This window comes from Lissotriton helveticus, chromosome 6 (genome assembly GCF_964261635.1).
Source record: "Lissotriton helveticus chromosome 6, aLisHel1.1, whole genome shotgun sequence".
Taxonomy (NCBI): Eukaryota; Metazoa; Chordata; class Amphibia; order Caudata; family Salamandridae; genus Lissotriton; species Lissotriton helveticus.
In genome coordinates, this window is record NC_136067.1 from 9,761,819 (window position 1) to 9,905,997 (window position 144,179).

At 49.4% G+C, this 144,179-nt stretch overlaps 1 protein-coding gene across 4 annotated transcripts; it reads left to right on the forward strand.

Moving 5' to 3' along the window:
- The first annotated feature begins 5,608 nt into the window (after nucleotides 1-5,608).
- LOC144762130 (heme-binding protein 1-like) lies at nucleotides 5,609-82,467 on the forward strand. 4 transcript variants are annotated; one of them, XM_078647271.1, is made up of 7 exons: nucleotides 5,675-5,776; nucleotides 9,661-9,815; nucleotides 60,702-60,787; nucleotides 62,668-62,809; nucleotides 71,011-71,194; nucleotides 77,717-77,798; nucleotides 79,110-79,235. In XM_078647271.1, the coding sequence occupies exons 2-6, from the start codon at nucleotides 9,662-9,664 to the stop codon at nucleotides 77,784-77,786; spliced, it is 636 nt and encodes a 211-aa protein (XP_078503397.1). In that variant the 5' UTR covers nucleotides 5,675-5,776; nucleotide 9,661; the 3' UTR covers nucleotides 77,787-77,798; nucleotides 79,110-79,235. The 4 variants fall into 4 exon arrangements, with proteins under 4 accessions (XP_078503395.1, XP_078503397.1, XP_078503398.1 ...); XM_078647269.1 differs by lacking the exon at nucleotides 77,717-77,798 and having other exon boundaries at nucleotides 5,609-5,776; nucleotides 79,110-82,467; XM_078647272.1 differs by lacking the exons at nucleotides 77,717-77,798; nucleotides 79,110-79,235 and adding an exon at nucleotides 71,369-71,517.
- Nucleotides 82,468-144,179: the final 61,712 nt, after the last annotated feature.

Here is a 144,179-nt window from a genome sequence, read left to right on the forward strand (position 1 = left end):
CACCACCAGAGAAGCAGCCTCATGGATTGGCTTAAAATAAAACTTTTTGAAAGTTGAGTCCAAAGACCAATCCGCTGCATTCATAATGTCCTCCAACCTGCCCCCAACTTGGACGGCCTTGGAAGCCATTGCGCCTCTAGTGGAGTGAACGCCGAAGTTCGTAATGTTAATACCAGCCTCAGACATAATCCACCAGACCCATCTGGCTATGGTGGGAGAAGAAACCGCCTTGAAAGGTTTCTTAATCGCAATAAGCAATTGTCTTTCGCCCGGAGGGCAGACTTCCAGAGTCACATCTTCATAAGTTTTGAGGCAACGAACAACACATAGTTTAGCGAGTCCGGAAAAGCTGTATAAGATACTGACCTTGTATTGCACTTAGTTCTTCTGGAAACGGTAAAAGTAACCCCTTCAGGGGAAAAGACTCTGGCGGAAATATCAAGGGCACGAACATCAGAAGCCCTTTTGCAAGATATGAGACAGAGGAGAATAGCCAATTTAGCCGAAAGCTCCTTACGTGAAAGGTACTCATTATCCTGCCAGGAAAGAAGGAAACGCAAAACCATATTCACATCCCATAAACCGGAATAGCAAGGTTCCGGGGGACGTGAAAGACGAATACCCTTGAGGAGTTTGCAAACCCAAGGATGCTCTCCAACAGGAGAACCATCCACATGGGCATGACCAGTGGAAATTGCTGATCTGAAAGAATTGATGGTACAGTATGCAAGTTTCTCGTGGAAAAGTTCAGCAAGGAAGTTAATTACCTCTGTAACAGAGGAGCCCACGGGATCCAGGTGTTTTGCCACACACCAACGAACCCATCTGTTCCAGGCTGATCGGTATCGTTTAGTGGTACGAGGGGCCCAGGCTCGCTGAATGAGGAGTTCAGCATCTCTCGAAAGAGTGTCGTTAGACCAACGTCCCCTGGAATCCTCCAGGCCATGAGACGTAGATGGCCTTGGAGAACTAGGGGATGTGGATGACCCAATGGATCCGTCAGAATGAGATCGAAAGACGGCAACCGGAGAGGCCTGTCCCATGATAATTCTAGAAGGGACGGGAACCAACATTGAGCCCTCCAGATCGGAGTGATCAAGATCAGAGAGGCTCGCTGTCTGCGGACCTGGGCTGCTACCCTCTGAATGAACAGGAACGGGGGAAACGAATAAGCTGGAAACCGGGACCAATCCTGCAGGAAGGCATCCACTGCTTCCGCGCCCGGGTCCGGCTTCCAGCTGTAGAACCGGGGAAGTTGGGCGTTCCACCTGGACGCAAACAAGTCCAACACAGGAAGGCCCCAAAGATCCGAAATCCTCTGAAACACAGAATGATCCAGTTTCCAATCGCTGGCATCCCGAAAATTCCTGGATTGCCAATCCGCCACCGTGTTCAGCTCGCCGGGGAGATACTCCGCCAAGACAGAAATCTGACGTAGAAGGCAATAGTTCCAGAAATCCTTCGCAAGATCCGCTAGGACTTTGGAATGAGTGCCGCCCAGCCGATTGATATATCTGACCGCAGTCGTATTGTCCATCCGTAGAAGGACACAACAAGAGACTTTGGCCATGGTGAACGAGCGGATGGCGAACGATCCCGCCAGGAGTTCCAAGCAGTTGATGTGGAGATGAAGTTCCTCCTCCGTCCATCTGCCTCCCACCGAGAGGGAGCCGCACCGGGCTCCCCAACCCTGGCGACTGGCATCCGATTCGATCACAAGATCTGGACGGGAGCCGAAAATGGCTCTCCCGTTCCAAGCATCCATGTGATCCAACCACCAAAGAAGTTCCGACCTGGCTTCCGTGGACAAAGAAATTAGTTCCGAATACGTGAAACCTTTGCGGAGATTAAACGCTTTTAGTCTCTGGAGAGCCCTGTAGTGAAGTGGGCCTGGAAAAATGGCCTGGATCGATGAAGACAGTAAGCCCACATTCCTGGCCAATTGACGGAGAGAAATCCGGTCCCGACGAAGGACCTTGCGAATCTCCTTCTTGATTTTTGATATCTTTTGAGAAGGGAGATGCAGCGTTGCGTACGTCGTTTTGATCAGAAACCCAAGGAAAGTCATTTCCTGTTGAGGAACTAAGTCCGACTTCTGGGCATTGATAATGAACCCCAGAGACTGAAGAAGAGATATGGTAATCTGAAGATGGTGCAGAAGGAGAATCTTGGATTGATTCATTAAAAGAATATCGTCCAAGTAAATAATTAGGCGAATTCCCATGGTTCTGAGGTGTTCGGCAACCGGTCGCAGGAGTTTGGAAAAGCACCACGGTGCTGAGGAAAGACCAAAGGGGAGGGTACGGAACTCGTAGACCTGATCCCTCCAGAGAAACTGAAGGAATCGACAATGCGGAGGGAAGATTGGAACCAAAAGATACACATTTTTCAGGTCCAAACGTACCAACCAATTGTTCTGTAGCAGAAGGTCTCTCAAAAGATGGATGCCCTCCATCTTGAAATGTCTGTAAATCAACCATTCGTTGAAGGAACGAAGGTTGATAACTGGTCTGAACCCTTTGTCTTTCTTCTCGACCAGAAAGATGTTGCTGAGAAAACCGCTTGGATGAAGAGAAGAGGGAATGATGGTGCCTTTTATCAGCATAGCCTGAACCTCCAAATCTATGAGCTCCTGCTCTGTTTGCGAAAAAAACAGTGGACGAGGTCGAGAGAGTTGAACGGGGGAACCGTAGAACTCTATGTGAAACCCCTGAACAGTTTCCAGAACCCAAAAATCTGAGGTTAGAGCCGACCAGGCCTGAAGAAACAAAGCAATCCTTCCCCCCAGTCGTACCTGAGATATGAGGGAAAAGCTTACCGTTTAATCCCTTGGAGTTGGACTGATTGCCTCCACGTCCTCTGCCTTGGCCTCTGCCTCCACGGGATGGATAGAAGGAACCCTGCCGTCCGTCATTCCATACATTGTTCCTTCTGGGCTGACCCTTATTGGAGCCTTGCTGGAACTGGCAGCCGGAAGAGCGACCCCGGCCTCTGCCGGCCCCGCCAAAAACCTTCTTAGGAAACATTTTCTTCATGGAAGCCTGCGCCTTATCAAAGGCAGAAAAAGTTGCCACAAACTTCCCTAGTTCCTTTACAAAAGGGTCTCCAAACACAGCACCTTGTGCCGCAGAACCTGCCTCAGATGAAGATAACTCGCCAAGTTTGGGATCTATCTTAAGTAAGAGTGAACAGCGACGCTCCGCAGAGAGAGCACAGTTGGCATTGCCTAGGAGACACATAGCCCTCTGGGCCCAACCCGCTACGTCATCAACTGGAAGTGGCATACAGGTCTCTTTGGAACGTTGTGCAAGTTCAATGATTTTCGTAAGGGGACCTACAACGTCCAATAACTTGTCCTGACAAGCTTTCCAGGATCTGTCTATCCCCTTCTTAGGGTCCTTGATGTATTTAGCAAAAAACGTACATAATTTTGTGTCTATTTCAGGAGTGACTGCCACTCTATTTGGAAGAGAAGGGCGTGGGCACTCCGAACGTAGACGCAAACGCACGTCCTGAGAGAGCAGTTGTCGAAGCTTAGCAGCGACATAGTCCGCCGTAGACTTTTCAGGGATCCATTCAGATGAACGGGGTCTGAAAATAGTGGTAGGGTCAAACATATCCGGAGGAACCAGATCACCATCTCCAAAATCTGAGACGTTGGATTTAGGACGCCAAGACCTGCTAACATCAGTCATATCCTCCGAGGAGGCATCCTCATCATCATCAACATAGTCGTCCTCATCATCATCTCCCTCTGGGGGAAACCCATCCTCCTGGTCAAGGTCCTGGGTGGTTCCACCACCAATCTCTCCGGGTGAGTCGTCCCCCCGGGAGGGTGCGCTTCTTAGCGTGCGCGCACTCTTGTGAAAGACCTCCGCAAGTTTGCTAAAGCCTTCCAGGTGCCCCGCGTCATGCTTTCTGACCGTGCGTGATGGCACAGAGAGTACCCCACTGGGCCCAGCCCCACTGTCCCTCAAAATACCCGTACCAGTTTGAACACGTGGGCAGACAGTTTGTTGACACTGTCCTGCAGAGGTGCCAGCGCCTGGGCAATAGCCGTAGACAGGAGTCTGTCCACCTCTGCAGGAGGGCGCAAAAGAGGCTGTGAAGGCTGGCTAGAATTATTAGCCACATAATCATGATCTGGACTAGTCTGCATTTCCGCAGAGGAATGGGCACCCATACAATGAAATATACCCCAAGCTAATTAAAAGGGGGGTCCCCCCACACAGGTACCCACAAAAGGCAACACAAAAGCAATACAGTGTGTAAATTGCCTGAGTTTATATGTGACTGATACAAGAAATGTATCTCAAATATAAATAAATGTGAGCCACCAACAAAAGTCTTGCCACAACAAGCAGCGTCAGTGTGGGGGGAATGAGGCACAATAAATAAACAGAACCGCTAAGCCTCAGCGCGTCTTCACCACAAGCGCGGCTAAAAGCGCTGTGGAGAAAGCCGGTCAGCGTCTTAGTGAAACAACGCCACAGACCGCGCACGCGTGAAATTGAGACGCTCGGGCTTAGAAGCCTACCGTGTCGTTAGGGGCGTTAAGAAACAGCCCGCGAGTTAATTGAAGAGTCGCTATACCAAATATATCCAAAAACAATCTGTCAACGATAAATTTGCAAAACAGCCACGCCACAGAATAAGTGAGGAGAAAAAACGGGGACTTATCTTGACGCGGCAGCAATGGAGAAAGAGGAAGGACTACCGACGTGGGATACCTTTATGCTGTTGTATGGACTCTGATTGGCTAATGTGCTGCCATGACTACTGCTGCCATGTTGGTTAGGGTAGTTCATGGTTGTTTTTTCTTCGTACTTTTAACGTGCTGTCCAATAAAATGGAGAAAGGACTAGCATATTCCTCGCCTCCGCTTCCTGACATAGAATTACAAAACAGGATCAGATTTTCTTAAATACAGGCATAAGTTAACATATATTTGTAATATAAAACTAATATGAACCTATGGTTGTAGTGTTATGTTATATCTGGCTGTTTAATTTTCTAAAAAGCGCGAGGCTTCCACGTATTAGTGCACGTCTAAAAGTTAAATAGATATTGAAATATACCATTTAACGACTAGATTTATTCTAAAAACACAAAATTAATATGGACAAATAACATTAAGAGGGATAAAAAATAAATATGGATAAAGACAGAAATGATACAAAAATAAATAGCAGAAAACCAGGAGCCCTATTTACAATGCAGTAAATGTTTGTTTATACAATTTGGGGCCAGGAAACAGATGTTGGTCCTTAAGGGTCTAACCCCAGCATCATTGCCTCAGGGCGGTAAGTTGTCCTTCGTCTATTTCTATTGCCGCGCGCTGTGACAGTCGCGGTGCTGGGTCCCAACGAACCGCGCCGCCATCTTGAAGTGGCCTTGGGTGACTGAGGCCTGTGGAGGCGGGCGGTGCCCGAGAGTGCCCTGAGCTGGACTCTGTGTGCTCGCCGTCCAGACCACGTCTGGCAAGGAATCCAGTTGTATGGTACGTGTTCTGTCACATGATACCCGTGCGCAGAGTACCGTATAAGTTTCAATGTTCTGTTATGCACGGCCAGCTGGCTCGGCAGTCTGCCTTCTGCTTCTATCACGCACTTCCGCCTGTAGCAAGATGGCCGCTCGCGGCGGCGCTTGTCCGTCCTCTCTGCCCACTCACCCGGTTGACGCCGTCTGGTGCTAACGACGCAGCTGATAATTAACGACTTCCGGGTGTGAAGTAAACACAGCTCGTGAGGCGCACGCAACCCGCCGGACCGTTCAGGTGCGTGACCTTTGACCCGCTGAGGCAGTCTAGGTGCGTGACCTTTGACCCGCCGACCCCCTGGTGCCTCCCTGGTGGGGCAGCGCCCATAGATGACTGAGGGACCCGGTAATGACAGGCTCCGGCCGGCAGGGGGCGATGTGGATAAACAAGCACTGGCAAAGGCAAGAGGTCTGGGCTGCACCTAGAGCTAGGGGGCCAGCAAAGGAACAGGGAGAGCCGAGCCGTGTTGTTTTTTTTTATTGATCCAGCAAACCACATTAAAATATGAAAAAACTCTTCAAAGTTCATAAAAGTGTATTTCTTTAACCGGTGGAAGCTTTGACCTTGATATATTCCAAATAACTGACTAACCTATCTACCACTTAAAATGTACTTGCATGTTTCACTAATTCAACACTAATCCTCTATGGGTCCCGGAGTAGCGCCCTACCCGCTGAAAACGCGCTTCGGCGCCTCCTCAGGGGTAGTAAGCGCTATATAAATGCAATTACAATACAATATGTCCAATTATAGCACTGCACTGGTTTTCTGCTTTCACGTCATACAAACCAGTCAATAAAGGTACCTATTTATCTTTAGTTCTTTAAAGGCTTGCTTTTATCTCCTTCTGATTTTTTGGGGAGTTTTTATAGAGTGCAAACTGCACCCGAAGGCACTGGAGCGCTATACATGAGCAGCAGTTAAATTACAGTCACGTTCATGGTTTATAGGCATGGGTAGATTAAATGATTTGCCCAGAATCACGGTATGTTCAGCTGACGCTGAGACTCAAACTTTGCTCCCCAGTTCTACAGTCAGCAGTCCTGGCCCTTGCACCACATCCTGGGTTGTGGGGGGGTAGCAGGCAGAAGATACCGCAAAACTCAGCTCGTTATAGGCTTGAGGTTCCAACAGGACCTCGAGCTGAGCTAGAGCGGGGCTCCAGGCTCAAGCCTGACTTGAGCATTCAGTGTCTCACCCACCTCTAGCTACGTCAACCCCTTTCGCCATGGCACGAATTTCGCCGCGGCACGGGGGGGGTGAGCTCAGCGCTTCCATGCTCGTGACAGAACCATGCCATCAAGAGTCACGGGCAACCTGCCCTCATGACGGCTTGCTTCCGTCACAGCCCGCCCGCTCATTAATCCGCCCGCACAGGCGGGGAATTAATGCCGCGTGGGCGTAGCGGCCGCAGCATGACAGAACCACACTGTCATGAGCACACGCCGCCCGTGGCTCATGACGTCGTGGTTCCGTCATGCGCACGCAAGGGGTTAAAGCTATGGCTTTGCAAATATCCTTTAGCCATGTTGTAGAGCAATGTGGCTGCTGGTCAACATGGCTAAACTTTATTAAAAGAAAGCGATATAATGCGAGAACGGGAAGCTACCAGAAGGTGCAGCATTATAGCGCATATTTTTCTTGTGCCATGTGGAGGTGGGGAATAAAACAGAACTGTTTGTGTCACCCATGATATGGGAATTTTGGCAACTGTGTAGAAGTAGTTTTCATCTCTCTCAGCCCTCTCAGTCTCCAAATAGTTGTTTATTTGAACTCAGTGAAGATGAAAGATTTTGTGAAGGAATGTCATTCTACTCAGGCCCGTGGAAACCATTCGTTCAGTTCAGGGTTCAGAGGGTGAACATGGTCCAAGGAAAGTATCACAATCAAAGAGATGGCAAGTTGAGTTTTGTAATATTAACAAGTGATTATTATCGAATGCTTCTACTGTGTCTAAGCTATTTAAATAACAGGCGTTACTATGGGTCGATTTACTCTTACGCCATTTACTAACTCAAAGTGAGGGGAAGTTTATTTCTAATTTGCTGGGTTTTGAAATCATGATCCACCTCATTACTAGCTGGACATTTGTTGAATAACTGAAGAGATAATTCCGCATGCCGCTGGCCAATAGAGGACTTTCTTTTAGTCCACTACTGAAGGTCCCAACAAGCTACTTACTACGGCTGCTTCTTGACATCTCATTATAGCAATCAGATATGGGATGATAATATCAATGTCCATCCCTGCAGACCTCTCCACCATTTCTCTTTAACCTATGTCTGCCCAGTAACCTAATTTTTAAATAAAATATCTTAAAATCAACAATCCAGTGCAGTAACATGCTAAGTGGACTATGAAAGTAAGAAATACCATAAAGGGATTTACAGAGCTGAATGAATGACTTTTTTTATTTGTGCGGTTAATCAAGTCAAGTCAAGTCAAATAAGTCTTTATTTCGACACCGGTCATGAAAGACTAAACAAATTTTAAAAAGAGAAATATACAGTAACTAAAAACAGGGACGAGCTATATAACACTGATATCAGAATCACAAAATTCCTGCCAAGTAAACATGTCTTCTGGTAATTCCATTACAGTATATTGACGTCGTTTTTTTTTTTAAAGATATAAAATGTACAAAGTATAAAATCCAGTCAATAATTTAAGTTAAAAAAGAAATATAGGGTTGTTAAACTATTCGCATCACAGTGGTAGTAAGAGATAACATTTTTAAGAATAAACTCCATTTAATTATGACGTAACTTTCTCTTTCGTATGACCCACATCCAGTGCAAAAATTTGGAATCGGCAATTATAATGCTTTCAGAACAGTCCGTTTTAAAAATCCTTAGTGCCTCTGTCCCGTTAGTAATGCCCTTCAACAAACAAATAGGCTTTAGCCACTGGTTGCGTGGGTGTTTGTACTCTGGGCAAATAAAAAGGATGTGTCCTATGCTCTCCGGCTGGGAATTACAAAATGGGCATGATACAGTGTTTCCAGCCAAGAATTAACAGGAAGGGTACCCACCCTGTACTGATGAAACCGTTTCTTATAATCGGGGATTGTGATGGTATCCCAATAACCTTCATAAACGGGTTCGTGCTTGAGCTCTAGAAAGTTTCTGGTTAGTGATGGGCCATTGCATGTTTGGAAGTTTCCCATTGACACCATTGACCAGAAGAGCTCCTTTAGAACCTTTTGGGTTAATCAAAACCATTACAAAACGCATCAATTTTAAAAGGAACAGAAGAAAAAACACTTTTAGAAATGTAAAACAATAAATATTTGTTTGAAAAATTATTAAAAACCACCATTTGTTTTTGTTTATAAAAGAATTTAACTTACAGAGCTGCTCAAAGCTACCAGCTTACTGAAAACCAAAAACTGAGTACCTGCCTCTTACACTTCAATCATCACACTGCTAAGCGCTACATCCCAGAACAAGATAACTACACCTCAGTGATCATCATGCACGATATAGAACCACTTCCCACACAGGACCAAAAAAAGGCAAAATGCTTCTAACTACACACACTACACAATGTAGCCTGTTACCCATGTAAGCAAGCACTTCTGTGCCCCACGTATGAGTAGTAAGTGTTATATAGATGTTGCAATACAATGCAATGTCACTGAGCCATCCAGAAGAATGACTCAATAGGAGAAAGTCTGCAGTGTATGATTCTGGTACCCTGAGCACATCTAATTTCTGAGGCCAACTCTCTGGGGGCTGCACAACTCAAGGGCAGATAAAGCAATCCATGTAATAAGTATTGCTGTAAATACAGAAACCAGATACTACTACAGGCTCACTGGAAAGCCCTGGTGCTCCTCTGTAAGCTTGGTCTTTCCTTGTTATTGAAGGTTTGCATGGGGACACGGTGCCCACCTCAGGCAGCACAAGTACCAAATGCAATAATTAGAATGCACCTGTGACATTTAGCTCATTTGAGGTTCTTGCAGGAAAATCCATTTCTGAAGCCTTCTGTGCTTGGCAGGGGGAGAATATTGTGTGTGTGGATTGAGGGTTATGCAATACATTTCCATCTCTCTGGTGTGTTGTTTCTGCTTCACAAGGTCTCAAGTATTTACTTGTTTGCCTACCTCTGTGTCACAGGATGTCCCTCATCACTCTGGAGGACCTGAACCAGTTAGAAGACGAGCTGATGGAAGATGATGGGACACAGGAACAGCAACAGGATAATTTAGCACAGAGCCAGTTCTCTCACTGGGAGGCTGTGGCAACTGCTCATCGCGTCAGCCTTCCTCCTGGTGAGTTTCTTTGTAAAGAAATCAATAAATGCCTCCCACCCTGTAGGCTCTCTGGTTACTTTTACTTAGCCTTTTGCTGTCTTCTTCCCATCTTCTTTGAGTTTCTTCCGACCTATGTCATGCTCTGTCTGTCACTTGTTAACTCTTCTGTTTTCTCTCTGTGATTTCCTGCCTGTCTTCTCCCATTGTTCCCTACCATTTAGCACACTTCCTTCTTTTTTTCTTCACTAGCTCTTGCACACTCTTTCTTTCTTTGGATTCCCTCAGTCACCATACACAAAGGACTTTTCTTGAGGCCAAAGTCACATCCATCCCTCTGATGTTACTGATTTTGCATGATGTCCTAAATGTCACTTTGGAACCTTTGACTGTTTTTATGTGCAAGACTATGTATGCCTTTTTATAGCGTACAAGAACTTTATTGCGTGATTAAAAAAACCATTGCAAGTACAACATTTTTAAAACGTATCAGAAATTCATTTAAAAAGGGGAGTAAAGTAAGTCCAAAATGGGTTGGGATGACGGGCGGAGCTTGCCAAAACGTTATGCCAATGGAGGATCACAGACTGTAGGCCCCTCACAAAGTTTTTTTGCTGCGTGATCCATGAACCTTACTAGGGCACAGTTTAATTTAGTGTTCCTAGGGTCAAAGCAGGCCAGGACTGCTGCTCTACGCGTTCTGATCATTTTAGTGTTCCAGAGATGTTTAAGGAGGGCCCGTCTTTCCGTCACCAGTTTTGGACAAAGACATATGATGTGTATTATGTCTTCTTTGTATTTCCCACAAAGTCGACATAGGATCTCGTCTATGCTCTCTTTTCCATTTTGGCCAGTGAACCAACAAGTTAATAACTCCCAATCTCACTTTTAAAAAGCTTACAGCCTGATTCATCAAGCCGAAATCGGCTCGCAAAGGGCCAGATTCGGAGAATCTGGCCCTTTGCGAGCGCTATTTTTGCATTTGGGATTCATCATCCCAAATGCAAAAATCAGTAATAGCGATTTCGCTATTTTGCGAGGAATTACATTTAAGGAATCTCTATTTGAGATTCCTTAAATGCAATTCATCATCCATTTAAAAATTGCGAATTCGCAATTTCGGCCCGCTATTTACCGCGAGGTCAAACCTCGTGGGAAATAGCGAAAACTTAGAAAAATGCTTTTAAAAGCATTTTTCTAAGTTGCATGTTGCACACACACATGTCCTTTGGACATGTGTGTGCGCAACACCTGTTTCAATTTGCATTTAAGGGGTGCTACAGGGTGTCCTTTGGACACCCCTGGCACCCTTTAAATCGCTATCTTATTTGCGATTAGCTAATTGCTAATCGCAAATAAGGAATACTCCCCATTCATTCCTATGGGCCTTCTGGCCCATAGGAATGAATGGGGAGTTATTCCTTTTTTGCGATTAGCAATTTGCTAATCGCAAATAAGGAATGTGTAGGAATCGCAATTCTTTATGCAATTTCTACATGAATCCCGTTTTGCAAGTCCTTAATAGCGATTCCTTATGAATCGCTATTAGGGGCTCGCAAAACGGGAGATTAAATGAATCAGGCTGATAGTTTTGTTCGTGCGGTAAAGGATACGGTTAGATACTGTTGTGGGATCAGCAAAGCATAGGATTGCAGGGTCAACCACCCATGACTTCTTTTTGCTAGGCGAGCCTTGTCTTCCACTATCGAAAGTTGTTTTGTGCTTATTTTCGCTAGCCGTTTGAATTCCTTCTGACTTACGTGCATACTCCAAAGATCCTTTAGGCATAGGGTTGTCAAACCTTTTACCCAGTAGTCGTGTCCAGCTCGCCATGAGTTCGTATCAAGACTGGCCCACAGGTGGTGTCCTAGGCTGCCTTCCTTCGATGACCTCAATTTGTGACAGCATACAAGAAAAGTCATGGCTCTGGCTAGTGGTTGATGGCAGATTCCCATTTCCAACCTGATTTGAGCCGGTGATGTTACGGTTGGTAGCTTAAACACTGATCTATAGATCTTTGTGATGATTTTATCTAATTGGCCGCTGTCCAGACCTTTTAGGACTTCGCTACCATAAGTTAGGGTGTGTGGGAAGGTGGCTACCTGACTATGGTTACCCCAGATTTTTTTACCTGTGTTTAGCTGGTTTTTTGACTTAGTTGACCTGGTTCCCTGCTAATCAGGGCCCCAGGCCATCTGCTCTCTCTGTAAAATGGATTCCATGTACCCTAGGTACATACCACAATTGGAAATGGACTCCTTGTCAGCCCCTGTATAATGCATTATAGGTGCCCAGGGCATAGGGGCCACCAAGGCCTACCAGGGGCTGCAGCATATCTTTTGCCACCCCTGGCTGGTTCTTAAATTGACACAACTGGCTGATCACTCAGCTGGGGTAAGGTGGTGTAATCACCCCTTACTTAGATATAGTATACCTATATCTAAACCTATATCTGGACACATATTAACCTGTGAGCCACTCCTATGGAAGGCCTCATCAATCCTGGAGGCAGAGTGCGTGGTTTAATGTGAGATGGAGCTCTAGCATGAGCTGAGCCTGTCTGCAGCTGTCGGGAACAACTCCCTAAGCTGTTTCAGGATAAGGCCATACCATATACTCTTAAGTGCCTTATAATCCTCGCGGTTATATAGCAACTTTGGTTTGGCTTTATCAAAACATGTCGTGTAAGGTGTCATACGATTTGGAATACTATCCCCTCGCCAGTTCTGGCGACGGGGATAGCATTCCACCCCTCTAGAGGGGTAAGACATGTTGCTTTACTTAAATGCGGTTAATTTCTAAAAGGACCTTAGATCCACAAAATGGATGCCTCTGCCACAGACAAGAGTCTGGACCCCTGCAGCTGACCGAAACTCAGCCAAATGGGGCCTGGACAAAGGGTTTCCTGTCGCAGGAGGGTGTCACCACCCTCCAGACAGGAGATAGTGGATTGTAGCAGGGAGGTTTGAAAGAAACCAGACACTGCCTGGGGCGCACAAGGCTGCCCCTTGCATAATCCGGCCAAACCGGTTCTGGGGCACTCCAGCCCTCGTGCCAGGGCGGCCTGGATCAAAGGAAGGGGGTGTATCCACCCACTTCCTGGGTCCCACCCATAGGGGGGGACCTAGCAGGTAACCACGCCCCCCAGATTCGAATAAGAGTGGGAGCCGTGCCAATGCACTTTAGATTTCCTGAACGAAACATAAGAAACGAAACTCTGGACCCTTGGACCTCCTACTCAACGTGGAAGCCCGAAGAATCTCCCTTGTGGTCAAGGAGTGACCACCCTGTGTAAGCAGGCACCATCCAGCCCTCGACGTCTACTTTGTTGCAGTTCCCGCCGGAACTCGAGCGACAGAGATCGACGAGATCAAGCTTACCTGCCTTCCAACAGCCCGATCCACAGTCCCTGCAGAGCTGAGACCCGTGGAGGCGACCGGAAGCGTGGGGCACGCCATCTTGAATTGACCACGAGACGCTGACCGTGCAGCCCACGAGTGACCCTCGAAGCTGTGCACCGGGGTTTGAGAAGCCCCCACCCTGAGCCACTCTTGCAACGAAGTTCAGCCCTCCACACTCGACGAGTGCTGCGTGGGGCCCTTCTGCTCCATTTGGCTCAACGCGTTGGCCCGGTCACTTGCCAGCTGGCTAGTGGTCCCTGTGCCGACGAAACTACGAATACGACTTGTGAATCTGGTTGCTCCAGATCTACACCAGCTCCCCTGAAAAGGAGCCCCCACTCTGACCTTCCTGGTTCGAGTGAGAAGCAATCTCCCGGTTCCCCGTGGATTGCTTTTGCCAAGTGTTGTTTGCTCCAATCTTGAAGCCGACAGCGCCGACGGCGAGAGCCTGCGTGGGACAGATCGTGACCTGCTCCTGGACGTCGCAGATGCCCCAGAGCCCACGTGACAGCGGAGAGAAGCTCCTCGACGACCACCTGATTGCGCCCGACATTGCCTGGTTCCGTCCTGGTTCCACCCTGGTCACTGCTGAGTGACCCAGACTCTGTCCCCTCTGCTTTCAGGTACTCTTCGACTTGAGTCCACCCTTGGACTCCACCGGACACTTCACTTTCACCCCGCCTGCAGCCCTTTCAGCTTCAAGCACCAAGAGCCTGCGTGACGAAACCCGACTCAACTTCGACCCTGTGCACCCGCTTCCTGTGGGTGAGGTAACTTTGCTCCGCCGGTGTTCCCACACTGGTACACATCTCTAGGGTCTGTGTCCTAAGTTTTGTTCCTCTAGGTTCAGCGGAAGTGTCCTTAAACTCTAACTTTACAACTTTTACGCACCATTGGTTAACATTGGTGCATGCGTGCGCTTTCCGCACTGCTCCCGAATCCCGTGGGCCGTTCCCGACTTCAGCATTGCTTGTCCCGACTGCTCCCAGCGATTCCCTAGGCCCTAGGCCTAACCACTGCTCGAGTGGCATCTCTTATACCACTTGTTTAGTATATGGTTTGAGTGGCCACCCGCCCTCATCCATAATTGTGCAACTTTGTATGTTTAAACTGTGCTTTTGATTTAACGCTTGTGCCCCTTTATTCATAAAGAATACTGGGGATTGTTTTTAGTAATAAACACATATATTTTTATAATATATACTTGTGTGGTGTCCTTTCATTTGATATTACAGGATTGTATGTGGTAAAACAGCTCGCTTAACACGACCTCTTAAGTTAAGCCTTTAGGCTGCTTAGTCCATGCTACCCCTAGGATAGCTTGTCTAATAAGGTTGACTTACAACCAGACACCATAAGGGATTGTTTGGTCTGATAATAGGTGGTTCCAGAATTGGAAACATCACCTATCAGGCCAACTTCTCACAGGGTGGGAATGATTTTTGCCTGAGCAACCTAAATTGTAGGTGCGAAGGTTGGACCTTGTAGTTTCTTTTGGATTGATCCAATTGCAAAAGCAAGTGCAACACCCTTCCTTTTTTGTTCTTCTAAGTGGGATTTGTATTTGTCATTGTTGTTGAAAATAACTCCGAGGTACTTATGACAGTTGGATTAAGCAATCCTTTCCTTGTTCATAGTCCAAGACAAATTCTTAGCTTTCCAAGATTTTAGTTTTCTTGTTGTTGATCTGGAGCTCGTTCTTATTTGAGTATTCCGAGGTGGCGTCCAGGAGCCTTTGCATCCGATCTTTGTTTTGCTAAGGAGGACCACGTCGTCAGCATATAGAAGGTTTGACAGCAACAGACCCGTTACTTGGGGAGCGTGGGAATTAACCTTATTTAAGGCTTCAGGGAGTTCAGATAAAAATAAGTTAAAAAGTATCGGGGCCAGGACGCAGCCCTGTTTAAGACCCTTTGTCGTCGAAATTGGGCGTGATAGTCTTGAGCCGTCCCCGATCTTAATCCTAACCCATGTATCTTGATGGAGGAGTTGTATGGCTCTTAGGAGGTCGGCTGGAATGTTGAGTCTTGACCGCTTCCGCCAGAGCTTTGCTCTATTTACGTTGTCAAAGGCCGCTTGGAAGTCGATAAATCCCATGTAGAGTGGGCAGGAGCTGAACTTCGCTTGATCGATCAGGCAGGAGAGGGTCATCAGATTAACTGAGGTGCCAGTGTTGCTTGTGAAGCCAGTTTGATTCGGAGGAATAACTGAGTTGTCATCCGCCCATGCCCTAAGTGAGTTAAGCAAAACTCCCGCAAAGTACTTTGCTTCATTGTCGATGAGGGCAATGAGGCGGTAATTTCCCGGGGATTTTTTGTCTCCACCTTTGAAGATTGGTGCGAGGATTGATCCCCGCCAAGAGGGCGGTATTGTGTTATGCTGCAGAGTTGAATTAAATAAAGTGCATAGCTTCTCAGCCCAGAAAGTTACATCTTCCTTGTACAAGGCTTGAGGAATTCCACCTGGACCTGGGGCCCCGTCCTTCCGAGCTTTTTTAATCAGGTTTCCAATTTCTGCCTTCTGAATTGTTGTAAATTCATTACTGCTGTGAGTGGAGGGACACTCATTTCATAATTCCATTTTTTGATCATCATTAAGACGTTCCTTCATTGGTGTATTTATGATGTTCGGATCAGGCGCCCGATCAACCACTATTTGTGCCATATTGTCTTCGGAGGGAAAAATCTGATCTAAGATATTTGCTTTCCGATCGTTGAAGTGAAGATGAAGGAAATCAACCCACTCCGACTCCAGTATGCATGAGGAGGCGACTTTAGATGCGCGCCCAGATGCGCTATTGATTGTACGCCAGAACCTAGCGGAGTTATTTGTTTTGATGTCTTGCTGTAATTTGGCCCAGAACGAGTTCCATTGATTTCTGCGTAACTCCCTTTTCACTTTCTTGGGGTTGGCTGCGGGCTTCTCTCAGTTTTGTTATTTTTATAGGATCTATTGTATCAGTTTTTAACGCCCGCCATGTCCGATTCATGGTTCTTGTTGCGGATTTTATCACAAGATTCGAGCAGGGCGTCTACTTTTGCCCGGTCTGGGTTGTATACTTTATTGGTTTAGCATATTTGTCGATGAGTTCAATTACAAATAATGACCAGTTGGTGATTATGTCATCCGAGCTCCTACTGTGGCGCTCGATTATTTGTTTGGCCTCTGTTGCTACTTGTTGGAAGTTGCTGAAGGAGCATTTGATTCGTTTTAGATTGATTGTGTGGCTCTCGGATGGCAATGCCCTTAATTCTTCATGCTGAATGAGACTGGTCCTTAGTGTTATTTCTTGTGGACAATTGTCACTTTCTGTTCTGCTCCCCAGACAATAGCTTGTTATTTGGTGGAGAAATGAAAGGCTGACGAAGGTGTAGTCAATTAATGAAGTACCTTTTTTCGATAGGTAGGAGAAATGGGGAGGCTTGTCTAAGGGAAAATGGCCATTGAGGGCTCTGAGGCCTAAGTTTTCAAGGTTGCCTTGTAGGGAACGTCCCTTTGGGTCATCCTTGTGCCATCCTGGCTGGTCCTGCGGTGGTATCTCCCAGGTGCTGTTGTGTGATTTGGTGAGCTCATTTTTTTGTAAGTCTGACATCAACCACATGTTGAAGTCGCCAGTTAGTAAAATTTCTGAATTGGGAGGTCCCGTTTTCATTCTCACTACTGTCGCAGTAGCTTCTTCTATGAAGGATTGCCTTGATGCTGTGTTTGGACGAACGTATGCATTCATTAAAAACAAGGTCCAACGTTGCCCTATACTAAAAGTGTAAGAAATCACACACACTGGAGACTGTGTGATGAGCCCAAAATGTCCCAGGAGGTGACTGCAATTTTTGTTGATATATAGATTGCTAGGCCACCGCTCCCTCGTCCTGAATGATTCAGTTTACAAGCTGGAATGTGATGCGTTTTGAAGCCTTCAATATGCTGCGGTTCAAGGAGCCACGTCTCTTGTAATAAAAGTATCTCAAATTCCCGAAAGTAAGATATTGTTGCATTGTCCTCCAGTTTACTTCTTAGGCCGTTGATATTCCATCAACAGATGTTTAGGGGAGGCGTTTCGTGTCGATGTTCCTTATTGGACTGTCATCGTAAGAGTCGAGTTGTATTCAGTGTGCCTGCCAGCCATGACCATGAACCAGCCTCTTCCCAATCCCTGCTTGGTGTGGGCCCGTCTTCTCTTGATTTCCTCTTTTTGTGGTCAAGGGTAGGAGTTTTGTTGCATGCACCCCTAAGGACTGAGTACACAGCTCCCCTCTCTGCTCGTCTGTGTCCGTCAGATCGGCTTGCCTGCAAGACGTGTGGGTAACCCGCTTCCCTGCCTGGTTGTATCTGTATGCCCCATTGCTTAAAAGTATCGGTTTGCCCTAGGATGTTATTCATTGCCTCTACTGAACTCCAGGTGACCTTTGTGGTTTCGTTTGTTTGGCCTTGGCACAGTCCGATGAATTCTATCGAGGTAATGTCCTGTGAGGTTATTTCGTTTAACAGCCCTGTTGCATGAATCAGCTTTATGATGTTCCCCCGGTTTAGGATGTCGTGGCTGCCTTTAGACTTATATTCCGGGTAAAAATAAGTGAAGAGGACATCCCCACTCGACGCTGTGCTGAGCGGCCTTGGAGTTACCTCTGATGTTTGCGTACTGGACATGTACGCTACTTTTGTCATAGGGCCCATGGGATGGACGTCGTTCAGCACACTGTCGAGCCTTTCATTTTTTCCTTGTTCCACAGCCCCTTTAGTACTCGCTAGAATTGCGCCCTGTCGATTGTTAGTACAACTTGTGGTGTATGCCTGATTTGAGGTCATGGACCCTCCGGGTTGGTTTGTCGTAAGGCAGGAGGTTTGACTCTGGACCTTTACATTCAGCGTGATAGGTGTGTCTGGGGGAGCCATGTGGAAGGTTGCGATTTGCTCTTTTGGCCCACTGTGCACCCTTTTCCCTAGAGGTGCCATTGCGGGTGGAGAAGGGGAGGTGCCACTCTTCCTTCATTCACTATCCTGCGTGATCAGTTGTTCTTCCCTTATGGTTGTTGGCTCAGAGGGGTTTTTTGGATCCTCATCCTCTGTGGGTGCTGGACGTCTCATGGTGTTGAACATCGGGTAGAGGCTTAGATCTTGTTTACCCCTTCTCATTTTGTTACGTCCTTTCCGCTTCCTTTGTCTTTTTGCCTTTCCCATGGGGTCTCCCAGCTCTTGTTCGATTACGGAAGGGAGGGTGGAGTTGGCTCTGTTTGGAGCCGGAGAAGATTGAATTTCGCTCGTTCGGCTAGATAGCCCAGCGGGATCTTGGGGTTGCGAGAAGTCGGTCCCTTCGGCTCCTCTTTGCCTTAAGTTGGTGGCTGTTTTTACTTGCGGATCTTCACTTAAGTCTCCTAAAACCGCGTCGCTGCCGTTTCCAAGGATAGGTTTTACTTTTGCTATTTCTTTTAGGTCTACCACCAGCTTTTCCATTATACCTGGGAGTGAGCTGAGTTTATCCACTATTGGTGCACAGTCACATCCTTGTTGCGGGCGATCTACCACTTCTTGGGCACGTCTGATCAAGTTGTTTAGATTTTAGATCCTGTCGTCAATTTTGACTACGTACACAGCAAGTGTATTTAGAAGGCTGATTTGGATATCCATTTTATTCGCTTGAAAAGTCAAAGCGTCAGCTGACTTTTGAAGGATGTCGAGGGCGGTAGCCCACGCCTTCTCTTGTGAGTGTTCCTCACTTTTTTCTTGCCTTGGTGACACTGGTAGCTGAGGGGGTCGCGGGGTAGTATTTCCGTATGAATGCAGCATTTTTTCCCATTCCTTTGACTCGAGATAGGAGAGTTCTTTGACGCCACCCTCTGCTTCCTCTGTGATTTCTCTCGCTCTGTGTTGTTCCTGTTGTACTGAGTCTGTTTCACCGTCCCCAAGAGAGGCAGCAACTCCTTCCATCCTCGAGACCGTAACACTAGCCTTGCCAGGGTAATTCGGGAATTCGCCGTTTTGACTGCACGGAATGCTGAAGCTAACTTCATGTAGCGTTTGGTTGTAGTCTTCTAAGTTGCTGGTTTTTTCTCCAGTTGGCTCTATTTGAAGATCCAATATATTGTGGACAGTGTTGGGTTTGACGACAGTGGATGGTGCAGAGTTGTGCCGACGCACTTGCTGGATTGAGTTAGGCTTAGTTACTGGACTTTCCCTAGCCTCAGTTGGAGCTGCCACTGAGGGCTTGATAGTGACGGTGGCTGGTATGTGACTGCCTTTAGGAGTCCAAGATGCCCCATTTACAGCAGAACTGCTCTTGATGCTGGTCACTAGGGGACATAGGGGAGTTGGGAGGCCCGTTATATTCATGTTACTTGAGAAGACCGCTGATCCGGCGTCTTTTAAGAAATTAAATTTTGATGTTATCTTTGGTTGGTTACCAAGAGGTTTGCAGGCCGTCCTGTCAGGGCCCTTCCCGGTGTCTTGAGCCATACTGTCTGTTGTGCCTGTTGTGTCTGTTATATTTACAGGGTCTCCCAACAGAAGGTTAGATGTCTGCTCGGAGTCCGTAGCTGACTTCCCAGTTTTCTCTCTACTTTTCTTTTTCTTTTGTGGTCCCGATATCCTCACCCTGCCAGATCTCATCTCAGACGGACAGGGTGCGGCTGGAGGGTGGGAAGAGCACAGGACCCCTGCCCTCGGACCTCCACTGCCCCCACTTCAGCCGCTTGTCTCCTGTCACGGTTTCCTGCCCCACCGGGCTACTGAGCTGTTAGAGGGCTGTTAGGGGGCTATCAGAGTGGCTACACACTCTCCACACTTCCATGCACACCCAGTCACCTCGCCTCACCTCGCTGCCTCTCTGCACCTCTCTGCGACACTCCGCAGGCAACCAATAGTAGCAGGAAGGGCTGCTGCGGCGATGGTATGAGAGCACAGGCTGCGGGTTGGTGGCTCCACGATCTAGGTGCGGTGCGGTGCGATGAGGCAGAACGCCACTACAGGCTCCTCACTGCCGCTGCAATCCTACCTCCTTTCAGGCGCGGACTCGAAGGTGGTAGCTCGGACCCCCAGCTTTCCTCAACTCTCTAACTCCCGCTCCGGCTCCGGCTCCACGGTCCTAGCTTCGTAGGCTTCGCCGGTGGGAAACGCTAGTGAGTGTCGCTGCACTGCTTGCACTGCTTGACTGCTTGACTGCTCCTTGACCAACCTCAACCTCAAATCATGTAGTCAGTTCCGCCACCACTTCCCTTCCGCGCGACGCCAAAACCTCCGCGACCTCTCCTCGACCTCCTCTAGCTCCGCTCCACACTGGTATCAATCTGGTGTGCCCAGTCGGTCTGGGGGCTAGGGATCACGGCAGGGGACCCGGCGGCTCACCTTTCATCCCTCCGCACCTCTGCTCGCCCGTCTGGCCCCTCAAGCCAAGTTCGGACGGGGTCACGCGGCTGCTTCTCCGCCCCCCGGGTTGGCCCCTGCCGGGCCGCCGCCGCCAAAGGACACACAGGCGGCATGAGCACGGCTCGGCGGTTATGCCCCGCAGCCTGGGATGCACCGGGACCTGGAATCACCCGGACCGCTGGGGCTACCGACGCACAGAGCCGAAGGCAGGAGCCTCACTGCTGCAATTTCTTGACTCCAGGCCTACAACCGGTCGATGGAATCAAGCTCGAGGCTCCAGAGACCCCAGGGACTCCAGAGGCTCTCGAGCTGACCTCCTCTCGTGGCTCCTCTCGTGGCTAGCGGTCAGCGGCTTGTGGGGACTGCAGCTCTCTGCTCAGTGCTGCTCTCTGCTGGTTGCCTTTTTATAGCACTCATGCCGAAATAAAGTATTTTATTGGTATGCCTTGCCATTATGTGTAACCCTCAGCGTAACACACAAGATGATGGATGGAATGTTGCACAATGGCAAAACATCCACCCCCAGTCACAGATCTGGGTTTAATCCATCGTTATTTTGCTTGTGTGTTTTGCTGTTCACCCTATGTGGGAAGGGTATGCCCAGACGTGGGTCCCATGCTCACTAAGCCACTAGAGTCAAGCTATCCTGGCTGAAGACGGCTTATAGCCAGACACCGGTCCTAGGATGCTTGATTCCGGTCCAGGAAAGACATGGCTTTGCAGTCCGGGCTGGACTGTTCCCATGAGGCACAGGGCCAAGACTGATTTGCATATGGCCATGTCTGAACTGGGGTGGCTTGGTGAGCAAAATAACAATGGATTAAACCCAGATCTGCGACTGGGGGTGAATGTGTTGCCACTGTGCAACATTCCGTCCATCATCTTGTGTGTTTTGCTGTTAACCCTCAGCTTCACAGGACTAGAGAGAGAGACCCCAGTGCTCATCTCGACAAACACGTTACTAAGCACCTCCAGCTTGATTTGCAAACTCTGGTGCTCGCTTACAGCCTGAAAGTAGACTTTTTGCATTGTGTGAGTGCACCAAAGTTCAGGAAAAAACAGTATGCTCTAGCTGTCAATTTGGAGATCACTTAACTATCACCACCTTTTTTAGTACAGGATGAGAAGAACATCTCTTTTGAAGGCCAATGCTTAGACAATGTGTAATGCTTTCTGAATATTCGATTAAAAGGACTGAACTGTGTTTAATCAACTTAAAAGTACTTAAAGAAAACGAAATCATTTGAAAGTTCTTATGTCTTTGCCTACGCTGCGTTGGAAAAAACCCGCTCGAGGTAAGGGAGGTACAACTCATTACAACTATTGTTAAACCTGCAAGAGCACTCATTGAAGAATTTGGAAGCCTTGGCCTCACACAGCGAGTAAAGCGACACACCCACATTTCCGGACACCTCCGAAACTATTTTCGCCAAATACAGCAACATTTGCTTTGACAAGCGCGCACCAGTCCCCTGGACAGACCACTCTCTTGTCAAGTTCAGCCACCCCGTCCCTTTTCAACATACACTCACTGCTACCAGACGAGCCCGCCGAAACTGGAACAGCATCACGGTCAAGGACAGGAATGCCACTCTCAACACCCACTGACCGGAATACAGCAACAGCCTCCGCAACGCAATCAAGAATGTAAAAAATTGGATCACCTTCTGCTCCGACTCCCTTGCCCCTCAAACACAGCAATGCAACATGATCCATACCCCAGGCATGTTGGTACATGGAGGAACTCAGACCAATAAAATGGCACCGAAAACAAAAGAGGACTGTTCCAGGACAATGCAGACAGAAGCACATTCATTGCTGCCCCAAGACGCTACAACCAAATGAGCCAGACCACCAAACGCACCCGTCTGGTGGACCACATTGATGCCAGCACCAACAGCAGAGAAGGTATCTTCTCCATTGTGAAAGATTTCATCTCACCATCGGCTGCCTCCAACTTGGTTAACTCCAAGCAGGACCTCTGCAACAATCTCTCAATTTTTCAGCAACAAAATCACCACCATTTACAGCTACTCATGCCCACAACCTGACCCAACAGACCTCTCCAAACACCTCCCAATCTTACCCAATGAACCAGTGCTAATCACATGGACCATAATCACCCCAGAAGAAACCACCACCACTATGAACTCCATCTGCTCAGGGGCCCCATCAGACCCCTGCCCCCACCAAACCTATTCTAGAGGAGTGCAATCCATCAGCGTCATGCTCACACCCATTCTGAATACCTTCACTGCTTTCGCGACCTTCGCAGATGCTTGCAAACACGCAACTGTCTACCGATGGCTGATGAAACCTTTTGTCGACTCTTTAATACTTGCCAAGTACATACCGATTTCCCAGCTACTATTCTTATCAATTCAATAATCCACGAGGGAGTTTTTAGGGCGCTACTCACTCGTGAGGGTCTCAAGGCACTAGGGGAGCGGGTCAGCTCCGGTCAGTCGCAGAGCCAGGTCATGAGGGTCTACCTGAAGATGTGCAGGGCGGGGGGCTTCTGATGTCGATTGGGAGCTTGTTCCAGGTCTTGGCCGCGATGTAGGAGAAGGTTCTTCCATCCGTTCTTGCTCTGCGGATGCGCAGGGGTTCGGTGAGGGTGAGGCTGGGGGATCAGAAATTCCTCGTGGGTACGTGGAAGGAGATTCTATCGTTGAGATATTGGGGTCCGGTGTTGTGGAGGCATTTGTAGGCGTGGGTATCTTGAAAATTACTCTCTTCTCGACGGGTAGCCAATGGAGGTTACACGGATGTTGGGAGATGTGTGTGTGTCGAGGGATGCCAAGGACGAGTCTAGCTGCGGTGTTCTATATGGTCTGGAGTTTGCGGTGCAGAGACTTGTTGATCCCGGCATAGAGGGCATTTCCGTAGTCCAGTATGCTGGTTATGAGTGCGTGGGTGGCAGTCTTCCTTGATTCGGGAGGGGTCCATTTGAATTTCTTTCGGACGATGAGGAGGGTGTTGAAGCAGGTGTAGGCGACTGCGTTGACCTGTTGGGTCATGGAGAGGGAGGAGCTGAGTATGATGCCGAGGTTTTGGGTGTGGGGGTTGGAGGGCTGCCGAGGGTGGTGAGCCACCAGGTGTTGTCCCAAGCTGAGGGGGAGCGTCCGAGGATGAGGACCTCTGCCTTCTCCGAGTTGAGCTTCAGGCACTTTCTGCTCATCCAGGATGCCACGTCCTTCATTCCTTCCTGGAGGTGGAGTCTGGTGGTGAAGGGGTCCTTGGTGAGGGAGAGGATGAGCTGTGTGTCGTCGGCATAGGATACTATGCTGAGTCTGTGCTTTCTGACAATGGCGGCGAGGGGGGCCTTGTAGATGTTGAAGAGTGTGGGTCTGAGCGCTGATCCTAGGGGTACTCCGCAGTTGGTCTCAGTGGGTTCAGAGAGGAAGGGTGCAAGTCTGATTCTTTAGGGTTCTGCTGGTGAGGAAGGAGCGGTGCCAGTCAAGGGTGGTGCCCTGTATGCCGGCGTCGTGGAGTCTGGCGGTGAGTGTGCGGTGGGAGGCGGCATCGAAGGCTGCAGAGAGGTCAAGAAGGATCAGGGCTGCGGTGTGTCCTTGGTCGAGGAGGGTGCAGATGTCGTCTGTGGCAGCAAGTGAAGCAGTCTCAGTGCTGTGGTTGCAGCGGAATCCAGATTGGGATGGGTCGAGGATGGAGTTTTCTTCAATGAATTTTGTTAGCCAAGGTCTTTGAAAAAAAAATCATCAATGGACACCTCACTAAATACCTCAACGACCACCAAGTCCTCAACAACACTCAGTCTAGTTTCAGAACCAATTACAGCATGGAAACTACCCTCCTCGCTGCCAAGGATGACACCCGCATGACTCTGACAGAGGAGACACCGCAATCCTCATCCTCTTGGACCTGTCAGCAGCATTTGATACAGTCTCCCACCTCATCCTCATCCAATGCCTACACAACATCAGAATGAAAGGGCATGCACTCCAGTGGATCTGCTCCTTCCTGACTAGAAGGACACAGTCAGTCAGCCTGGCATCGTACATCCGTCGACTGAGACCTCATCTACGGAGTTCCACAAGGTTCCTTCCTGAGCCCCACCCTCTTCAACGCATACATGATCCCTCTAGTCAGCATCATCCACTCTCACGATATCAACACCCTCCCTTTTGCCGAAGACATGCAATTCATTCTTTCCCTCATGGACAAGACGCCCAGTACCTGGATCAAGTTCAATGCCTGCATGACTGAAATCAACCACTGAATCAAGACTAACAATCTAAACTGACCACCGACAAGACTGAAATCATGATCTTTTGAAGAGAACATCACCGCGAGACTCCTCCTGGTGGCCAAAAGTGCTAGGACTGACACCCACAACCACCACCCACGCCAAGAACCTCAGGATCATCACTGAGCCAACTGGACATGACCGCCTAAGTCAATGCTGTTACTGCCTCATGCTTCGATACCCTGAAGTTGCTAAGGACATTTTTCAAATGGCTCCCAGTCAGCACCCGGAAAACCTGATCACAAACAAGTCACAAGGAAGCTGGACTATGGAACACCCTCTATACCTGAATCAACATAAAACTGACCAGAAGGCTGCAGACAATTCCGAACTTGGCGGTCAGAATCACGCTCAACCTCCCATGCCGCACTCATATCACAGCACACCTGAAGGAGCTCTACAGGTTTCCCATTCACAAATGAGCATAATTCAAACTCTTCACTACACCTTCAAGACACTACATAATACTGGCCCAATAACCTCAACAATTTCATCTGCTTTCACAAACCTTCCAGCCACCTCCACTCGCCCAGACTTCGATTTGTACAAATCCCACGGATACGGAAAAGCAGATCCGGCGGTCAAGCCTTCTCCTACATCTCTCCTAAAGTGTGGAACGACCTCCCTCTACACATAATAGCATCCTCTTCACTACTTGAATTCCATAAGAATCTGGAGAGCTGGATTTTCTGGGAGTCCCACTAGGCCCTGGATGTGGCTAGATTCACACCTGCTCATTGCGAGGATACCCAGGGTGATAGTGCGTTCTACAAAGTTGCATAACATAACAATCTGACTGCCTTTTTGGGTTTCGCCTGCCGAAAGGCTGCGCTCTGCGCAGGTTTTCAGCGCAAGTGAAATCCTTTGTTGACTATAAGGAGTTCGGGAACGTCCCCCGGCTCTCATTGGCTAGCTCCATAAATGGAGGCTAGCCATTGAGTGCCGGATCTGTCCGTCAAGGCCGGACCAGATTCGGGGGCGTTCCCGAGATTTTTTCCCTGGGCGGAGTTACGTTTTTTCCGTTCCCTCCCCTTTCACTGAAAGTGATTTCAGATGCGCTGTCCATTCCCGCCCCCTCTGCTGCTGTCCTGCCTTGTGTCCCTCCTCCCGCCGTCCCCCCTCCCCCCTCCTCGCTGTCCTGTTATGGCCCGATCGAGTGGCCACCTCGATTGTTAACTAACTGAAGAGCCGGTGCCCACCCGGCATTGCCCCGTGTTCTCACCGCTGCGGCCCGGGGGCCTGAAAGTGATCAGAAGCTGAAGCGAGAGAAACGAAGGGGCCGCGACCTGATTGGTCCTCTGTTGACAGGAGGCGCGCTCTGATTGGCCGTTTGCAGTAGGCCTGTCCCGAGAGCCGCGCTCTGATTCGATGCCTTGCCCACAGAAGCTGGGCGTGTATGGAGGCTCGACGCAGGAGCCGCGACCGGATTGGGCCGCAGCAGTGGAGCCGCCCCAGCGAGGATCCGGAAGCCGAGTCAGCCGTTCGACCCCGTCCTCGCCGAGGAAATCTCCGAAGTGCCGGGTAATCACCGCCGGGTCCGGGGAGAAGAGGAGGAAGAGTGATGGCAGCTGGACTGCAGGGCCCCCGTGAGCGGAGGGAGCCCTGCAGCGAGAGGAGCAGCCTTCAGAAGCGAGCGGAGGGGGCGCGAAGCACATTGCCGGTGCCTGCCCCCCCCCCCTGAGGCTCCCCGACTGGAGGGAGAGCCCCGAGTGAAGAGAGAGCCGCCGGCCGGTGAGTGAGCCGACGAAAGGGAGGGGCGCCGGGACACATTGCCGGTGTCCGCCCCTCCCCCGCAGTAGCGCGAGCTCGCGTTCCTTGGGTGTGTGAAGCCACGAGGGCTTCAAGGGCGGCCCCGGTTGGCAGTGGGTCGCCCCAACGTGCACAGAGCCCGGAGAGGCTCCGCGCCCCATTTTTTTGTATTTAGAGCCCTGAGAGGCTCTGGGGGGCATTTGGTGAAGTAAATGGAGAGTCAGGGCGGCCCCGGATGGCAGTGGGTCGCCCCAACGCTGAAGAGAGCCTGTTGAGGCTCAGAGGGGCCATTTTTCAGGACGTCGAGCCCCAGAGGGGGGCTTCAACGACCCCATATTTATAGCTGGTGAATGCTTTTCCCTCGCAGCTGAGGTAAGGGGAAAAATGCTTTTATATATATGTATGTTGTGTGCGTGCTGGCAGTTTTAAGTGTGTTTATGTAAGAGTGTAAATGAGTAGGCAGAGTGTGTGTTTGTATATGTATAAATATGTATGTGTAAGTGAAGGTCAAGTGGAATGTAAAGGCACTTCCGCTACCCCAGGCATTTTGGTGAATTGACCTTGGAGCCGCATCTTAAGCGGACTGCAGGCCACAGGGACTAGGGTGACGCAAGCAATGCTGGAGAGCGGTCAGCAACCCGGAGAGTGACGTCAGCAGAACGCAATCCACCCAACGAGTCCCCATCATGGGGTGTGCCCTTACTTGACCCATCAGGCGTAGATAAACGTGCGAGTGTGTGCTCTGAGACCCCTGTGTATGGTGAGGTGAGCTGGGCGCCTCGCGTCCTTTTGACCTTTCTTCTTTCTTACTCCTGGCCTCTTTCATCCCTTCCCTTTTATTTCTGCCCTCTCTCTTGCTCTCCCACTCTTTTCTGCCCTCCCACTACTTCTTGCACTTTCTTATTTCTGCACTACCTCTGTATCCTGTCCTCTCCTCTTTGCATATGCCCTCTCGACATGCGCCATCACTGCACACAGCCTCTCTACACACGGCCTCTCTGCACGTGCCTCTCTCCATATGATCTCTCTGCACAGGTCCATGTGTAGAGAGGGCAAGTGAAGAGAAGGCATGAGTAAAGAGGGCGTGTGCAGAGAGGGTGTTTTCCGGACAGGGCAAGTACAGAGAGATCAAGTGCAAATAGTGCATGTTTGAAAGGGCATGTGTAGAGGCTATAAGTTGACCAGTACTTATGATGAGAAAGTGAGTGCAGGTGACAACAAATCTGCAAACTCCAAGGGTGTTCCTTATGTGATGAGAACAAATCTGCAAACTCCAATGGTGTTGCTTTCCTGAGGCACTGTCAACTTTTTCACACATTTTTTCCTCTTTCTGTCTACATTACTACACTAATACCTGCCCCCTCTCTCCCTTCTACCCTCTCTTTCTTGCCCTACATCCTTCCTTCTCACTCTCTCCCTTTCCCTCTCTCCCACTCTCTCCCTTTCCACCTCTCTTCTGCTCTTTCACTTTATTGTCCTCAATCTCTTTTTTCTCTCTCCTTTGTTTCAATCTCACTTCCTTTCGCCCTCCCTCTACATCTCTGACACTCCTGCCTTTCACTCTCCATCTACATTTTCTCCTCACTTTCTATCCCGCACTCCTTATCTTTTCTTTCAACACTCTCTCGCTTCTGCCCTCCTTCCTGCTCTATTCTTTCCTGACCTCCCTATCTCTTCTGCCTTCTCTCACTCTATTACCTCTGCCCTTCTCTCTTCTGTTATCTCTCTCTTCTGCCTTCTTAGTCTCTACTGCCCTCCCTTTTCCACCTCTTTCTTTCACCTTCCTGTCCTCCATCTCCCTCTCTCTCCTCCTCTAGCCCTCCTTCTCCTTTCCGCCCTCCCTCTCTTACCTGCCGCCCTCTCCTTTCTGCCTTTCTCACACTTTCCTACCTTCCCTCCTGCCCTCACACTCCTTTATGCCCTCCCTCTCTCCTGCGTCTATTCCTTCCCTCCTGCCCTCCCTCTCTATCCTGCACTCGCTTCCTTTTGAGCTTTCTTACTCCTGGCCTCTTTCATCCCTTCCCTCTCTCTGCAAATAATTGCATTATAAATGCACTCCAGATTTCTGTGTAAAGTAAAACACATCAACGTTTTACACATAATTCAATGAAGATACAAAACACCATTTATCAAAAGCTCAAACTTTAACAAAGGGAGTGCAGAGTAGGGAGTGCATAGAGCAGGGGGAGTGCAGAGTGCATAGAGTGCAGAGTGCGTGCAGAGTGCATAGAGGGTGCAAAGTGCATAGGCAGTGCAGAGTACATAGGGAATGCAGAGTCCAGAGAGAGTGCATAAAGAGTGCATACAAAGTGCATAGGGAATGTATACAAAGTGCAGAGTGCATAGGGAATGCAGAGTGCATAGGGAGTGCATACACAGTGCAGAGTGCATAAGGAGTGCAGAGTGCATAGAGAGTGCAGAGAGAGAGTGCATAAAAAGTGCAGAATGTATAAAGAGTGCAGAGAGAGTGCAGAGTGCATAAGGAGTGCAAAGTGCATAGAGAGTGCATAGGTAATGCAGAGTGCATAGGGAGTGCATAGACAGTGCAAAGTGCAGAGAGAGTACATAGGGAGTGCAGAGTGTATAGAGAGTGCAAAGTGCATAGGAAGTGCAGAGTGCATAAGGAATGCAGAGAGTGCATAGGGAGTGCAGAGTGCATAAGAAGTGCAGAGTGCACAGTGCATAGACAGTGCACAGTGCATAGGTAATGCAGAATGCATACAGAGTGCATAGGGAGTGCAGAGTGCATAGGGAGTGCAGAGTGCATAGGGAGTGCAGAGTGCATAGGGAGTGCACTCTGCACTCTTTAGGCACTCTGCACTCTCTATGCACTCTGCACTCTCTATGCAAAGTGCTGCATAGGGAGTGCAGAGTGCATAGGGAGTGCATAGGGAGTGCATGATAAGTGCAGAGTGCATAGGGAGTGCAGAGTGCATAGGAAGTGTGGAGTGCATACAAAGTGCACAGTGCATACAGAGTGCTGCATAAAAAGTGCAGAGTGCATGGGGAGTGCATAGGAAGTGGAGCGTGCAGGGTGCATATAGAGTACAGAGTGCATACAGAGTGCTGCATAGGGAGTGCAGAGTGCACAGGGAGTGCATATGAAATGCAGGCTGCATAAGAAATGCAGAGTGCATAAAGAGTACTAGGGAGTGCTAGAGAGTGCCAAGTGACTGCAAAAAAAAGGTAATGGCAATGTAAATGACAATGCCATTTACTTATCTGTTTTAGAAACAAAAACATAAATACAAATTTTGGCATATACAATGCCAATAACTCTAACTTTTCCAAAGGCGAAACCATTGCATTGTAAATGCTTGTTTAGATTGGAGTTTTACGAGGACTTGCAGGGCTGTCTGTGAGCCTATTTTACCATTTCAAAGTTTTGGCAGCCTCTTGGGGTTGAGGGTTTCAGATTGAAGCATATTTAAGATGATGCTCTGTACTGCTGCTTGACTCTAGAGCCCAGAATCTACGTATCCTGCCCGTTGTTTCTAGATGCACAACTCTGGTCTCAATCACATTCTTAGATGGTTCACAATGGCCTGCTCTTGCTGAAAAACAGCATCGCAAAAAAAACTGAAACTCTCTAACAAATAACAGCTTGAGAATCACCTCCAATGATGTGTCATTTCTCTCTGGTCTCCTCATCTTCATCATCTGAGGCTTCTCTACTATTGGCACAGTGCATTTCCTTTTTACTGGAGAAATTAAGGGCAACATCTGTGATGGATAATTAAATGAGGCAGAAGGATCAAGGGCCCTTATTGTCACACAGGATCGAGGGCTCTTCCTGTCACACAGGATGGAAGGCTCTTATTGTCACACAGGATCGAGGGCTCTTATTGTCACACAGGATCGAGGGCTCTTATTGTCACACAGGATGGAGGGCTCTTATTGTCACACAGGATGGAAGGCTCTTATTGTCACACAGGATCAAGGGCTCTTATTGTCACACAGGATCAAGGGCTCTTCCTGTCACACAGGATGGAGGGCTCTTATTGTCACACAGGATCGAGGGCTCTTATTGTCACACAGGATCGAGGGCTCTTATTGTCACACAGGATCGAGGGCTCTTATTGTCACACAGGATCGAGGGCTCTTATTGGCACACAGGATGGAAGGCTCTTATTGTCACACAGGATCGAGGGCTCTTATTGTCACACAGGATCGAGGGCTCTTATTGTCACACAGGATCGAGGGCTCTTATTGTCACACAGGATCGAGGGCTCTTATTGTCACACAGGATCGAGGGCTCTTATTGTCACACAGGATGGAGGGCTCTTATTGTCACACAGGATCAAGGGCTCTTATTGTCACACAGGATCAAGGGCTCTTCCTGTCACACAGGATGGAGGGCTCTTATTGTCACACAGGATCGAGGGCTCTTATAGTCACACAGGATGGAAGGCTCTTTCTGTCACACAGGATCGAGGGCTCTTCCTGTCACACAGGATCAAGGGCTCTTCCTGTCACACAGGATGGAAGGCTCTTATTGTCACACAGGATCGAGGGCTCTTCCTGTCACACAGGATGGAAGGCTCTTATTGTCACACAGGATCGAGGGCTCTTATTGTCACACAGGATCGAGGGCTCTTATTGTCACACAGGATCGAGGGCTCTTATTGTCACACAGGATCGAGGGCTCTTATTGTCACACAGGATCGAGGGCTCTTATTGGCACACAGGATCGAGGGCTCTTATTGTCACACAGGATCGAGGGCTCTTCCTGTCACACAGGATGGAAGGCTCTTATTGTCACACAGGATCGAGGGCTCTTATTGTCACACAGGATCGAGGGCTCTTATTGTCACACAGGATCGAGGGCTCTTATTGTCACACAGGATCGAGGGCTCTTATTGTCACACAGGATCGAGGGCTCTTCCTGTCACACAGGATCGAGGGCTCTTATTGTCACACAGGATCGAGGGCTCTTATTGTCACACAGGATCGAGGGCTCTTATTGGCACACAGGATGGAGGGCTCTTATTGGCACACAGGATGGAGGGCTCTTATTGTCACACAGGATCGAGGGCTCTTATTGTCACACAGGATCGAGGGCTCTTCCTGTCACACAGGATTGAGGGCTCTTATTGTCACACAGGATCGAGGGCTCTTATTGTCACACAGGATCGAGGGCTCTTATTGGCACACAGGATGGAGGGCTCTTATTGGCACACAGGATGGAGGGCTCTTATTGTCACACAGGATCGAGGGCTCTTATTGTCACACAGGATCGAGGGCTCTTATTGGCACACAGGATGGAGGGCTCTTATTGTCACACAGGATCGAGGGCTCTTCCTGTCACACAGGATGGAGGGCTCTTATTGTCACATAGGATCGAGGGCTCTTCCTGTCACACAGGATGGAAGGCTCTTATTGTCACATAGGATCGAGGGCTCTTCCTGTCACACAGGATGGAAGGCTCTTATTGTCACACAGGATCGAGGGCCCTTATTGTCACACAGGATCGAGGGCTCTTCCTGTCACACAGGATCGAGGGCTCTTATTGGCACACAGGATGGAAGGCTCTTATTGTCACACAGGATCAAGGGCCCTTATTGTCACACAGGATCGAGGGCCCTTATTGTCACACAGGATCGAGGGCTCTTTTTGTCACACAGGATCTAGGGCTCTTCCTGTCACACAGGATGGAAGGCCCTTATTGTCACACAGGATCGAGGGCTCTTATTGTCACACAGGATGGAAGGCTCTTATTGTCACTCAGGATCGAGGGCTCTTATTGTCACACAGGATGGAAGGCTCTTATTGTCACTCAGGATCGAGGGCTCTTATTGTCACACAGGATCGAGGGCTCTTATTGTCACACAGGATGGAGGGCTCTTATTGTCACTCAGGATCGAGGGCTCTTATTGTCACACAGGATTGAAGGCTCTTATTGTCACACAGGATTGAAGGCTCTTATTGTCACACAGGATCGAGGGCTCTTATTGGCACACAGGATGGAGGGCTCTTATTGTCACTCAGGATCGAGGGCTCTTATTGTCACACAGGATTGAAGGCTCTTATTGTCACACAGGATTGAAGGCTCTTATTGTCACACAGGATCGAGGGCTCTTATTGGCACACAGGATGGAGGGCTCTTATTGTCACACAGGATCGAGGGCTCTTATTGTCACACAGGATGGAAGGCTCTTATTGTCACATAGGATCGAGGGCTCTTCCTGTCACACAGGATGGAAGGCTCTTATTGTCACACAGGATCGAGGGCCCTTATTGTCACACAGGATCGAGGGCTCTTCCTGTCACACAGGATCGAGGGCTCTTATTGGCACACAGGATGGAAGGCTCTTATTGTCACATAGGATCGAGGGCTCTTCCTGTCACACAGGATGGAAGGCTCTTATTGTCACACAGGATCGAGGGCTCTTATTGTCACACAGGATCGAGGGCTCTTATTGTCACACAGGATCGAGGGCCCTTATTGTCACACAGGATCGAGGGCTCTTATTGTCACACAGGATCGAGGGCCCTTATTGTCACACAGGATCGAGGGCTCTTATTGTCACACAGGATCGAGGGCTCTTATTGTCACACAGGATCGAGGGCTCTTATTGGCACACAGGATGGAAGGCCCTTATTGTCACATAGGATCGAGGGCTCTTCCTGTCACACAGGATGGAAGGCTCTTATTGTCACACAGGATCGAGGGCCCTTATTGTCACACAGGATCGAGGGCTCTTCCTGTCACACAGGATCGAGGGCTCTTATTGTCACACAGGATCGAGGGCTCTTATTGTCACACAGGATCGAGGGCCCTTATTGTCACACAGGATCGAGGGCTCTTATTGTCACACAGGATCGAGGGCCCTTATTGTCACACAGGATCGAGGGCTCTTATTGTCACACAGGATCGAGGGCTCTTATTGTCACACAGGATCGAGGGCCCTTATTGTCACACAGGATCGAGGGCTCTTATTGGCACACAGGATGGAAGGCTCTTATTGTCACACAGGATCGAGGGCCCTTATTGTCACACAGGATCGAGGGCTCTTCCTGTCACACAGGATCGAGGGCCCTTATTGTCACACAGGATCGAGGGCTCTTATTGTCACACAGGATCGAGGGCTCTTATTGTCACACAGGATCAAGGGCTCTTATTGTCACACAGGATCGAGGGCCCTTATTGTCACACAGGATCGAGGGCTCTTATTGTCACACAGGATCAAGGGCTCTTCCTGTCACACAGGATGGAAGGCTCTTATTGTCACACAGGATCGAGGGCTCTTATTGTCACACAGGATCAAGGGCTCTTATTGTCACACAGGATCGAGGGCCCTTATTGTCACACAGGATCGAGGGCTCTTATTGTCACACAGGATCAAGGGCTCTTCCTGTCACACAGGATGGAAGGCTCTTATTGTCACACAGGATCGAGGGCTCTTATTGTCACACAGGATCGAGGGCTCTTATTGTCATGCAGGATCAAGGGCTCTTATTGTCACACAGGATCGAGGGCTCTTATTGTCACACAGGATCGAGGGCTCTTATTGTCACACAGGATCGAGGGCTCTTATTGTCACACAGGATCGAGGGCTCTTATTGTCACACAGGATCGAGGGCTCTTATTGTCACACAGGATCGAGGGCTCTTATTGTCACACAGGATCGAGGGCTCTTATTGTCACACAGGATCGAGGGCTCTTATTGTCACACAGGATCAAGGGCTCTTATTGTCACACAGGATCGAGGGCCCTTATTGTCACACAGGATCAAGGGCTCTTCCTGTCACACAGGATGGAAGGCTCTTATTGTCACACAGGATCGAGGGCTCTTATTGTCACACAGGATCAAGGGCTCTTATTGTCACACAGGATCGAGGGCCCTTATTGTCACACAGGATCGAGGGCTCTTATTGTCACACAGGATCAAGGGCTCTTCCTGTCACACAGGATGGAAGGCTCTTATTGTCACACAGGATCGAGGGCTCTTATTGTCACACAGGATCGAGGGCTCTTATTGTCACACAGGATCGAGGGCTCTTATTGTCACACAGGATCGAGGGCCCTTATTGTCACACAGGATCGAGGGCTCTTATTGTCACACAGGATCGAGGGCTCTTATTGTCACACAGGATCGAGGGCTCTTATTGTCACACAGGATCGAGGGCTCTTATTGTCACACAGGATCGAGGGCCCTTATTGTCACACAGGATCGAGGGCTCTTATTGTCACACAGGATCGAGGGCTCTTATTGGCACACAGGATGGAAGGCCCTTATTGTCACATAGGATCGAGGGCTCTTCCTGTCACACAGGATGGAAGGCTCTTATTGTCACACAGGATCGAGGGCTCTTCCTGTCACACAGGATGGAAGGCTCTTATTGTCACACAGGATTGAGGGCTCTTCCTGTCACACAGGATGGAAGGCTCTTATTGTTACACAGGATCGAGGGCTCTTCCTGTCACACAGGATGGAAGGCCCTTATTGTCACATAGGATCGAGGGCTCTTCCTGTCACACAGGATGGAAGGCTCTTATTGTCACACAGGATCGAGGGCTCTTCCTGTCACACAGGATGGAAGGCCCTTATTGTCACATAGGATCGAGGGCTCTTCCTGTCACACAGGATCGAGGGCTCTTATTGTCACACAGGATCGAGGGCTCTTATTGTCACACAAGATCGAGGGCTCTTATTGTCACACAGGATCGAGGGCTCTTCCTGTCACACAGGATCGAGGGCTCTTCCTGTCACACAGGATCGAGGGCTCTTCCTGTCACACAGGATGGAAGGCCCTTATTGTCACATAGGATCAAGGGCTCTTATTGTCACACAGGATCGAGGGCTCTTATTGTCACACAGGATCGAGGGCTCTTATTGTCACACAAGATCGAGGGCTCTTATTGTCACACAGGATCGAGGGCTCTTCCTGTCACACAGGATCGAGGGCTCTTCCTGTCACACAGGATCGAGGGCTCTTATTGTCACACAGGATCGAGGGCTCTTATTGGCACACAGGATCAAGGGCTCTTCCTGTCACACAGGATGGAGGGCTCTTATTGGCACACAGGATCAAGGGCTCTTCCTGTCACACAGGATGGAGGGCTCTTATTGGCACACAGGATGGAGGGCTCTTATTGGCACACAGGATGGAGGGCTCTTATTGTCACACAGGATCGAGGGCCCTTATTGTCACATAGGATCGAGGGCTCTTCCTGTCACACAGGATGGAAGGCTCTTATTGTCACACAGGATCGAGGGCTCTTCCTGTCACACAGGATGGAAGGCTCTTATTGTCACACAGGATCGAGGGCTCTTCCTGTCACACAGGATGGAAGGCTCTTATTGTCACACAGGATCGAGGGCTCTTCCTGTCACACAGGATGGAAGGCTCTTATTGTCACACAGGATCGAGGGCTCTTCCTGTCACACAGGATGGAAGGCTCTTATTGTCACACAGGATCGAGGGCTCTTCCTGTCACACAGGATGGAAGGCTCTTATTGTCACACAGGATCGAGGGCTCTTCCTGTCACACAGGATGGAAGGCTCTTATTGTCACACAGGATCGAGGGCTCTTCCTGTCACACAGGATGGAAGGCTCTTATTGTCACACAGGATCGAGGGCTCTTATTGTCACACAGGATGGAGGGCTCTTATTGTCACACAGGATCGAGGGCTCTTCCTGTCACACAGGATGGAAGGCTCTTATTGTCACACAGGATCGAGGGCTCTTCCTGTCACACAGGATGGAGGGCTCTTATTGTCACACAGGATCGAGGGCTCTTCCTGTCACACAGGATGGAAGGCTCTTATTGTCACACAGGATCGAGGGCTCTTCCTGTCACACAGGATGGAAGGCTCTTATTGTCACACAGGATCGAGGGCTCTTATTGTCACATAGGATCAAGGGCTCTTTTTGTCACACAGGATGGAAGGCTCTTATTGTCACACAGGATTGAAGGCTCTTATTGTCACACAGGATCGAGGGCTCTTATTGGCACACAGGATGGAGGGCTCTTATTGTCACACAGGATCGAGGGCTCTTATTGTCACACAGGATGGAAGGCTCTTATTGGCACACAGGATGGAGGGCTCTTATTGTCACATAGGATCGAGGGCTCTTATTGTCACACAGGATCGAGGGCTCTTATTGTCACACAGGATCGAGGGCTCTTATTGTCACACAGGATCGAGGGCTCTTATTGGCACACAGGATGGAGGGCTCTTATTGTCACACAGGATCGAGGGCTCTTATTGTCACACAGGATCAAGGGCTCTTCCTGTCACACAGGATGGAGGGCTCTTATTGTCACACAGGATCAAGGGCTCTTATTGTCACACAGGATCAAGGGCTCTTATTGTCACACAGGATCGAGGGCTCTTCCTGTCACACAGGATGGAAGGCCCTTATTGTCACACAGGATCGAGGGCTCTTCCTGTCACACAGGATGGAAGGCTCTTATTGTCACACAGGATCGAGGGCTCTTCCTGTCACACAGGATGGAAGGCTCTTATTGTCACACAGGATCGAGGGCTCTTCCTGTCACACAGGATGGAAGGCTCTTATTGTCACACAGGATCGAGGGCTCTTCCTGTCACACAGGATGGAAGGCTCTTATTGTCACACAGGATCGAGGGCTCTTCCTGTCACACAGGATGGAAGGCTCTTATTGTCACACAGGATCGAGGGCTCTTCCTGTCACACAGGATGGAAGGCTCTTATTGTCACACAGGATCGAGGGCTCTTCCTGTCACACAGGATGGAAGGCTCTTATTGTCACACAGGATCGAGGGCTCTTCCTGTCACACAGGATGGAAGGCTCTTATTGTCACACAGGATCGAGGGCTCTTCCTGTCACACAGGATGGAAGGCCCTTATTGTCACATAGGATCGAGGGCTCTTCCTGTCACACAGGATGGAAGGCTCTTATTGTCACACAGGATCGAGGGCTCTTATTGTCACACAGGATCGAGGGCTCTTATTGTCACACAGGATCGAGGGCTCTTATTGTCACACAGGATCGAGGGCTCTTCCTGTCACACAGGATGGAAGGCTCTTATTGTCACACAGGATCGAGGGCTCTTCCTGTCACACAGGATGGAAGGCTCTTATTGTCACACAGGATCGAGGGCTCTTCCTGTCACACAGGATGGAAGGCTCTTATTGTCACACAGGATCGAGGGCTCTTCCTGTCACACAGGATGGAAGGCTCTTATTGTCACACAGGATCGAGGGCTCTTATTGTCACACAGGATCGAGGGCTCTTCCTGTCACACAGGATGGAAGGCTCTTATTGTCACACAGGATCGAGGGCTCTTCCTGTCACACAGGATGGAAGGCTCTTATTGTCACACAGGATCGAGGGCTCTTCCTGTCACACAGGATGGAAGGCTCTTATTGTCACACAGGATCGAGGGCTCTTCCTGTCACACAGGATGGAAGGCTCTTATTGTCACACAGGATCGAGGGCTCTTCCTGTCACACAGGATGGAAGGCCCTTATTGTCACATAGGATCGAGGGCTCTTCCTGTCACACAGGATGGAAGGCTCTTATTGTCACACAGGATCGAGGGCTCTTCCTGTCACACAGGATGGAAGGCTCTTATTGTCACACAGGATCGAGGGCTCTTCCTGTCACACAGGATGGAAGGCTCTTATTGTCACACAGGATCGAGGGCTCTTCCTGTCACACAGGATGGAGGGCTCTTATTGTCACACAGGATCGAGGGCTCTTATTGTCACACAGGATGGAGGGCTCTTATTGTCACACAGGATCGAGGGCTCTTCCTGTCACACAGGATGGAAGGCTCTTATTGTCACACAGGATCGAGGGCTCTTCCTGTCACACAGGATGGAAGGCTCTTATTGTCACACAGGATCGAGGGCTCTTCCTGTCACACAGGATCGAGGGCTCTTATTGTCACACAGGATCGAGGGCTCTTATTGTCACACAGGATCGAGGGCTCTTATTGTCACACAGGATGGAGGGCTCTTATTGTCACACAGGATTGAGGGCTCTTATTGGCACACAGGATCGAGGGCTCTTATTGTCACACAGGATCGAGGGCTCTTCCTGTCACACAGGATCGAGGGCTCTTATTGTCACACAGGATCGAGGGCTCTTATTGTCACACAGGATCAAGGGCTCTTATTGTCACACAGGATGGAAGGCTCTTATTGTCACACAGGATCAAGGGCTCTTATTGTCACACAGGATCGAGGGCTCTTCCTGTCACACAGGATGGAGGGCTCTTATTGTCACACAGGATCGAGGGCTCTTATTGTCACACAGGATGGAGGGCTCTTATTGTCACACAGGATCGAGGGCTCTTCCTGTCACACAGGATGGAAGGCTCTTATTGTCACACAGGATCGAGGGCTCTTCCTGTCACACAGGATGGAAGGCTCTTATTGTCACACAGGATCGAGGGCTCTTCCTGTCACACAGGATGGAAGGCTCTTATTGTCACACAGGATCGAGGGCTCTTCCTGTCACACAGGATGGAAGGCTCTTATTGTAACACAGGATCGAGGGCTCTTCCTGTCACACAGGATGGAAGGCTCTTATTGTCACACAGGATCGAGGGCTCTTCCTGTCACACAGGATGGAAGGCTCTTATTGTCACACAGGATCGAGGGCTCTTCCTGTCACACAGGATGGAAGGCTCTTATTGTCACACAGGATCGAGGGCTCTTCCTGTCACACAGGATGGAAGGCTCTTATTGTCACACAGGATCGAGGGCTCTTCCTGTCACACAGGATGGAAGGCTCTTATTGTCACACAGGATCGAGGGCTCTTCCTGTCACACAGGATGGAAGGCTCTTATTGTCACACAGGATCGAGGGCTCTTATTGTCACACAGGATCGAGGCTCTTATTGTCACACAGGATCGAGGGCTCTTTTTGTCACACAGGATTGAAGACTCTTATTGTCACACAGGATCGAGGGCTCTTATTGTCACACAGGATTGAAGGCTTTTATTGTCACACAGGATCAAGGGCTCTTATTGTCATGCAGGATCAAGGGCTCTTATTGTCACACAGGATCGAGGGCTCTTATTGTCACACAGGATCGAGGGCTCTTATTGTCACACAGGATCGAGGGCTCTTATTGTCACATAGGATCGAGGGCTCTTCCTGTCACACAGGATGGAAGGCTCTTATTGTCACACAGGATCGAGGGCTCTTCCTGTCACACAGGATGGAAGTCTCTTATTGTCACACAGGATCGAGGGCTCTTATTGTCACATAGGATCGAGGGCTCTTATTGGCACACAGGATGGAGGGCTCTTCCTGTCACACAGGATGGAGGGCTCTTATTGTCATGCAGGATCGAGGGCTCTTATTGTCACTCAGGATCGAGGGCTCTTATTGTCACACAGGATCGAGGGCTCTTATTGTCACACAGGATCGAGGGCTCTTATTGTCACATAGGATCGAGGGCTCTTATTGTCACACAGGATCGAGGGCTCTTCCTGTCACACAGGATGGAAGGCTCTTATTGTCACACAGGATCGAGGGCTCTTCCTGTCACACAGGATGGAAGGCTCTTATTGTCACACAGGATCGAGGGCTCTTCCTGTCACACAGGATGGAGGGCTCTTATTGGCACACAGGATGGAGGGCTCTTATTGTCACACAGGATCGAGGGCTCTTCCTGTCACACAGGATGGAAGGCTCTTATTGTCACACAGGATCGAGGGCTCTTCCTGTCACACAGGATGGAAGGCTCTTATTGTCACACAGGATCGAGGGCTCTTCCTGTCACACAGGATGGAAGGCTCTTATTGTCACACAGGATCGAGGGCTCTTCCTGTCACACAGGATGGAAGGCTCTTATTGTCACACAGGATCGAGGGCTCTTCCTGTCACACAGGATGGAAGGCTCTTATTGTCACACAGGATCGAGGGCTCTTCCTGTCACACAGGATGGAAGGCTCTTATTGTCACACAGGATCGAGGGCTCTTCCTGTCACACAGGATGGAAGGCTCTTATTGTCACACAGGATCGAGGGCTCTTCCTGTCACACAGGATGGAAGGCCCTTATTGTCACACAGGATCGAGGGCTCTTCCTGTCACACAGGATGGAAGGCCCTTATTGTCACACAGGATCGAGGGCTCTTTTTGTCACACAGGATTGAAGGCTTTTATTGTCACACAGGATCGAGGGCTCTTATTGTCACACAGGATCGAGGGCTCTTATTGTCACACAGGATCAAGGGCTCTTATTGTCATGCAGGATCGAGGGCTCTTATTGTCACACAGGATCGAGGGCTCTTTTTGTCACACAGGATTGAAGGCTTTTATTGTCACACAGGATCGAGGGCTCTTATTGTCACACAGGATCAAGGGCTCTTATTGTCATGCAGGATCAAGGGCTCTTCCTGTCACACAGGATGGAGGGCTCTTATTGTCACACAGGATCGAGGGCTCTTATTGTCACACAGGATCAAGGGCTCTTACTGTCACACAGGATCGAGGGCTCTTATTGTCACACAGGATCAAGGGCTCTTATTGTCACACAGGATCGAGGGCTCTTATTGTCACACAGGATCGAGGGCTCTTATTGTCACACAGGATCGAGGGCTCTTATTGTCACACAGGATCGAGGGCTCTTATCGTCACACAGGATCAAGGGCTCTTATTGTCATGCAGGATCGAGGGCTCTTATTGTCACACAGAATCGAGGGCTCTTATTGTCACACAGGATCAAGGGCTCTTATTGTCACGAGGGCTCTTATTGTCACACAGGATCAAGGGCTCTTATTGTCACACAGGATCGAGGGCTCTTATTGTCACACAGGATCGAGGGCTCTTATTGTCATGCAGGATCAAGGGCTCTTATTGTCACACAGGATCGAGGGCTCTTATTGTCACACAGGATCGAGGGCTCTTATTGTCACACAGGATTGAGGGCTCTTATTGTCACACAGGATCGAGGGCTCTTATTGTCACACAGGATCTAGGGCTCTTATTGTCACACAGGATCGAGGGCTCTTATTGTCATGCAGGATCGAGGGCTCTTATCGGCACACAAGATCGAGGGCTCTTATTGTCACTCAGGATCGAGGGCTCTTATTGTCACACAGGATCGAGGGCTCTTATTGTCACACAGGATCGAGGGCTCTTATTGTCACACAGGATCGAGGGCTCTTATCGTCACACAGGATCAAGGGCTCTTATTGTCATGCAGGATCAAGGGCTCTTATTGTCACACAGGATCGAGGGCTCTTATTGTCACACAGGATCGAGGGCTCTTATTGTCACACAGGATCGAGGGCTCTTATTGTCACACAGGATCGAGGGCTCTTATTGTCACACAGGATCGAGGGCTCTTACTGTCACACAGGATCGAGGGCTCTTACTGTCACACAGGATCGAGGGCTCTTACTGTCACGCAGGATCGAAGGCTCTTATTGTCACACAGGATCGAGGGCTCTTCCTGTCACACAGGATGGAAGGCTCTTATTGTCACACAGGATCGAGGGCTCTTCCTGTCACACAGGATGGAAGGCCCTTATTGTCACATAGGATCGAGGGCTCTTCCTGTCACACAGGATGGAAGGCTCTTATTGTCACACAGGATCGAGGGCTCTTATTGTCACACAGGATCGAGGGCTCTTATTGTCACACAGGATCGAGGGCTCTTATTGTCACACAGGATCGAGGGCTCTTCCTGTCACACAGGATGGAAGGCTCTTATTGTCACACAGGATCGAGGGCTCTTCCTGTCACACAGGATGGAAGGCTCTTATTGTCACACAGGATCGAGGGCTCTTCCTGTCACACAGGATGGAAGGCTCTTATTGTCACACAGGATCGAGGGCTCTTCCTGTCACACAGGATGGAAGGCTCTTATTGTCACACAGGATCGAGGGCTCTTATTGTCACACAGGATCGAGGGCTCTTCCTGTCACACAGGATGGAAGGCTCTTATTGTCACACAGGATCGAGGGCTCTTCCTGTCACACAGGATGGAAGGCTCTTATTGTCACACAGGATCGAGGGCTCTTCCTGTCACACAGGATGGAAGGCTCTTATTGTCACACAGGATCGAGGGCTCTTCCTGTCACACAGGATGGAAGGCTCTTATTGTCACACAGGATCGAGGGCTCTTCCTGTCACACAGGATGGAAGGCCCTTATTGTCACATAGGATCGAGGGCTCTTCCTGTCACACAGGATGGAAGGCTCTTATTGTCACACAGGATCGAGGGCTCTTCCTGTCACACAGGATGGAAGGCTCTTATTGTCACACAGGATCGAGGGCTCTTCCTGTCACACAGGATGGAAGGCTCTTATTGTCACACAGGATCGAGGGCTCTTCCTGTCACACAGGATGGAGGGCTCTTATTGTCACACAGGATCGAGGGCTCTTATTGTCACACAGGATGGAGGGCTCTTATTGTCACACAGGATCGAGGGCTCTTCCTGTCACACAGGATGGAAGGCTCTTATTGTCACACAGGATCGAGGGCTCTTCCTGTCACACAGGATGGAAGGCTCTTATTGTCACACAGGATCGAGGGCTCTTCCTGTCACACAGGATCGAGGGCTCTTATTGTCACACAGGATCGAGGGCTCTTATTGTCACACAGGATCGAGGGCTCTTATTGTCACACAGGATGGAGGGCTCTTATTGTCACACAGGATTGAGGGCTCTTATTGGCACACAGGATCGAGGGCTCTTATTGTCACACAGGATCGAGGGCTCTTCCTGTCACACAGGATCGAGGGCTCTTATTGTCACACAGGATCGAGGGCTCTTATTGTCACACAGGATCAAGGGCTCTTATTGTCACACAGGATGGAAGGCTCTTATTGTCACACAGGATCAAGGGCTCTTATTGTCACACAGGATCGAGGGCTCTTCCTGTCACACAGGATGGAGGGCTCTTATTGTCACACAGGATCGAGGGCTCTTATTGTCACACAGGATGGAGGGCTCTTATTGTCACACAGGATCGAGGGCTCTTCCTGTCACACAGGATGGAAGGCTCTTATTGTCACACAGGATCGAGGGCTCTTCCTGTCACACAGGATGGAAGGCTCTTATTGTCACACAGGATCGAGGGCTCTTCCTGTCACACAGGATGGAAGGCTCTTATTGTCACACAGGATCGAGGGCTCTTCCTGTCACACAGGATGGAAGGCTCTTATTGTAACACAGGATCGAGGGCTCTTCCTGTCACACAGGATGGAAGGCTCTTATTGTCACACAGGATCGAGGGCTCTTCCTGTCACACAGGATGGAAGGCTCTTATTGTCACACAGGATCGAGGGCTCTTCCTGTCACACAGGATGGAAGGCTCTTATTGTCACACAGGATCGAGGGCTCTTCCTGTCACACAGGATGGAAGGCTCTTATTGTCACACAGGATCGAGGGCTCTTCCTGTCACACAGGATGGAAGGCTCTTATTGTCACACAGGATCGAGGGCTCTTCCTGTCACACAGGATGGAAGGCTCTTATTGTCACACAGGATCGAGGGCTCTTCCTGTCACACAGGATGGAAGGCTCTTATTGTCACACAGGATCGAGGGCTCTTATTGTCACACAGGATCGAGGCTCTTATTGTCACACAGGATCGAGGGCTCTTTTTGTCACACAGGATTGAAGACTCTTATTGTCACACAGGATCGAGGGCTCTTATTGTCACACAGGATTGAAGGCTTTTATTGTCACACAGGATCAAGGGCTCTTATTGTCATGCAGGATCAAGGGCTCTTATTGTCACACAGGATCGAGGGCTCTTATTGTCACACAGGATCGAGGGCTCTTATTGTCACACAGGATCGAGGGCTCTTATTGTCACATAGGATCGAGGGCTCTTCCTGTCACACAGGATGGAAGGCTCTTATTGTCACACAGGATCGAGGGCTCTTCCTGTCACACAGGATGGAAGTCTCTTATTGTCACACAGGATCGAGGGCTCTTATTGTCACATAGGATCGAGGGCTCTTATTGGCACACAGGATGGAGGGCTCTTCCTGTCACACAGGATGGAGGGCTCTTATTGTCATGCAGGATCGAGGGCTCTTATTGTCACTCAGGATCGAGGGCTCTTATTGTCACACAGGATCGAGGGCTCTTATTGTCACACAGGATCGAGGGCTCTTATTGTCACATAGGATCGAGGGCTCTTATTGTCACACAGGATCGAGGGCTCTTCCTGTCACACAGGATGGAAGGCTCTTATTGTCACACAGGATCGAGGGCTCTTCCTGTCACACAGGATGGAAGGCTCTTATTGTCACACAGGATCGAGGGCTCTTCCTGTCACACAGGATGGAGGGCTCTTATTGGCACACAGGATGGAGGGCTCTTATTGTCACACAGGATCGAGGGCTCTTCCTGTCACACAGGATGGAAGGCTCTTATTGTCACACAGGATCGAGGGCTCTTCCTGTCACACAGGATGGAAGGCTCTTATTGTCACACAGGATCGAGGGCTCTTCCTGTCACACAGGATGGAAGGCTCTTATTGTCACACAGGATCGAGGGCTCTTCCTGTCACACAGGATGGAAGGCTCTTATTGTCACACAGGATCGAGGGCTCTTCCTGTCACACAGGATGGAAGGCTCTTATTGTCACACAGGATCGAGGGCTCTTCCTGTCACACAGGATGGAAGGCTCTTATTGTCACACAGGATCGAGGGCTCTTCCTGTCACACAGGATGGAAGGCTCTTATTGTCACACAGGATCGAGGGCTCTTCCTGTCACACAGGATGGAAGGCCCTTATTGTCACACAGGATCGAGGGCTCTTCCTGTCACACAGGATGGAAGGCCCTTATTGTCACACAGGATCGAGGGCTCTTTTTGTCACACAGGATTGAAGGCTTTTATTGTCACACAGGATCGAGGGCTCTTATTGTCACACAGGATCGAGGGCTCTTATTGTCACACAGGATCAAGGGCTCTTATTGTCATGCAGGATCGAGGGCTCTTATTGTCACACAGGATCGAGGGCTCTTTTTGTCACACAGGATTGAAGGCTTTTATTGTCACACAGGATCGAGGGCTCTTATTGTCACACAGGATCAAGGGCTCTTATTGTCATGCAGGATCAAGGGCTCTTCCTGTCACACAGGATGGAGGGCTCTTATTGTCACACAGGATCGAGGGCTCTTATTGTCACACAGGATCAAGGGCTCTTACTGTCACACAGGATCGAGGGCTCTTATTGTCACACAGGATCAAGGGCTCTTATTGTCACACAGGATCGAGGGCTCTTATTGTCACACAGGATCGAGGGCTCTTATTGTCACACAGGATCGAGGGCTCTTATTGTCACACAGGATCGAGGGCTCTTATCGTCACACAGGATCAAGGGCTCTTATTGTCATGCAGGATCGAGGGCTCTTATTGTCACACAGAATCGAGGGCTCTTATTGTCACACAGGATCAAGGGCTCTTATTGTCACGAGGGCTCTTATTGTCACACAGGATCAAGGGCTCTTATTGTCACACAGGATCGAGGGCTCTTATTGTCACACAGGATCGAGGGCTCTTATTGTCATGCAGGATCAAGGGCTCTTATTGTCACACAGGATCGAGGGCTCTTATTGTCACACAGGATCGAGGGCTCTTATTGTCACACAGGATCGAGGGCTCTTATTGTCACACAGGATCGAGGGCTCTTATTGTCACACAGGATCTAGGGCTCTTATTGTCACACAGGATCGAGGGCTCTTATTGTCATGCAGGATCGAGGGCTCTTATCGGCACACAAGATCGAGGGCTCTTATTGTCACTCAGGATCGAGGGCTCTTATTGTCACACAGGATCGAGGGCTCTTATTGTCACACAGGATCGAGGGCTCTTATTGTCACACAGGATCGAGGGCTCTTATCGTCACACAGGATCAAGGGCTCTTATTGTCATGCAGGATCAAGGGCTCTTATTGTCACACAGGATCGAGGGCTCTTATTGTCACACAGGATCGAGGGCTCTTATTGTCACACAGGATCGAGGGCTCTTATTGTCACACAGGATCGAGGGCTCTTATTGTCACACAGGATCGAGGGCTCTTACTGTCACACAGGATCGAGGGCTCTTACTGTCACACAGGATCGAGGGCTCTTACTGTCACGCAGGATCGAGGGCTCTTATTGTCACGCAGGATCAAGGGCTCTTATTGTCACGCAGGATCGAGGGCTCTTATTGTCACACAGGATCGAGGGCTCTTATTGTCACACAGGATCGAGGGCTCTTATTGTCACACAGGATCGAGGGCTCTTATTGTCACACAGGATCGAGGGCTCTTATCGGCACACAAGATCGAGGGCTCTTATTGTCACTCAGGATCGAGGGCTCTTATTGTCACACAAGATTGATGGCTCTTATTGTCACTCAGGATCGAGGGCTCTTATTGTCACACAAGATCGATGGCTCTTCCTGTCACACAAGATCAAGGGCTCTTATCGTCACGCAGAATCGAGCACTCCTTTTGTCATGCAGGATCAAGGGCTCTTATTGTCACACAGGATCGAGGGCTCTTATTGTCACACAGGATCGAGGGCTCTTATTGTCACACAGGATCGAGGGCTCTTATTGTCACACAGGATCGAGGGCTCTTATCGGCACACAAGATCGAGGGCTCTTATTGTCACTCAGGATCGAGGGCTCTTATTGTCACACAAGATTGATGGCTCTTATTGTCACTCAGAATCGAGGGCTCTTATTGTCACACAAGATCGATGGCTCTTCCTGTCACACAAGATCAAGGGCTCTTATCGTCACGCAGAATCGAGCACTCGTTTTGTCATGCAGGATCGAGGGCTCTTATTGTCACACAGGATCGAGGGCTCTTATTGTCACACAGGATCGAGGGCTCTTATTGTCACACAGGATCGAGGGCTCTTATCGGCACACAAGATCGAGGGCTCTTATTGTCACTCAGGATCGAGGGCTCTTATTGTCACACAAGATTGATGGCTCTTATTGTCACTCAGGATCGAGGGCTCTTATTGTCACACAAGATCGATGGCTCTTCCTGTCACACAAGATCAAGGGCTCTTATCGTCACGCAGAATCGAGCACTCGTTTTGTCATGCAGGATCGAGGGCTCTTATTGTCACACAGGATCGAGGGCTCTTATTGTCACACAAGATCGAGGGCTCTTATTGTCACTCAGGATCGAGGGCTCTTATTGTCACACAGGATCGAGGGCTCTTATTGTCACACAGGATCGAGGGCTCTTATTGTCACACAGGATCGAGGGCTCTTATCGTCACACAGGATCAAGGGCTCTTATTGTCATGCAGGATCAAGGGCTCTTATTGTCACACAGGATCGAGGGCTCTTATTGTCACACAGGATCGAGGGCTCTTATTGTCACACAGGATCGAGGGCTCTTATTGTCACACAGGATCGAGGGCTCTTCCTGTCACACAGGATGGAGGGCTCTTATTGGCACACAGGATGGAGGGCTCTTATTGTCACACAGGATCGAGGGCTCTTCCTGTCACACAGGATGGAAGGCTCTTATTGTCACACAGGATCGAGGGCTCTTCCTGTCACACAGGATGGAAGGCTCTTATTGTCACACAGGATCGAGGGCTCTTCCTGTCACACAGGATGGAAGGCTCTTATTGTCACACAGGATCGAGGGCTCTTCCTGTCACACAGGATGGAAGGCTCTTATTGTCACACAGGATCGAGGGCTCTTCCTGTCACACAGGATGGAAGGCTCTTATTGTCACACAGGATCGAGGGCTCTTCCTGTCACACAGGATGGAAGGCCCTTATTGTCACACAGGATCGAGGGCTCTTCCTGTCACACAGGATGGAAGGCCCTTATTGTCACACAGGATCGAGGGCTCTTTTTGTCACACAGGATTGAAGGCTTTTATTGTCACACAGGATCGAGGGCTCTTATTGTCACACAGGATCGAGGGCTCTTATTGTCACACAGGATCAAGGGCTCTTATTGTCATGCAGGATCGAGGGCTCTTATTGTCACACAGGATCGAGGGCTCTTTTTGTCACACAGGATTGAAGGCTTTTATTGTCACACAGGATCGAGGGCTCTTATTGTCACACAGGATCAAGGGCTCTTATTGTCATGCAGGATCAAGGGCTCTTCCTGTCACACAGGATGGAGGGCTCTTATTGTCACACAGGATCGAGGGCTCTTAGTGTCACACAGGATCAAGGGCTCTTACTGTCACACAGGATCGAGGGCTCTTATTGTCACACAGGATCAAGGGCTCTTATTGTCACACAGGATCGAGGGCTCTTATTGTCACACAGGATCGAGGGCTCTTATTGTCACACAGGATCGAGGGCTCTTATTGTCACACAGGATCGAGGGCTCTTATCGTCACACAGGATCAAGGGCTCTTATTGTCATGCAGGATCGAGGGCTCTTATTGTCACACAGAATCGAGGGCTCTTATTGTCACACAGGATCAAGGGCTCTTATTGTCACGAGGGCTCTTATTGTCACACAGGATCAAGGGCTCTTATTGTCACACAGGATCGAGGGCTCTTATTGTCACACAGGATCGAGGGCTCTTATTGTCATGCAGGATCAAGGGCTCTTATTGTCACACAGGATCGAGGGCTCTTATTGTCACACAGGATCGAGGGCTCTTATTGTCACACAGGATCGAGGGCTCTTATTGTCACACAGGATCGAGGGCTCTTATTGTCACACAGGATCGAGGGCTCTTATTGTCACACAGGATCTAGGGCTCTTATTGTCACACAGGATCGAGGGCTCTTATTGTCATGCAGGATCGAGGGCTCTTATCGGCACACAAGATCGAGGGCTCTTATTGTCACTCAGGATCGAGGGCTCTTATTGTCACACAGGATCGAGGGCTCTTATTGTCACACAGGATCGAGGGCTCTTATTGTCACACAGGATCGAGGGCTCTTATCGTCACACAGGATCAAGGGCTCTTATTGTCATGCAGGATCAAGGGCTCTTATTGTCACACAGGATCGAGGGCTCTTATTGTCACACAGGATCGAGGGCTCTTATTGTCACACAGGATCGAGGGCTCTTATTGTCACACAGGATCGAGGGCTCTTATTGTCACACAGGATCGAGGGCTCTTATTGTCACACAGGATCGAGGGCTCTTACTGTCACACAGGATCGAGGGCTCTTACTGTCACACAGGATCGAGGGCTCTTACTGTCACACAGGATCGAGGGCTCTTATTGTCACGCAGGATCAAGGGCTCTTATTGTCACGCAGGATCGAGGGCTCTTATTGTCACACAGGATCGAGGGCTCTTATTGTCACACAGGATCGAGGGCTCTTATTGTCACACAGGATCGAGGGCTCTTATTGTCACACAGGATCGAGGGCTCTTATTGTCACACAGGATCGAGGGCTCTTATTGTCACACAGGATCGAGGGCTCTTATCGGCACACAAGATCGAGGGCTCTTATTGTCACTCAGGATCGAGGGCTCTTATTGTCACACAAGATTGATGGCTCTTATTGTCACTCAGGATCGAGGGCTCTTATTGTCACACAAGATTGATGGCTCTTATTGTCACTCAGGATCGAGGGCTCTTATTGTCACACAAGATCGATGGCTCTTCCTGTCACACAAGATCAAGGGCTCTTATCGTCACGCAGAATCGAGCACTCGTTTTGTCATGCAGGATCAAGGGCTCTTATTGTCACACAGGATCGAGGGCTCTTATTGTCACACAGGATCGAGGGCTCCTATTGTCACACAGGATCGAGGGCTCTTATCGGCACACAAGATCGAGGGCTCTTATTGTCACTCAGGATCGAGGGCTCTTATTGTCACACAAGATTGATGGCTCTTATTGTCACTCAGAATCGAGGGCTCTTATTGTCACACAAGATCGATGGCTCTTCCTGTCACACAAGATCAAGGGCTCTTATCGTCACGCAGAATCGAGCACTCGTTTTGTCATGCAGGATCGAGGGCTCTTATTGTCACACAGGATCGAGGGCTCTTATTGTCACACAGGATCGAGGGCTCTTATTGTCACACAGGATCGAGGGCTCTTATCGGCACACAAGATCGAGGGCTCTTATTGTCACTCAGGATCGAGGGCTCTTATTGTCACACAAGATTGATGGCTCTTATTGTCACTCAGGATCGAGGGCTCTTATTGTCACACAAGATCGATGGCTCTTCCTGTCACACAAGATCAAGGGCTCTTATCGTCACGCAGAATCGAGCACTCGTTTTGTCATGCAGGATCGAGGGCTCTTATTGTCACACAGGATCGAGGGCTCTTATTGTCACACAAGATCGAGGGCTCTTATTGTCACTCAGGATCGAGGGCTCTTATTGTCACACAGGATCGAGGGCTCTTATTGTCACACAGGATCGAGGGCTCTTATTGTCACACAGGATCGAGGGCTCTTATCGTCACACAGGATCAAGGGCTCTTATTGTCATGCAGGATCAAGGGCTCTTATTGTCACACAGGATCGAGGGCTCTTATTGTCACACAGGATCGAGGGCTCTTATTGTCACACAGGATCGAGGGCTCTTATTGTCACACAGGATCGAGGGCTCTTATTGTCACACAGGATCGAGGGCTCTTATTGTCACACAGGATCGAGGGCTCTTATTGTCACACAGGATCGAGGGCTCTTACTGTCACACAGGATCGAGGGCTCTTACTGTCACACAGGATCGAGGGCTCTTATTGTCACACAGGATCGAGGGCTCTTATTGTCACGCAGGATCAAGGGCTCTTATTGTCACGCAGGATCGAGGGCTCTTATTGTCACACAGGATCGAGGGCTCTTATTGTCACACAGGATCGAGGGCTCTTATTGTCACACAGGATCGAGGGCTCTTATTGTCACACAGGATCGAGGGCTCTTATTGTCACACAGGATCGAGGGCTCTTATCGGCACACAAGATCGAGGGCTCTTATTGTCACTCAGGATCGAGGGCTCTTATTGTCACACAAGATTGATGGCTCTTATTGTCACTCAGGATCGAGGGCTCTTATTGTCACACAAGATCGATGGCTCTTCCTGTCACACAAGATCAAGGGCTCTTATCGTCACGCAGAATCGAGCACTCGTTTTGTCATGCAGGATCGAGGGCTCTTATTGTCACACAGGATCGAGGGCTCTTATTGTCACACAGGATCGAGGGCTCTTATTGTCACACAGGATCGAGGGCTCTTATTGTCACACAGGATCGAGGGCTCTTATTGTCACACAGGATCGAGGGCTCTTATTGTCACACAGGATCGAGGGCTCTTATTGTCACACAGGATCGAGGGCTCTTATTGTCACACAGGATCAAGGGCTCTTATTGTCACACAGGATCAAGGGCTCTTACTGTCACACAGGATCGAGGGCTCTTATTGTCACACAGGATCAAGGGCTCTTATTGTCACACAGGATCGAGGGCTCTTATTGTCACACAGGATCAAGGGCTCTTATTGTCACGCAGGATCAAGGGCTCTTATTGTCACACAGGATCGAGGGCTCTTATTGTCACACAGGATCGAGGGCTCTTATTGTCACACAGGATCGAGGGCTCTTATTGTCACACAGGATCGAGGGCTCTTATTGTCACACAGGATCGAGGGCTCTTATTGTCACACAGGATCGAGGGCTCTTATTGTCACACAGGATCGAGGGCTCTTATCGGCACACAAGATCGAGGGCTCTTATTGTCACTCAGGATCGAGGGCTCTTATTGTCACACAAGATTGATGGCTCTTATTGTCACTCAGGATTGAGGGCTCTTATTGTCACACAAGATCGATGGCTCTTCCTGTCACACAAGATCAAGGGCTCTTATCGTCACGCAGAATCGAGCACTCGTTTTGTCATGCAGGATCAAGGGCTCTTATTGTCACACAGGATCGAGGGCTCTTATTGTCACACAGGATCGAGGGCTCTTATTGTCACTCAGGATCGAGGGCTCTTATTGTCACACAAGATTGATGGCTCTTATTGTCACACAGGATCGAGGGCTCTTATTGTCACACAGGATCGAGGGCTCTTATTGTCACACAGGATCGAGGGCTCTTATCGGCACACAAGATCGAGGGCTCTTATTGTCACTCAGGATCGAGGGCTCTTATTGTCACACAAGATTGATGGCTCTTATTGTCACTCAGGATCGAGGGCTCTTATTGTCACACAAGATCGATGGCTCTTCCTGTCACACAAGATCAAGGGCTCTTATCATCACGCAGAATCGAGCACTCGTTTTGTCATGCAGGATCAAGGGCTCTTATTGTCACACAGGATCGAGGGCTCTTATTGTCACACAGGATCGAGGGCTCTTATTGGCACACAGGATGGAGGGCTCTTATTGTCACACAGGATCAAGGGCTCTTATTGTCACACAGGATCGAGGGCTCTTATTGTCACACAGGATCGAGGGCTCTTATTGTCACACAGGATCGAGGGCTCTTATTGTCACACAGGATCAAGGGCTCTTATTGTCACACAGGATCGAGGGCTCTTATTGTCACACAGGATCAAGGGCTCTTACTGTCACACAGGATCGAGGGCTCTTATTGTCACACAGGATCAAGGGCTCTTATTGTCACACAGGATCGAGGGCTCTTATTGTCACACAGGATCAAGGGCTCTTATTGTCATGCAGGATCGAGGGCTCTTATTGTCACACAGGATCGAGGGCTCTTTTTGTCACACAGGATTGAAGGCTTTTATTGTCACACAGGATCGAGGGCTCTTATTGTCACACAGGATCGAGGGCTCTTATTGTCACACAGGATCAAGGGCTCTTATTGTCATGCAGGATCAAGGGCTCTTCCTGTCACACAGGATCAAGGGCTCTTATTGTCACACAGGATCGAGGGCTCTTATTGTCACACAGGATCAAGGGCTCTTATTGTCACACAGGATCGAGGGCTCTTATTGTCACACAGGATCGAGGGCTCTTATTGTCACATAGGATCGAGGGCTCTTATTGTCACACAGGATTGAAGGCTCTTATTGTCACACAGGATCGAGGGCTCTTATTGTCACACAGGATGGAGGGCTCTTATTGTCACACAGGATCGAGGGCTCTTCCTGTCACACAGGATGGAGGGCTCTTATTGTCACACAGGATCGAGGGCTCTTCCTGTCACACAGGATGGAGGGCTCTTATTGTCACACAGGATCGAGGGCTCTTCCTGTCACACAGGATGGAGGGCTCTTATTGTCACACAGGATCAAGGGCTCTTATTGTCATGCAGGATCGAGGGCTCTTATTGTCACACAGGATCGAGGGCTCTTTTTGTCACACAGGATTGAAGGCTTTTATTGTCACACAGGATCGAGGGCTCTTATTGTCACACAGGATCGAGGGCTCTTATTGTCACACAGGATCAAGGGCTCTTATTGTCACTCAGGATCAAGGGCTCTTATTGTCATGCAGGATCAAGGGCTCTTCCTGTCACACAGGATCGAGGGCTCTTATTGTCACACAGGATCGAGGGCTCTTATTGTCACACAGGATCAAGGGCTCTTATTGTCACACAGGATCAAGGGCTCTTCCTGTCACACAGGATCAAGGGCTCTTATTGTCACACAGGATCGAGGGCTCTTATTGTCACACAGGATCAAGGGCTCTTATTGTCACACAGGATCGAGGGCTCTTATTGTCACACAGGATCGAGGGCTCTTCCTGTCACACAGGATGGAAGGCTCTTATTGTCACACAGGATCGAGGGCTCTTATTGTCACACAGGATCGAGGGCTCTTCCTGTCACACAGGATCGAGGGCTCTTATTGTCACACAGGATCGAGGGCTCTTCCTGTCACACAGGATGGAAGGCTCTTATTGTCACACAGGATCGAGGGCTCTTCCTGTCACACAGGATGGAAGGCTCTTATTGTCACACAGGATCGAGGGCTCTTATTGTCACACAGGATCGAGGGCTCTTATTGTCACACAGGATCAAGGGCTCTTATTGTCACACAGGATCGAGGGCTCTTATTGTCACACAGGATCGAGGGCTCTTATTGTCACACAGGATGGAAGGCTCTTATTGTCACACAGGATCGAGGGCTCTTATTGTCACACAGGATCGAGGGCTCTTATTGTCACACAGGATGGAAGGCTCTTATTGTCACACAGGATCGAGGGCTCTTATTGTCACACAGGATCGAGGGCTCTTATTGTCACACAGGATCAAGGGCTCTTATTGTCACACAGGATCGAGGGCTCTTATTGTCACACAGGATCAAGGGCTCTTATTGTCACACAGGATCAAGGGCTCTTATTGTCACACAGGATCGAGGGCTCTTATTGTCACACAGGATCAAGGGCTCTTATTGTCACACATGATCGAGGGCTCTTATTGTCACACAGGATCAAGGGCTCTTCCTGTCACACAGGATCAAGGGCTCTTATTGTCACACAGGATCGAGGGCTCTTATTGTCACACAGGATCGAGGGCTCTTATTGTCACATAGGATCGAGGGCTCTTATTGTCACACAGGATTGAAGGCTCTTATTGTCACACAGGATCGAGGGCTCTTATTGTCACACAGGATGGAAGGCTCTTATTGTCACACAGGATCGAGGGCTCTTATTGTCACACAGGATCGAGGGCTCTTCCTGTCACACAGGATGGAGGGCTCTTATTGTCACACAGGATCAAGGGCTCTTATTGTCACTCAGGATCAAGGGCTCTTATTGTCACACAAGATCGATGGCTCTTCCTGTCACACAAGATCAAGGGCTCTTATCGTCACGCAGAATCGAGCACTCGTTTTGTCACACAGGATCGAGAGCCTCAGGGAGCTACTTCCAAAGGGGCAACAGCAGAAGGTAGCATGTGCCTAGGGATGTAGTGATTGATTCTGGATTAGACCAGGTTGCAATGTTATAGGCCGCTAGGGAAGATACATAAGACTTTAAAATGTGTTCCCTGTTCCGAAGGCTCTAAGATAGGGAGACACATGGCATCACCGGGGAAGGCTAAGCATGATCCTAGCTGCCAGATTTAGAACCAGTTGAATACGTTGTTTGAGTTTTTCACGGAGGCCACTATATAGTGAGGTCTAGAAATCCATGCGTAAGAGAATTGCTTAATCTACTGACCAGCATAAATCTAACAGGAGTATGGAATCTTCTTACATACCATGTATACATATGGGATGTATGACGTTACAACGCATACTTTTACATCGCATGCCTTTACAACGCGTTCTTTTCATCGCATACCTTTACAACGCATAGCGCTTTGGGGTGCTGGATAGTGAATAGTTTAATTTACTAGTCCAACTCCAGTCCCCGTGGACACTAGGCAAGGTGTTGGACAGTAAATTAAACGTATTCCCTATCCTAGAGCGCCCCCCAGCGCAATGCGTTGTAATGGTTTGTGTTGTAAAAGTTGCGTCGTAAAGGCACTGCGTGGTAAAAGTTGCGTTGTAAAGGATGTTTCCCATACATATGAAACGCAAGCTGGAAAGCGTAGGGGCATTGGTTTGCTTCACAAACATCAGAGTAAAACCCAAGATGATTTCCAGAATCTTTGCAGAGTTGGTAGAGCGGGGGGCTACACCCACCTCAGAGGCCACCAAGACAGGGACCAAATAAGAGTGACATCGCCGAAACTTAAGAGAACTATTTTGTATGCAGAAGATACAGCCAACCAACATGTATGAAAACTGCTGACAGAGGCGGAAGAGTAGACTGCGACGGATACTCTCATCTGTGTATCATCCACTTAAGACGAGAGAGAGAAACTGAAATCACAAATAAAATCAGCAAAAGGAGCAAGATTGATATAAAAGAGATGCGGCTCAGTAAGGAGCCTTGCGGCACAACGCACACCAGAGTCCTAGAACGAGGATAGATTGGAGCCAGAAGGACTTATTGAGGTCTGTGTTACAGAAGAATAGAAAGCCAAGTGAGTGTCTGTGAGAAAGTGCCCTCTTTCTTCATGGTTGCCCCCACTTTTTGTTGAACTGCTAGTGTACTTTGACTGAGTGTGCCCTGGGCTCCTGCCAATCAGCTACCCAGGGCCCATATTCTTTCCCTAAAACTGCATTGAAAACAAAACCCAAATGGCATCTCTGGCCACAGGCCACTGGTAAATGGTACCACAGGTACCCAGGGCACTGTGACCAGAGAAGACCTCTAAGGGCTGCAGCACTTGTTGTGCCACCCTTAGATGTACTGTACCCTGACACTCGCACAATGCCTTTGCAGGCTGCGTGTCTTGGTGCAGAACAAAGTGAAGCGTCGACATGGCACACATCCCTGTGTGCCATACCTGCAACCCACTGCCCTGGCATAGATCAGTCACGCCTCTAGCTGGGGGCACTATACCATTGGTGAGGGTACGGGTGCATGAGCCCTGTGCCCCTACAGTGTCTAAGTCCATTCTTAGACATTGTAAGTGCAGTGCTGCCTTTAAGAGTATATGGTGCTGGGAGCTTGTCCTTACAAACTCCACAGCACCATAATGGCCACACTGAAAACTGAAAAGTTTGGTATCAAACCTCTCAGCACATAAAACCCACACTGATGCCAGTGTGGGACTTAATGAAAAATACACACAGAGGGCATCTTAGAGATGCCCCCTGAAAAGCACTTACCACTAGTGTCCAGACTGAGTGGCTGCTTTCAGCTGCCACCACCAGACATGTTTCTGGACCCCTGGGTCGAGAACCTGCTGCTCTCGGGGGCCAGAAACAATGCACATCCTGGGACGAGTTGCCAAGCCTCCTCCCCCAGGATGGGCGGGGCCCAGAAAGGGGAAGCTTCAAAGGCATGCCGCCTTTGTGAGATACCCCAGACCACTTGCTGCTTTCAGCAACTGGTCCCCACTGGTTCCGACCACCACTTTGGGTGGGAAAAACGGCAGGAAAAAAAAGCGAGGAAGAGAGGTGTGCCCACCTCTGCCAACCCTCCACCCCTCAGGTGGGGGAGGCGAGATGAAGCACAACTCCCAGTCTCCACCATCTTGCCGATGAGGGGACCCAGCCAATCAGGCAAAGGCTTATGTCCCCCTCCCACTGGAGGGTGGCATATTAGGGGGTGTAACCACCCCAGGGAAGGGACCCATTGGTCCCAACCTTTTACTTACCTGTAACACCCCTAAATCTAGTATTTAGGGGCACCCCTGAATCTTGCTTCCTCAGACAAGAAACCAGAAGAAGAAAAAGAAGAAGGACCAGCCATGCCTTAGCAAACAAGAGAAGGATGCCCACTGACTTGGCCCCAGCCCCACCAGCCTGTCCCCACCTCAAACCTGCTCCAGTGAAATCCCGGTGTGTCCTGCAGCCCGCAACCTCGAGAAACCCGGAGGACCTGCCTGCCTTCCATCCCAAAGACTGTCTCCAGTGTACACTGGATTTGTTCATCAACAGACTTCAGCTCTGCAAGGATCCGCGGGTCTGCACCACTCTGCACCCGGCGCCCACAGCCCGAGTTCGAGTGGCCCAACACCAAGAGGAGGTCTCCCCAGCGATCCTGACCCGAGATCCGGTGAACCCCGACCTGCCTCAAGTCTCCAGTGGACACCTGCAGCCTCAAACCAGAAGGTCCCTTCAACCGCGACCAGGAGCTGGTAAGAAGATCCGATCCTAAAAGGCACCCCTGCACTGACGCCCCATGCCCTTGGGTGGCCCAACCGACGGTGCCTAACCAACCCCCAGCATCCCAACTTACCTCTCCAAGTGGTGGTTGCACCCAGAAGACCTTACCCCAAGCCTGCAGTGTATTTGCAAACCGGACACTCCCCATTGAAAGCTACAGGGCACCCGACGCCAAACCAGCACTCTGCACCCGGCCGCCACACTGCCTCCCTGAAGCCCGTGGCTGTTCACCCTCACTACCCCTAGTGTTAAGTGTGTAAAGGTTGACCATGGCCCAGTTTGCAGAGCAACAGTAGGACGGATCCCAGGACAGCAGTGGTAGACTCCCTTAACCTCCATTTTTGGGGCCAGTATCCCCTCTTTGCCCTGTGGGCCCTGTGATCATGGTCTGACAGACGTTCAGTTTAAGGCTGGTATATCTTATTTATTGATGCTGGTGAGGTGACAGCTATTGTTTCAGATTTCTTTGGCAGCCTGTTACTTTGACGTAAAGCTGTGTGTCGTCTTCACAGGGGTGGAAATGAACTTTATCACTTTATCACTGTTATCTGTGTTGGGGGGGAATCAGTGTTATCTGACCTCGGATGGAGATTGTTGTTAGCTGACCTATTAGATGGAGGTTGATGATCTCTGACCTGAGGTCGAGGTATCTGACCAGGAAGTGTGGTTGATTTTAACTAACTTGTGGTGGAAGTTGATGTAATATGACCTGGGGTGGCAGTTGAAGATATGTGAAATGGGGTAGAGAGAGGTCAATTCTATTTCAACTTGTGCTGGTTTGCTGTCTCTGCTTGAGTGGTGGTTGGTTGGTGCTATGAGATTGGGTGGGGATTCATGTTATCTAAGATGGGCTGGAGATCGATATCTGAGTTTCAGCAGAGGTCGATGCTATGTGACCCGGATTTGAAGTCGATATTATCTTAGCTGGGATGGTGGTCGATGCTATGTGACCTGGTGTGGAAGTCGAAATTATCTTAGTTGGTATGGAGGTCGATGCTATGTGTCCTGGTGTGGAAGTCGAAATTATCTTAGTTGGTATGGAGGTCGATGCTATGTGACCTGGTGTGGAAGTCGAAATTATCTTAGTTGGTATGGAGGTCGATGCTATGTGACCTGGTGTGGAAGTCGAAATTATCTTAGTTGGTATGGAGATCGATGCTATGTGACCTGGTGTGGAAGTCGAAATTATCTTAGTTGGTATGGAGGTCGATGCTATGTGACCTGGTGTGGAAGTCGAAATTATCTTAGTTGGTATGGAGATCGATGCTATGTGACCTGGTGCGGAAGTCAAAATTATCTTAGCTGAGATGGAGGTCGATGCTATGCGACCTTGTGTGGAAGTCGATATTATCTTAGCTGAGGTGGAGGTTGTAGCTATGCAACCTGGTGTGGAAGTCGATATTATCTTAGCTGGGGTGGAGGTCGATGCTAAACAACCTGGTGTGGAAGTCGATATTATCTTAGCCAGGGTAGAAGTTGATGCTATGTGACCTGGTGTGGAAGTCGATATTATCTTAGCCGTTATGGAGGTCGATGCTCTACGACCTGGTGTGGAAGTCGATATTATCTTAGCCGTTATGGAGGTCGATGCTCTGCGACCTGGTGTGGAAGTCAATATTATCTTAGCTGGGGTGGAGGTCGATGCTAAACAACCTGGTGTGGAAGTCGATATTATCTTAGCTGGGGTGGAGGTCGATGCTAAACAACCTGGTGTGGCAGTCGATATTATCTTAGCCAGGGTAGAAGTTGATGCTATGTGACCTGGTGTGGAAGTCGATATTATCTTAGCCAGGATGGATGTCGATGCTATGTGACATGGTGTGGAAGTCGATATTGTTTTAGCTGGGGAGGAGATCGATGCTAAACAACCTGGTGTGGCAGTCCATATTATCTTAGCCGGGGTGGAAGTTGATGCTTGTATCCTAGTGTGGAAGTCAATGTTATCTTAGTTGTGGTGGAGGTTTGGTTATGTCATTTTGAGTGGACATTGGATATGAGCTTGGGTGGCAGGGAATGCTACCTGAGGCTAGATGAAGGTCGATGTTTCCGAGCTGTGGTGGGGGTTAACCAGATTCTTGATATCACCAGTATGTATCTAATGCTGAAGGCCACAGCTGAGAAGAACATGGTGGCATTGCAGAGAAATAGGGAGAAAACAGAGCCCCGGAGAACTGCACAGCTCACCTCCAGTCACTTAACACTGTCCCCCACATCTCACACACTGTCCCCTGCAATGCAGGAACACCCAGTTCAAGTTAGGACTCCTACTGAGGCACCTATCAGGCCTCTAGTGTCGCCTATAAATAGCATGATCTTTAGCGTCAAATGTAGCCAATTGATCCATAACTCCAAAGTCATGGCTGACGTCCCTCCAAGCCTAGAGCTGCTCACGTGCATCTTTTACACATAATTTTGGTTCATTCGTTAAATGGAATATTAGGAGCATGGCCAAAACTTAGACACGCAAAAAAATGTATGTTTGTGCTGGATAATGATTCAATAAGGTTGGACATTTTGTGCCCGGCAGTGGATTTCTTTGCTGGCGGGAGGGACATGTTTTCTCAGATGACACCTCTCCTATCCGGATCAGTCATATACTGTTTGTGCTGTCTCTCCCTTCAGATATCGCTGGTCCAATCTCTGAGATGAGCAGACAGAGCCACATGCGAGAGCCCATCCCTTTCGTGCCACTATCGTACCATGAGAAGGTAGGTGCCGTATCCGTTCTTCGACTAGGAGCGATAAGGCAGAAGGGGGAGGGTTGCACAGATGTTGCTTTGAATGCCCAGCAACCACCAAATATTTGATGGAATATACCACATCCTACCTCTGACTTCATTTTGAGTTATCAACAGTATTATATTTAGCTTTGGAAGTTGATGGAACAACACTTTAAAAAATGTACCAGGAACTCAGGACTAATGGCTCAGACAAACTATAATAACTGATAAAGGTACATCCACATCACAAATGTTTACTTTGCTTGCAGAATCTGGTGGAAAGACTAGCCAGTTTTATAAAGATGAGAATATTTAATATTCAAGTATTTCCAAGGGGGCCTCTAGGGAGCACATTTTCAAGAGGGCATCAAAAACATTTGCAAAGAATTTACACCTGATATGGAATCAGACTGACAGCAGTAAAGTATCAGGCGGCCCAGTCTGAGGTCTCTCAAATTGTAGTGAGGCTGCCGATTAGCTGGCCGGCTCATCACAGTACAGCCATACTCCGAGTGTAGCAGAGCCTGTGAGGTTGAGTGTATGTAGGGTACGACAGGTGACCCTGTAAGATTGAGTGTACGTAGGGTATTACAGATGACCCTGTAAGATTGAGTGTACCTTGGGTATTACAGGTGACCCTGTGAGGTTGTTTGTTGCGTTACGTGTAGTCTGTGAGGATCAGCCATTCACCCGCCCTTATGTGCTCTCAGCGGCCTAGTAAATGATATCCCAGAGCCTTGGTTCAGGTTTCAGCTACAATGGTTGCCTGTCCTTAAAAAGAAGAGGTTCAAGTGCGCGTGTGTTTTGTGCAAGATCTTCTAAGTCATAAGATAGACACAGTAGACTGGCAGTAATGGAGTCCCCTTTCAGGGCACCTTGCTCTCAGACCATTGCCACAGTCCACGGATGTTGTTTCTCCTCTGAGGGAACTCATCAAAAAGTCGTAGCTGCACTGAAATGGTTAATCACAAGACACACACCAGGGATATGTGTAATAGAGGTTTCTTTAAGCTCAGTCAAGAATCAACGTCTCACAATCTCACAGTCTTAAACCCTGCCTCTCACATTTGAAGCCAACACATTAAAGTGTTGCAAGCAGTCAAGGGAGTGATGCAGACTTGTAAGGCCTCTTGTACTCATTTTGACATTACATACATTTATCCCACTTGGCCTATGTCAGCTTTTTCATAAATAGATGTGTGTCATGCCAAAATAAATGAAATATTTTACTATGCTTACCATTCAGCTGCAGATATGCTTTGTTACATACACAAAAATGTTGTAAGTATAACTTTCCCCCTTTTTCTTAAAGGAACTTTTATAATATTTTCCAGCACTAGTGCATGGAAAGTTTGCAATCAGTTGACCGATACAAAGTGATTCTAAAACCTAGAAATGGTATTTTATTTTCCACATCCCTTTTAAATGCCCGGAATGCCTGAAACATGCAAACAGACTGTTAGTTGAATGCTTTGAAATGTCGCTTTAACCCTTTTGCTGCTTTTCAGTGGCTTCAATGTCACTGAACGCTTCTGTCTTCTTTTATCCCCTTCCATGCTGATGACGGCCGGGAACCGTCATGGCACACAGTGCTCGTGTGCTAATGACAGCTCCCGGCCGCCATGACCGCACCCGCGATTGGAATGTGCCGCACAGGTGCAGAATCGCGGCCGCGCCCAAGGGGTTAAAGCAGAGGCAATTGTCAAATGGTTTTCCAATAGGATCCTTCCAACTCTCTCACAACGACATTGCCCTGTTTTCATTTTGTTTTTTCCTACCTGAAATTCCCACACATGCCTCTCTGCAGTAATACTTTGACTAAGCCGTTTGTCTGGTGTCTTTCCTGAGTTCTCATGGGGTGTTTTTAGGTCCAGGATGAAGCTTACGAAGAGCGTCAGTACCCAGCCGGGAAGTGGGTCTGCATAAGGAAACAAGAGCCACTGTATGAGCAGAGCACCGCCTACGGCTTCATGCAGCTGATGCGTTACATATGCAAGGAGAACTCGCGAGGTGGGTGTGTATGAGCCGCGCGCCGTCTGTGGCTTCATGAAGATCATGCTTTGTACCTGCAGCGATAACTCAAGAGGTGGGAAACCTCACCCGCACACGGAAAGGATTGACCGATTGATAGCTCTTTCTCGATTCTGTGGGTGCTGGTGCATGGCCGTTCTTAGTTGGTGGAGCGATTTTTCTGCTTAATTCCGATAACGAACGAGACTCCTCCATGCTAACTAGTTACGCGACCCCCAGCGAAAAAAGAAGTAATAAAAAAGAGAATTTATCGTATAAACAACATGGTTTGTGCATTTATGAAAATGTTATCAATCTAATATATAAATGATTTGTCTAGAGTGTGCATGCGATTCTTGGATTGTATACACTGTGCCCTCCTTTTTCTAAATGAATTTGCAATTGCTGACAGGAATTTATATGGGGCAGCAAAGTGGTAGAGGAAAGGAAAAGTGAAAGAGAAGGGACGGGGAGAGATGGACCACCCTGACTGAATTTCATTGGGGAAGCTTGGGAGGGGTCTGAGATCGACCAGCCTCAGGATGGCATAAGTACTTAATAGATACATGCATCAAAACACCAACCCCCAGATGCATCAAGGATCCATTTTGTGATTCCTTCTTAGCGAAAAATAAGCATTTGCTAATAAGGAATAGCAAATGGCTATGCATGAAGAAATCGCTAAAAAAATTGAGATTTTTTAATATTCCTTAATTGCGACTCGCAAGTTGCGAGTCGCAATTAACGAATACCTCCCCATTCATTCCTATGGGCCTAGAGGCCCAAAGGAATGAATGGGAAGACATTCTCAATTTGCGATTCGCAATTAGCGAACGCAAATTGAGAATGCAATTTCAAGGGTGCAGGGGTGTCCAAAGGACACCCTGTTGCACCCCTGAAATCAATCTGTGCACATATGTTGCGCACAACATGAAACTTTGAAAAATGCACAAAAGTGCAATGTTTCAAAGTTTTTGCAAATTACCATGAAGTTCAACTTCAAGGTAATTTGCTCCCCCTATTAGCGAAATCGCTAATTTTGTGACTTTGATGCATTGCATTTAAGGAATCTCAATTTGGGATCCCTTAAATGCAATCGCAATTTAAGGAATCTCAATTTAGAGATTCCTTAAATTGCGATTTTTGTATTTGGGATGCTGCATCCCAAATGCAAAAATACATGTCGCAAAGGGGCAGATTCTGAGAATCTGCCCCTTTGCGACCAGATTTTCCTTTCATGCATCTGGGCCTAAGTTTGCAGTGTACGAGAGCAGGGCCTGTACTCCACAGACCTGCAGAGGCAATCTGGACACAGAATCATTTCACACCACACCTATCTAATGTGGTATCACTTTAGCAGTTGTATTTCTCCATCTGTTTGTTTTGGAGGACTTTCCGTATTTGGGCTCATGGCCCTTTCACCTGTTTGGCAACAGATGTTTCGAATATCTTGGGGTTTGCAAAAGTACTTGATAGTCTGAATGATGTAATGATTTCTTTTCATGTATAGATCAGAATCATTATTACCCAAGAGTGTTCTGGTGATAGACTTTAGGAACTGCTGAAAACTGAAGGAGAATCCCCATCAGATTTTAAAGGGCAAAAAGATGGGTCTTTAAATGTTTGTAGGATGAGAGATGACTGTTGCTGAGGTAAAGTTTAAAAATTTAGATTGTTCCGTAGGACATTGACACAGAAAATGGAGAAGCCACCTACGCAGACCCGTCTAAAGTAAGGGACATGCGGGGGGCTGGATCTAAGAGCTGTAAGACAACTCTCCTCCTCCGGATACTTGAGCATACTAGGCTCAACAAGCTAAGCCAAGAGTCTTAAAGACGCCCTCCTTGGAGACTGGGAGCCAATACGCGTTGCCTGTTTTCCTTAAGCCTGGAAGCAGGATGGGTCAATTAGGTGTTGCATTGTCTAAGCGAGAGGCCATGGTAGCCTCACGGCAAGCTTCAAAGTTAAGAAAATTTAGAACTTTTTTTCAAGGGTCTGAACTTTAGGAACTGGGCTAGGGAGGGTGCCAACCTGTTGAGTCCGTACAGATGATGGTTCTCCTGACCCCAGGACCTCTGTCGTGTTGGACCTGGGTTTAGCTGTGTTTGTGGTCATCCAGCCTGCAATGGAGATCAGACAAGTTGGAAAAGTTGCAGCAGAATGACCCCGAGTCTCACCAACACAAAGCATTATCTGTGCGTTTACCACCTCCCGCCACCCAGGGCTCCTTCCCTCTCCCAGGACCTACTTAATGAAGGCCACATCGTAGCTATTCTGCCGGCACGCCAAAGACAAATTTTTCTGGGCCTGTCCGCATCTGGACCGCACCTAGCGCTAGGAATCCTGATCCTCTCGCCACCCACAGATACTCTGCTGCGGAGCTCTGAGCCCTGGACCCCCGATGCCACAGCAACAACTGCTGCATCGCATCTCCTCAATCAGTGATAGGGCATTTTACCTGCCGTCGCTCCATTTTCACCTACAACTCAGGAGCTTCCGCCCTCACGAAAACCCTTGCCACACATACCTCACCAACCACGACCAGTCCTGAAAAACTACACTGTCTCTGCTGAATGCCCGATAACTCTTCAAGCATGCCACTGAAATTTGGTACACCATCACCACCCTCACCCCGATGTGCTCTTCATCACAGAGACCTGGTTCAACCCCCTCCTCCACACCAACATCGCCACTGCAACGTCCAACGGCTACAAGATGATACACAGGGACCGTACCAACAAACAGGGAGGAGGCATCGCCATCATCTACAAAGAAACCATCCGTTGCACCACCCCCGAAGATGACACTACACCAATCAAGGATCACCTCAACTTCCAACTCTAAACCAATGGCAGAACTACCTTGAGAGGCACCCTCACTTACAGACCCCCTGGACTACGCCCCTTCTTCTGCGATGCCATTCCCAAATTCATCGACCCCTCTAGCCATTGATTCCAACACTCCTTGGCGACTTCAACTTCCACCTCAACGCTCCCAAAGATGCTTACTCCGCCAGTCTCCTGGAAAGCATGAGCACCATCGACCTTACCAAACTGGTCCCCAACCCCCCCACACATCGCAGGATACACGCTCGACCCTATCTTCACTGCCAGCGACAAAGTCAAGTACAGTCATACCACCGAAATCACTTGGATCTACCACACCATCATCCATTTCACCGTCCCAAGATCCACAAGCACCACCAGTAAGCTCCCCAACTGCTCCCACTACAGCTGGAATAAAGTAACAGAGACCAAGTGGACGGACAACCTCAACACCCCTCAGCCCGACCCTGCAACCGACCGGCAACAGGCAGTCCAGAATTTCACCACCTGGATCACCAACTGTGCCAACAGAGTTGCTCCCTCTAGCCCGCCATGGCCAGTAGACTCCCCAAACGAGCACATTGGTATACACCAGAACTCAGTACAATAAAATGCAACCGCAAGCAACTTGAAAGAAAATGGCGCACTTGCAGAGATTTCACAGACCGAGCCACTTCTAGGTCAGCCCTAAAAAATACCACCAACACCTGAAAGACCAAAAAGAGGCACCCTGCAGAGAATCCGCCTACCAGCCTTCATCTCGGAACCAAAGAGCACCATCTGCAGCGTCCCTCAAGGTTCATCCCTCAGCCCCACCCTGTTCATCATGACGCCCCTGGCAAACATCATCAGAACTCATGGCCTCAACATGATTTCCTATGCAAACGACACCCAGCCCATCCTCTCGCTCTCCAAATAACCATCCACCACTAGGACCAATTCCACAACTGCATAGGGAGTATTGCATAATGGATGAAAACCAGCTGCCTGAAGCTCAACACGGACAAGACAGGAGTGCTGATCTTCGCGAACAACACCTCCCCGTGGAATGACAGCTGGTCGCCATTTGAACTCGGACCCACACACACACCGATAGACCACTCCTGTTACCTGGGCATCATCCTAGACAGCAAACGCATCATGAAACACCAGATCAACACAGGCTCCTCCGCCTGCTTCCACACTCTACGCATGCTTCGGAAGATCTTCAGATGGCTTCCCGTCAGCATCAGGAAAACAGTCGCTCAAGCACTGGTCACCAGCCGGCCGGACTACTACAATTACTCAATGTAGGAATCCGCACCCAACTCCTGAAGAGACACCAGGCGATACAGAACTCAGCAGCCAGACGTCCCCAAACTGACCCACATCAACCTCCACATCAGGAACCTCCACTGGCTCCCCATCCAGAGAAGATACCAATACAAGATGCTCACTCAGGCCTACAAGGCCCTCCACGAACAACGACCAGAATACATTGCCCACCGCCTGAACTTCCACCAACCCTCCAGACACAAGTGCTCTGCCTCCCTCGCCCTCTCACACACTCCCTGAATGTGACACGCATGCGTGTTCCAGAACCTGCCGGATTCCGCATCTCGCCAAGTTCATGCTGTGAAATAATTTTGAACAACCACGCATTCCAATATTGATACTGGACTTCTCTACTCAGAACAATTCAGTTGTTCTAACAGTTCGACAGTAATTCCAATGACAGTTCTGCGGTCCTGTTATTAAAGTCACATTCATTGTGTCCTTCGACACCAATCTCTACTTAACAAGAAAGGGCTTTTTCCTGCATAAATCAAATGTCCTGATGATGGTCTTATAGACCTATGCTGCAAAGACCGAAACGTCGACCTCTCCATCACCTCCAAAGAAATTGATTTCTTGAAGAGTAACATTTATTCATTGTTGTTTTCAGTTGCTCTCTTTTACTTTAGGAGCTGATGTATGTTATGAACTGCTTTGCTCAATTGATTTAGACATCCGTTCATGACTTGTTGCTATTGATTAATCTTCTGTTCATGTATCCCCTTGAATTCATGTTTTAATATATGAAATTTACAAATATATATTTTTTCAATACAATTAGGATCTTCTGTATGCTCTTTACCGATTATTGCATTTGATGTCGTTGTCCTGTGGACACATTGGAGTTTGATCTTATGACTTAATAATGATAATAATAAAAACATTTATTAAGCGCCTGGTTACACAGAAGAACAGTGCGTCCCCGCGCTGAGGATGCATTCCACAAAAGCTCCTAAGAACAGGCACACAGAGAGGGGAGGGAAACAGGGGGGCAGGGACCAGCTTCAATTCTTATCTTTGGGGAACAGATGGGTCTTCGGTTTCATCCGGAACCGTAATTATGACGGTTCCATCCGAAGTTCAATGGGGAGTTTGTTCCATTGTTTGCTTACTCATTGATTTGAATTGAAAAATAGTTAAGTTATATCACAAATAAAATCCCTTGTAGATTTCTTTACACTATATGATGTATAAGAAGCAACATCTTCCTATGTATCTTTCACAATAATGGCCTGAAATCCTTTAGTTTTAAATCATGGCAGTTGCTATTATTTATAAGAAGTAACATCGCTGGAAATCTTTATAACATAACATAAAAGTACAGAACATTGTTTGTTACTTGCTTCATTTACAACTCTCCGGGCTAGCATTCCCCTCCATAAGATTACACCTCCCGCAAAAGCTGCCTCACTTCAAAATAGGCAACACGTTTCTTTATTCAAAATACCAGCCATTAAAGCCTTCATGAAAAGACTTAATAGAGTAATTCCACCACAGGTTCCTCGCACCCTCTTCGAATCTTAACATTGTTCTTACACGACTCATGGGCCCTCCCTTTGAGCCCCTGCATACCTGCCCCTTTCAATTTCTCTCTGGGAAGGTGCCTTTTTTTATTATTATTACCTCACTCAGGCGTGTTAGCGAGCTCCAAGCATTAACCTTGGAAGAACCTTTCTTCCAGCTCCACAAAGACAGGATGGTCCTCCGCACCAACCCCAAAATCCTTCCAAAGGTCATCTATCATTTCCATCTTAATCAATCAATTGAGCTACTGTTTTTTCCCCTCAATCAGACTCAGTTGCGGAGCGGGCTCTCCATACATTAGATGTCAAAAGAGCTCTCGTGTACTACAATAATAGAAGTAAGGGCCATATGTAGGTGGCCCAATACCGTTCGGTAACGGTGAAATTCGTTAAATTTCACCGTTACCGAACGGTATTTAGGGATTTGAGATGTAGCTGGCTGGATTTCGGATTCGGTAATTTACCGATTCGGTAATTTATGGAATTGGTAAATTACAGAATTCTTAAAATACCGAATCAGTAAATTACTGAATCCGAAATCCTATGTAGGGAGTGCATATTTGATATAAGGATTCGTTATTTACCACCAACTACAAGTTGGTGGTAAATATCAAATACCCTTCAAAAAGCAATCTTGTGCTTTTTTAAAAGTGCCATGGCAGGCATACATGCCCTTAGGGCATGTATGTGCGCCACATGTGCACCCATGCACGATTCAGGGGTGCAACAGGGTGTCAATGTGACACCCTGCCACCCTTGAATATGCTCCCCCTATTACAGATTTGGTATTTACCGAATCGGTAATAGTGAATGGCTTCCCATTCATTCCTATGGGCCTCCAGGCCCATAGGAATGAATGGGAATTACCGAATCGATAAATACCGAATCGGTAATACCGAATATTACCGATTCGGTTTAATTTACCGAATTTTTACCTACATACTATTTACCGATTCTGAAATACCGAATCGGTAAATAGTATTTACCTACATATGGCCCTAAAACTTTTAGAAACACTAAACAACTAGTTAATGCTTTCTCACCACCTAATAAAGAAAAGCGAGATGGATAGTTAAGTGCATTCAAATATGTTATGCTAAAGCCAAAAGAACTCTACCTACACCTCCTAGAACACACTCTAACCTGAAGAAATGGGTATCTATGGCTTTCCTAGGAAACATTCCAGTAGCTGACATATGTGCAGCAGCTATGTGGTCTACACCACACACTTTCTCTAAACATTATTGTCTGGATGTTCTAGCATGGCAACAATCTAATGTTGGTCAGGCATTGCTATGTACACTTTTCCCAACAACTGCAACACCCACAGTTAAGCAACCGCTTTTGAGGAGAACTGTTTTACAGTCTATGCCGAGCAGGTGTATCTGCAACCATACGTGCCTCGAACGGAATATGTAACACTGTAAGCATCTGTTTGTGGCATGTAGTGCTGTAGATTCACATTTTCCCACCCTCCTCCTGCTCGCCAGTGGCAGTTGCAGTTTCTTTTTTTCTTTATAGACCTGGACATCTCTTTACTTACCACTTACTTTCACACTCTATTCTCACCCGCCTGCGGGAAAACAATCTAACAAGGGAGTCGATGCCCTTGCGCATTATCGCCACTCTACCTTGTAACTTTTTCAAAGAACAACAACTTGCACACATCCGGACCCAACACTAGATGTCAAGAATACGCAAAGCACGTGAATCTACAGCACCTGTTGCCACGAACAGATGCTTACAGGGTACGTAACATTTTCCATTAACATGTAGACAAGTGTGCCTATGTTTAGGATACAAAAGGGGATGATGGACGGAGCGTATGAGCAAATCAAACACTCACCCCCAGTCAATTGATCTGGGTTTAGTCCATCACCATTCTTTAGCTCACTCCGCCACCCCAGTTCAGACATGGCCATATGCAAATCAGTCTGACCTTGTGCCTCATGGGAACAGTCCAGCCCGAACTGCCAAGCCATGTCTTCCATGGATCGGAAACAAGCATCCTGGGACCGGTTTCGGATTCATAATCCTCATCAGCCATGCTATCTTGAATCCAGTGGCAAAGTGAGCAAGGGACTCACGTCTGAGCATACCCTACCAACTTAGGGCAAACAAAGCGATACAAAAGGGGATGATGGACGGAGCGTCTGAGCAAACCAAACACTCACCCCCAGTCAACTGATCTGGGCTTAATCCATCACCATTCTTTAGCTCACTCCGCCACCCCAGTTCAGACATGGCCATATGCATGGTACAGGGACAGGCACAGGGTCAGACTGATTTGCATATAGCCATGTCTGAACTGGGGTGGCGGACTGAGCTAAAGAACGGTGATGGATTAAACCCAGATCAGTTGACTGGGGGTGAGTGTTTGTATTGTCAACGCTCCGTCCATCATCCCCTTTGGTCCATTCCCTTTGGTTTTTCTTATGTTTAGGATAAGCCGACATTGGGCATTTCCTGCCTTGCTTGTTTCTCTTCATGAGCTACGATTACTTGTCTTTTCACTGTGTTTGTGAATCTCTCCTTTCAGGGCGCTATTTGGGAATGACTGTGCCAGTTCTGAACAGAATCCAGATGAACGAGAATGATACGGCCTTTGTGGGTGAAGTCAGCACAGAGTTTTATCTCCCGGCAGAGTTTCAGCAGGATCCTCCTCTTCCCCAGGACCCTGAGGTGCTCATCATTGATCGGGAATCCTTCCGGGTGATATCCAGGTGAGCAACTGCACAGGTTATACCCAAGTGAAGTCCGTTACAGGTGATATTCAGGTGATATCGAGTCAGGTGTGATCAAGTGAGCCATAATGGTCAAACACCAATCTAATAAACTGGCTAAAACTTCCAAAGAAACCTCAAAATTCCTAATAACCTGCGTCTCCTTCTTTACAGCCAAAATTACCTCCTTAGGACACAAACTTAATTCCACCACCAACATCCGACCTCTTCCTGCTGGGTCCCATCTCTCCTCTCTTCCCCCCCAGAAAACACCCAAGAACCAAGCTCACTGGTCCGACTTCAAGTTATATGACGACCATTCCATCTCGGAAATTCTATCCTACTTTAATCCGAATAACCGCTTTAATGACCCACTCCCCTCCAGCTGCGTGGTCGCGATCTCCCAATTTATCATTCCCATTTGGACTACAATAACCAACGCTTCCCTACTACAAGGATACCTGACTCTCTAAAAGCCGATGAAGTCGCCCCATCTTAAAAACCCACCTTGAATCCTGCTACTCCAGATAATTTCAAACCAATATCCAATATCCCATTTCTATCGAAAGCTCTGGAGAAATGTGTGTAACTTCAACAGAGCCAACATATCACCAACTTCAATCTGCTAGACGAATTTCAATCCGGGTTTAGGCCTGAACACAGCACGGAAACTACTATTCTCCATATTGTGACTGATGCTCTTCAAGCCCTTGACCAAGGCAAAACATGTCTCCTAACTCATTCCCCAACCCTCTTCAATCTCTACCTTGAACCGTTAGCTGAATTACTACGTACCACCAACATCTCCTTCCACATGTATGTCGACGATACCCAGAGCTACATCAAAATCTCATCCCTAGAGGAGATCTACTCTTTGAATTGGGCCCTAAAGCGGACTGCTTAATGGCTTGCCTGCAACCAGCTCAAACGAATTGCACAAAAAACAGAGTTCCTTCTAATATCCCCCCGCCCCCCTAAAAGTAACACTGACACCCGGGAATGGACCAAGTCGCTCACAGCACTAACCTGCACACCGACCATAGTGGAATCTGCCAAATCTCTTGGAATAATCCTAGACAGCAACCCGAATATGCGAGACCGCATCAACTCGATGGCCAAAACTGCCAGGTTTCACATGTGCTATCTGAGGAAACTAAAACCTTTCCTTGATGCCTTGGACCTAAAAAAGGCAGTTCAGGCTCTAGTCATCTCCAGAATCCAATACAGATGCGCAACCCTTTCAGGCCTGCCCAAGCTCTCCAAGGCCCCCCTAAAAGCTTGCCTCAACGCCGCCGCCAGACTTAACAGGCTCAAAAAAATACCACCACATCTCTCCACATCTGAAGGCACTGAACTGGCTTCCTCTTGAAGCCAGAATCCTACTCAAACTGGCACGTATCACCCACAAAGCGCTACACACGAAACACCCAGCATATCTCACCGAGAAAATCATGGTTTCTGGAGGAGCCAGAAACTCCTGGTCCGCCAGAGACTTTGTGCTCCAGCCACCCCGCTTCCGAAAGGAAAAAAACGTACAATCGTGCCTTCTCTGGGGCCGCACCAAGAATCTGAAACTCGCTGCCGTCTTTCATCAGAAGAATTCCCTTTCTTTCAATATTTAAGCTAAAACCTTCCTGATGGGCAAGTTTCTCCCATAAATAATGCATTTCACACACCGCTCTGCGGCTTTGCTTATTTTTGTTGTTGCCGCTAGTGTTTGGACTGACTGGCTGCTATCCATCTTGTACTGACCTTGTACTCCCACAAATGTAATTGCTGGATTTCTCTACATTTTGATCTGAACATTGTATACACCCTGTTATTCCCCAAATGTTTCACTTCCTTCTACCCCTACTTATGTTTATTTTTCTCCTTTTTAGGTCGAGCAGACCTACATTCAATGCGTAAGCATTGATTGTGTCTGCTTCAGACCTATTGTTATCCGTATTTGGGAATGTGGACACGACTCAGACGCGCACTTTTGCAGTCTCAGTTTTGACCGCGGGAGCACGCGTCTGAGCCGCGCTTGCGCACACGAACTCACAGCCCCTGCTTTCGCTTCCCTCGCATGCATTAACGGCGCACACACAGGCACAGCCAGCCCCCACCCCTCTGCATGCATGCATACACACACACACAGGCGTGCGCACACATACACACGCTGCCGCCCCCTGCACAGACACAGACACGCACACATGCATACGCCACTGCAGCCCCCTACCCTAAAGCACTCACAACAATGACAATAGCGTCTCGCACACAACACTACCGATCTCCTACCCTCCAGGACGGCCACTTGGCACTATCGCCAGTGGGACAAGCGCCTCGCCATTCATGTCTCTACGCCCCTTGAGGATGCAGCCCCGCCTACAATCTCTACCGTACTGCACCCTTTCCTGTACGTCCCAGCTCTGCCTCAACTCATGCAGCGCCCCCTTACTAATACTTGGCAAGCATTTATATTGAATGCACTTTAACTGGTGCGATTCCCTCACCTCGCGCCTCTCGTACTTCGCGGCCCCAGGCAGCAGCACCGTAGAGCCACATCGCTGGCAATGCACACCCTTACTGTTCTTGCCATCGGCAGACACCAGTCCAGCCTCAATGTCACTGACTGCTTGGATGAAAGCAACCGCATGTGAAAACAAGACGGAACAAGCTCCGCCCAGACAGCGTCAACAGGCGAGGTCGTAACAGGGGCGTGCTTGGTGACGAATGCGGAAGAAGAAGGGCACGTAGAGTTAGGGCAAAGTAGAGATGGGCGAGTCAACAATATTGTAACAGTGAAAGCCAATGTGAAGCCCACGCCGAGACTGCTGAGTTAAACTTCTTTATTAAGTTAGAAGGAGGCAAGGGGCCAACATGCCCAGTCGGGCTGTTAACTTCTTGCTCCCCCACCCCCCTGCACACATACACACATGCACGCATACACAAGCCGCCGCAGCCCTCTACCCTAAAGCACTCACAACAATGTAAAGGAAGCACTAAAAACAGGGACGTGCATTTATTTCTACAGCTACAGGGGCGCCAGGATTGCACATGCTTACCGGTATTTAACTCTTTCAAAAAAGATGTGCTTAAATAGCAATAGCATCAGATTTAACAAATATGCCAGCAGTAGTCCACAGAAAACGGTGAAATTTTAGGTTGCACAATTTAGGAGAGGGATGTCTGTCTTTTAACAAGATCGCGGCCAAATTCCTTTCAAATGGGTTCAGACTGAGGCTGACGGAAAAAAATTGGATCATGACCGCATTCAGCCCCGCCCACCCTTTAGAACGCCCGCACCATGCAACCATTCAAAAGCAACTGGTTCAAATATGTTCTCTCAATGTTTCGAGCTTTATTACAAATGTCACAAAAAGATGTTAATATTTCACTTCTGTTCTTGGATTTTCGTCACAATAAAATACACTGAACATAATCTTCACAAAAGTTATTTACAAAAGTTTAAGCTATTGCCATTATAAATTACAATCACTTTTATTTAAGTATTCATTATTTTTAAAAATTCAAAGCCATTGTAATTTGTAATATCAATACATGTAAGTCACATAAATACAACACATGTTGCATTACAAATGCTATAAGTGTCACATTTGCAAAAGTTATAACCATTGGCATTGTAAATGACAAAGCTATTAATTTCACTATTTTCAAAACCAACACATAAATAACAAATTTTTCATTTACAATATCAATAGCTCAAACTTTCCTAATGCGAGACCGATTGCATTGCAAATGCTTGTTTATATTTTTAACTATTTCATACTTGTATACAACGTGTTTTCCCTGTAAAGCGATCTGATACCCTAACGGGTCACATTCGCACTCTATAAAACGCTAAATAAATAAAAACTAATACCGGCAGAATGCACTTCAGGCCTTGTAGACGTCCAACTGATGTCCGATAGAGGTAAATTGCAAGCCCCAGAACAGATGACATCAGTTAAGGCCCAGTGCAAGTCATAACCACGCAAAGTGCGCTACAGGTGATAACAAGACGAGGGCCAGTGCCCGTCTCTCTTGAAGGTGAATCTACTGCTTAACAACACTCATCCGCATTTTGGTCAACAATTTCTTATGCTTTCTAGCGGTGTTTAGCTTTGGATCAAATACAGCGGGACACTTTGTTAACACTCCACATTAAACTTAAACCAAGAATGTTAGTTGATAATAATACCAAGGTGTTCTCACTAGGACCAGTACCCAAGAGCCTAAGCTAGATTCCACCTTTGAGGCAAAGTCCTTTGGAATCAAAGCATTCTCCAAACAAAGCACTCTCCAAACAAAACAGTCTCCAAACAAAGAACTCTCCAAACAAAGTACTCAGAAAAAAGCACTCTCCAAACAAAGAACTCTGGAAACAAAGCACTCAGAAACAAAGCACTCTCCAAACAAAGAAGTCTGGAAGAAAAGCACTCTGGAAACAAAGCACTGTCGAAACAAAGCACTCTGGAAACAAAGTACTCTGGAAACAAAGAACTTTGGAAAGAAAACACTCTGGAAACAAAGCACTGTCGAAACAAAGCACTCTGGAAACAAAGTACTCTAGAAACAAAGAACTTTGGAAAGAAAACACTCTGGAAACAAAGCACTGTCGAAACAAAGCACTCTGGAAACAAAGTACTCTGGAAACAAAGCATTCTCCAAACAAAGCACTCTCCAAACAAAGAACTCTCCAAACAAAGTACTCAGAAAAAAGCACTCTCCAAACAAAGAACTCTGGAAACAAAGCACTCAGAAACAAAGCACTCTCCAAACAAAGAAGTCTGGAAGAAAAGCACTCTGGAAACAAAGCACTGTCGAAACAAAGCACTCTGGAAACAAAGTACTCTGGAAACAAAGAACTTTGGAAAGAAAACACTCTGGAAACAAAGCACTGTCGAAACAAAGCACTCTCCAAACAAAGTACTCTGGAAACAAAGAACTTTGGAAAGAAAACACTCTGGAAACAAAGCACTGTCGAAACAAAGCACTCTGGAAACAAAGTACTCTGGAAACAAAGCATTCTCCAAACAAAGCACTCTCCAAACAAAGAACTCTCCAAACAAAGTACTCAGAAAAAAGCACTCTCCAAACAAAGAACTCTGGAAACAAAGCACTCAGAAACAAAGCACTCTCCAAACAAAGAAGTCTGGAAGAAAAGCACTCTGGAAACAAAGCACTGTCGAAACAAAGCACTCTGGAAACAAAGTACTCTGGAAACAAAGAACTTTGGAAAGAAAACACTCTGGAAACAAAGCACTGTCGAAACAAAGCACTCTCCAAACAAAGAACTCTGGAAGAAAAGCACTCTGGAAACAAAGCACTCTGGAAACAAAGCACTCTGGAAACAAAGCACTCTGGAAACAAAGAACTCTCCAAACAAAGAACTCTCCAAACAAAGTACTCAGAAAAAAGCACTCTCCAAACAAAGAACTCTGGAAACAAAGCACTCAGAAACAAAGCACTCTCCAAACAAAGAAGTCTGGAAGAAAAGCACTCTGGAAACAAAGCACTGTCGAAACAAAGCACTCTGGAAACAAAGTACTCTGGAAACAAAGAACTTTGGAAAGAAAACACTCTGGAAACAAAGCACTGTCGAAACAAAGCACTCTGGAAACAAAGTACTCTGGAAACAAAGCATTCTCCAAACAAAGCACTCTCCAAACAAAGAACTCTCCAAACAAAGTACTCAGAAAAAAGCACTCTCCAAACAAAGAACTCTGGAAACAAAGCACTCAGAAACAAAGCACTCTCCAAACAAAGAAGTCTGGAAGAAAAGCACTCTGGAAACAAAGCACTGTCGAAACAAAGCACTCTGGAAACAAAGTACTCTGGAAGCAAAGAACTTTGGAAAGAAAACACTCTGGAAACAAAGCACTGTCGAAACAAAGCACTCTCCAAACAAAGAACTCTGGAAACAAAGCACTCTGGAAACAAAGAACTCTGGAAACAAAGCACTCTGGAAACAAAGAACTCTGGAAACAAAGCACTCTGGAAACAAAGCACTCTTGAAACAAAGCACTCTGGAAAGAAAGCACTCTCCAAACAAAGAACTCTGGAAACAAAGAACTCTGGAAACAAAGCACTCAGAAGCAAAGCACTCTGGAAACAAAGCACTCTTGAAACAAAGCACTGTTGAAACAAAGAACTCTGGAAACAAAGCACTCAGAAGCAAAGAACTCTGGAAACAAAGCACTCTTGAAACAAAGCACTGTCGAAACAAAGCACTCTGGAAAGAAAGCACTCTGGAAAGAAAGCACTCTGGAAACAAAGCAATATGGAAACAAAGTTCATCAAAACACCTAAATGCAACAAGTTCACTTTTTGTTTTTAATTTTTAATCAATGATCAAATGCTGTGTGTTTATTTTGCGCTTTTTGCTTATTGATAAAAATTCAAAATGCAAACAGAAGTTGCCGCCTTTAGCTGGTATCGATTGGAGTCATTTAAACTAATAAATGCTCATAGTCACCTGTATTTTTAGGTAATACATTATTTCCATGCAAAGAAAAGCACTCAAGGCTTGTCTTACAGAAAGGTGTCGTTCAGTCCAGTCTTCGGATATTCCATCGTCACTGAGTACATCTGTTTCACAAGAGGGTGAACAGGTTCCCAGGTTAGTAACCTGTCATATGAATAAACCTGTTAGATATGTGTAACTTGAGGAATAACTTTACTGGTAGACTCTTGAGTCTGAAACACAATGGAGGGCTCTGCTGCATTTTCAATCTGTGTAACCTGAAGGATAGCTCTCCTGATGCAGGCCTGAACATGAGAAATGTGTATAGCCTGACATACATTTTGCACATTATTGGCAATCAAAGGCATTGGTTTGCTGTCTAATGCCTTGGGATATGCAATCTTTATAACCTGGTGGTTTGTTCTTGAGTCAACAGCCTTGGCCTGGAAGACCCTCTTATGGTTGGGGATAGCTAAGCCTGAATGTAGTATGATCTCAGCACAGCTTTGCACATGGTCATGAGGTCTCCATGACATTAGTAAAAGGTGTACAGATGGATACTTAAAGCCCTGTAGTACTCTGTAATGCATTTGTCCTGAGCCTACACCTCTAAGATCTGTGCAGTCTGAGGGGCAGCGTTGCTGTCAGACAGGACTTACCCAGGGCAAAGATAAGACAGGAGATTTCCTGGAGGGCTGCTACAAGGTGGACTGATTGTGCTGCTGCACAGAGATAATACTCTGGTGTGATGATCTGAATAAAAATGCAGGCCTTCCCCCATCCTTCTGTATGGAAGGCGCTTCACCTCCTGCTCCTCCAGAGGGTTAGACTCACTCGCTCCGTATAATACGGTCCGGGTAGTACCATACATTTAAGGGTTGTATGTGGTTGTCCGTACATCCCTGTTATTGTATCCCTGATTACGTAAAATATGCATTACCAAAGGGATAGATTTGTTGTCAAAGCCTAGACTTGTAAGATATTTGGAATCTCTCATATAACCTAGCGTGTAGGATAAGTGTGCCCAGAGTGACAGATGTGGAGTCTGACGGCTGTGCCTATAAGGTTCATGTAAGCTGACGACTACCTTTGCTGTGCTATGCCTCAGCCTGTTTGCAGTCAAATGCTTTTGAGCCTTTAAGACTTCTTTGACCTGAAGGATGGTGATTCTGTTAAATACCAGAGCCTCCAAAGTTTGTGATGGAAACCTTTGCTTGCCTGAGCCTGTAACACCTCTTTAACTTGAAGAACAGTGCTGCTTCTCGCTTTCCTGTTCTGGATTAAAGGTTGAAGATGGAAACATAAGTGGTCATCCCCAAAAAAATGCAACCACCGGCTCAAATAAGCACTGAGTAGTGGAGTGTGATGAGAATTTGTCAGGTTAGCTGTGTCAGCCACTGGTACTTTTGTGTTATGTATCTGTAAGAATTTACATTTGTGACTCAATTTTTCATCTGTGCCTTATAGGGTCTTTTACGGGGCAACCACAGAGGAGTCGATTCGCAGGGAGGTGAACCAACTTTGGGCTTTAGTCGGCAACATGAACACAGTTCTGCGAGGGACATATTTGGTGGCAACGTACGAGAACCCTACAGTTCCTCATCGTCGAAATGAACTGTGGTTCATCAGGCAAGGAGAGTGAGGGCGATTCCCACGCTTTGTGATGAGAAACTGGACTCTTACGTAGGGGAACCTTTCCCAACTCTAGCCTGAAGTGCAAGTAAACTCGTCCCCCTGACGGCTGTGCTCAGCGATGCGCCGACCCTGCCAAGGAGTGGGATGAGAGAGTAGGGTATGCTTGCCTTGGCCATGCCATGTCATTGGATGTCACCAGCCTTCAGGATCCATCTTCAGTTCATTTCACACTGGGCAAGGAATATACGACGAGAATCCTACTTTATGGAATATTTTCCGGAGAAGACCTGCGCTAATGCCCTTCCACCCAAACAATTCACCTTTCTTCTGCAAAGGACCATCATTTATTCAGGGGATGCATAGTTATTACTAGTGGGAGCAGACATTTCACAGTCTTTAAAAGAAAACTATCCATTTTACTACTTCTTTGACCAGTAATCCTAGTAAACCCAAAGGGGTTGTAGAGTTTCTTCCAATTGCTACTGTAATGTGTTGGAAGAGAGAAAGCATCACTTTGCCAGAGAGTTTTATAAACGTGAACATTTGTGACATTCAAGTCCCTCTTCCAGCAGAATGCACTTTATGCTGTGGTTGGTTGGGGGTGGGCTTCTAGTGGCGTTCAACGCAGTAGACTGCGAAGTTGCTTGTGGTAGTGTAAAGCACCTAGAAGGTAGAGCTCAGAGACAGGTTTGTTTATCTTTTATATTTTCTATGCGAGTGGCCTGGGATTGGCTGGGCCGCGGACTACAATGCAGTCTCCAGCATGATGCTCAGGCTGAGAAGTTACCTTAGCTTCATTGTATGCAGAGGCCTTTGTTCCCTCTGCTGCAAAACAAAGTATTGAACTTGGCCCATTAGGGAGAACGAAGACGTGGAATCTGGTTAAGAGCTGAGACAAAAGACAATTCCTGAAGTCCCGTAAGATGGGTTTAGGGTGCTGGGAACTGTGACCTTCCCAGTACCTCTAACCCTCGTTGTGTGAATAAAGCACTTCACATCGAATGCGTTTACAACGCATGCGTTTACAACGCGGTCGTTACAACAACCGCGTTGTCACATTGCATACGATTACAAAGCAAGTCGTTACAACGACTTGCTGTAGAGGGCGTGCTGGACTTAGGAATAGTATAATTTACTATGCCAACTCCAGTGTGTGCAACAGTAGAAGGTAGGTGTTGGAATAGTAAATTATACTATTCCTTAGTTTGGCACGTCCCCTACAGCAAGTCGTTGTAATTTCTTGCGTTGTAATCATATGCGATGTAACAACGCGGTCGTTGTAACGACCGTGTTGTAATGGCATGCGATGTAACGCATGCGATGTGAAGGTTGTTTCCCTCGCAGTGTAGCAATGGTATTATCTCAAAAGGCAGACGCTAGCAGTAAACACGCTCAGTCCAAGTGACATGAATTTACTATGAGTGAGACTTAGGTGGTTGGACTCTCCCACAGAAACGGTAAAAACGCCAGGTAGTCATAAGTGAAAAATCTTTGGTGAACAAAATGGGCGGAAGAAATGTGCTACATATACAATCCGTGACAAGTAGCTTGTCCCCAAAAATGTATTTTGGAGAATGAACACATTTTTTATTAGGAGTTAAACATTTTACAGAAGTATACACAGACTATGTAAACCTGCAGTTTTTGTAGTCAACTAGAGCATGAATTCCTAGGTAACCTGGATGGACTTTTTCTCTGATGCATGATTTTGTGATTAATTACATACTGGGTCTCAAGAATGGGAAGGGAGATGCCTTATCAAGATGATCAGTTAGAGAAAGAAAATGAAGTGACTGAGAATGTACTGTTGATTTTGGTTTCAAAGGTGCTTATTTTGTTGCATTGATTAATGTAGATTCATTTTTGGTTAAATTATGTACAAAGAATCAATCACTAGATAAAGAGAGTTGGTTAAAGGAACTAAAAAATAGACATGAAAGAGATGGATTGTTTTATTACGGAAAGGTTTACCATCAGATCAGTTAAGACTACAGGCTTTACGATTCCAAAGTTACTGGGCATCTTAGGACGGCTAAATCTTTGAGAGCAGTAAAAATATATATTTGGTGGCCACGTATATATGCTGCTGTTTGACGTGTGCCCAAGTCGAGAGTTCACAGATTTAATTAGTGGGCCTGTTGAGACCGTTGCCTGTTCCACTTAGACCTTGGTATAGAGTGTCAGTGAATTTAATTGTAAAATTGCCCAAGAGTCATGGTAGTACAGTGAGTCAAATGATGGTGGTTATTTTATATCTTAAAGAATAAGCATTAGTATTTTCACAACATGTTACTCGATTAACATGGTGCTATATGGGAATTACTTATCGACACAGGATCCCATTTAATTTCAAAGCTTTTGTCCGCGTTGGGTAAAGAGATTAATATTGAGCTCCATGTGTCCACCACTTATCACCCTCAGACAAATGGATAGGTTGAAAAATTGAATCGGTGTGTTGACGGTACTTACAATATAATGCTTCAGCATAATAGGATGATTGTAGCAAGACCATGCGGTAGTCAGAGTTGAGGTATAACCATTCTTCTGTTTGGATGTCAAACTTCTTTTGTGTCTTTGGCCTACAACATCATACATTTCCTCTGCATCAGTCTATGTCAACATCCATTCCCTCTCTGGATGGACATTTACAAGGGTTAATTCAGTTGAGATCCAGACATCTGCTCAAGAAACTGAAAAAAGCTAAAGACACTTTTAAGTTTTATGCTGATCAGAAGCAAAATCCTGCACCTCAGTATTTTGTAGGGGAGAAAGTGCGATTACTTACAAAGAATGTTAATTTGAAAACACCTTCTAAGTTACAGCCTAAATTTATAATAGAGGAAATTATGAATCCAGCTACCGAAACATTGAAACTGCCTCCGTTTATGAAGTTTCATGAAAATTGATTGCCATAAATTCATGGAATCTTGAATAGATAAATGATTACCATGTCTTGAAACAGAACTCTGCAGAGAATCGGAAACCAGTGGAATTGTTTTAGAAGGGATGTGTATATTACTGGGTGTGTTGATTGTAAATGATGTCACAGCATTTTGTACCATTTGGCGCCTATGCAAAGATATATCTGATAAGGCTAAATAAATCAAGTTGCTAGATTCTAATCTACACTGAACCAGGGCATTAATGACTGGCATTTGCTGACAATGTTCAATAAATGAAAGAAAGACTCTTAAGGTGTTAAGGTGTTTACTTGAAAAAAATAAGAACCTGTTACTGTGAGAAAATGCCCTCTTTCTGCATGGTTGCTACCACTTTTTTCTGTTTCAGCAATAGCGAATCAGCCTATCGCTCCTCTAGATATAGTGCCATTTGTCTGGCTTGAGGTCTTTCAGCGCCGGGACACTGTTGAGTAGCTGTGTGCTCAAGAAGTACCAATTTACAGTACATTACATTACAATTGCTGAAGTGATTTGACTGAGTGTGCCCTGGGCTCCTGCTAACCAGGTACCCAGGGCCTATGTTCTTTCCCTAAAACTGTATTGAAGCCTAAACCCAATTGGCATCTCTGGCCACAGGTCAGCCCCTGGTAAATGGTACCACAGGTACCCAGGGCACTGTGACAAGAGAAGGCCTCTAAGGGATGCAGCACTTATTGTGCCACCCTTAGAGGCCCTGTACCTTTATACACACACACACACACACACACACACACACACACACTGCCTTTGCAGGCTGCGTGTTTTGATACAGACGAAAGTGAAGCGTCGACATGGCACACATCCCTGTGTGCCATGCCTACAACCCACTGCCCTGGCATAGATCAGTCACCCCTCTAGCTGGGTGCACTATACCAGTGGTGAGGGTACAGGTGCACAATCCCTGTTCCCCTACAGTGTCTAAGTCCATTCTTAGACATTGTAAGTGCAGTGCTGCCATTAAGAGTATATGGTGCTGGGAGTTTGTCATTACGAACTCCACAGCACCATAATGGCTACACTGAAAATTGAGAAGTTTGGTATCAAACTTCTCAGCACATAAAACCCACACTGATGCCAGTGTGGGATTTAATTAAAAATGCACCCAGTGGGCATCTTAGAGATGCCCCCTGGAAACTAACCTACCACTAGTGTCCTGGATGAGTGGCTGCTTTCAGCTGCCACCACCAGACATGTTTCTGGACCCCTGGGTCGAGAGCCTGCCGCTCTTGGGGGCCGGAAACAATGCACATCCTGGGATGAGGTGCCAAGCCTCACCCCCCCCGGATGGGCAGGGTCCACGATGGGGAAGCTTCAAAGGCTTGCAGCCTTTGTGAGCTTCCCCAGGCCACTTGTTGTTTTCAACAACTGGTCCCCACTGGTTCTGACCCCCACTTTGGGCGGGAGAACCGACAGGAAAAACAAGTGAGGAAGAGAGGTGTACCCACCTCTGCCAACTTCACCCCTCAGGGGGGAGAGGCGAAATGAAGCACAACTCTCAGTCCCCGCCATCTTGCAGATGGGGGAACCCAGCCAACCAGAGTGAGGCTTATACCCCCTCCCACTGTACCCACCCCAGGGAAGGGACCCATTGGTCCCAACATTTTACCTACCGTTAACACCCCTAAATCTAGTATTTAGGGGCACCCCTGAACCTCGCTTCCTCAGAAAAGAAACCACAAGAAGAAAAGAAGAAGGGCCGAACAGCCGTGCCAAAGCTAATAAGAGGAAGATGCCTACTGGCATGGTCCAAGCCCTACTTGCCTGTTTTCACCTCAAACCTGTTATGTTATGTTAAGTAAGAATTTATAAAGCACACAGCTACTCGATAGAGTGTCCTGGCGCTGAGAGCCTTGTGACGGAGCTGGCCGTGTGCTGTTGGAACCAGGTCGAGTACTATTGCTGGAATAACCAGGTTTTCAATGACTTCCTAAAAGCAAGGAGGTCCTGCATCTGTCTCAGTTTCAGTGGCAGGGTGTTTCAGAGTTGAGTCGCCTGTACCTGAAAGGAGCGTCCCCCTATCCGCGCTCGGTGATATTTAGGAGTGTGTGCCAACTGTAGCGTTGAGGACCTCAATGTTCGGTGTGGGAAATAGAACTGGACTCTCTTTCTAATGTACAGGAAGCCCGGACCATTACCGTAAAATGGATCCTCTTGTGGACTGGCAGCTAATGTAGGGATTTCAGATGTGGAGACATCCGTGATCTCGGGCCAAGCATGAGTATTGCTCTGGCTACTGCGTTCTGAGCCACCTGCAGCTGTGCCAATAGATATTCTGGTAGCCCTAGGTACAGGACATTTACATAGTCCAACCTGGTGACAATCATTGCCTGGACCACTGTTTTCCTGTGTGTGATTGGCAGAAGTGGCAGAAACTGCTTTAGCATTTTCAACATGCTAAAACATGACCCAACAACTGTGTGAATCTGGGCCTGCATGGAAGATTATCATCCAGCTTCACTTCTAAGTTGTTAACTGTCTTTACAGAGGTTGGGGGAGGGCACATGTCCACTGGCCACCAGTTTCGCCACACGTTGCTGGGTGAAGGCCAAAAAAGACGATCTCCGATTTTTCAGAGTTATATTTAAGTTAATTTGATTGGAGCCAGGAGAACACTTCTGATAAACAGGAATTAATCACATCTCCTTAAAAATCCGAATCTTTGTTGCAGGTAAAGGGCAGCTGTGTATCGTCCACATACGATACTATTTTTGCTCCGAGGGCCTCTGCCAAATTCGCTAAGGGGGTCATATATATATTAAAAAGAGTTGGGCTCAGAATTGAAGCCTGAGAAACTCCCACATCCAGAGGGGGGATAGGAGCAGCAAAAGGCGGGAACCAAACTGTTTGCTGGCGATCCTTTAGAAAGGAGGCAAACCAGTTGAGTACCCAGCCCCCAAATCCGCACTCCTGGAGTCTCAACAGGAGTCGGTCGTGAGGGACGGTATCAAAGCCACAGATAAGTCCTATAATATCAATACGGCCATGCCTTCCTTGTCCAAAACATCCTTTATGGTTCGGAAACTTCCGAGAGTGCGGTTTCAGTGCTAAAATGTGCCCTGAATTCAGTCTAGCTCTGGTGGAGTTCCTTAATAAGATTCAACAAATGAGGTGGTGACAAGGTTGACAAATTTTTCCAGGACCTTGGAAAAAAAGGGAAGCAGAGATATTGTCCTGTAATTTGAGGTTAACTCTGGATCCGTTGACTGCTTTTTTAATAAGGGGAGAGTTCTCACCCTCTTCCACCTGTTGGGGACCAGCACCTTCTGCAGAGAGAGATTAAGAATCCGATTGACCACCGGATTAATAATCTCCGCTATTGATACCTGCTTCTGCGAAATCCCAGTGTGTCCTGCAGCCAGCAACCTCGAGAAACCCGGAGGACCTGTCTGCCTTCAATCCCAAAGACCTTGTCTCCTGGGAACACCAGATTTGTTCATCTCCAACCTCTGACCCCGGCTGGAAACCGCGAATCTGCCCCACTCTGCACCCGCCGTCCACGGCCCGAGCTTGAGTGGGCAAACACCATGAGGATGTCTCCCAGGCAATCCTAACCTGAGATCCAGCAATCCCTGACCTGCCTCAAGCCTCCAGCCGACGCCTGCAGCCTAAATCCGGAAGGTCCCCCCAACCGCGACCAGGAGCTGGTAAGAAGCCCCAACCCTGAAAGGCACCCCTGCACCCAACGCCCCACAGCCTTGGGTGGCTAACCGATGGTGCCTAGCCAACCCCCAACATCCCAACTTAACTCTTGAAGTGGTGGTCTGACCCAGAAGACCTTTGTTCCCGAGCCTGCAGTGCTTTTGGGAACCGTATACTCCCCATTGAAAGCTACAGGGCACCCGTTGCCAAAACAGCACCCTGCACCTTTTGTGCTGGCCTAAACCCCCATTCGCCCTGAGCTTAAGTCCAGGAGCTTTGCTCCCACAACCCAGTGGCCTGCTCATCAGCAGCCACCAACCGGAGGCCCCCTATCCCCCATTGGAACATATGGTGCCTCAGCACTCTGCACCCATCCGCCCCTGTGCCACTGAGGATGTAACAAGAGTGCATCCTTGACCCTGGGGGACCCCTGAGTCTAATCCCAGAACACCAACTCCCACAACAAAGTACTTACCTTTGAACCGTTAACACTATTCCATAGGATGACATTGACTGTTTTTCTGTGAAAAGGTCCTAAGTGTGGAGTTGGAAAACCTAAGACATCCTTTTAAAATTGACCCGAATAACAAAAATGCTTTTACTCACCTGTTTTCAGGAAATTTCCTTGTGCAGTATCCAGGTATACTGCACTGTGTAAGAAAAGTAATCTAAAGAGTAACTTGACTGTAATTTTACTCCAAAACCTATACAAAGTATATGTGCCGTATTTTCATAGCATTGCATTTCCCAGTAATAGTACTGGAAATCAAAACAAAGTGCACATAGAATTGCAATCCAAACTAAGTTGCAACTGTATATTTACTGCAAAGTATTTATCACTTACCTGCTCCAGGCTTGCTTGGTTCTAGGAAATAAAATAAATAAAAGAATATTTTTATACAAAAACGATCGGTCTGAAGTTCAGTCTTTGAGTGTGTGAATTAATTTGCTGACTGAGTGTGTACAACAAGTGCTTAACACTGTCCTCTGATACTGCCTTATTGCTCGCCCACACTACCACAAATAAAGAGTAAGATGCTATCTACTTTTACCTCTGCCTACCTTTGGGGATCCGCTGGACTCTGTGCACACTGTACCTCACTTTGGTATAGTATATACCGAGCCAGCTTCCTACAGTTACTTTTATAATCAGAGAATTCAGAGAGTTTAGCCTCTATGCAGATTCCTAGGTTACGGACCAATGAGGTTTGTGTATGTATATCACATGGCCAATGGCCATTGTAGCCGTTCTAAGGCTGAAGGAGCGATGGAAGTTAGACGTCATGGTTTAGATGTATTAAATTCCGTTAATTTGGTGGCTATCCACCGAGTCAATAAAAGTGAATAAAGTATTGAAAATAAAGATGAAGAATTAGTAGAATGAATGCGACATAAGTGCAATTGGGTTTCAACTTAGCTTGATGAATCTGTTTAGCCAAGGGGCACATATAGATGTTAAACAGAAGCGGGATTTGAGGTATAGAAGAGAGCCCTGATGGGCACCACAACGGAGAGTTCTATGTCTGGGCGGAAATGGAAAAAGCATCCAACTGTTGGTGTTTTGCCCAAAAAAATAAGTAATCTATTCACAGACTGTAGGAAGCCGGGCTTGGAGGAGAAGTTATTGCCCCACTTTAAGACTGGAGTATACCTACATCCTTACCCAGTACAAAAAAGACATCTTGGCGGCCAAAACCGCCTACTTCTCCTCCAAAATCCTTGCGGCAGAAAACCAGCCTAAGGAGATTTTCACGATTGTCCATAACCTGGCGTTCTCTGACAGAACAACTTTGAAGTCCGCCCTCTCCGAGGAACTCTGCCACTCCCTCAACAACTACTTCATCCATAAAATTTCTACTATTAAAGCTAATATGACGCCCCCTTCTCCCTCCTTTGTTGACCCCCAATGCCCCCCTCCCAAGGGACAACTCACTGCCCTCCCCCCCATATCTAAGGAAGCCTTGTCTTCCTTGGTACCTTTGGTTAAATCTGGCTCTCCACTCGACCCCTGTCCTGCTCACATTCTCCGTCACATCTTTGTTTCCTGCCCGGATCCTCCCCTTCACCTCCTCAACAGCTCTCTGGCTAAAGGTGTGGTTCCCTCCCCCTTGAAGTCTGCGGTTATTGTGCCGATTTTAAAAAAACCTGGGGCAGACCCCTCTGTCCCTGCCAATTTCCGCCCCATTTCCCTCTTACCTTTTCTGGCAAAGGTGCTCGAGCGCCATGTCACCGGCACTTTGAGCACCTTTGTAGAGACTCATGGAGCTCTCGCTCCCCGCCAGGCCGGCTTCCGCCCCGCACACTCCACGGAGTCCGTTGTTATTTCGGTCTTGGACAACCTCAGGGAGGGTATGGATACCAACCGGCGCCAGGCCCTCGTGCTCCTCGATCTCTCAGCCGCCTTTGACACGGTGGATCATACCATCTTGCTTTCCCGTGTCAGGGCGGCCGGGATCGGAGGGACTGCCTTGGTCTGGCTATCATCCTTCCTGAGCGACCGCACCCAGGCCGTCCGCCTGGGTGATTTTACAGCGGACGTCCGAAAAGTCCAGTGCGGGGTTCCCCAAGGCTCCTCCCTTTCCCCCCTCTTGTTCAATCTCTATATTGCCCCTCTCATCTTTTCTCTTCAACAAATGGAGGTCGCCGTATTTAAATATGCGGATGACCTCCAGCTGGTCTTTAACCTCTCCTCTTCCCCCTCCTCTGTCCTTAATTTTCAATCTGTCATGCTCCACATCCGGGACTGGATGAACCACAATCACCTTAAACTCAACCCCGACAAGACCGAGCTGGTGTTGACGGGTGGTTCATCCAGCCCCTGGTCCCCTCTCTTCTGGCCCCCCTCTCTTGGCCCCTCTCCGGAACCCTCTACCTCTGTTAAAACCCTCGGCATAAAGCTCAACTCTCAACTCACCCTTCACTCCCAGGTCAGCTCTGTGGTATCTTCCTCTTTCCTTTCACTGCGTACTATACGCAGGGTGTCCCGTTTCTTCACCTTCTCAGCTCTCAAACTCATCACCTTAGCCATGGTGGTGTCCCGCCTGGACTACGGCAACGCCCTATATGCAGGTATCCCTGCATATAGTTTACGGCGTTTGCAGCAGATACAAAACCAGGCGGCCCGCCTGGTCTTCAATCTTCCCAAATTCCACCGTTCTTCCCCTCTCTTGAAATCCCTGCACTGGCTCCCTGTGCGAGCCCGAATCCAATTCAAGCTCGCCTCCATCACTTTCTTGGCCCGACTGGACCTGGCTCCAGCATTTATCTCCTCAGAGATCACCCCCTATGTACCCACCAGGGAACTCCGCTCGTCCTCCCAGTCCCTCCTCACTATCCCACGCTACCGGACAAAGAAGTGGGGAGGTTCGAAATTTGCTACCCTTGCCCCGATCCTCTGGAATTCCCTTCCCTTGGATCTGCGATCCACCGCCCTGTATCCGCAATTTCGCAAACATCTCAAAGCCCACTTGTTCACAAAATCCTTTGATTAAATCCCCAGCAGTCTCCCCCGTTTTTTAGCCCTGGATCTGGTTAGCAGCAGCGCCAAGAAACCGCAGGTGAACGAGCGCTCTACAAGTATTTTAAAACTCAAACTCAAACTCATATAGTGTACCAAAATGAGGTACACTGTGCAGAAAGTCCAGGGCACCCTTATAGGGTTACAGGGGCTTTCTTTAACAATCGCAAAGTGCTCTATTTTGTGGTAGCGTGGTCGAGCAGCTTTAGGCTTATCAGAGGGGAGTGTTGAGCATTTGTTCTCACACAGAGTCAATAAATGAGACACACACTCAAGAAGAAATTTGAGACCAAGTTAGAAAAATAACATATATTTTTATATTAATTTAGACGCCAAGATAATTAGAATCAGGTAAGTACTTTCAGAGTTATCGTTTTTACAAAAAAAAGCAGTAGAACATCAAAAGCAGTCATATTTGTAGCATGAGCCTGGAACGTGGTAATGTTATGCTATTGGAGAAACATACACTGTATAGTTATGCTTGCAAAGGGTTGTTAGGGTCAACATTGTTGAGATCACTAAATACAATAGTAATGTACACCCTGATGTATGCACTCATAGCAGCGGCAGTACCAATAAATGCAATATCAATGTACGCTGTAATCTATGCATGCATAGTGAAGTCAATACCAGTCACTCCAATGTCTGTTTACACTGTAACTCAGGCCTACATAATGACGTCAATATCAGTGAATGCAATGTTCTGCTCAGGCCTGGAGCACTTTGTTAACCAGGCTGCATCCTTCCTTTCAGACAGAGGCCATCAGACGCACAGTAGGAGGTGGAGCCAGCATTCACCTTGCCAGGCACAGCCCTATTCAGGTGCTACCCCTCCCCAGTACTCAATGCAGATCTCTCTATTCAACCCAGGTCTGACTCAGCCTGCCTTGCCCCTCTAAACCCAGACATCCAATACACATAACAGCAGAGCACACTGGAGGCTTAGGCAAGAACATACCTACTTTCAAAAAGTGGTATTTTCAAACACAGAATATTAAAACCAACTTCACTAAAAGATGCATTTTATTATTCCGAACTCAGGCATACTAAATTCGAATTTCTACCATGTTCCCTGAGTCAGATAGGACTATAAGTTGTAATAGCCAGTCTGCCTATTCTAGCCTATGGAGGACAGTTAGCCTTGCAGCAGTGAAAAACAAAATGGAGGGGGATTCACTACCAGGACATGCTTCACATATCAAGCCATGTCCTACCTTATGCACACAATGCACCTACCATAGGGGTGACTGACATGATGCTAAGGGAAGGGTCATGGGCTGGGAAGTGTGGGCACTTCACAGCCAAGATGGCAGTTCTGGACTGCACGCAGACACTGCAGTGGCAGGTCTGAGGTACACTTTACAAGCTACTTCTGTGGGTGGCACAAACCAGCGCTGCAGGCCCACCAGCAGCATTTGGGTTACCAGCCCTGGGCACAAACAGGCCACGCCACTAGGGACTAACATTTAAACCAAATAAGCCAATCATGTATATACCAATTCACAAACATATTTACATAGGGAGCATTTGCGCTGTGGCACTGAATGGCAGTGGCACAGCGCCCAGAGCATCTAATACCAGCAAAAACAGAGGAGACAACAGGGAAAAATTGAAGGGAGACTCACGCCAATGGTGCCAGGTCTAACAACCTCCCTCAGCCTTTCTCACCTCTCCCATATCCAGGCAGGCAATTCACACCAGGCTGAAACACGCAAAAAGGTGTAAAGCACAAACTCAGCCATTTTCTGAAACAGCAGTTTCTGGATACACAGCGACAAAACCATCTACCCAAAAAGATGCGTTATGCCGCTGTGAGTTCAGACATACCAAACTTCACTGTTCCATTTCCAAGTCTTGAGAAACTAGACTAACAATACTACACCCAGCCTCCCCCATTCTGTCCTATGGGCAGGATGGCCTTTCACCAGGGAAAATGAAAAGGAGCACTTTCCACTGTCAGGGCCTACCACCCAGACTGGCACAGGTCCTGCCTTTTACATACACAGCGCCCTGCCTAGGGGTTACCCAGGACATCCAACAGGGGGGGCCCATGTGTATGCAAAAGGGAAAGTCAGGCCTGACAAGTGGTAGCACTTGTCAGGACAGTATGCTAATTTAGCATAATGGGGGCAGGCCCTACACTGAAGACCAATGTTCCCTCTCTACGCATTTCTTTAGTACTAGCTCTGGCACACACAGTGCACATCACTTAGGGATCTTGCTAGTGAGGTACAAATACAAACCAGAGACAACCAAGCACCACTACAAGTTATACAGGGAACATCTGTCCTTGCACAATGATTAGCAGTGGTAAGTACCTACAGCATCTAACTTCACAACTATCTGTCAGGAAAACGGTGTAGGGGAAAGCAAAAAGTGTAAGTGAACTTTAGCCAACAAGGACAAGTCCAACACACACCAATTTAAGTAAAAGGATTTTTCATATATGCCAAGTCTTTTTCTGAGTAAGGTGATGGTGTATCAATTTATATAAAAAATATATGTGAGTGTGAGCTGTATGAACAAAAATGTAATGTAAGTACAGGTATCTGTCATTGGCTCATACAGACACAGATTAGTGACGTAGTCTGGTACAAGAGAGAAAATAGAATTCATGTTGTGGGGGGTACAGATCATATTAATGGCATGGAAAGCAGCAAGCCCCGGGTGCATAAGATGACCAGTTGAGTGAGTGAGTGAGCTTTACGGTGTGCAGATGTAGATTAACTATGTTGCTCGAATATGAATTTACCTTGAAAAAACAAAGACAAGAGGCGTTTGGAAAAACAGGAACAGTTGGTTTAATTAAACACTGCGGCTGGGAGTGCAGGACACCGAAACGGGTCGAGGGCTGACTCAAAGTACAATTGTGTTGAGCATCTGTGTTATACATTTCTTAAAGCATCGTAAAACAGTTCATACACCTGATGACAAATGCATGTGGGTCTCAACCTTGCGTGGACACAATGAGGGTCAGTGGGTAACATGTCCACCATGGGGAGCGTGTGATCTGTGCGTGTGCTGTGTGTGGGGTGACCCGATTGTTTGAGTGTTCCCAACTTTATGTGACATCTAACTTTATGGTGTTTTGGGAACGCAAGCTCCTCTGGCCATATGTGCTTTATTGGGGTCAATCTCTTGGGACCATTGTGGTGTTGCTGACCATCTGTGGGACTAATGTGGGTCTTCCCTGTTCGTACATTTGTCCTTCTACGTTACGTGCCACCCCACCTGTGATCTGTCAATCAGTAACCTCAGGCCTAGGTCGCAGGGCCTGCCTGACTACGTTTTCTGACTCTGGGTTCATTTGGGATTTCGACAACAGTGATTCGATTTCATTTCTATAAAACACGTATCATTGCTTACATCGACATCAATATTAACAAATACTTCAATACATTGCTTAAAGTCTAATGCCGAATCTAAAGAAAGCTCCAACCATAGATGTAAGTTCTCCTGGAACAACCCTTTTTTCATAACAAAACCTGACCCCTGTCTTCCTCTTGCTCTGGGGGCTTAGGTGTAGAAACATGATAGTGCCTGTAAAGTAAATTAAAGTGTGTAGAAAAATGCCTAATTCATATGTGAAAGAGAGGCAGTCACATGAAGGCTCTGAAATTAATGGTTCTGCTCTTATTATGATGATATGGAGGTGCAGAATAACAACAACTCTGCCTTTCGCTTCGCTTAAACATTCGGAACAGTAGGTTTTATCTGGTCATCAATCACTGGGTTATTGTCAGACAGGCAGGATTCAGTCATATTAAACAGGTCTAATTTCTCTTGCTCCTGCAAGCCTGCGGTGGAGTTTCTATGCGCAACACCTGGTCTTACATTGCAAAGAGTGTCTTTAAGTTTGGACTCTCAGTTATGGTGGCAGAGATTAATTCTAGACATTATTGAGTCATCTGTAAGTTTGTGAATGTTTGACGAGAAAGCAATTCATTGGGTGGAATATATGCACAAGCTCTATCCAGATGGCTTTGAAGCCAAGTTCTCAGTCGGCGTTTGTGTATCATGGCTGGCCACGGGCTGCAAACGGGCACAGATGGGCTTGCCTTTGGCACATCTCCAGCACTCTAGTCGCACACAGCCATGCATGAATCACGTTGAAATAATAGTCGCCTGGTCGCCACATGTTATGTTATGTTATGTTATTAACACTTATAGAGTGCGCGATTACCCTTTGGTGTCCTGGCGCTAAAAGCTAGACTGTTGACCGCTGGGTACAGAGCATAATATATCAAAGGTTTGGTAGAGATACACATTTCGCTCTGGAGCTCACAACAGTCTGTCCCGTATAGATCTCATCAAGACACTAGCCAACAAAATAGAAAACTTAAAAGATGTACAACAATTGGCAAGGGGTATCTCGAATCACTTCCCGATCTGAGTTATGTTATGTTATGTTATTTATTTTCTTCTATAGCGCACGGCTACTCCAAAGGAGCATCCTGGCGCTTTAGCGAAGAGAACTTATGCAGAGTAACAAACATAACAACTAAAAGCTGGAAAGAAGAAAAAGAAAACGAAAAGGAAAACCCTATACAGAAAAGAGCCAGGTCTTTAATTCCTTTCGGAAAACAAGAAGATTACTTGCCCTTCTTAAATCCAAAGGGAGCTCATTCAAGCCCCGCGAAGCCAGGTAACGAAAAGCCCGACCTCCAGTTCTGGAACGCTTAATGATGGGCACAGCCACTTTGGCCAATGAGGCAGATCGTAGAGCCCTGCTAGGCTGGTAAAAAGAAAAGCGTTTCCCGATGTACTTGGGTCCGATACCATGAAGGGCTTTAAAAACCAAAGTAAGGCTTTTAAAAAGAATCCTCTTCGAGATGGGCAACCAATGCAAAGCTTTTAGTAATTCAGCAGCGTTAGCCCGCCTCGGGAGTCCAAAAATGGCTTGAGCCGCAGAATTTTGCACCACTTGCAGGCGGGTCAAAAGATATTTAGGTAGGCCCAGATAGAGGGCGTTCGCATAGTCTAAACGCGCCCCAATTAATCCCTGCACGATAGTTCTTTTGTGGTGAAGTGACAGCAAAGGAAGAAATTTCCTAAGCATCCTGAGAATGCCAAAGCATTTCCCTGAGAGCCCGATGACATGGGGCCGAAAGGATAGGTCACAATCGATCAGAATTCCAAGGTTCTTTGGCTTCACGGAGGCAGTGTCCGGGGGAAACATATCCTGTGGCCACCAGGCCTTCCAGTTGGAGTCAGGAGTGCAGCCAAAGAAAAGCAACTCCGATTTGTCGGAGTTGCATTTAAGACCCTGACATCGGAACCACTCGAAAACAGCCTCGAGACAGTCCCTGATCCGTATGCCATCGAAAATCCCACCTCTGTCGCAAGTGAACAGAAGCTGGGTATCGTCAGCATAGGATATGATCTGGGCGCCAAAGGATTCCGCAACCGCCGCCAGAGGGGCCAAAAAGATGTTAAACAGCATGGGGCTGAGAATGGAGCCCTGAGGTACCCCCACCTCTAGCGGCGGCATATCAGCGGAAAAAGGAGGCGCCCAGATCATTTGCCGGCGGCCGGTCAGAAAAGATTTAAACCAACTCAGCACCGTCCCCCGAAGGCCGATTTCCCAGAGTCTTGTTAGGAGGCCATCATGGGGGACAGTGTCGAAAGCCGCCGACAAATCAAGCATGACCAACACGGATTTACCACCAGAGTCTAAAACCTCCCTAATGGCGTCGGTAACCTCGAGAAGGGCAGTCTCCGTGCTGAAATTCGCACGGAAACCAGATTGAGACATGTGAAGAAGGTCATTCTCCTCGATGAAATTGGAGTGCGCTACACCCTGGTAATACCACCTATGCGTAAAATGATTTCGCTAAACCCCTGGTACCTAAGGGTCCCACAGATTAAAACTGGTCTCATTAAGTCCACCTGCAATTATTTTAAGGAAAATGTTGGGTCAGTGGGCTCACCCCAGATTCTTTGGGAGGCCTTCAAGACAGTACTGAGGGGCAAGCACTCTCGCTTACAGCAGGTCATAAAAAAGAAAAGATGAAAAAGTTGGAGGAGTTAGAGAGAGACATACTTACCAGGGAACTAACTCTCACATGCACCCCAGATGAGACAGCCAAGCATATACTGGACGTAAAGCGCCAGGAATACAAGAACCTACTAACAGAGGCTGCCAGGGCCAAACACTTAGCGACACAACACAAAATATACGTACTTGGAGACAGGGAGAGAAAGCTCCTAGCATGGGTCGATAGGCGGGAACAGGCGAGCTGCTGGGTAACCACTCTAAAAGTAGACAATGGTGAAGTATTAAAGGTCCCGCAGGCAATAGCGAAGCCTTTGCGACTCATTTTGCACAATTATGTTCTCCTGCAACCTCAGCTACCACCGAGGAGTCCAGAGAATTTTGGGTGGATTTTCCTATCCCAATTCTCTCCCTGTAAGACCCTGTGTAATGGTTCTCAGGCAGGTTCCACAGGAGCGCCAAGGATCCGATGAATATTCCACAGCCTTCCCCTACGGCCTTCCGACTCTATCAAGCACTAGAGTACTGAGAGGCTCGCCAGGGGAAAACAGGGAGACAAAACAAGGAAAGGCGGGGAAAAAATATTCTTCTTGGTTGTAGACTTCTGAGTGGATGGACATGCACCTGGCCTGGACCTCTGATGGGTGTAGGGGCTAAAACCAAAACAGGAATTACTAAACTTCAATATTATACACAAAATAACAACAGTAACCTCTACAAGCTATGTGTACTACATACCAAGAGTAATTATACTGTGCTGGCATATAACTGTGATACTTGACAGGGGTTTGGTTGAGCTAAGGTGGAGGTACAAACAAGAAACACAATAGTGATTACTCAAGGTGTACTGTGCAATTGTATAACACTGTTCAAGATTATGTTAGTCTTACTTGATGACATGTAGAAGACTCTTAAACCAACATCTGTATCGCAGTAGAGCACCCCAGAATCAGAACATTCACGTAGAAACTAACTGTTTGAGATGCAAAACAAACATACATTAAGTTCAAGAATGGCCTTAGAGATAATAACATAAGAATAGCGCACTGCGCTGTTACCGTGCTTCTGAGAGATGTGGAGATGTATCTTTAGCGAGTCCACGCAAGTGCAGTACCCACACACAGAGTATGGCCAGGAACTCAGGAGGTAAGGGAAAATGATAGGACCAAGAAGAAAACAAATGGCGGGTAAAGGGAACCACCGGATGGCGGAGACTAAGCCCGGCCGCCGGGTGGAGGGATGAATTAATACGGCTAAATACCTAAAGCATCCACTGCAAGGCAGCGGGGAAAACAAGCCCGGCTGTAATGCGGAGCAGGTAATGGAAATGAAGGGGAAGCAGCAGCCCGGCCAGACGGCGGAGTATAAACCCGGCCGTCGGGCGGAGCCAAGGGAAAAGAGGAGAGGTCAGCACACTGCCCGGCCAGACGACGGAGCAAGACCCGGCCGTCGGGCGGAGCCAGCAAGACCAAGGGGGACACTGACACTCTGCCCGGCCAGACGACGGAGGAAAACCCGGCCGTCGGGCGGAGCAGTCTGTAAACAAACGAGGCTCAAGGAATAAGTTCCAGAATACGGAACCACAGCAGGAACAAGGAGAACGCCTCAATGCAAAGGAACCGAGGCGAGCCAGTTCACAACAAGAATAACCGGAAATCAGGAAACAGGACAGGAAACGCAGAAACGGGAGCTTGACGCAAGGACGTAAAGCGTCGCTCCAAGGGCTCTAACTGCTTATGTAGGGGTTTCTTAAAGGGACCGCCCGTCTGCGGACCTCGAGGCATGACAGCCTGTCCACAGGCAAGTCGCTCCCCCACGCCGCACAGCACCACCTGTGTGCACGTGTCCACTGCTCGCTACCGCTCCTGGGACTCGAGGCCCCTCTGCCTCGCTCGCCTGGTATTTTTCCTTGTGCCTTGATTTCCTGTGTTGCTATTTGTCTTGATCTTTGTGCTGTTATTTGCCCCTTTTTATCTTCTGTGCCCCTCTTTGCCTTCTGTGCCCTGTATTTTGTTCCGTTTCTGATTTGTGCCTTGTAATGTGCCCCTTGACTTCTGTGCCCCCGTGCTTGCCCCTCTTGCCTTCTGAGCCCTGTACTTTGCCCTGTTTTTGACTGTGCCCTTGTGCTTGCCCCTCGGTGTGCTCTCTGCCCGCTCTCCCTGTCGTTTCCCTGCCGCTGCGTCCCCTGCGGCCCCGCCCCCGCTCACCCATTCGCTGCCCCGCTCCTGCCTCTGAGCTGCTCCTCCCTCCCACCTCCCCTTATTTTGTGGCTGCGCCGCTGGTGCGCCAAAAGCGTTCCTAAAGCAAGCCCGTCTGCGCCCGTCCGTGCCTGGACCGTGCCCAGCGCCAGAACCCCTGGCCCCTGCGGATGGCGCGACGCCCATCTCTGCTACGACGCCAGCACCCTCCACGCTCTCAACACCGGACGATCACACACCTGCTTCCTGGCCACCCCGAAGTGCATCCACGGACCCTTCTGCTGCCGGAACTGCAGCTTCACCAGCATCCGATCCACCAACCCACCCACCAGGAAAGAACACAACCACCTCAGATGCATCCTTCTCAACACCCGCTCCGCCCACAAGCACGCGGTTGAACTCTGGGACCTACTCGACTCAACCGCCTCAGACGCCGCCTTCCTGACAGAGACCTGGCAGAATGCCTCCTCGGCACCCGATATCGCCATAGCCATTGAACTCATCCACAATAGAGCAATATCACGCTTAGCTATATTAAGGGCCAAAAATAGTAGGTGTTGTTTATACCGGTTCCCCCTATCCCATAAGTACTGTGCAATAAAAATAATTTGGGGTCGTATGGGAGATCCCAGGACAACACCTTACCGAGGCAGGCCGAGACCCTACGCCAGAAGGGTTGTTGTACAGTACAGTCCCAAACCTTGTGCATAAACTTTCCCTCATCCTTACCGCAGCGTAGACTCTGGGGAGATTGAATGACCCCCACCTTCCAGAGACGGAGTCTGCTATAGTATACTCGGTGTATGTATTTAAATTGAATGAGGTGGAATCGGGGGTAGACGACCACTCCTGAGGCCCAGTCGACGTCAGTTAAACCCGCAATATCTGCCTCCCACGCCCCTCTGGTTTTATGTAGGGTCGTTTTGGCATGTGTCGTCAGGGTCTGGTTTATCTGTCTAATTTTATGCATTTCCTAGTCCCGCATCAGGAGGCGGCCTTCCAGGGGGTGAAACTCTGGAAGGGTATCCAGGGTGAGAATTATGGGAGTGTGAGCATGGCGTAACTGTAGTTACTTATAAAATTGTATTTTGTGTAGGTAAAATTCCGCCTGCAGCTGCTGAAAAAACTTCAGTGTGGAACCCTTCATCACATCACCAGGGGTGGAAATACCTATCAGGCCCCATTTGCGAAATACTGTTAAGGCCACCACCTGGCGCAGGTGTGTGCCTTGCCATAGGGGAGTCGCCTGAGTCAGGCGCCCTCGCCACCCCATCTGCCCAACATTGTACCTCCAGTGCCGGATCGCTGTGCTGCTGGCATGCAGAAGGAAGTCAAGCTTCTGATTACTGTATAATAACGGAAGGAGAGGGGTCCCATCCATCATTGCGCGCTCCAGAGCAAACGCTGGATCTGAGGGTGTAATATACCACCATTCGTTGATGATTAAAAGGTGAGAGGCTGCATAGTAGGCGTAAACATCCACCACTGCAATGCCCCCACAATATGTAGATTGAGCACAAGTTTGCAGTTGGAGAGAGACCATCTTAAAAAAGACTGAGTGCCCATACAGCGAAAGGGTTGCCCAAATATTTGTCTCATCCTGAAGGCCAGCAACAAGTGGGTTTACGTTATATGTCCATGAGGTCTTTGGGCAAAGGGACATGAAAATCCCTAGGTATTTAAAGCCCTCTGTCGCATGTGTCAATTGGGCCGCCCATGTACTCCTCCCCTGGTGACTACAGACCGGAAACAATACTGATTTCGAGGGATTGGTGTGAAGCCCCGAGGTTTGGCCGAATACCCGGAGGATATGTCGGATCCGTGGCCCCGAAATCCATGGGTACTTCCAGCTGAGGGAGTCAAATGCCTTGTCAATGTCGGCAAGTATGGCTGCAGGGCGTCATAGCTCTGGGGCCAAAGCCATAGCATTGTGGACCCGACAAATGTTGTGGCGTGTAGCCCAGTATGGCATGAAGCCAGATTGATCTAAATGGACTAGGTCCTGTATACAAGCGATCGGCTAAACCTTGCCCAGAAGTTTGGGTTCAAAATTAATCAGGGAGATGGGGCAATATGAGGAGGGGTGTTCCGGTGGGCAGCCCGGTTTTAAGAAGAGAACAATCTCTGCTTGCTGCCAATCCCGGGGCAGTCTGTACCGTTCAAATGCGTCCTGGATGGCCTCTAATAAGTACGGCCCCAATGTGGTCATATGTGACCATATGAATTCCATAGGGAATCCATTAGGGCCCCGGGCCCTTCTCAGGTGCATTGCATTGCAGGAATTTCCGGCCCGAGTGCGGACGTAAAGTTAGTAGTCTTAAATCTATTCTGTGAATACTAAAAGTAGTAAGTTTAGGATTTAGTCTTAAGTTCATTCTGTGAATCGGGCCCCCAGTTCCGGCAAGATCACCATGAGTTTATTGACCTGCTGTTGTAGATTAGTCACCGTATCTTCGACGGACGAGACCCGTGTTTCCACTTCAGTGATGCGATCTACTGCTTTCCTTAGATCCTGGCGGAGAAAGGAGACCTCAGATCCAAGAGCGCCAATTTTCGCGTCCAATGTATCCCTGGCCTCAGTGATTGCCGCAAGGAGCACTGCGTTATCCTGAATTGTGCCGCTCGTGGCTCTCCTACCCGTCGCCATGGTGTATTGATCTAGGGTTCCCTGTTTTGTGGCTCTACCGCCGAGCCTATCTTTCCCCCTGGTTGAATCAAAAGTGGGGTATCACAGATAGCCAAGGAGGGCACAGCAGGAGTACTATAGATTCCAGCGAGGGGTTACCCCGTACTGTGGCGTGCTGGGGGTCCACCACCCAAGGGATCTGCAGGGGGAGGCACCGCGGGCCGATCCTCACATAAACTGACTGCCCCTGAGCCGCAAGCCGCACCAAACCTAGCTCGGCTGCTTCTGCAGCCCAGAACGACCTGCCAAGTAGACCCCCCCTTCCTACCGGGACCAGACTCGCCGGACCACCAGCCGGCTGCAACCCCACCCCACTGTGCAGCCACCACGCCGTGTCCACGGGTACAATCACTGCCTGGGGCACCCCCAGTGCCCACAACAGACCACCGGGGTTTGTATGGGCTTCAAATACAGCCCGCGACAGGCGTGTCCGCTGCTTGTAGGAGGCGGAACAGAGAAAATGGGGGGTTCTCCGCGATTCACCAGGGCCCAACCGGCACTTATCAGAGCGGAAGAGCGCCCAGCTTATTTACAAGTCTTGCGCTGAAGGCCTGTGGGACGCCGCATCCAATCAATCAATCAATCAATCAATCAATCATGCCATTTGTATAGCGCACTACTCACCCAGGAGGGTCTCAAGGCGCTTGGGGGGAGGGGTATGCTACTGCTCGAACAGCCAGGTCTTGAGTTGTTTCCTGAAGGCGAGATGGTCCTGGGTCAGCCGAAGGTGGATGGGGAGGGAGTTCCAAGTCTTGGCAGCCAGGTAAGAGAAGAATCTTCCTCCGGCGGTGGCTCTTCGGATGCGTGGTACGGCTGCGAGGGCAAGGTTGGTGGACCGTAGCTGCTCCCTCCCGTAGCTGGCGGGTGGGCGTGTAGAAGGTCAGGCGGTCGTTGAGGTACTTGGGGCCCAGGTCGTGGAGAGACTTGTGTGCGTGGGTGAGGAGCCGGAACGTGATCCTCTTGTCGACGGGGAGCCAGTGCAGGTTCCTCAGGTGGCCGGAGATGTGGCTGCATCGGGGGACATCCAGGATGAGTCGGGCGGAGGCGTTCTGGATGCGCTGGAGTCTTTTCTGTAGCTTGGCTGTGGTTCCGGCGTAGAGGGCGTTTCCGTAGTCCAGTCGGCTGGTGACGAGTGCCTGGGTCACAGTCTTCCTGGTCTCGGTCGGGATCCAGCGGAAGATCTTGCGAAGCATACGCAGGGTGATGAAGCACGATGAGGAGACTGCGTTGACTTGTCTGGTCATCGAGAGGGAGGGGTCCAGGATGAAGCCCAGGTTGCATGCGTGGTCGGTTGGCTTGGGTGCGGTGCCCAGGGCTGGGGGCCACCAGGAGTCGTCCCAGGTGGAGGGCGAAGATCCCAGGATGAGGACTTCCGTCTTGTCCGAGTTCAGTTTCAGGCGGCTGTCCTTCATCCACTCGGCGACGTCTTTCATCCCTTCGTGTAGGCAGATTCTGGCGGTGTCGGGGTCTCTGGTGAGGGAGAGGTTCAGCTGGGTGTCGTCGGCGTAAGAGATGAGGTTGTGCTGGCGTGCGATGGCTGCGAGAGGTTTCATGTAGATGTTGAAGAGGGTGGGGCTGAGTGAAGATCCTTGCGGGACGCCGCAGATGACTTCGGTGGCCTCGGAGTGAAACGGGGGGAGGCGGACTCTTTGTGTTCTTCCGGCGAGGAACGAGATGATCCACTCCAGTGCCTTCTCTTGGATACCGATGTTGCTGAGGCGCTGGACTAGGGTGCGGTGGCAGACCGTGTCGAACGCAGCGGAGAGGTCCAGGAGGATGAGGGCCACTGTTTCCCCCTTGTCGAGCAGGGTCCGGATGCCGTCGGTGGCTGCGATGAGGGCGGTCTCGGTGCTGTGGTTGGCTCTGAAGCCGGACTGCGAGGGGTCGAGGGATCCGTTCGTCTTGAGGAAGGCGGTCAGCTGTCTGTTGACGTTCTTCTCGATGACTTTAACAGGAAAAGGGAGGAGCGAGATGGGGCGGAAGTTTTTGAGATCGATGGGGTCCGCTGTAGGTTTCTTCAGGAGGGCGCTGATCTCGGCGTGCTTCCAGCTCTCCGGGAAGGTGGCGGTGTTGAAGGAGGCGTTGATGATGTTCCGGAGTTGGGGTGCGATGGTGGAGTCGGCCTTGTTGAAGACGTGGTGTGGGCAGGGGTCGGTCGGTGATCCGGAGTGGATGGTGTTCATCGTGCGGGCTGTGTCTTCGGTGGTCACCGTGGTCCAGGTGCGAAGGGTGGCGGTGGGGGGCGTTGGTTCGACGGTTGGGTGCGTGGGTGGGGCGCCGAAGCTGTTGTGGATGTCGGCGATCTTGCGGTGGAAGAACGAGGCGAGGGAGTCACAGAGGTCTTGTGACGGAGTGATGTCGTTGGTGCCGGTGCTGGGGTTGGAGAACTCCTTGACGATAATCAAGAGCTCTTTGCTGTCGTGGGCATTGTTGTCCAGTCGTTCCTTCAGGGATTTCTTCTTGGTGGTGCGGATGAGCTGGTGGTGCTTGCGGGTAGGGTGTTTGAGGGCGGTCATGTTGTCGGTGGTCCGGTCGAGGAGCCAGGCTTTCTCGAGGGTGCGGCAGGTCTTCTTGGAGTCCTTGAGGTCGTCGGTGAACCAGGATGCCTTCTTGCTTCTGGGTCTGCTGGGAGGGTTCTTTAGTGGCGCGAGGTCATCGGCGCAGGCGGTCAGCCACTGTGTGAAGTTGCGGGCTGCTTCGTTGGGGTCCGTTGTGTTGGCGGGTGGGCTCTGGCTGAGGGAGGTGGTGAGCTGGTCTGCGGTGATCTTGCTCCAATTCCTGTGAGGTACCTGTTGCGGGTGGTGGTGGGTCGTGGATCTTTTGAAGCTGAAGTGGACGCAGCTGTGGTCGGTCCAGTGGAGTCCGGTGGCGTGGCTGAAGGTGATGTACTTGCTGGAAGAGAAGACGGGATCAAGCGTGTGGCCGGCGTAGTGGGTGGGGGTGTTGACCAGTTGCTTGACTCCGAGGTTGGCGAGGTTTTCCAGCAGGGCGGTGGTGTTGCGGTCCTTGTTGTTCTCCAGGTGGAAGTTGAGGTCCCAGAGGAGGATGTAGTCAGTGGAGGGGAGGGCGTGCGGGCTGATGAAGTCTGTGATGTCTTCGCTGAATTGTGTGCGTGGTCCCGGGGGTCTGTAGACGAGGGTGCCTCTGAGGGTCGTCTTAGGGCCGGTGTGAATCTGGAAGTGGAGATGTTCGGCTGCGGCGAAGGAGTCGTTGGCGTTGGTCGAGATGCGGATGGTGTTCCTGTGGATAATGGCGATGCCACCTCCGGTCTGGTTGATGCGGTCCCTCCTGATGATCTTGTACCCGTCCGGGATGGCGATGGCGATGTCGGGTGCAGAGGAGGTGTTCATCCAGGTTTCCGTGAGGAAGGCGACGTCCGGTGATGTAGCGTCGAGGAGGTTCCAGAGTTCCACGGCGTGTCTGTGGACGGAGCGGGTGTTGATCAGGATGCACTTGAGGTGGTTGCTGCTGGTGTTTGTCTTGGCGGGTGCGGGGCAGGTTCGGAGGCAGGTGAACTTGCAGGTGCAGCAGGTGAAGGGTCCGTGGGTGCGTCTCGGGGTGGCTCGGCAGCAGGCGTGGGTCCGGCCGGCATTGAGTGCGTTGAGAGTGGCGGCGTCGTAGGTCAGTCGGGTCGTCTTGCCTCGGCGGGGAGGGCCAGGGGTCCTGGCGCTGGGCGCGGGCCAGGCGCAGACGGGCTTACCTTTGGCGCACCTTTGGCGCTCAATCGGCGCTCCCGCTGCGCGCGTCCGCTGCGCGGTTGCTCTGGGGGCGTCATAAGTAAGGAGCCGGGAGGGAGGAGCAGCTGGGTGGCGGGAGCGGGGCGGCGAATGGAATCACAGGGGGGCGGGGCCGCAGGGAGGCAGCGGCGGGAAATTCCAAGAAGCAGCGGGCAGCGGGAAATTCCCAGGAGCAGCGGGAAATTCCCAGGAGCAGCGGGCAGCGAGCGAAGGAATCTGCAGGCAGGAGGCCGCAAAGGCAGGCAGGAGGGGCAGCAGTGAGTGGGGCGACCAAGCCCTGTGGAGGGCTGAGCGGTCACACTCTGTGGTCCCCTTAAGTAAGGAGCCGGGAGGGAGGAGCAGCTGGGTGGCGGGAGCGGGCGGCGAATGGAATCACAGGGGGGTGGGGCCGCAGGGAGGCAGCGGCGGGAAATTCCAAGAAGCAGCGGGCAGCGGGAAATTCCCAGGAACAGCGGGAAATTCCCAGGAGCAGCGGGCAGCGAGCGAAGGAATCTGCAGGCAGGAGGCGGCAAAGGCAGGCAGGAGCGGCAGCAGTGAGTGGGGCGACCAAGCCCTGTGGAGGGCTGAGCGGTCACACTCTGTGGTCCCCTACGGTCCCCTTAAGTAAGGAGCCGGGAGGGAGGAGCAGCTCGGTGGCGGGAGCGGGGCAGCTACAGCGGGGCAGCAGAAAATGTGCACCATCGTGCCTGGCCTGGTTTGTATTCTGCAGCCCCCAGTTCCAGGATCTAGCCAGTAGCGGCCCCCAGACAGGGCGTCCCCCTGTAGGAATGAGAGGGGAATGTCCCGCGTATAGCCCCATCCACTCTTCTTATGGCGCAGCAGAAGACCAGTGCTATAGGGGACACCCTAACCCGGGCGGGGACTCCGATCAGAAACCAAGAGGCCAGCCCCGGCCGGGAGCCAACCCACACTCATGGTCACCGCCAGGCCCAGCACCAGCCTCTGTGTTGAGAGTCTGCAGGAGGGTTTGGTAGGGGAACACCATCGGCAATCTGCGACCAACAACCACGGTGCCGAAAAATGGTCCTCACCCCTTGGGCCCGGTCCGACCCCACGGCCCTCCGCTGCGCTCCGTCCAGGGCCCAGGAGCCAAATGGGAGTGGCAAGCTGGGCCCACCCTAAGGGCCGATGTAGATTGGGTCTCGGTCTCCCCCACACCCAGCACACTGCACTGGGCGGGATGTTCAGGCAGGATTAAGCAGGATTTTGAGCGTTGACGAACGGAGCATGTTTAATCCGCGTCCGCCATGCTAGCTGCCCAGGCCACGCCCCACCCAAAATTCTTTTGATTGTCCAATATTCTGGCTACCCTTAACATTTGTTGTATGACTACCAAACTTCAATAAAAAAAAATGGAAATAAAAAAAAGGTTTGGAAGAGAAATCCTTTCATATAGACTCTCTCCGCTTTAGCCATAACATTGTACTGGCGACACAGATTTAGACACGCCATTCAGGACAGCATTCAAAAGGATTGGATTGGGTGGACCAAAGAGGAGATGGATGACCCTAGCTGATTGGCCAGTTTTTTGGAGATTATCTTTTTCTTCACATTCATTTAAATAGGGAAATAAACTGGAAGTACCAGTCGAACTGAGCAGTTGAGGAATGACAGTAATGGCACTGTGTCTCAGACCTGCCTGCTTAACTTTCACCTCCAGGAACAGGTGCAAGACTTCAGGACTGCTGAGACTCAACTTGGGTTTAGAAGTTCAGCCAGGAGGCCATTGGGGCCCCTGAACCATACCAGACTGCCGGTCAATCAAGGGTAAACACCTTCCCTAGTGTCCGCAAAGACTGCAGTTGGAATAGTAAATCAGACTATTCCAACATCCAGTGCCCCCCCCTCCGTAAGCCGTTGTTATGACTTGCAGGGTAATGGTATGCGGAATTACAACGCGGTCGTTGTAACAACTGCGTTGTAATTCCCTGCGGGGAAAATAACTGCGGTATAACGAGGCATATTCCACTCTAGACCTTGAAACCACGCCTAGAGTAGGATTGTTATTCAATCGCAGACGGTCACTCTTCTAGAGTGCCTGAAGTATGAAGTTGTCAAAACAGCAGAACTGTTCTCTGTTGGATGAGAGATAAGTAGAGATTTATAGTCCTTAAAAGATCAGGCAATGCTGACTGTGCCTTCGAGTCGGTGATATCACCTATCCACCTACACGCCTCTTTGCGACTCCTAAGACACACTATCATTTCACCAGTTTTTTGTTCTTGTCTCATAAGTTCTTTTCTGCAGTGGGGATTAGCAGGGTCTTTCTCCGCCTCCTAGACTTCCCTCTTATTTCCTTCGGAGCAGAGTGGGCCTGAGGCTGGAATTCATGGTAGCACCACCTCCACCCACCCACCGCGCAACCCTTTCATTCCAGGTCTCCAATCTTCTGAACCCTACAACTGACCGTAGGCGTTCTAGGTGATATTGTGTCCCTCAGAGAATAGATTTTTAGGCTTCCCTCCGGATCACTCTTGACACCTCAGATAGGTGGAATTGTGGCTCAGGTGATCCACAGCCCTGTGACCCTGGAGTTCTCAGTCAGGCTCCTCAGTTTGTGGAGGCTCGCGAGAACTTCCATCTCATGATGGGAGCCTACGGAAATTATCAACAGCGAGTAATCTGAGATGTCCCATGCCAGCACTTAACTTCTCAGGACAGGGAGAGCAGTGTCGCTAGGTACAGGGAGCCAGATGATTCTGGAAAAGATGCCAAGAGCCCTCCAGTAAAAGCCATGCTGTGAGTGTGAGGCCTAGTTCGGGTGATCTCTAGAAATCCAGAGTTTACTGCAGGCACCGTACTAAAGGACTCAACCCTGAGGGCCAAGTAGCACTTCACTCTGTACTGAGGCATAGCAAGGCTTACTCCTAGACGTGGTGTGAGCTACAAACTCAGACCACAGTCAAACACTCAAATTCCCCTTGTTACTGTTAATGTTACTGTGATTTATAAAGCGCACGAATACCCGGAGGTGTCGTGGCACTGAGGACAATAGTGGACCTGCTCTGGCGTCTACTTCTGGAACAGCCAGGTTTTCAATCCTTTTCTGAAGGATGTAGGAGGAGAGGGAGCTCGCACTTCTGAGCTCGCTCGGAAGAGAGTTCCAAAGTTTGGAGGTGCCAAAGCAAAAGCTGCGGCCGCCCCAAAGTGATGTTTGGATTTTGGCCACCTGCAGTAGTTTGCCTCCAGAAGAGCGAAGATATCTGGGCGGTACATACCAGACTAGAAGGTTTTGCAAAGGTAGGACCTGTGTGGTTTAGTGCGTTGTAAGCCAGGCACAGAGCCTTGAATTGTATCCGTTGTGCAACCGGGAGCCAATGCAAACTACGAATCTCTTTGGAAACAGATTTGTACCTAGGGATGTTAGATAGTAACCGCGCAGCTGAGTTTTGTACACTCTCAAGCTTCCTTAGGCACTGCTCCTGCATGTTTACAAACAGCCGGTTACAACATTCCAATTTAGACTGAATCAATGATGTAACTACGGTTTTCCTGGTGTCTGCGGGAATGTAAGGAAGAATCTTCCTCACTTTCTTGATGATCTACTTTTCTGCACATAACACAAAATACTACACATAGAATAAATATTAACAGATAAAATCAGAACACTTTAGCCACTTGGTAGCCAGAAACCTGTGTTCAAATGTATTTCTATCACTCAGGCTCATAGGCGTGTTAGGTCGAAGGCGATGCTTTTTCAATGTTTCTCACAAAGACTGGGTCCACGGCCCTGAACTCGCTCATGGTCCCTACAGTGAAAGGCGTGTCTCAATATAGATGTCATTTAGGATTTGCCAAGGATCACAGCTAACTTGGCCCTTGTGGCCCCTGGCACCGTCTTTGCGACCCCTGACCTCAGAGGTGGCAAAATCAGTGCCTAGAACATAGCAGCTCATTCTTATGGGCATCAGTTGGGGATCCACTCACCACTCTTCTTGTCAATTTGTTTAGTATATAGACCCCATAGTCGGGGTTGTGGGTGGGCCGAGGGCGATCGTGTGCTCGCGGCAGGGGCCTCACGCATGTCCTTCTCCGGGTAAAAGAACGAAGTAAAGCTGCGCTGTCCCCCAGGCCCTGGTGCACTCTTTAACCCCTTAGCTGCGGCAGTAATTCCGCCGCGGCCCTAGGGGGGATGGGGGGGCCGCGCGGCGCCACCATGCTCATGACGGAACCACTCCGTCACGAACCGCGGTGGCGCTGTGCTTGTGACGAAATGGTTCCGTCACTGCCCCGCCCGCTCAATAGAACTCGCCGCGCAGGCGCGAAATCAGCGCCGCGCAGGCGCGGCGGCCAGGCCGTGACGGAACCATTCCGTCACCAGCACAGCCCCACCGTGGCTCGTGATGGAATGGTTCCGTCACGAGCACGCAAGGGGTTAAGGAGTAGCAGCAGAGCGTCACACACTCAGTTGAGATCCATCCTAGTCCTGCGGTCAGCTGGAGTCAAAGTCCTCAGTCCGTCTTGGCAGGGTTTCAGGTAGCTTCTCTTTCCAGCTGGTCATTCGTCTCCTGTCGTTGCCTCCCAGGTCCAGGGCCCTCTCCACTGTCTCTCCCTTGTGCAGTGTTTTTTAAGTGGCAGTGGAAAGTTCTAGTTGCAGGACACCCCTGGCCAATCCTAGGATGTCACATAATCCCTCCACCCCTGTCCCAACCATCCTGTACAGCATTCTGGGCAATCCAAAAAAGATTTCAAGTTTCCTCTGATGACCTCCAGTCAACTCCAAGCTGACACCAGTGTCAGACCCCTTTCTCTGAAACTTCAAAGGTGAGCCCCACTTGGGTTGTCTTCTGAGGCCTGGGCTGCCTCCTATGTTCCAGTGAGCCAGAGTTGTCCTAGCCCAGGTGTAGGGTGACTGCTAATTAACACATACAGATTTCGTTCCCACCCTTTTTCAGTTTCCAGGAACTGAGTCAAGCACTTTTCATTGCCTTTTTATGTGGGAGACCTTTGACACTTCAGTTGGGGAGCAGAGTGATTAACTTGGCACAGGAAGGGGGACAAAGATCTGGAATATGGTTATGAACTGAGCCAGAGAAATATGACAAATAATGAAATCCCATACATGTTGGTGTGAGTTATCGAGGACTGCAAATTTAAACTAAGCGTGCATGCTTTATCCTTGTTTGGTACTTTGCTGAACCATGTAGACCTAAGTGGAGCAAAACTGAACTTTACGGCCCATCTATATGTATAATACAGTGAAAACACCATAGATTTTCCAGTAAGCCCTACAAAGCTACGCTATGAATGCCCCTCGTTATAAGGCAAACCCCAGGTCTGCACCAATCATTGCAGAGTCCCTTCTGCAACAGGCGACCTGGCCAACATACACCTGTAGTCTCACTAGCAGACTCTGCACCTATGAGCACACGTGTGCGCTCATGCGTAACCAGCCCAGCGCCTCTTACCCTCGCTGGGTAGGTTAACATGCTCAGTCCAATTACTGTGAATTTACTGTGAGTGAGACTTACGTAGTGAGACTCGCTCATAGTAAAAGTCTGAAAAACCGGGTAGTCAATTGCAAAAAATCCATGAGCCGAACCCATTTGCTACAGAGACTCTCTGCAACAGACCATTGAAACTCACACTCAACAAATTAGGCAAGTCAACCTGGCTCAGAACACTACTTTGGGGAAACTAACAGAGGCTCTAGCTCAACTTAGAACAGGTACGCATATTCCCCCTGCAGTTTTATAAAAGTGCAACCTGTCGTTTTTTAAACAGATGTATGTCATTACGACGCGGTGTTTACACCGCGCTACCATTACAACGCAGTTATCACAACGCAAGTCATTACAATGACTTGCGTTGGAGGGCGCTGGATTGTGGATTATTTTAATTTTCTATTCCAACTCCAGCCCACGTAACAGTAGGAAAGGTGTTGGAATAGAAAATTAAACTATTCCTTGAGCAAGAGCGCCATCCAGCGCAAGTCGTAGTAACGACTTGCGTTGTAATGGCTGCGTCGTAAAGGCCCTGCGGTGTAAACACCGCGTTGTAAAGGATGTTTCCCTTTTTAAACAGTTGCCCCAGCAGCTAATTGCCTACCAACCAATGGGGCCATTATCTAGGGCTCTTGTTAATAGGTGATATTCAAGCAGCCTGGCAGACTGCCAAACCTACAGGCAACACCCCATATATGGAAGTAAAATTAGTTATTTTAGAAAGCATGGCTAAAGATTCAGGACTTATCGAGTTAAGTTTAGAAGGGAGAGATACCTATGCCAGAACTCATGATACTCAGGAGGACTTTGCCTTAGGTCAGAAGCATGGTAGCGGCAAACAGCAATCATAAGACCTGTGGGCCTACGATGAAGGGTCTTGGTAATATAGCAACTACAAACCCCAAGGACCACCTAAGCACAACCCACAATGTTTTGAGTGTGTGGGATGTTAGAGGGTTTTGTGCATTCCTGTTTCGTGCATTTTTTTAACTTCTTTTTATTAGTTTCATTTGTAGTTATGCATACATTAGCAATCAGTGTTTCATCAATCACTTGTTACATCAGTACATCATCAAGGGGGGGGAGTCACTTTTACATAATACCATCTTCGCGATCTCCACTTCGTCTCATTTCAAGTTCCACCATCGGGGAGATACAGATATTTCCCCGATAAACGTTCCATTTACCCCATTTCTTATCCCACTTCTTTGGACACCCTCATGTTATAAATACTTCCTTCTCTGCAATCATACATTTATCAAATTCTTTCGCCCATGCCTGGACAGACGGTGAACTTGCTGCCCCCCTGTTTCGTGCATTATTAACAACAAACAGAATGTAGCTTTACACTTGATTACGCATGCACGCACTGATATACCATTATTGCCGTTAAAACAAATTCCCTTCGATGGGCACACGTGTGTTTTCCTGACCTTTGTTTACGAGGTGTCAATTTGGGCCTTGCAGCCATCATTTTAAAAATGGATGTCTCTTCTGTCTTCTTCCTGAGCCTTTCACTGTTTGTTATTTCTGCAGCACACAGTCAAGCAGAATTATGTTTGTATATTTCTATTCTCATAAATCACTTGAGGAAGGATCACTTGTCCTGCATAACCTGGGTATACAGGAGTATATTTCTATTGCCACTGTTCATCCTGTTCTTGAGGATTCTTCCAGTCACAAGACTGTGACTATATTTCAAGGCCCCTCCGCCAGCTCACTGTACTCTATTCATTCATAACAGCTCACTGTTGTTCATGTATCTAGTTTGTTCCACCGTCTCCAGATGGCGTTAGCAAAGAGGGGGCAGAATTAATATTCATGTAGTGGGATAGTGCTACTGTGCTAAGGTAATATGACGGTCATTAAAACTGTGCTCTGATTGGCTGAGAATTTAACATATTTGATCGTACCACAATTAATCTAATTTCAGATGCGAAAATAATGTATACAAACCCTCGATTTTGGGGTGATGCAGAAGACTTCCCTGGAGATTGCGATGCTGCTAGGATTGCTGCACGTTTCTCTCTTGATTTTGATGCCCACTTGGGACATACAATATAGAATACTACAAGGCTACCTGTGTCTCTATGTACAGGGCACAACAAAGTGTGTAATATACAACATACAGGGTTATAAGGTATAGGAGTCACACAGCATTGACACTTGAAGGCATTGTTTGTTAAGAGCGAACGGTCGGGAGAAACAGAAAGTCAGGATATGTTGGGCCTTGTCTGTATTTACAAGACTTCATTGGCTCCCAGAGGAGCCTTCTTTGCAATCTTAGAATAACCACAGATTGAGAAAAAAACAATAAGGGCCTAAAGATATGATGTACAGTTTGCCTGTAGCGCCTTGATGCCGTAAATAGCTCACTGTGCTATATTAGAAGAATTGCAACTTGTGAACTGGAAGTAACAAAATGGCCTCAGTGTTATACACAGTAGCCTACTTTCTTAAGTGCACAAAATGTAAATCTGTGATCTGCATGTCACACAATGTGCTTTGCAGCAGGTACATTAACCTTCTGTGCTACTCCAGGAGTCAGAAGTGTGAGAGGACAAAACAGGGAACTCTCCCTGAACTGCATTACCCACCAAAGTTCTCTTACTGTTATTACAATTCTCTTTAAATTGATGGGCATACATAGAAAATATATGGTGCTTTGGGGCCCCCTAAAGGGACAGGAAAGCGCCTTAGAAATGCACCCCCAGCGTGTTTGAAAAGGATGAGCCCCATGTATTTTGCTGCATGTCCCTGCTGCAGAGTGATACTCGTGTTGTCCACTAGGTGGCAGTGCCCGGCAGCCTTTGGTACCCAGGATGGTGGGATAACTCTGATGTTGCTCTCAGTCTGGGTGACCCTGGTTCGGATCAGAACCACCGACCAGCTGAGAGGTCCAGGAACGGATGCAAGGTCAAGAGGTCACAAGTCCAGGGGTTATCAGCCTAAATAAACAGGTTCATGAACTCCATATTCCAAAGTGAGAGCAGGTGCCCTGGGAGAGCTGCTGACTGCAGGAGGTGGAAACAGGAGGCCTCTGAGACCCCTCACAGGGGAAGGGCTGAGTGTGAGCCTTTCTGGGGCGCATCACTGACCCGGGCCCCCCCTGCCTGCTGAGGGTCACTCCTCACACCTGTGCCCGTGGCCAGGCCACCCCTGACAGTCACACCCAGCAGCAGTGCCACAAGGGCTGCAGGCGTAACACCACCGGGCTGTAACTACTGGCGGTCTTGTGTTTATATGTAAGAGGTCCCTAGGGGCCCTCGGCCGACTCTTTGCGAGTATTATGTATATTATTTGAAAGGTTTTTTATAGCGCTGGCCAGACCCGGGGGTATCAGAGCGCTTTACATGAGTATCAGACCATAGTTACAGGTTACATCGTTACAAAGGTCACACAGTTATTAGAGCATGGCAACATAGTTACATGTAAGGTCGAGACAAACAATAAGGGCATATGCGTAAGGGAAAAAGCAGGCAAGGGGAGCGATTCAGGGGGAGGGGAAGGGGGGAGGAGCAGGGGAAGTAGACAGATAATGAAGGCGGTAAAGAGGAGGGGAGGGTGAGACACAGCATGGAGAGAAGAGGGGGAGGGTGACGGGGGCACAAACCGGTAGACGAGTCAAAGCAATGTCCAAAGTCCAGTAAGCTGTGATCCCAGGGGAAGTGGTATCCCTTCCCTATCTCTATTGCAAGAGGCTCCCTTTACGCAGTGGATTCTCTCAGCGGGTTTGCTGAGACTCCAGAGTATAAATATTGGATCTTTCCCCAACAAGGGGAGAGGGAGTGCTTAGTCAAAGGGCACAAAGGACAGGGGGCTAGGAGGCGGGTTGGAACTGACAGGTCAACAGAGAGGGACCAAACGGCAAAAGAAAATCGCATTAATTACAGTAAGATAACACATTCAATACCAGGGTCAATTAGCGATCCAGAAAAAGACAGGATCCACGAAAGGCAGAGGAGAGACGGGGGCCTAGGGGGGGAGAAAGAGATAAGGCCATCCAGCCGAGGAGCAATGACTGAGGGTCGGCAGGATGAAGCCCAACGGACCGAGGAAGAGGACAAGAAACAACAAAATGGTGGCCCTGTTCGCGATCCGCCATTTTGCGCCGTCAGTTCCCAGACACATCACTGGACCGTCACTCGGAGGCATCTCCAACTATGCGGTGATAGGGCAAACTAAGCAGTCACATGTGCGGGATAAATGCAGAAGAACAAACTCCAAGGAGGTGATCTGGGACTATAAATCCTCAGAGGGAAGGCAGTTCAGGCAGGCCGATTCAAACAAATAACCTCATAGGGTAGTCAGTTCAGACAGGCCATTTCATACAAGGTCATATAGGAAACATTCACCATCAACAATGCGGAAATGGGGTAACAAAGCAGGCCATGAGTGTAATGTATAGGAAGAACACACTCTAAGATGGCCGCCTATGGTGGGAAGGGACACCATCTTAAAGTCAGGAACAGGGCCTGGAGCTTCTCATTTCCCCGAGCGTGCAGGCCACCCCAGTGAAAGCAGTTCCCCTCTGTCGTGCTACTCACTCGGGGATACCTTCTACTATGGGCCCCTCTGTCCTCTTTTGCTCCAGGGGTGGGTTTCGCAGGAAGCACCACAGCACGTTGTTCAAGAATCTGGTGGGTGTAATCTGTGGGGGTGTGGTTAAAGTTTGTGACGCAGTGCGTTCCGTTAACGGTTGCATGCCGAAGAATAAAGACGTGCAAACCAGAGCTCCGTGTGTAGTGTGGTCTGTTACGTGCTCCCAGGCTGGGGGGGACGCTACAACTGGTGACGAGATGGGGATACATGACCCCAAGGTTACAAGGCTCCTTTCCCTAATAGTGTGCCTTGGTCCAGAAAACTGCTCACATGCCACGTGCGCCTCAAGAAGCGGTCTACCGTTAGCGTATGTGGAGCCAAAGCACAACTCCAGCTTTGGAGCGGCCCTCGCAGAAGGTGAAGGCTCTACAGGGGACCGCCGTCAGTAAGCCTGACAAAAATCTACTGGTAAGGCTTAAACAAGAGATACTCTGCCAGAGCACAACACAGAGCCAGCACTAATACAAAACAGAAACTCTAAAGATAGTGACAACCAGGTACAACGAAACGCTAAAGGCAGCAATAGCCATGTGTAGGAAAGCGCTAGGGGCAGAGTCAAGCAGATGCAAAGAAACTCTACAGGCAGCGACAACCAGGTACAAGAAAGCACTAAATATAGTGACAACCGGATATCGAAAGTGCAAACATACTTACCAGCATGAGTGAGGGGAGTGCCACATGACCTTGAATCGGCTGTGACGACCCAGTTGTTATTGTTATTGTTATTGTTATAGTCAGCTTATATAGCGCCAAATCACCTGCAGGTCCCAAGGCGCTTTTGAACTGTCAGACACAACAACCTAGACGGTGACACAACGGTGGGGGAGCTAGACATGATTTACCGCTGCTCTAAATAAGATGTTTTTAAGGGATTTTCTGAAGCGGAGCAGGTTTCCTTCTTTGCGTAAGGCTTCGGGTAGTTCATTCCAGATCCTTGGCAGTAAGGTCGAGAAAGATCTCCCACCTTTTGTTGCTAATCTAAATCGGGGGCATACCAGTAATTGGGCCTCCGAGGATCTCAGGTTTCTTTCAGGTCGGTAGATCTCTAGTTTTTTCTTAATGTAGGCTGGGGCTTGTCCATAGATGGCCTTGTGGGCTATGCAGAGGCTTTTGAATATGGATCTCTGCGTTACTGGCAGCCAGTGGAGGCTCTGCAGCAATGGGGATGCACGTGATCTTCTTGGAAGTTTAAAAATAAGTCGTGCCGCATCGTTTAATACCACTTGCAGTCGGTTCGTTAGTACCTTTGGTAGACCTAGGTAAAGTGCATTTCCGTAGTCCAGCCTTGACAGTATGGTGGCCGAAATTACAGTGCGGAGCATGGACTGGGAAAGAAGCGGCACTAGTTTGCGCAGTTGTCTTATGAGCCCATTGCAAGTTCCCACCACTGCGGAAACCTGGCTCACCATTGAAAGAGCACTATCTACCTTAATGCCCAGACTTTTTACCGTGTTGACGGGGTTGGGGGTGGGGCCAAGTTCCTGAGGACAGTATAGGTCGCTCCAGGGGGAGCAAGTATGTGACACTATTAGCACTTCGGTTTTCTCCGGGTTGATCTTCAAGAGATTCCTGGACATCCAGTTGACAGTATACCTAAGTACTTTCTGCGCCTGTAGCTGGGCCTGTGCAGTGTCATCTATGCTCAACAGCAGTTGGGTGTCATCAGCGCAGTTGAGCTGCCAATGCGTCCAAAGGATCAAGTAGCATCCAAAAATATCAAAAGGTCTTCAGAATAGTGAAATATTTTAATGGTTGCAGAGAAGAGCGTCAAATATGGCGTAGTCACGTTCCTGAAACCACCACTTGCTTTCGATAGCGCCAAAAAGCAGAATATTGGTGCCAGATGGGGTGCCTGGATTGAAACGTTCTATGACTTGATAGACGCTATGGAACAAGCAAGTGACAAAAAGATTGCCAAATACTTAAAGAACCTTGCAGGTGACGGAATAAAGGAAGTGATAAAGAAGATATCACAAGCTGATGAAGTATCATACCATCAAATCAAACAGCCAAATCAAGAATACAGAGGCCAAGTGCAATCCGATAACGAATGTCGATTATGAAAAGTACACTTTCGATCAAGTGAGACAGCAACCTGGTGAGACAATGATTAAGAAGCCATGAGTCTTCGAGTTATTGATGGTTGTCTCTCCAATTCATTCCGATGGAATATATACTTTTACTTTGCGTGTGTTACATCTCATTTGTCTTAACAACGCGGTCGTTACAACGATCTCTTTGTTACAACACAAACTATTACATCACATTTTAACGACTTGCTGTAGGGGGCGCGCTGGACTTCGGAATAGTATAATGTACTATTCCTACTCCAGTTTGTGCAACAGCAGGGAAGGTGTTAAATTCTATATCCGACACCAGTGCGCCCCCTACAGCAAGTCATTGAAACGACTTGCGATGTAATGGTTTGCGTTGTAACAATGCGGTCGTTATAACGACCGCGTTATAAAGGCATGAGATGTAAGGCATGTTTTGTTATGGCTGTTTCCCATTCGGATGACACATTCTGAAAAAACGCTCAGTTTGGAGAAAGTGCTCATGGCTGCAATAGCGGAAGAACGTGCTGACCGTCAAGCTGCTGATATGGAAGCTAGAACAACCCAAAATGAATCAGCATTGAGCATGAAAAATATGCAAAAACACAAGGCAGAGGCCCACCGAGTGATGTCTCCAAAGAAAAAGAAATTGTGTTTCCACTGCAGATTCTCCTTTCCACATGAAGGCAAACGACCTGCCATCGGACAAATATGCACAGGCTGCAGAAGGAAAACCATTTCATACCGGTTTGCAAAGCAAAAGTGAAACTAAGTGCGTCACAAAGAGACGAAAATATGGATGCCAGTAAGTTCCAGAAGCACTCTAGGCACTCCCACAATGCCAAATGGCAACATCGACTCAGGTGAGTGGAAATTAAATGAAGTCGATCATTATCAAATTCATCTTCCAACGCTTCGGGGACGTACTGTCATGTTCCGCGGTGCCTAACGATCACGGGCAGCCAAAAAGAACAAAAAACTACAGTTCCCGGCATGCCTAGCGTACGTCGCGTACAACGCGAGTTGCGCGCGCATGCCAGGAAATAAAGGAGAGAAGCCGACGGCGGTGAAACGCCGATAATTCCGCTTTGGCGAGGACGTTTCTGGAGCTCAGGATCTTTAGCGGTAGGACGACTTGTTGTCCCAAGTCCACCGAGACCGTGAGTAGACTGGTAGTTGGCGGTGTGAGGCGTTGGTTCCATCGATCCCAACAGCACACCGGCCGGCATTACTCGGAGTTGAAACTTCACTCGGCTGAGTGTTTCACGAAGTTTCCTAAACCTTTGCCTTTGGTCCTAGACGTTGTTTGGCATTACATGGTTCTGAGTATCAGAGACCTTTTGTATGTGCAGTGCCAAGCACAATCTCACGTTGTATATATTTGTATATAATTGTTTCAGATGCGATGGGACTCACTTGAAACTTACCACTGAGCCTCGCTATGTCTAAATCTATGAAGGAGTAAGCCCTCTGATCCTTCAGGTGTATGGCATACTTAGGAAAAACTGCAATGTAGTGTGATTTCAACACTGAGTTCAACTCCTAAGGAGCTTTCTCTCTGTTCTTCTCTGGGAGGCCCCGTGGAGAGCAGAGTTCATTGTTCTTTCATTATTTCATTTCTACAGGAGACAGGAGGGGTATTGAGAAAGGGAATTGTGGCTTACCCATACAAGTAGACAAGATGCACTATTTATGGTATGTGTATGGTACCTTTTGATCTACCACAGAAACAACCGTTCCCATTAACCAGAAGACATTGAATGGTGTTCGTTTTGTCATTTCAGCTGGGTACAGTTCCTCGTACCTCCTCCAACCACTGTCTCCAATTGGATTAGATCTTTGTGTATTTTCCTTTACAGGTATTGCTCAGCCACGGTGGGGTGTTGTTGGTTAAGGGACGTTTATTGTAGAAAACAACTGCTTAGAGTGAGGGAGATAGGGTGTTCTAAACTCTTGTTCTTTGTTGTTACAGATCTCCCTCCCTGCTGTCCCCTTCCTTTCCCGCGCCCCGCTGTACTATCTCGGTTGTTCGTTTCATTGCATATTGGACTCTGAGGTAGTTCGGTAGGGACGGGTATTGGACTCTCAACACAGCCCCGAGGAAGCCTGAAGCCGAGCCTGATACGTTATCATCGAGTGATGATGAGGAAGAAGTATGTGCAATGGGATACCATTCACAGACCGACATGCACTTTTAGGATTGGCAGCTTGCACGGAAAAACACAACTCTGGAAAGAATTGCCACTTGAAGCAACAAAGTAAAATTGGACATTGTCCTAAAATCACACTCAAGGTGAATGGTTGCCTACAACTTTCACTACAGACAGTGGAGCATCGATAAACATCATGCCAGCTGAAAGTACAAAGAAATGTTTCTGATGCCACCTCTCACCACAATTGAGAACACAAGTTACACCTGGACAGCTTCTACCCCCTTACAGAACAAAGGATTCTTTGTGGTGACCGTGCGGCTCAAGAAAACGACAGAGCAAGCGTCAATTCATGTCCTCCCAGAAACTTCGTCAAGTGAATGCTTATTAAGTTTCGATACTGCTGCTGACATGGGACTGATCTCTATTAACTACAAATTGAATGCTCATTCTGAAGTAGTGAGTCAATTCCAGACATTGTTTCATGGACTTGTGAAAATTAAGACAATGAAGGTTCAGCTTTACATTAATGAAGACTTTCGCTCTGTTGCACAGCAACACCGTTGAATTGCTTTTCACTTACAGGAAGCTGTTGAGAACGAACTAGAAACACTGTTAAAGCATGACATCATCGAGTGCTCTACTGATCCTATGCCATGGGTTTCACCCATTGTGGTGTTACCAAAAAAGAACAGTGGAGGTTCACTGCACATTTGTGTTGATATGCGACAGGCAAACAAAGCAAATGAAAGAGAAAGACATCCAGGTCCATTGAATAATTCAGCCTGTCACACCTCCTTTTAACTACAGTAATGATCTACTGATGTCTGGGGCTACACAAAAGTAACATGGTAAAGCACTCACACAAGTATGCCATCTGATTGCTGATGCAGGTCGTACACTAAATGTATGTAGGAAAGTAGGATCTGCTTCTATGGTTATCCCCACTTTTGCGGGTGGCGTTATGTTTTCTGTCTGACTGGGATCCTGCTAATCAGGACCCCAGTCTCTGGGCTTCTTACCTAAATTGGACCATGGTGAGTACTTAGGTACCCCCCAGATTGGCTACTGGTGTACCCTTGTAAGTCCATAGTATATGGCGCTAAGGTACCCAGGGCATAGGTACACCAAGGGTCCGCCATGGGCTGAAGCATGTATTATGCCACCTATGGGAGACCTCTCAAATTGTGACTGCAGGCCTGCCATTGCAGCCTACATAGCTAGTTCCACTTACGACAGATATACGTTTCTTATATCTGAGGTCACTGCACTTAAACCCTATAAGTCACCCCTAAGGCAGGCCTTTCAATCCTGAAGGCAGGGTGTTCGGTTATAAGTGTGAGGGTGACCCTGCATGAGCAGGACAAACCTGCAGCCTATGGAGTACATTCTCCAGGGTTGTAAGTGCATCAACCATTGCAACGAATAGAGTGGCCATGCGTCATTACGCAATGGCTAACTCTAAACTGGCTGTTGCGAACCCTGGCGTCTTTGGTTTCATACATGTTGGAATCATACCCCAACACCGTAAATGATGTTGGAGGTATGATTCCATGCACCGTAAAGCGCCCCCTGGAGGCCCTGAGTGTTCCCGGTACCAGTCTTTTAGGCCCGGACAGCTATAGTGACAAAGCAGCGTCTAGGTAATGACGCAGAGCAGCTGCTCTGCGTCATTACCTAGGCGCTGCTCGTGGGGTAGGTGAATCCGCTTGGACTGCTGCCGCCGAAGGTTGTATACCTCCCCAGCCGGTCCCACGGGAGCAGACAGAGAGGTCCATCAGGGATCCGGTTTAGGGCATTCAAACTGCAGCAGGACTGACTAGCCTGCATCTTGGTATTACTGACTGAAAAACGGTTGTATACCTACCTGCAAGTTTTGACCCTTTACTTTTGTATATATTTGTCACTAGTATTTTCACTGTGTGGTACGATCCTATTTAGGTCCTGAAGAATTGCCATCAGGCAAGAAACATGTCGACCGATAATTGAGGGTAGTAGCCCAATTCACCCTAATAGTGTTAGGGTCATTGTCTCTCCCCTCCCACACCACCATTCTTTGTTTTTAACCAAGGGAGTCTACTACGAGAATAAATTCAGTATGTGGACTGACTCACCTGTTTTAACTTAAAACCCACGTCACGACCACACTCCCCAGGCCCTCTCACACGCATGCACCATATGGCGGGAACAAAAGATCTCCGATAAAGAGCCCCGGTTTCAGGAGCCCGTCAGACATTGCAGCGCCAGTCTGACGAGGAGCAGAGCCCATATGATGAAGCATGACACCTAGCTTGCTGGGTGTGTGAGGGTTCTAGTTCCAACTAGGGGATTCCCCCCACTCACCAGCACACACACCCCTCTCCGTCACTCTTCCCGGGGAACTTTTGTACATCCCTTTGTGTCACTAGTCTATAGGACGAGTACACTGGACCCCGTAAAATATTGTCCTATCTATGTCCCTCCCCCTTGTATTGACATTGTGGCATATGCCAGCCGGAGCCTATCTCAGGCTGAACGTGCCTCTGCCGAACCAGATAAAGAATGCTGAGCTGTAGTGTGGACGAGGAAAGCATTTTCCCTTTGTCCTGGATCATCAGGCGTTGCTCACCCTCTTTTTGAAATTTGAAAGGCAAGATGCCTCCTTGTACCGAGAGGTGGGGGTTGCGTCCGTAGGAGTATGATTACACTACTGTGCACAAACCAGAGAAGGATCAAAACCCTGCAGACTACTTTTCACGAGTGCCGCTACAGCGTCATAGCACAACGTCCAAAGCGGCTGAGGCCTACAACAATTTCATAGTAAAGACAACTGCGCCTGCAGCTCTCTCTATTGAATAGATTCTTGCAGCTGCTGATACTGACAAAGACATGCTTAAGCTCAAGGAAATCATTACAACGCAATCATGGAGGAAGCATACTCCACCTCTTACTGATAACATAACATGTATTTGTAAAGCGAACATTCACCCATAATAATCCACATTTGTAAAGCGCGAACAATCACCCGTAAGGGTCTCCAGGCGCTCGGGCCGTCTGGAAGATTAAGCAAGCTATTGCCCAGAGTCACATGGTGCTGGGCCAATCTGCCGCCGGCACCGGGGATCGAACCGTGATCCCCAGATTCCAGTGTCAGTCACCCTGGCCGAACTAATGTTCAGGAAGAACTTTCTGTTACACATGATGGTGACATACTGAGAGAGGGAAGGAAGAATCGAGTGTGGTTCCCACGTCTTGACGAACGACTTGAAAGGGAGCAGAACGCTTGTCACGTGTGCAACTGCCAGTCTCCCAAAATGACTCAGCACCCGTTGAACATGTCTGATCTACCTACGAAAGCTTGGGAGAGGGTTGTGGTTGACTTCTTCGGACCCCTCAATAATGGACATCATCTCATGATAGTTGTCGATGAGTACTCGTGTTTACCTTCAGTGGAAGACCTATCATCAACCACACATGACAGATTCATTGAGAGGCGGGGTGACATTTTCACAACATGCGGCGTTCCCTCCATTCTCAAATCTGACAACGGTCCACCCTTTAATAGCACAAAGTTCAAAGACTTTCTCAATCACTTGAACATCAAACATGAGAAAAGTACACCTCTCTGGCCAAAGGCAAACGGCGTTGTTGAGCGATTTATGAGTTCTTTGAAAAGGGTGGTTCAGTGCGTTGCGCTGGCAGGCCTCGACCTCAAGTCTGTTTTACGGCCAGCCCTACGTGCTTACCATTCAACTCCTCTTTCCAGGACAGGAGTCATTCCTGCCACCTTCCTGGTCAGGTGAGAGCTTTTGGAATGAAGATACCACAATGGACCACCAGCCGGTCAATAGACCCTGATGAGATTTGTGTCACCGACACCCCTTGCAAATGCAAAATGAAGGCTTATGCCGACAAGCGCTGACGTGAAGCACACACAGAAAGAGGGAATGCTTCTAAGGTGTCCCTTCCTGCACAAAAACAATCCTGCTTACAATGCAAGCACCCTTGCACTGCAGCAACGCACTCTATGCCGGCACCACAGCCAAACTCATGCAAAGAATCCAGACAATCCAGAACGCAGCAGCCAAACTGATCCTCAACATCCCCAAGAGGACGCACATCACCCAGCACCTGGAAGACCTCCACTGGCTCCCCGTAGAAGCCAGTTCAAACTCCTGACCCACGCCTACAAGGCCCTCCACCACCAAGGTCCTGACTACTTGAACTACAGCCTTATCTTTCACCAGCCGACCAGAAACCTCCGCTCCGCACACTTCGCCCTCGCCCAGACACCACGCATCCGCCTCAGCCACTCCGGAGGACGCTCCTTCTTCCTGCTCACCTCCAAAGCCTGGATCACCCTCCCCCTCTTCCTCCACACAGCACCCTCGCTCAACCATTTCATGGCTGCAGTGCTGCATGATTTTATGATAAATGCACCCCTAAGTGATTTGCCCAGGGTCACAGGATGTTGAGCCGACACCAAGACTCAAAGCTGGTTCCCCAGCTCCCCAGTTGCAGCTCTGGTGGTAAGTATTTGAGGAAGGCTGCTGTCAAACATCACCCCAGGGTGTGAGTTTTCAACTGAGTGGCGGAGGGCACCACGCCAGGCAAAGTGCAGATGGGCCTAGAAGAAGGGGGCAGGCACCGCGCTGCATGGTTGTGGCCCCGGACTGAGTGGGCTCACCATCTCCAGGCCACCGGCCCCCAACACAAGGAGACACCAGCTGAACAGTGGTGGCCCCGGGCTGAGTGCGCACAGCTCCACCAGGCCACCCTCACAGCCTAGGCAGGGGCTTCCATGCTCTGGGCGGGGTTAGGAGGCAGTGAGGGGTGAGAACAGGCCCTGATGATATTGGCATCACCCTGGCACACTGGCACTCTGAACAGCACCTTTGTTTGTTGACAGCAGCCTGGCACCTGCAACACCACCCACTTATTATTTATAACATCATGGAATGACTGGGCAGCATCCAAGCACACGTCCTCCTCCCCCTGGGGGAGGCCAGTGTCTCTCCTGGAGCTGTTTGCAGCTACTTCTCTCAGCCTCCACCAGTTGCCCTCCATGTTTGTGGCTGTGATTCATTCTAGCATCCAGGCCTTGTGCTTGCTCGTCTTCTCCTCCCCGAGGTAAAGCAGGCTGTTTCTGGGAAGATTTTCCTCACTCTGCATGAGGAGCTGGCTGCTGAAAGCCAGGTTCTTTCACAGGGCTCAATAAAGCTGGCCCTAAATGGTAAACCTCAGTGCTTTGTCCAGCAGAGCTATTGTCCTCATCACGCCCTAGAACAACACCTCCCCTTGGAACGACTCCTGCTGGCCTGCTGAACAAGACCCTCTCCCACCCCCGCGGACCACGCCTGGAACCTCAGCATCATCTCGGACAGCAAACTCTCCATGAAGAACCAGATCGACGCAGTCTCCTCCACCTGCTTCCTCACTCTGCGCATGCTCCGAAAGATCTTCAAATGGCTCCCAGTCCCCAGCAGATGCACCGAAGCCCTCGCCACCAGCCGCTTGGTCTACATAAACGCACTCTACACAGCAATTACCACACATGAAGTGACGGCAGACCATTCAGAACTCTGCGGCTAGACTCATCCTTGACCCAGATGTTAACACATCACCCCTCACCTCAAGAAACTCCACTGGCTCCCCGTCCACAAGAGATGCCAATTCAAGATGCTGACCCATGCCTACAAAGTCCTCCACAACCAAGGACCAGCGTACGTCAACCACCGCCTGAGCTTCCACCAACCCTCCGGACTCCTATAATCCACCTCCCTCTCTCTTGCATACCCCGTATCCCCGAAGCAACAGTGGAGGACGCCCCTTCTCCTACCTCATCGCGAACTCCTGGAACAGCCTCCACCTCCGTCTCAGGACATCACCCTCTCTTCAGAAAATAAGAAGGGGACTCTAGACCTCACTTTTCAACTGAGGCACCCAAGCAGCCTGGCTCCCAGCGCCTGGATCCCATTGCAGGGGGTTAACTGCACTGTATAAATCCGGTTTGATCGATCGATTGATCCCTGGCTGGTACAGAGGAGGTCTTTGAAGGAAATCCTCTCTCCCGCATAATCACCTTTTTTCTGTACCTTATATCTTTGTTGGTGTTGAAACTCTGCGCTCTATACCCTTGCTAACCCGTGGTATAGTTCTTGTGTTTCCCCTTCAACCATGGTTGAATCGGCATATATCTAATTGCCGTTTTTCCCTTCCTTACAAGGTCTAGTATATGGTACAAGGTGTACCCAATGCCGGGAAAATCAACGCCACTAGTGGACTGCAGCCCTTATTGCTCCTCCCACTGCAGTGGCAGCAAAAACATGGCTTCAGGGCTAAATTGGGTTCCCAGTCCGGCCCTTCCTGTAGGGTAGCCCAAACATGGCTTCAAGCCTACCCCTGTAGCCTGACAGCAGCAGTGTAAAAACTGCGATTCAACCTGTCAGAATAAACCCATTTGACAGGTCAAAACCTCCCTTTTAAATATTCATAAGTCACCCCTGAGTAGGCCTTGTAGCCCAGGAGGCACGGTGTATGGTATTTAAAAGCAGGACATGGAGAGATCTTCACTGTTAATGTGTCCTTACAGTGACCAGCACCCAAAAGCAATGTTTAACTGTGGCAGGCCTAGCTGTCCTATGTAGAAAACCACAATACAGTATAATAATAATAATAATATTGCTATATATTATTGTATCTCGGGAATAAACTAGCTAGGAAAAACCAACTATTTTTAATAGTCATTGTAAATCCGATTAAATGGTAAATCCAGATTTTTAATAAATATTAAGGAAAAGTAACGTTTTAGAAAGTTACAATTTCCCTGATAGAATCTCCTGAAGGCTAATTTACATGGGCTCTCTACCTTTTCTCAGCCTGTGCTCCAGCCTTGAATACGTGTGAAAAGAGATGTGAAATAACTCCCAGGGGCTACGCAATAGGTCACATTGATTGACAGGTCAACCTGCAAGGGCAGGGATGATGACTCCTTTGAGTTCAGCAGGAGGGGGGCTGTGAGCATCCTTTTTGACATTACAGTGTCATTCCTGTTTGAGTATCAAATTCTTCCTGACAGGTCTGCTGAGTTTACATGTCAAACTTGGGGTGCACTTGAAATGAAGGAAACAGGACGCCTAGACAAATATTGTGCCACTGTCTGCTTGGTAGAAACCCCTGCTTTTGTCCCACCAGACATATCCCTCTAGGATTATAGGGGGTACCAAGGCTGCTTCAAACTAGATTTTAGTGTAAGATGTGGGAGGTCACTAGGGTTACCATATTACACTCCTTACACTCCTCAGAGCATAGGTTTAGTTTGGCTGAAGAGTTTCACCAGCTTGACAATTCCCAAAGTGGATAGGGTTGGTAGTTGGAGCTTTTATCCAGTTGGTTAGGGCGTGGCCAGGAATCATTCCCACCAGCTAGTTCCTGGCAGCATAACTGTGGTGTTAGAGTTTGGGGGTCTCTAGTTGGAACAGGTAGGTACTTGTGACAAATAGGGACCCTCTCCTCTAGTCAGGGTAAGGGGGATTACACACCTAAAATAACCCCTGCTCACCCTCTAGGCTGCGTGGCGCGACCAGCAAGGCTTTATCTCAGAGGCGTTGTAAGTTAAGCAGTTGTGACCACATCCAGTAACCCAGTGCCAACACTACAAATGGACACCACACAGGTTTTATATAAAAAAATAAGTAGACTGTATATAGAGTTACCACAAGACCATAAACGACAAAAATACGCACTATGATTACTTTAAGATGGTAGATTTAAGCTTAGTTCAGTTCAGTTCTTAGATACGACACTCTCCGTCAATGTACCTTAAGTTGCGTTGTGCTTCCACGACAAGCAATGTCGCAGGGATGGGAGATGCGGCAAAGTCAGGTACAAAGAAATAAAGACGTGAAGATCTTCCAGATGCGGCGTGCTTCTCGGGGATGCGAGAAACTCTCAGTTCGATGAGTGGACTGCAGCGGCGACACCCTTACGATGCAACGGCAACAGCTCCAGCGGCTACGCTCTTCTCCACGATGTGTGAAGCTTCCGCTCGATGCGACAACTACAGTGGCGACATCCAAGATGCGACGGCAGCAGCTCTGACGGCGACGCGCTTCTCTGGGATGCGAGGTTCTCTTGGTCGATGCGCTGCAATGCGACAGTTCCAGCGGTGACACCCTCCAGCTTCGGAGTTGAGACGGCAGGCACAGCAACGGCGACACGCTCCGACCTCGTTGCGAGATTCTTCTCCTGATGCGGTGCAGTGCGACATCCACAGCGGCGACGCCCTCCTTCTTCGGAGTTGCGACGGCAGGCACAGCGACAGAGACACGCTTTGACCTCGTTGCGAGATTCTTCTCCTGATGCGGTGCAGTGTGACAGCTCCAGCGGCGACACCCTCCTTCTTTGGAGTTGCGACGGCAGCAGCAGCGACGGTGACACACTTCCTCTTCGTTGCTGCACGCTGCTCTCCGATGCGGTGCAGTGCGACAGTTCCAGCGGCGACACCCTTCTTTCTCCGGAGTTGCGACGGCAGGCATAGTGACAGCGACACGCTTCTTCTCGTTGAGTCGCGCTTCCAGCTCCTTGCGACACGCAGTTCCTCAGAAGGCCCAAAACAGCAGCAGGCACTTCCACAAGAACTCTGGGGAGCTGGGGGTGAAGTCTGTTGTCCCTGAGACTTCAGCAGGAGGCAAGCTCTTTTCCAAGCCCTTGGAGATCCTTCACAAGTTGAAAGCAAGGTACACAAAGTTCCTTTCTCCTTCCTTTGGCAGTAAGGCAACCACTGCAGGCCAATCCCCCAAGCAGCACTTCAGCTTGGGAATAGTCTCTCCTCAGTTTCTCCAGGTTCCTCTCCTCAGTAAAGGTTTCTTCTTGTAGTCCAAAAGTGATCTAATTTCATGGGATAAGGGTCCCAATACTTATACCCAGAAATCCTTTGTTCTCTCAGGGGAGAGGGGCCTTTGCCCAGTCCAGACCAGTTCTGAAGCACTCTGTTTACCAGACTTCTCCTTTCCTTTCACAGTGCAGGGCATGCACATCAGACGCCCCACAGGAGGTGGAGCCAGCATTGTGGAAGGCAAGGCAAGAACATTCCTGGGGCACTTTGTTTACAGGACTCCTTCTCTTCTTTCAGTGTGCAGGGCAGAGACATCAGCCGCTCTCCAGGGGGTGGAGCCAGCATTGTGGAAGGCAGGCACAGCCCTATTCAGAGTTCAGGTGGACTCCTCCCTCCCATCTAGATGCAGATCTCTCTATTCGCCACTGGGTGACTCAGCCTGTCTCTTGGAATTCCCCAATCCCGGTCACTCACAAAACCAGACATAGGAATACACAAACTAGCAGAGGCAGGTACGATTGGTTAGACAAGCAAATACCTACTTTCTAAAAGTGGTATTTGCAAACACAGAATATTAAAATAAACTTTACTAAAAGATGTATTTTATTATTCTGAGTTCAGGCATACTAAACTCGAATTTCTACCATGTTCACTGAGTCTGTTAGGATTATAGAATGTATCAATTCTAACAGCCCATACTGGCCTATGAGAACAGGTAGCCTTGCAATAGTGAAAAACGAAAATGGCTGTGATTCACTATTAGGACATGCCACACACACCAGGGCTTGTCCTACCTTATACTTACAATGCACCCTGCCCTTGGGCCTACCGTAGGGGTGACTGATATGAAGAAAAGGGAAGCTTTAGGGACTGGCAAGTGGGTGCACTTGCCCAGTCAGCATGACAGTACCAGACTGCACGCAGGCTCTGCAATGGCAGACCTTAGACACATTTTACAAGGCTGCTTCTGTGGGTGGCACAACCAGTGCTGCAAGCCCACCAGCAGCATTTCGATTACATGCCCTGGACACCCTCAGTGCACTAGACTAGGGTCTGACAGGTAAACCAAATAGCCAAACATGGAACCACTGATTAATACATCAATTTACAGTAGGGAGCACTTGCACTGTGGCACTGAATAGCAGTGGCACAGTGCCCAAAGCATCTAATACCAGCAAAAACACATGAGGCAACAGCAAAGATGGAAGGGAGACCCACGCCAATGGTGCCAGGTCTAACATGTGGCATCTTCAGGCACCCACTTTAGAACACTCCTGGACCTGAGGAAGATCAGAAGACGACTGGTCCTGATGTTGTGATCTGAGAGGAGTCCTGAAGGACTGGACCTGCTCCCTCTTGTACCAAAGACAAAGATGTGGACTCCAAGGGTCATAAGACTGATCTCCGGTTCAAGTTACAGGGATACAATATGCCACAAGAGTCCTTCCGTACAACTGCCTAGCTGACCAGTGATCACTGGACTTGGACTGGACCCTTCTACTGGCCTCAGCCTGATATCTTGTGAGTCTCTAAGTGTCTCCCTGAGGTCATTGGGGGCTTCAGAAGTGGGCTACTGTTGTAGATTGAAACTTAAATGACTTTGGGCTTGATTCACAAAGTTTATTTACACTTGTGAGTCAGTTTACACTACAAAAGTGTAAGCTACATGTCTCCACCTCCGAATAATGCAATTGGCTTATCCCTGTGTGGGTGGGTGACATCCCTCGGTAAACCCCTCCCTCACCCTCTCTAAACCCCTCCTATTCCTCCCTCTCATCCCCTTTAGTATAGCCTTATAGCCCGCCATAGCGGGCTATACCGGCTATTAAAGGCCCGCTGAATCGTTAAAGGCCCGAGCCGAAGGCGAGGGACTTTAACGAAACAGCGGGACTTTAATAGCCGTATAGCCCAGCTACGAAGGGCTATAAGGCTATTAGAACATTCTGCCACTAGAGGGCAGAATGTTCTAACAAATTAAACAAAGGGTTCTCGAAGCTCGAGGGGATATAAATCCCCTCGAGCTTCGAGAGCCTTTGTAGAACATTGGAATGTTGCTCTGCGGGCCTTTACCGGCCGGTAGAAGCAGCGAGCACTCCATTGTCTGCAATGGAGCTCCCAACATTCCAATGTTCTAATAGTATGTCTGCCCCTTTTCCCACCCACTCCACTGTATACCTCCCACATTTACTACTAAAATCAATGTGCCACATTTATCAGGTTGCATCGCTTTTGGACCACGCAACGGGTTGTAAAAGCAATGGAACCCTTGAGATGCAATTTATCAAGCCACGCAAGGCCACCTTAAGTGGCCCTAAGTGGTTTGATAAATCCAGAATAACGCAACGCAGACGTTATATTACGTTACGCTGCCCCAGGGAGGCATTCCATAGGTGGTGTGTGGGCGTTTCCACGCAAAACCCATGGCTTTTGTTGCATTTCCAGATTTACCAGAAGTGGTGGACCTAGGAATGTTCCTGTCAGAGATCACTCGAGTACGAGACGTGACCATTCTTCGACTTCCTGGGGGACGAGTCGTGGAGCCACTCCCCTTGTGGCCTTTGCGCGTAATTGGAACCTAATAGACGCGTGTGGAGAGCATACCATTCTAGGGAGAGAGGCTTTACCTTCTACTTGGGGGCACATTGCTCATTCTTCTGATTAGACTCCTTTTTCATGCAGGGCCGGGAGAGCCCGAGGGTCATAGATGTCCAGTTGTTTGCCTGGGGACTCTCCGGTCACTCACCGGTGGTGGTGGATCTGGCTTGGGGCCCAGGGAGGGTGGGGTCGCAATGGCACTTGGACTGCTGGTACCGCCAAAAGGACAATTTGAGGTAGCTATGCCAAACATGTGTCAGCAATTCCTTGCCGACAACAGGGTTACGTATCTTCCCACATTACACTTTGGGAAGCGCAGAAAGCCACGGTGTGGGGCCAAATCCTTAGCTACTCTAGGGGCCAGAGAGACAGAGAAGTGCGAAAGGTCAGGGACTTTGAGGGTCATATACTTGACTTAGAGAGTCAGTACATGACGTCACAGCAGGAATCCCTCTTACAGGACTCACTACATACCCAGACTTTGCTCCACCAGGAGCTTACGGAGGAGGCTAGAGCGGTGTGTCTGGCCAGCCGCAGTAGGGTCTATTAATGGGGGCAATAAAGTCACTAAGACGTTGCACTGGCTGTGCACCCCCAGGGAGATGGGAGCCAAGTAGCTTATTTGTTGGCAGACAATGGTTCCCGGTTGCCCATTGCGAATGTCTTTGCAACTGACTACTGACAGTTGTATGTTGCAGACCCCTTAACCCTCGTCCAGACCTACCTCAATTTGTATGGGATCTACCAACGCCCCGCCTGACCCCTGAAGAGCGGGACGCGTTGGAGGCAGATGTTACAAGCTGTGCCTGGCCCTGGCTTAGCAGCAGGTTGATAAAGCGACAGGTCCCAATGGTTTCCTGGCCGAGTTCTGGCATCTAGTTTGGCCACAGACTGGCCAGTTACTACTGGAGACCTTCCGAGAGGCTTTGGTGAGGGGGGAGTTGCCCCCTGATGTTCGTACGGCAGCGATTGGGCTAATCCTGAAGCCAGGTACGGAGGGTTCACTTTGCGGGGACTTCCGACCAATCTCGGTTTTCATTTCAGAAGTAAAAATATGGACTAAAAACATGAGTAGGCCCTGACCATACAAGTGGTCCCTCAAGTCCTGGACCCTTGGAAGCGGGTTAAATGAGCTGTGTCAGCCTAGATGAGAGTTCCACCAAATGTGGTGAAAAGCGACACGAAACTCCGCAAAGCCTCGCCGTGCAAACCACTCACCAAGCATATAACGTACAATCCTCAGCTGGCAAAACCTGGTCCAGTGCCCGGGCTGCATTCCGTCGTGGTTGGCCTGAACTTGAGACTTTTGTCCCGGTGCAGCACTAGCAGATAGCCTCAGTTGGTGCTTTTATCTAAATCTTTGAAATTGAATGTCACCATTCCTTACTGATTGTTTTTTTGTCGTTTTGGTGTCATTTTATTTATTACATTTTACTCTGCGTTTCTAAATTAGCGTGGGATTGTCCATGTGTTTTCTCTTTGTTGCTGTTTGTCTGCTGCATAAATACTTTACACATTGCCTCTAAGTCAGGCCTGACTGCTTTTGTGCCAAGCTCCCAGCGGGTCGGGCACAGTTTGATTCAGTGACTCTTGTGGTTCACCCTGACGAGGATTGTGGTCGTTGCCTGATGTGGTTCGAATCCCTCTCAAACCAACCACCCAGTTTCTAACAATGGTGATCAGCGGTGGGATCCATTTTCTCACACTCTGTAAAGCATGAAATAAAGTTTATGCTTATTGGCTTTGGTACTGTGAGGGGTTTGAGTGGGCACAGATGGGATGGACAGTAGTCCAGTGGTCAGCAAATGTGCCAAAGGCCTAGTGCAGGTAAGGAAATGTGCCCCCTGGCATGGGTAGTAAAATACAGAAATAAACAGGTTCAGTGGCGCCTCAGGCCCGTGGCACTGGTGCCACTACATTTGCTGCACAATTAATAGCTGTGTTCTCCTATTTTTTCATTAGAGCCGTGAGACATGGAGGGCAGTGCCCTGCACCGCCCAGATGTATCCAAGGACACCGGACAGCCTGGGGATCGTTATGGTTAAAAAAACAAAAATGCTTTTATTTTTATTTCAAAAGAATGCATTGGCGTAGATTAATTTGTGAATTTTAGGTAGGGCTCCAGCTTTTATGGTATTTATTTTTTTGACATTTCCATCCGTGTTTATCCATATTTATTTTTTGCTCATTTTATTTGTATGTGTACTTATTTATTTTAAGTTTTGTGAAAAAAAATTAAGAAAAAATTGTGCATTTCCACATTTATTTAAATGATAAATGTACACTTTTATTTGAATGTATGACTGGTTTCAATAATAGGAAGTCTCACTGTTGATGATACACATATGAAAAAATGAGTATTTTAGTATCGACCTTATGCATCACTACTGGAGTTTAAGCCTCATTACTGACATTTCTTTGTTTTTGTATCCCCCTTACTTGTCAATACACACAGATATTGAGCTTACATCATGACTGACAGTATTTGGGATCACTCAAAAAGAACCTCATTTCCGTTTTCATCCACATTTAAAAATAAATGTAGACAGGATAATACATGGTTTTCTGTCTGTATTCATCTGTAAAAATCAGCAAAAACGTCAACAGGAAGGCTTCATTTTTGGTTATTAACCCGTTGCGTGCTGGCGTCGGCCAACGGCCGTCGCGACCACTACCTTCGGAGTCCTGCACACATCCGTTGGCCGACGCGGCCCCGCCCGTGCACGGAAACCTCCGCACTGCAGCGGATTCTACGCCACGGTAAAGGGGTTAAAATCTCTCGAGTGTAGCTTCCCAGCGTAAGAGACTCATTCTACAAGGTATTTACTCACACTTGCGTTGCATGGGTGGTGCATGGGTGTTCCCGTGCAATCACCCATGCCACCATATTTACAAAGATTTGTAAACATTGTTTTGCGCCAAAAGTTAACACCCCTTCACAGGAGGCGCTAAGAGGAGAAATGCTTACATTTCACCGTGCTTTTCTGACTTTCCATGCATGCTGCACTGTGCAGCACGTATGCAAAGTGGGAAAAGCTTTGCATCATGCCGAGCATAGTACCCTTCCTGTACAAAACCTATGGTATGATCAGGCACGCTGGACTAATGCACACACCCTAGCGCTATGGTGCTAAGGTGTGTGCGTGGCGCATGGCAGCTGAAATCAACGCCGGCGCTAAGGAGAAGAGAGGAGAGAGCCATATCTCTGTGAATATCGCGCTCTCCTTCTCCCTCCCTGTCACGCTGCGAAGTGCAGCCTCGCCAGGGTCTGCGCTGCATTGCGTGACTTTTAAAAAAAATCTCCCCCCAAATGTTTTGTCCATGTGTAAGTGCAACCTTCCCAGGGGTGCAGTATTGACCCCCAGCAAACGGCAGCGGTACTGCAGGGTCTGCCCAGGTGAGGACAGGAGGGGCAGTGGGGACCCCCAGTGGACGACTGCCCAGGTGAAGATGGGCCCCTGGCCCGGCAGGCTCCTTTCGGCTCCTGTAACTTTTTCCATCAGGGACGGCGGGTCTGTCGCTTCCTCGCCCAGGTAGTACCTTGGTGTAAGAGACTGGCTCTATATATACTACACCAAAGTGAGGTATAGTGTGTATAGAGTCCAAGTGTCTCCAGAGGTAAAGTTAGATAGCACCTCACTCTTTATTTGTGGTAGCTTGGTCGAGCAGTAGGGCAGTACCAGAGGACAGCGTAAAACATTTGTTGTACACACTCAGTCAGCAAAAGGTTTCACACACTCAAGGACTGAACTCCAGGCCAATTGTTTTTGCATAACAAAACATACTGTTGTTTTATTTTTAGAACCAAGCAAGCCTGGCACAGGTTAGCATTGAATAACTTTCAGTAATAAGTTACTGTGACGGGATGGGGTCACTGGCAACCGTAGAGGGGGATCAGACTATGGACTGGTGGTCAGCCACCGCTGTTTCACGTACCTCCGTTCCCTCCATGCAGCGCCCTTACAGCCCCGAGGGAGAGGACTGGAACACCGGAGACCCGGAGTACTGGTGGCCGACGACGGAAGGAATCAAGCCCTGCGCCTTTAAGGAATGGGAGCCCTCACTGACAGCCACGCCCCTATGGAAGGACGCGCCGGCGTCAAAAGAGCCCCGGAAGCAGGAAGCGACGGACAGCGTTTCCCAGGAGAGGAGTGAAGCCCAGGAGCGAGTGAGCCGTCACCACGAAGCCGAGGAGAACATATCGAGCCCAGGAGAGGAGTCGGAGAAGCCAGGAGGCCAACGGAACAACGAGACGCCCCACCACACTCCCACGGGAGGAGTGTGGCTCCAACAGGTACGGGGTTGTATGGCGGGTTGGATGGGACGCCGAAACCTGCCTCCCGTAGACTAAGTGTACAGACCCGTGTACAGCTGCCCTGCAACCCCGAATCACGAGCACCAATCCCCCTCACGAGTCGCTCTTTGTAGACTACACCTGTGCACTGGTTTCCCTCACACCCGGTCCTTAAGCGTATAGTACCTGACTGGCCCTAATCCTTCCTTTGTCTCTTATTCCACACGGTGCGGACTGCTTCCTGAGAAGACCGGACCCGAGACCGAGGCATCCTGGATCCTCCCCGCTCAACACCCTACGATCCTGCCGCGTTTGCCAGAGAACGCCTCACCAGTAGACAGAGAAAGACTTATACGCAAATAAAGCCCTCATTGAAAAGCCTATTCAAGTTCTCTGCCTCTCCTGCCTCTCCTTCACGTGAACAGTCCCACACGACCTCGACTAGAGTAGAAGTAGCTAGCCCGGTCCCCAAGCCCTCTCTCACCCCGGGACAGTTACTTATTATAGAACAGTTTAAAAAGGCAATAGAACTTGAACTTTGTTTGACTTACAGGGGATGCAGTAGGTTGCAAAACTTAGCAAATGCAGTACATTGAAATGAATAGGCTTTTTCAGTGAATTACAGGTAAGTTACTTTTTACGTTACTTTTCTAACTCAGTGCTGGATACCTGAAAACAGGTAAGTAAAGACGCTTTGGATATTTGTGATTTTTAAAGAATATTCTTAAATTTCAAAAGTCGACACTTAAAAACTTTTCCACTCAAAACTGTCAATGTTATCCTACGGAAGCAAATGGCATTCACAGGTAAATTACTTTTCACATTACTTTTCTAACTCAGTGCTGGATGCCTAGATTCAGCACTGGGACATTTCCTGAAAACAGGTAAGTAAACACATTTTGGTTATTTGTGCAATTTTTAAAGAATTTCTTTAGTTTTCAAAACTCGACACTTTTGGGAGAAAAAGTGCCAATGTTATTCTATGAAGGAAAAACAGGTTATCGGTTTTGAGGTAGGTAATCGGTCTTTGGAGTTGAGGTTCTGGGGTTAGATCAAAGGTTCCCCCGGGGTCAGGGATGCACTCTCGTGACACCCTCAGTGACACTAGGGCGGCCTGGTGCAGAGTGTTGGGGCCCAATGTTATCCTATGGAGGATAGGGGGTATCCAGTTGGTGGCTGCTGGCAAGCAGGCCTCAGGGTTGTGGGAGCACATTTCCTAGGGTTTAGGAGGTCAGGGCAAATGGGGAAACAGTTTAGCACAGAAAGTGCACCCTCAGCGGCACTAGGGTGGCTGGGTGCAGAGTGCATTTTCGACGGAGGAGGACAGGAGGGGGGCGGTGAGGACCCCCAGCGGACGGCTGCGGTACTGCGGGGTCTGCAGTGAGGATAAGAGGGGGCAGTGAGGACCCCCAGAGGACGGCAGCGGTACTGCGGGGTCTGCAGTGAGGACAGGAGGGGGGAGTGAGGACCCCCAGCGGACGGCTGCGGTACTGCGGGGTCTGCAGTGTGGACAAGAGGGGGCAGTGAGGACCCTCAGAGGACGGCTGCGGTACTGCAGGGTCTGCCCAGGTGAGGACAGGAGGGGGCAGTGAGGACCCCCAGTGGACGGCTGCGGTACTGCGGGGTCTGCAGTGAGGACAAGAGGGGGCAGTGAGGACCCCCAGCGGACGGCTGCGGTACTGCGGGGTCTGCCCAGGTGAGGACAGGAGGGGGCAGTGAGGACCCCCAGCGGACGGCTGCGGTACTGCGGGGTCTGCCCAGGTGAGGACAGGAGGGGGCAGTGAGGACCCCCAGAGGACGGCAGCGGTACTGCGGGGTCTGCAGTGAGGACAGGAGGGGGGAGTGAGGACCCCCAGCGGACGGCTGCGGTACTGCGGGGTCTGCAGTGAGGATAAGAGGGGGCAGTGAGGACCCTCAGAGGACGGCTGCGGTACTGCAGGGTCTGCCCAGGTGAGGAAGGAGGGGGCAGTGAGGACCCCCAGTGGACGGCTGCGGTACTGCGGGGTCTGCAGTGAGGACAAGAGGGGGCAGTGAGGACCCCCAGCGGACGGCTGCGGTACTGCGGGGTCTGCCCAGGTGAGGAAGGAGGGGGCAGTGAGGACCCCCAGAGGACGGCTGCGGTACTGCGGGGTCTGCCCAGATGAGGACAGGAGGGGGTAGTGAGGACCCCCAGTGGACGGCTGCGGTACTGCGGGGTCTGCCCAGGTGAGGACAGGAGGGGGCGGTGAGGACCCCCAGAGGACGGCTGCGGTACTGCGGGGTCTGCCCAGGTGAGGACAGGAGGGGGCAGTGAGGACCCCCAGAGGACGGCAGCGGTACTGCGGGGTCTGCCCAGGTGAGGACAGGAGGGGGCAGTGAGGACCCCAGAGGACGGCTGCGGTACTGCGGGGTCTGCCCAGGTGAGGACAGGAGGGGGCAGTGAGGACCCCCAGTGGACGGCTGCGGTACTGCGGGGTCTGCCCAGGTGAGGACAGGAGGGTGCAGCGAGGACCCCCAGCGGACGGCTGCGGTACTGCGGGGTCTGCCCAGGTGAGGACAGGAGGGGGCAGTGAGGACCCCCAGAGGACGGCAGCGGTACTGCGGGGTCTGCAGTGAGGACAGGAGGGGGGAGTGAGGACCCCCAGCGGACGGCTGCGGTACTGCGGGGTCTGCCCAGGTGAGGACAGGAGGGTGCAGCGAGGACCCCCAGAGGACGGCTGCGGTACTGCGGGGTCTGCCCAGGTGAGGACAGGAGGGGGTGGTGAGGACCCCCAGCGGACGGCTGCGGTACTGCAGGGTCTGCCCAGGTGAGGACAGGAGGGGGTAGTGAGGACCCCCAGCGGACGGCTGCGGTACTGCGGGGTCTGCCCAGGTGAGGACAGGAGGGGGCAGCGAGGACCCCCAGTGGACGGCTGCGGTACTGCGGGGTCTGCCCAGGTGAGGACAGGAGGGGGCGGTGAGGACCCCCAGCGGACGGCTGCGGTACTGCGGGGTCTGCCCAGGTGAGGACAGGAGGGGGCAGTGAGGACCCCCAGCGGACGGCTGCGGTACTGCGGGGTCTGCAGTGAGGACAAGAGGGGGCAGTGAGGACCCCTAGTGGACGGCTGCGGTACTGCGGGGTCTGCCCAGGTGAGGACAGGAGGGGGCAGTGAGGACCCCCAGCGGACGGCTGCGGTACTGCGGGGTCTGCAGTGTGGACAAGAGGGGGCAGTGAGGACCCCCAGAGGACGGCTGCGGTACTGCAGGGTCTGCCCAGGTGAGGACAGAGGGGACAGCGAGGACCCCCAGCGGACGGCTGCGGTACTGCGGGGTCTGCCAGGTGAGGACAGGAGGGGGCGGTGAGGACCCCCAGCGGACGGCTGCGGTACTGCGGGGTCTGCCCAGGTGAGGACAGGAGGGGGCAGTGAGGACCCCCAGCGGACGGCTGCGGTACTGCGGGGTCTGCCCAGGTGAGGACAGGAGGGGGCAGCGAGGACCCCCAGAGGACGGCTGCGGTACTGCGGGGTCTGCCCAGGTAAGGACAGAGGGGGCAGTGAGGACCCCCAGTAGACGGCTGCAGTACTGCAGAGACTGCCCAGGTGAGGACAGGAGAGTGCAGTGAGGACCCCCAGCGGACGGTTGCCCAGGTGAGGTTGGGCCCCTGGCCCGGCAGGCTCCTTTCGGCTCTTGTACGTTTCTCCATCAGGGACCGCGTGTCCGTCGCTTCCTCACCCAGGTAGTACCTTAGTTGCTGGACCAATGAGCTTGCATCCAGTTCTGCGCGCTACTCTTGGAATACGATGTTTTTTGGGTTGTTTCCAATTCCTGGATGGACCAGTGTTTGCTGTATCACTTGACATCCTGCAGTGTTAAATGTAAGTCATATATGTTTCATTATAAAAACAAGGGGGCAGATTTACAAGCCCCATGCGACACTTTTGTGCCACCGTTGCGTCACTTTTGTGACGCAGTGGCGGCGTAAACAATGCTCCACGTTGCAACACATTTACAACGTGACACATCTAGGGAGATGCGTCACATTGTAAAGCCCTGCGCTATTTAATACCTGCGTCAGGTTTCATGTATGCACGGTGGGTGTTCCGATGCAAGAAAGCCTCTTACAAGTGTCGCAGTGAAATCTAAAAGATTTCATTGCATCACTTCTACGATGCCACTACATCAAAACCTTACGCCTGCAGGCGTAAGAAGTGATGCAGCATAATAGGAAGAGGCATTCCTGACCATTGCTGGAGTTGCGTTGTGCTTGCGACACGACTCCAGCAATGCATTAACTTTACATCAAGAGATGCGTCACACATCTGTCAATTCCTTTCTCCACGGTGCACTGCATTGTAAATGCGACGCTTCCATAGCGGTGCAAGGCTTTTTTTGCGTGACGCAAATTAACGGACACATCTCTGCTGATATGCAGAAATGCGTCAGTTCATGTAAATCTGCCCCAGGGAGTTTGCGTTGAGCGCTGCTTGAGTTTCTCTCCCATTGCAATGTATTAGTTAAATTAAAATGGTTTAACATTTCTTAATGTCGTTGTTATGACGTTTCTTACCTTCTGAAAATGTCACCTCCATTTTACAGTTTTCTTTCGCGGTTCAGATTCACGCCATGCATCCAGGTGAACGCAGACAGGTGCAGGATGAGAAGCGAACACAAAGGGAACCGAGACGAAGGACATAACTAGAAATCCGCCCTTTGAGGCGGCACGGATCAGATCTTTGGTGTCACTAATAATCTGCTTACATTGACGCCCAAATTATACCTTAGCAGTAAATTGGCTGTCGGAACACAGGCACACCTGGCGGCGACGTCATTGTGTAAGTATTCCTGGGTGTTAGCATCTTCTCAGGTGTTGCCCGGGGCTGTGTCTCGTGCCCACGCCCTGTATCCTGCCAGTCTAGCAGGTGGTGGTACTCCATGGGATGTGAGCAGGCCACTTATTTTACCGGGAGCTCGATAACTGGAGCAAATGGAGCCACACATTCACTTTTTGGCCTCTCTGGGGCGAGATCGGACCTCATTCAGAACGCTGCTCACGCGCTGGCTTCTCTGATGCAATCGTATCTAAGGGGTGAGCGAGGGGAGCCAATGAGTCTGATGGTGCAAGCCACCTTTCGTGACGTCACTTCCTGTCGTGACATCAGCGTCCCTCCACTTCTTTTTTTAGGATTTGTGCCCTGGATGTGAGGAATAGTCCTCACCCACCCGAGAGCCAAGCCTCCCCTGGCCAGCACCAGGCCCAGGGTTACACGCTGCGCTGCAGGGCTGATCCCGCCTCTCATCACAGCAGCGGTGGGACCTGCTCTCTCATACTTACCCCTTCCCCCAGGCCAGGGGCCTTGAATCTTGACAAACATCTTTAATTCCTCCTGTAATTTCCGACCCTCAGGCCACCAGACAAGCGTCGGGTTTTTCACCTTCTGAGCAGGGCTTTAAGAGGGATGAAAAAACTGGAAGGTCTCTCAAAGGGGCGTGGCCTATGTACTTAAGGGCGTGGCTTAAACCACTTAAGCTAAAAGTCTGTGCTTAGGATAGTGTGCCACCTCAACTTGTATGTTGCTGTTTCTGTCATTGCATCCAGATATATGATACAACAAGTAACATCATACCTATAACAAGTCAGGACTATTGGCTTTGTCAATGGTTGTTAGTTGCATAAGATAGATAAGCAGCAACTATGGCTTGTGTATAATATTGAAAAAGCTTCCACTTAAAGCCCTGGTGATACCACAAGAGCAGTGTGAGCACGTGCACACCAGTGAGAAGTGAGCAGTGTGAGCACGTGCACACGAATGAGAAGTGAGCAGTGTGAGCACGTGCACACCAGTGAGAAGTGAGCAGTGTGAGCAGCGCACACCAGTGAGAAGTGAACAGTGTGAGCACGTGCACACGAATGAGAAGTGAGCAGTGTGAGCACGTGCACACCAGTGAGAAGTGAGCAGTGTGAGCACGTGCACATGAATGAGAAGTGAGCAGTGTGAGCACGTGCACACTAGTGAGAAGTGAGCAGTGTGAGCACGTGCACACTAGTGAGAAGTGAGCAGTGTGAGCAGCGCACACCAGTGAGAAGTGAGCAGTGTGAGCACGTGCACACGAATGAGAAGTGAGCAGTGTGAGCACATGCACACCAGTGAGAAGTGAGCAGTGTGAGCACGTGCACATGAATGAGAAGTGAGCAGTGTGAGCACGTGCACACGAATGAGAAGTGAGCAGTGTGAGAACATGCACACGAATGAGAAGTGAGCAGTGTGAGCACGTGCACACCAGTAAGAAGTGAGCAGTGTGAGCACGTGCACATGAATGAGAAGTGAGCAGTGTGAGCACGTGCACACGAATGAGAAGTGAGCAGTGTGAGAACATGCACACGAATGAGAAGTGAGCAGTGTGAGCACGTGCACACTAGTGAGAAGTGAGCAGTGTGAGCAGCGCACACCAGTGAGAAGTGAGCAGTGTGAGCAGCGCACACTAGTGAGACGTGAGCAGTGTGAGCAGCGCACACTAGTGAGAAGTGAGCAGTGTGAGCACACGCACACGAATGAAAAGTGTTAGACGGGGACCTGGAGGGTCGGCCGAGCACAAGGGAGAGGCCTCGAGTGAGGACCGTCTCTAGCGATCGCACAGACAGGTAACTTCCCCCCCACAGATGGACACCACACGAAGATCAGGGTAACACCTTTTATAGGCACTTCTGGTAGTAGAGTGGTACGATACAAGGCGATCAGGACACGGTGATCCGCTCAATTCTAGTCTCTAGTAGGGGAAGGGGGTAGCGGGACAGTCTTGGTACCCACAGGTACTGAGGTGGAATGATGGAAGCTCACAATCCTCGAGCTCGGTGTTCGAAGGGGTCAGACCGCGGCAGCGCCAGCAGGTCCCGAAGAGGTCGTAGGCGGCAACGGGCCGCGGCAGCGCCAGCAGGTCCCAACGAGGATGAAGGTTGCAGAGGGCCGCGGCAGCGCCAGCAGGTCCCGAAGAGGTCGTAGTTGGCAACGGGCCGCGGCAGCGCCAGCAGGTCCCAAAGAGGATGAAGGTTGCAGAGGGCCGCGGCAGCGCCAGCAGGTCCCACGAGGCTGAAGGTTGCAGAGGGCCGCGGCAGCGCCAGCAGGTCCCGAAGAGGTCGTAGGTGGCAACGGGCCGCTGCAGCGCCAGCAGGTCCCAACGAGGATGAAGGTTACGACGGGCCGCGGCAGCGCCAGCAGGCAGGACAATAGTTCACATGGCAGGGCTGTGGCAGCGCCAGCAGTCCGTCAAGGATGAGTTCGTCGCGGTGTCTCTCGACTCCAGGATACAACTGCCTTCCTGTCCTGGGGCTGCCTCAGTTATAGGTCTGGCGCCCCTTTGATGTCCGGACCCTCGCTCTTGGAGGTCGGGAGGTCTGGGATGAGGGAGTCCAGACACCCAGCAGGGGGGTGGAGCCAGCGCCCGAGGAGGCTGGGGGTGATCGGCACTTGGCGGGGGAGAGCCATCGACGCTTCTTACTCCCATTGACCTGCCAAGTGGTCCGTTCACCTCCTGGGGGGATGGTGGTGCCGGGATGTCGGGGCCTGGCCAGGCCCAGGCCCAGGGTCGGGGTCGGGCTGAGGCCGCGCGGCCGCGTGGGGCCGTGTCCAAGATGGCGGCTGGGCCGGGCAATGGTGCTGACGGTGGCCCGGGCCCGTGACACAGGGACATCCGGGAGCAGGCGTCTCATGGGGGGACGGGTTGCGGGTTTGTTCTGTGGGTAGTACCGGGAGGGCCGGGACCCGGGCCCTGTCCTGCGGGGAGGGAGCGAGCCCTTCATGGGGCCTGTCCAACATGCGTCCCCCCCAGCTGAAGGCGGGGAGAGTCACCCATCTTCTTGGGGACTCTCCTCGTCGAGGCGGAAAAAGCGGGACAGGCCGTCCGCGTTGGCGTGGTCTTGACCAGGGCGATGCTCCACAGTGAAGTCCATCCCCTGCAGGGAGATGGACCATCGCAATAGTTTGGGGTTCTCCCCCCGCATCTGCATGAGCCATTGCAGGGGCCGATGATCTGTCTGTACCCGGAAATGGGTTCCGAAGAGGTACGGCCGGAGCTTCTTGAGGGCCCATACCACTGCGAAGGCCTCTCGCTCAATGGTGCTCCAGCGCTGTTCTCGGGGCAGTAGGCGTCTGCTGATGAAGGCCACTGGTTGGTCCACTCCTTCGGGGTTCAGTTGGGAGAGGACGGCCCCAATACCATGGTCGGAGGCATCGGTCTGCACGATGAACTCGCGGCTGTAGTCGGAGGCCTGGAGCACAGGAGCGGTGCACATGGCGGCCTTCAGCGTCTCGAAGGCCGCTTGACAGTCGGGAGTCCAGTTGACTCTTTTTGGGTGGTTCTTAGACGTGAGTTCCGTGAGGGGCCCCACAATGCTGCCATAGTCCCTTACAAACCGCCGGTAGTATCCGGTGAGCCCCAGGAAGGCTCGGACCTCGGTTTGTGTTTCGGGGGGTTGCCAGGACTGAATGGCAGCTACCTTGAGTTGGAGGGGGGCCACCAGACCGCTCCCCACTTGGTGTCCGAGGTAGGTCACGGACCCCTGGCCGATTTGGCACTTGCTGGCCTTTATGGTGAGGCCGGCCTGTTGGAGGGCCTGCAGGACCTCTCTGAGGTGGTGGAGGTGGTCTGTCCAGTGGCGGCTGTATACCGCGATGTCGTCCAGGTAGGCGGCGCTGAATTCTTCGAGGCCCGCCAATACCTGGTTCACCAGTCTTTGAAAAGTGGCTGGAGCGTTCTTCATGCCGAATGGCATCACTCTGAAATGGTAGTGCCCATCCGGGGTGGAGAAAGCGGAACGTTCTTGGGACCTGGGGGTGAGGCCGATCTGCCAGTAGCCCGCTGTCAGGTCGAAGATGCTTAGGTAGCGGGCTGCCCCCATGCGGTCGACTAGTTCATCTGCTCGGGGGATAGGGTGAGCGTCGGTTCGGGTGACCGCGTTCAGACCCCGATAGTCGATGCAGAATCGGAGTTCCGGGGTAGTGCCCGGGGCCGCGGCCTTGGGGACCAGGACGACCGGGCTGGCCCAGGGACTGTCCGAAGGTTCGATGACCCCGAGGGCGAGCATCTTGGAGACTTCTTCTTGGATGCATGTACGTACCCGATCCGGTACTCGGTACGCCCGGTGTCGAACAGGAGGACTGTCCCCCGTGTCCACGTCGTGCAGGCACCAGGAGGTGACTCCGGGTGCGAGGGAGAACAGGTTTGCGAACGGCAGCAGGAGGGCCCGGCAATCTTGACGCTGCTCTGGGGTCAGGGCCTCGGAGAGTCGGACCCCGTCCACCGAACCATCTCTTTCCCGGGTCCTCAGTAGGTCAGGAAGGGGCTCGGAGTCTCCTTCTGCGCCACTGTCGGTAGCCAGCAGCAGGCTGAGCTCTGAGCGCACGAAGTGGGGTTTGAGTCTGTTGGCGTGGAGGACCCGGAGGGGGTTCCGGGGGGACTCCAGGTCGATGAGATAGGTGACGGGACTCTTGCGCTCGATCACCTTGAAGGGCCCCGTCCATTTGTCCTGCAAGGCACACGGTTCGATGGGGGACATCACCCATACCTGCTGACCCGGTTCAAACTCGATGGAGGAGGCATGTTGGTCGTACCACTTCTTCATGTCCTCTTGACTGGCCTCCAGATTGGCTTTAGCGATTTCCCTGAATTTCCGGGTCTGGTTGCGGAGGGTCAGGAGGTATTTGTAGACGTCTGGAGGGGTTTTTAGGGGGGCCATTTCCCATTCCTCCTTCACTAGGCTGAGAGGCCCGCGAACGGGGTGTCCGTACAGGAGTTCGAAGGGGCTGAAGCCGAGGGACTTCTGGGGGACTTCTCGGTAGGCGAAGAGGAGGCACGGTAGTAGCACGTCCCACTGGCGGCGTAGAGGTTCTTCCAGCCCCATAATCATCCCCTTGAGAGTGCGGTTGAACCGCTCGACCAGTCCGTTCCCCTGGGGGTGATAGGGTGTTGTGAATCGGTAAGTGACCCCGCACTGCTGCCAGAGGGATTTCATATACTTTGAAATAAAGTTCGTACCCCTGTCGCTGACGACTTCCCGGGGGAAGCCCACTCGAGAGAAGATCCCCATTAAGGCTCGACCCACTACTGGGGCTGTTATGGTACGAAGGGGGACCGCCTCAGGATAGCGGGTAGCGTGGTCCACCAGGACCAGGATGAAGCGATGCCCCTGTGCTGTTCGGGGGTCCAGGGGCCCCACAATGTCTATTCCCACCCTTTCGAACGGGGTGGTCACCACGGGGAAGGGTTGCAGGGGTGCCTTGAGTTT

Excerpts from the sequence above, each read along its gene's own strand:
- LOC144762130 (XM_078647269.1), top strand. The coding sequence starts at position 9,662 with ATGTCCCTCATCACTCTGGAGGACCTGAACCAGTTAGAAGACGAGCTG. Across the intron at positions 9,816-60,701 it reads TCGCGTCAGCCTTCCTCCTG|ATATCGCTGGTCCAATCTCT; the intron begins GTGAGTTTCTTT and ends CTCTCCCTTCAG. Across the intron at positions 62,810-71,010 it reads ATGCAAGGAGAACTCGCGAG|GGCGCTATTTGGGAATGACT; the intron begins GTGGGTGTGTAT and ends CTCTCCTTTCAG.